This window comes from Podarcis erhardii (assembly GCF_964252035.2).
Source record: "Podarcis erhardii genome assembly, chromosome: 9".
NCBI lineage: Eukaryota > Metazoa > Chordata > Lepidosauria > Squamata > Lacertidae > Podarcis > Podarcis erhardii.
The window spans coordinates 11,340,814-11,484,992 of record NC_138512.1 but is presented as its reverse complement, the minus strand read 5'-3'; the positions used below and the strand labels follow the sequence as shown (position 1 = coordinate 11,484,992).

The 144,179-nt window shown below is 44.4% G+C and overlaps 1 protein-coding gene across 4 annotated transcripts; it reads right to left on the bottom strand.

Annotated features, from left to right (window-relative positions):
* Positions 1–37,471: 37,471 nt before the first annotated feature.
* LOC309349923 (cytosolic beta-glucosidase-like) lies at positions 37,472–139,662 on the bottom strand. 4 transcript variants are annotated; one of them, XM_081876360.1, is made up of 6 exons: positions 139,475–139,662; positions 94,671–95,000; positions 78,170–78,397; positions 71,658–72,463; positions 67,337–67,460; positions 37,472–37,908 (listed from the first exon to the last, which is right to left on the bottom strand). In XM_081876360.1, the coding sequence occupies exons 2-6, from the start codon at positions 94,798–94,800 to the stop codon at positions 37,703–37,705; spliced, it is 1,494 nt and encodes a 497-aa protein (XP_081732486.1). In that variant the 5' UTR covers positions 94,801–95,000; positions 139,475–139,662; the 3' UTR covers positions 37,472–37,702. The 4 variants fall into 4 exon arrangements, with proteins under 4 accessions (XP_081732486.1, XP_081732489.1, XP_081732487.1 ...); XM_081876363.1 differs by having other exon boundaries at positions 78,311–78,397; XM_081876361.1 differs by having other exon boundaries at positions 94,671–94,997.
* Positions 139,663–144,179: the final 4,517 nt, after the last annotated feature.

Genomic DNA, 144,179 nt, shown 5'->3' with positions numbered 1-144,179 from the left:
TCAGAATCGGAGGCAGAAGCCAAAGTGGGTGAGTGGGAAGAGGGAGACCAAGAGGCAGGGATGGGTTAGGCTGGTGAAGAGTCATGGGTGTCTCCACCTTCTGCTGCAACAAGCTCCCCTCCCTACTGTCTCCCAGAACCAGAAGAGGGCTGAAACAGATGGAGCAGCATCAGGTGGCATGCAAGTACAGTCTCCAATTGCTTGGGGAGAGCCCTGAAAAGGAAGAGCTATAGATGGCTGTGGAGAGGCAGGGACTTTTAGTTTCAGCAGTTGATTCATGAGTTAAGACCAACTGGGGAGGAGCTCATTAGGCCTGACGTTCAGTCAAGTCTGTGAAGATCGTGTTTTTCCTAACAAATACTTAGCTCCAACTTTGAACGGTGTGATTTTCTGCCTGCTCGTTCTGTGACGTGAGCTATCTGCAAGGAGTCTGTGTTCACAGCCAAGTCCTTGTGGGCAAAAAATCCTGCCACACTGAAAGGGGAAAAACCTAAAAGGATGCCCCAGCCATCACAAAGATGAAGAGGGTACAATGACCAGAAGACGCAGCCCTATTCCATTGCTCCACTCTGGGCTGGAATTGTGAGGGACTTACAAAGGCCCATCATGAGATTTGAGCAATCAAGGTCTATATGAGAGCTTGTCCCACACTGCTCAGTATGTTTTTCAGTCAGCAAAGCTGTGCAACCTGGGGACCAGGAAGAAATTTTGTTCACACCGTCCTTATTGGCAATGGATGGGCACATTTGCCACTTGCCATGGGGTAAGCCTTCTTTTGATAGTTTAAGACTATCATTTCTTTAGACTATCAACTGTAGCAGCCATAACTGGTGAAGTTATGCTTCTGTCTTAATGGGAGCATTGTGTGGTGAGTTTTCTTGGTGCTAGGGACCTGCCATTTGTAGACATGTGGAATGGTGGGGCAAAGATTGACCAGTTGACCTGGGTGGCTCTCAACCCACCAAAATGGCTAGATATGAGGCTTAACTACAGGTCAATAGGCTCAAGTGTGAGAGATCAGCTGGTAGAGCATGAGACTCTTAATCTCAAGGTCGTGGGTTCAAGCCCCACATTGGGCAAAAAGATTCCTGCATCGCAGGGGATTGGACTAGATGACGCTTATGGCCCCTTCCAACTCTACCTTTCTATGACTCTATGATTTGCAGCAGGCTATAGCCAGGCTGGGATGCAGGTGGCGCTGTGGGTTAAACCACAGAGCCTAGGACTTGCCGATCAGAAGGTCGGAGGTTCGAATCCCTGCGATGGGGTGAGCTCCCGTTGCTCGGTCCCTGCTCCTGCCAACCTAGCAGTTCGAAAGCACGTCAAAGTGCAAGTAGATAAATAGGTACCGCTCTGGCGGGAAGGTAAACGGTGTTTCTGTGCACTGCTCTGGTTCGCCAGAAGCAGCTTAGTCATGCTGGCCACATGACCCGGAAGCTGTACGCCGGCTCCCTCGGCCAATAAAGCGAGATGAGCTCCACAACCCCAGAGTCGGTCATGACTGGACCTAATGGTCAGGGGTCCCTTTACCTTTATCTATAGCCAGGCTATATATGGTCCACCAAACACTGATCTCTCTCATGATGGGAGTCAGAATTCATATCTCAATTCATATGACCTTGGTTGTTGTCAGCCTAGCATTGATGCCAGTAGCTTACTGATTACACCCACCTCATTCATTACTGACTCTCGGAGAGAGGGGGGGAAATCCTACCTTTCATTGTGATTGTATCAGAAAATTAATATGTTCTGTACTTCAGATACTGACTCATTCATAAATGTGCAACTTAATACAATGCAGTATATACAACATTATTCATGAACAAACTAGCTTCAGATTGACAAGCAAGTTCTTTTTTTTTTTTAATCAGTAAAAATGGTTAGACAGTCAAGACATTGACGTGAACCGTATTTCAGCTGCCATAGCCCGGAATGATAAAACAGAAAGAAAAGGCTATGACAATAACATTCAATGAAAAATATTTCAAAAGCACTTCGGTACAGAAAAAGCCCAAAAGATTAATGTCACAAAATTATTGGAGATAAAAACAAAATTCCCAAAATGATTATTGAAAACTAAAAATGTACAGGGAAATGTTGAGCTGCAGAGGCAGAGACACCAGTTGCAGTACTAAGCCAAGGCAGAGTAGGGTTTGAGTAATTGCAGGATCTGGGCCAGTGTCACTGCAAAGACTGAGACTGGCCCCAAACTGAGTTGTTTACAGGCTGGGGCTGAAACCAAGGGATCTGGGCCAAGCTAGATAGAGAAATAGCAGCTACATTTATTGTTCATGTGTTTCCTTCATTCCCATGTAAAGCAGAGGGTGGGATTGCTTCTTTTCTGAAAGATCTAATTTTATCAGACATATAGATTTTTACATTAAAAGCTGGGTGGGGTGATATGTGCATAAAAAAGGTAAAGGACCCCTGACAGTTAAGTCCAGTCGTGAACGACTCTGGGGTTGCGGCGCTCATCTCGCTTTACTGGCTGAGGGAGCCGGCGTTTGTCCGCAGGCAGTTTTTCCGGGTCATGTGGCCAGCATGACTAAGCTGCTTCTGGCGAAACCAGAGCAGCATACTGAAATGCCGTTTACCTTCCTGCCGGAGCAGTACCTATTTATCTACTTGACTTTGACGTGCTTTCGAACTGCTAGGTTGGCAGGAGCAGGGACCAAACAACGGGAGCTCACCCCGTCGCGGGGATTAGAACCACCAACCTTCCGATTGGCAAGCCCAAAGGCTCAGTGGTTTAGACCACAGCGCCACCCACATCCCTATATACATGGGCATTAATTCATATGGCAATTCCCCATCGGTGGGGAATTGTTGTGGTCTGCCTAGGATGACTTTTACTAAGTTGGCTGCTGTTTGTATAGACAAACTGCAGAGCAGAGCAAATTATTCTCCATTTTAGGGTCATACTGCACTGGTCTGGTCTTTTCCCAGAATTCCCATCAAGGGCTTGTCACCTCAAATTCACTTTGTATAGGGAGGGGTAAATTTCACTCACTGTGCATATCGCACAACCCTAATTATCCATTTCTTTATATTAATGATGAAATAATACAATCTTCTATTTTCTCTAATTAACTTTATTAGGAAGGCATTTTATGTGCCTATTTTTAAAAAATGAAATTCCATTAAAAGTCAGCATATCAGATCTTATTAATTCTATTACATTACAACATGAAACATTTCACTGGAGAAAGGGAGGGGAAGAGAACTGAATCAAAACCAAATGCTAAGCTTTGATAATATTGATTATTTTATTTTTTTTGAAAAACCCAGCACATTCACTTTTCTTTCTCTGTCATTTTAAAACAGTCTGTGAAAACTTTTCTAATGTGAAATGAGTTTTCCCTCCCCCTTCAACAGAGATCAGGTTATCATATCCTGCTTTTTATCTATTCCTTTTAATCCATTCTTTAGCAGAGTGCTGAGGCAGCCAACAATTCCAGTTATTCAGTTCATGGCCCCTGGTTTTAGTTTAATTTCAGCTTACATAACATGTGTATCTTGCTTTTCCATTGAAAAAATAACCAAGGCCAGTTGCAATAAAAAAGGATACAATTTAACAGATCAAAGCAATTTTTAAAAATAATAATAATTAAGGGAGGAATCATAACAACCCTTAAGCTGAATGTTTGGAGTAGTTTAGGATCGGGTGGGGTGGTCCTGCTGTTCAGCTCTGCTAGTGGGCTGGGGGAGACGGACTGTGGAGGTCCCCATTAAACCCATGAAAAACATGAGCTACTGACAGAAGCACTTCCACCAGCAGTAGCCAGAATAAGCCCCCAAAACGTTACAGGGCAGAGTAGGTCAAGCAACGGATCCAGTGTGAGATTTATTTATAAGCTAAACAAGCTATAGCTTAGGGCCCCACTCTCTTGGGCCCCCCCAAAAAAGTAAAGGGGGAAAAACCCAGATGTACATTTCCAAAATATAAGATAAAAAAGAAATAAAATGAAACCTACATACAGCAACAGTGTTGTGTGTTGTGTAGGCTCCTATGATGTAAGTAATGGGCCCCGCCTGCTAACCTGCTCCCTAAAATATCACAGTTCAACAATTACTGTGATAAAATACATATTTTGTTATGTGCAAATGGCTTTAGATACCTATTAGGTCCATAAATTTCCATATAGCATATATTCAACACAAAAAACAGTGACAATTTGTTGTTGACAAAGGACAACTGGACATATAAAGGGCCCCATTACCTCCAGTAGCTTAGGGCCTCATCAAATCTAAATTCAGCCCTGAATGGATTTACTGCTCCCAAGGACACTACGGACTCCGCACCACCATGTTGGTGACTTGTGGAAGCCAGTTGGTAGTTCACCACACCTCAACCTGTGTGGTGGACCTCTAGCACAGTATCTGGAGCCCCAGCAGAGTCTGCAGAGATTTCCTGCTCCCTGTAGGGCAGCTTCCTCCAGAGTCTCTTGTTAAGGGGAAAACTCCCATCCCACACAGTTCAAAGTAACAAAGTGTTCATTGTCTCCAGAAACAACAAAGTGAAACACTGCTATTGCCAGGCAGCAGAGGAACCAATCCCCACAGCAGGTTGCCAGGAACAGACAAGGCATGGAAAAGTCATTACCATCTGCTTTTATTCAAAAGAGGCTTGGGAAAGTGGGTACCCGGGTGGCACTCTGGTCTAAACCACTGAGCCTCTTGGGCTTGCCAATCAGAAGGTCGGCGGTCGAATCCCCACGATGGGGTGAGCTCCTGTTGCTCGGTCCCAGCTCCTGCCAACCTAGCAGTTCGAAAGAACGCCAGAGCAAGTAGATAGATAGGTACTCTGGTGGGAATGTAAACAGCGTTTCCGTTTGCTGCTCTGGTTTCGCCAGAAGTGGCTTAGTCATGCTGGCCACATGACCCAGAAAAACTGTCTGCGGACAAACGTCGGCTCCCTCGGCCAGTAAAGCAAGATGAGCGCCACAACCGGACAGTTGTCTGTGACTGGACTTAACTGTGAGGGGTCCTTTACCTTTTTTCCTTTGTTGCATCCTTCCTTCTCCATCCCACACGCTATCACCAATATGTGGATTTGCTTAGTGACACCCATTACAAGTGTACAAAGCAGCCTTTCTCAACCTGGTGCTCTCCAGATGTTTTGGACAACATCTCCCATCTATCAGGAGGCAGCTGGCATGTAGCACACTTGGGTAACAGCTGGGAGAAACCAGGCACACAGCGAACTATGTTATCAGTTATTTTTATTAGTAGCAAGCAGGAATAATACACAGAGACCATGCAATGCGCTCCCTCAAAGCTTGAGCTGTTGCCCAGAATGTCTGCTCCTCCCCCTGGCAGCTAGCTTCCCATGTGTCAGACCCTTCCTGCTGTCTATAGTGGCTGCCAAGGGATTCCTTCAGCTTCTATATGGTTTTTTGCTCTGTGGCGTGGATGAAATGCCTGGTTCTAGGAGAAGGAGGACGATCTACCAGGCTCTCAAGGGACATAGTATCAGCTGGCCCCTGTACTGCCTCTAACTCATCTGGCTCCTGTCTGTTCATGACTAGTGCATCTCCCAGCTTGCTCCTGTTCCTCACCCTCCATTATTCCCCAGCTCTTCTCTTCTTCTTCTGGGCTGTGTCCTGTTTCCCACCACCAGGAACCTGGGTGTGATGGCCTGGGATTCAGACTCAGATGCTGAACCTGAGGGATCCCAGCCTGCACAGGATTCTCCACCTCCAGAACCAGTTGAGCTGGGGCCTGAGCCTGAAGGGTCCTTACCTGTGCTGGATCCTCAGGTGCAGGCACCGGCTAAGTCTGCTCTGGCTCCTGAAGTGATGGAGGACCCATTGCCTGCAGGTGCTCCACTCTCAGCCCCGTCAAAAGAAGCTGAGGTTGCCTCTGGGTCCAGTAACCCTCCAGCCTCTCCTGAGCTACAGAGGCTCAGGGCAGAGAGGTGGAGGGAACTAAGTTCCCGCAGGAGGAGTGCTTGCCTCCAGGCCAGGAGAGGCGAGTCACCAGAGGATCGGGGCCACCCTATGCCTCGGGGCAGATAAAAGCCAGCCAGCCCCAGTCCCAAGCTGCAGGAGCAACATTGTTGGTAGCCTGTTCCTGCCTGAGCTCCTGACCTACCCTGGCTCCCTGCTTGCATGGCTGTTCCTGACTTCACCCGACTCCCTGCTTCAGCTACTACGGACTGCCTCCACATTACACCTTGACCACGGACCGGATTTGGACCTTGCTTCTCAGATAACCCACAGGACCAGCACACTGGGTCCATGCTATCTGTATCTGCCCCCCTCCTTGGAAGCTTCTTGAAGTGGCTGTCTTCCCCACACCTCATCTCCACATCTGACCAGCCCCCGACACCATCAGCCCAGCCAGAATCATCAATAGGTTGATGTGAGCTGCATTCTGAAACATCTGGCAAGCACCAGGTTGATATGCGTCTCTGTAGTTGGAGAATGGGCTGTGTCACCCACTTACTTTCAGCATAGTTTCAAACTGCTTTCCATTTCTGATTCTCGACAAATGCTTCCTTTTTGTTAGTTCCGTCCTATTCCAGCTGGAATTGTCTAGCGTTTCCCACTCTGTTGCTATTTTTATTTTAGCCACCCTTAAAACGCCTTTAACCAGTTCCGAGCCCTCCTGAGCAACTAACTGCCTTTCCTAACGAAAAGCACTAACATCCCATAACTGCAAGAGAGCCAGTTTGCCTGCTGCTGGGGTTCCATGTCAATTCCCAGGCAATAATTGATATGCTGTGATGTTTTCTTTGTCATTACTGGACAGCAGAGACTTGCGTTTTTAATGATTTTCTGTCACCACCTGAAAGTGATAAGGCCCACGAGCAGTAATAGCAGAATAAAGGATTCTCTGATACCCCACTGAGGAGATATCATGTTCTGCTGTTTTTCCCAGCACATTCCACAGATGTGACTCTAGGGTGCATGCAACCTAAACATTTTGGGCTTAGGCTAAGAACCCTCTATTTCTTATGGAGCTATTGCACACCATGGGTGATGTACCGCAGGCAAAAAAAAAAAGATGGAGCTCTGTGTGTGATTGGCAGAGGTAAAAGCTTTACGCTTGCCAGGGACAGGGAAGTTCTTGTTTTGCTTGTTTTAAGAAGAAAAGTGTAGCAGTTCTTATCTGGAAAGAAAAGCCTACGGAAACATAGCCAGCGAAATATATAGGTCGTGTCGGGAAAGTGAAAATATCACAGAGCACCCAGTGGAATGACTTGTAGTACATACCTAATTGGCTTAAATTGCTTATTTGGGTTTTCTGTAAGCTGCAAATGTAGGCCATATAACTTGTCTAGCCACAGCTGTTTACTTTATTCAACATTTTATCACCCGGGAAGGAGGCATAGCGCCATAAATTATATACAAAAGATGGAGGGATTTCTAGAGCTTTGTGGCAATTCCCTGCCTCCCTCCCCACATTAGTACATCCCTTTGTGTAAGGAAGGGAAGGGAGTATATACATTCATTCTTCCATATGTGTTTTTTCCTTTTATGCTCCAGACTGAGAAGAATGTATATGGCACAAGTCTAGAAAGAGAAGCCTAGAATCTGGCACATGCAATTTCTTTGAGATGTTTCTGCTGTAATTTTGGAGTGCTGACTAGGCCAGAAAGGAAAGGAGGGTGAAATTATTTAGTCTATCGCATCAAAAGCACATCATAGTGCAAGTAGATAAATAGGTACCACTCCTGCGGGAAGGTAAACGGCATTTCCATGCACTGCTCTGGTTTGCCAGAAGTGGCTTAGTCATGCTGGCCACATGACCCAGAAGCTGTACGCCGGCTCCCTCGGCCAGTAAAGCGAGATGAGCGCCGCAACCCCAGAGTCAGTCACGACTGGACCTAATGGTCAGGGGTCCCTTTACCTTATGTATATGTTGGGCAAATTGGGATGTAGGAGACATAGCTGGACTGGTGTGTGTGTGTGTGTGTGTGTGTGCGTGCGTGCGTGCGCGCGCGCGCGCGCACGGGCATGTGTGCTCATGTTGACAGAATAATTTCAGGAAGACTAGGAAAACTATGTTAAGTATAGTGATTTAATTCACACAGAAATGAAAAATGTTTGTTTTTCCACTGAGCTCCTTGCAGAGTTAATGATTAACTGATTGTTGTTCTCTAGTAGCTAACATGTGAGGGTTGTAACCTGGGATCACGTGAGAGGTAAGGGGTTGCAATCTCCATTTCGAAAGGAGTTGTCTCAATGGAGTGAAGATGCAAATAGAGTCGTCTCTTTGAATACTACAGGGAGAAAAATGCAAGTAAATTGCTCTCCAGCCTGGAAGCTGGAAAGCAGGCAAGAGAGAGTGAAACACCTTTGTTTATAAGTCTGTTTGGATTATTTCATATTTTGTAAGGTGCTGAGCCTGTGCTGGACAGCACAAGATAATTGTGTTGATATTTTTATGTTTTGATTCTGTTTTGAATAAAGTTCTGCCGGTAAAAGTTTGACTAATATTTCCATGGGCCTGGACAATATCTCATTTCCAAAGGAGTCAGTTTTTCTGCTTCCCGTCACTTCAACCTGTGCAATACTTAATATCTTCAGCAAGCAAATGACAGAGTGCAGGCAAAAGGCAGGATTCAGGGATACAGTGGTGCCCCGCAAGACGAATGTCTTGCAAGACGGAAAACTCGCTAGATGAAAGAGTTTTCCGTTTTGGAGGTGCTTCGCAAAACGAATTTCCTATGGGCTTGCTTCGCAAGATGAAAATGTCTTGCGAGTTCCTGCGGGGTTTTTTTCCTTTCCCCCCCTTTTTCTAAGCCGCTAAGGCGCTTATCTGCTTATCCGCTAAGCCGATAAACCACTAAAAGCCGCTAAAAGCCACTAATAGCGCTAATAGCGCTAATCCGCTAAGCCTTCAATGGGCTTGCTTCGCAAGACGAAAAAACCGCTAGACGAAGAGACTCGCGGAACGAATTATTTTCGTCTTGCGAGGCACCACTGTACTTGAAAAAATGGAGGCGTAGACATTCAGCACAGCAAACCCTGGCCTAGACCAATCAGCAAAGGGATCGAGTAGGGAAGAATTCACTAGTTTCTCCATTGAATTGAAGGGCAACTGCCTACAACAGAGAGGTTTCCTACTTGCATGGGCTTCCTCTGTGGTTCGGAAACTTGATTTTCCAGGGTTGTGCATCAGATAGGAAGGGAAGTCTCCAAAAGTAGAGCAGGCTGTCTGCTTCAGGGACTCATCCTCCAGTTCATGAAGGGTAATGGGGCAACTCCAGATTTAGGGCAGTGCTATCAGTTTCCTCACACAGGGTGCTGAGCTGAGGGGGTACATCATCACCTTCATCACCATCACCATCATCCCTATATTTATATGGGTTCCTACTGAGACGAACTGTTTCAAAAGGACTGGAACAAATTTATATTTTATATGAAAGAAAATTGTAAACATCTGAAAACGTTTGTAGGTCTGAATTGAAATGTTTTGTAATGTAAATATAAGGAATCTGATTTACCAATAATAAGGTGAAATACTGAAAAAAGACAGAAGGTAAAAAAGTGACTATAGAAATGCTAAGAATTTAGAATGGTGTTTGGAAGTCAGAAAGAGGGAGGGAAGGAGGTCGACGCTCTGTTAGAGCAATGTATTAGGTTATAGAATTATGTACAAAATGTGAATATGACAAATATGGAAAACTCAATAAAAATCATTGGGGGGGGGGGGAGAGAACGGTTCGAATTCAGCGGTTCGAATCCCCACGACAGGGTGAGCTCCCATTGCTCGGTCCCTGCTCCTGCCTACTTAGCAGTTCAAAAGCACATCAAAGTGCAAGTAGATAAAAAGGTACCACTCCGGCGGGAAGGTAAACGGCGTTTCTGTGTGGTCATGCTGGCCACGTGACCTGGAAAAACTGTCTGCAGATAAACTAGTAAAGCGAGATGAGCACCGCAACCCCAGAGTCGTTCGCGACTGGACTTAACTGTCAGGGGTCCTTTATCTTTTACCTTTACTGAGAAGACTGAGAAGATCCATAAAAAGCAACTGTACCAAAAGAAATTATTGTGAAAATAAGAAATATATTTTGGGGAGTGCTTAATTTTGTCCTCACCCAAGGCACCTTATTAACCAAAGTCTGCCTCTGAATGGGGGAAGGGATAGTATGTTCATCCTCACTCTCCACATGGAAGACAAATGCCTGAATAGGGTCATTCACTGGAAGGTACCCAGCACCACAAACGTAGAAATCAAATAAATCAAATAAAGAAATCAAATAAAACTATGTATCAATCAGCAAACACTCAGCAATCAGCAAACATAAGTAATTCAACTGAGTAATTAATTAATGTATGGATTCTGTGAGTTGCTTACTATTATCAGGTTGTTGTTGTTTTTTGTCATAACAGCATTAATCGTTCTAGCACCTTAACCCCTTTTCCCACAAGGAGATGTCAAGCAGACTGCTGTGAGACTCCTTACACAAAATAAATGACCATACCTCACTCAATAGAGCCAGTGTGCTGTAGTGGTTAAGAGCGGTAGACTCGTAATCTGGTGAACCGGGTTCGCGTCTCCGCTCCTCCACATGCAGCTGCTGGGTGACCTTGGGCCAGTCACACTTCTCAGCCTCACTCACCTCACAGAGTGTTTGTTGTAGGAGAGGAAGGGAAAGGAGATTATTAGCTGCTTTGAGACTCCTTAAAGGGAGTGAAACGCGGGATATCAAGTCCAAACTCCTCAATACATCATGCATTCTGCATGTAATAGGCAGAGGGAGAGTAAAAAGAGAGAAAAAGGGGGAAAGGTATAAGATATCTGAACCCCCTTGACAAACAGTCCTTTCATGTGCGGCTTCTAACCATGTTATCTGGTATTACACTGCTAATGAACATGTTGCTTTCACACTGTAACCCTAACGCAGTCTATCAGAGCACATAACATGCTCTCTGTTTCATTACTGCTTAATTCCAGAATAAATGTTGCCGTCACTCTTTTATAGAGTTATGAACAGTGCCTTTATTTACTCGGAGAGTGCAATTTTCTCACATTTGACAGACCATTGCTCATGCTTTTCATTGTCATGGTGTTAGTGAAATGTAGCGTAAGCTTTAAATTTTCAACCAGTGTCCAATCAATAAGAAGATCCTACCATCCGAATAATGCCATGATATTTGACCAAAATCTATTCAACTGGTTCGTTCCTTGCGACTTACAAATGCCATCACCCTCAAAATGAACACAGCTTTGTGCTGCGACATGAGGTTTTCCCCCCACCGACCCGGTTTGATTCAACGCTTCTAATGAATATATTTCAAAATGAGGTAGCCGATTAAATAAATTTTATGTGCCGTATCAAAACAGTCATATTAACATTATTTGTGACAGCAGAGTTCTGAGTAAATTACAGGGAACTTACATATGCAGTACATTTAGCAAGAATAGGGGTTTTCAAAGAGCATAAATCTTGGGAGATGTCTACATGCCAGAGGAATGATATATAGACTTTCTTCTCCATATTTCTATGACAGGAACAAAACGTGTGCCGTGGCATGGTTTTCAAATGCATCAAATTAGTATCCAAACCAGAATTTATTGCGAATGCAATAGCTTAGGAAAGCAAGGGACTGTAAACTGTCATAAAAGGCACCTATATCTCTGAGTTCCTAGATGCCCAATATGACAAGACGATGATTATGCATTCTGCTGTTCGTGGCTATTTTTCCTTCAGCCATATTGTTTAATTTGCGGACTGGCTTGAGCAATGAAATTCTCCCTCCTGCAAGATGTCTCCATTAATAAAATAGAAGCAGCTTCTGAGAAGAAAGCCGGCCTGTAGCTTGCTAGGCATGTCACACATTACCTGATAATAACAAAATGGTGGGGTGTTTGACCCTGCAGCATGGTCTAGCTCACTTTCCATATAACTCCTAAACCAATTAAGTGGGAGGACGTGGAAAGACCCACCCATGTGCTTACATGCTCACGAACATTTGGAACATCATTATCGAAATGCATTGTCACTCATTCATACAGTGGTGCCCCGCAAGACAAATGCCTCGCAAGACGAAAAACTCGCTAGACGAAAGGGTTTCTGTTTTTCGAGGTGCTTTGCAAGACGAATTTCCCTATGGGCTTGCTTCGCAAGACGAAAACGTCTTGCAGGTTTGCTTCCTTTTTCTTAAAGCCGTTAATACCCGGGGAATCCGCGCTCCGCAAGACGAAAAAATCGCAAGACGAAGCAACTTGTGGAACGAATTAATTTCGTCTTGCGAGGCACCACTGTACAGTGGAACCTCTACTTACAACCATAATCCATTCCAAAGGTGCAGTCATAACTAGAAATGTACATAAGTAGAGGAGCACTTTTCCATAGAAAGTATCTAGACGTTTCATCTAGACGATGAAAAACACCCCCTAAAACAGCAATTTAACACGGATTTTACTGTCTAATGAGACCATCAATCCATAAAATGAAGGCAATAATCAATGTACAGTCATACCTTGGGTTGAATGTGCTTCAGGTTGAGGGTTTTCAAGTTACGCTCCACGGCAACCCAGAAGTAATGGAGCTCGTGCAGGGGCAGGCACTCAAAATGACAGCTGCATGTGCGAAAGCGGCAAAATGCGACCTGTGCATGCGCAGACGAGCGATCGCGTCTTACGTTCTATTCAGGATGCGAACGGGGCTCCAGAATGGATCCCGTTCACATCCCAAGGCACCACTGTACTGTACTATAAAATAAATAAGACAGTTCCTTGGCGGGGTTTGGGGCTGCAATGCGCCCTGCTGTGCCCCTTGCAGGCAGCACCTCTTCCACAGCTTATGGTGGGATGGGGGCCCTCTCCCCAGCAGCAGAGGCCCCAGCACTGGCCTGCAGCCAGCCGGGTGAGCTCCGGGCTGCTGGCAAGGCCTCTGTTCATATCTAGAGGAAAGTTCCTAAATCGAAGCACCTACTGAAAGTCGTAACTGGAATCGTACATAAGTAGAGCCATACGTAAGTCGAGGTTCCACTGTACTTTCCATGCATTACTAATTTTTATTACAAATTCTTAAAGATTTGCAATACATATAGTCAGTAAGCACACCTCAAAGTATATGCCTTGTGAAATCCAGATTATGTGCTGTAATGATAAAGTTAGAGGGTTGCCATGGACTCCGATCACTTTATGCCATCTTATACGTTTGATCACTTTTGCCCTTTAAGCAGTTCTCCTGGTTTTAGCAAGACACTCTTCCAAAGCTAGAGGTTTGTGTGCATGCCTTTTGAGTTTTCCATCAATATTTCTGCATTATTCATATTTTGGAAGCAGTAGGAATTATAAGGGGAAAACTTAGTGCAGCTGGAATTTTTCCTTATTGTGAGTTATTGTGAGCTTTTTCCTATTTAAAACATATAATCCTGGTGAATTGCAGTATTTATTTGATTTCATGTATGAATCACTGTAAAACCTCTCACAATAAAAACATGAATAAAAACCATTACAAATTATTCAACATATAAAAATCATGATGTTATAGATTTTTGGGAGGGAGGGGCACCCACCCGGGCACCCACCCAAACTCTAGTAAAGGTAAAGGGACCCCTGACCATTAGGTCCAGTCGTGGACAACTCTGGGGTTGCAGCATTCATCTCACTTTACTGGCTGAGGGAGCCAGCGTACAGCTTCCGGGTCATGTGGCCAGCATGACTAAGCCGCTTCTGGAGAAACCAGAGCAGCGCACGGAAACGCCGTTTACCTTCCCGGCAGAGCGGTACCTATTTATCTACTTGCACTGCGTGCTTTCGAACTGCTAGGTTGGCAGGAGCTGGGACCGAGCAATGGGAGCTCACTCCGTCGTGGTGATTCAAACCGCCAACCTTCTGATCAGCAAGCCCTAGGCTCTATGGTTTAGACCACAGTGCCACCCGCGTCCCTACCCAAACTCTAGAAATTAATAAATGGAAGGATTTTGATTAACTGGGATATGGATGAAAGTGCAAGCTGAAGAACTGTGCCACACAAGGAATCCCAGGGCTGACTTATGGAAACCAGCCTGGCTGGCCTAGCAAAGAGCAAATCTGTTAACACGACAAAAAGTGTTCATGGGCCATCGATGAGGAATCCTTTGGCCTGGGGAGACAGATTTTGCCATGGTGATGGGGTGTGTGTCTGATGCCTTGGACTCCATGGCTGAACTGCTGTAGGGGACAAGCCCCTCTTGAAATGACCATGCTGTAAGATCTGGAACCCCTCCATGCAGACTGATGGTGTAAGGAAAAAGGGTAAAGGTATATTTAAATATACCTTTCTGAAGAAACCAGAGGCCTTTCTCCTGGGCATGGTCGGCCAATTGGTGTTAAAGAAGGATAGAACTTTCTTTATGTATGCCACAACAGCAGCAAGAATACTTATTGCAAAGTATTGGAAGACACAAGATTTACCCACCCGGGAAGAATGGCAGATGAAGGTGATGGACTACATGGAACTGGCGGAAATGACTGGCAGAATCCGAGACCAGGGAGAAGAGTCGGTGGAAGAAGATTGGAAAAAATTTAAAGTTTATCTACAGAAACATTGTAAAATTAAGGAATGTTAGAAGGATGTTGGAATGAAGCTATGTGGTTTTAGCAGAAATGTTATAAAGGATTAAGTAAAAATGGATTGGTAATTAGTGAAAGAGGAGAATGTAAAATTATAGTATATCAAGATAAATTTTTAGGATAAAAACAAAGATGGAAAGGATTTGCTGAAATATCTAATTGAACTAGAATACAAAAAAGGGAGGTGTGAGGAGGTCAAGGCAATAAGCAAAGGAAAGAAAGTTATGTAAAGGTTGGATTTGTGTGTGTGTGTTTTTCTTTCTTTTTGTGCTTTGTTTGTTTAGCTTTTTCTATTTTTCTTTCTGTAATCTTCAAACTTTAATAAAATCTATTATAAAAAAAAGAAAAAAGGGTAAAGGACCCCTGGACAGTTAAGTCCAGTCAAAGGTGTCTATGGGGTGCGGCGCTCATCTCACTTTCTAGCTGAGGGAGCCAGTGTTTTTCCCCATAAAGTTTTCCAAGTCATATAGCTAGCATGACTAAACCGCTTCTGGCACAACAGGACACCCTGACAGAAACCAGACCACACAGAAACGCTGTTTACCTTCCTGCTGAAGCAGTGCCTATTTATCTACTTGCACTGGTGTGCTTTCGAACTGCTAGGTTGGCAGGAGCTGGGACAGAGCAACGGGAGCTCACTCCGTTGCAGGGATTCGAACCGCTGACCTTCCAATCGGCATGCCCAAGAGGTTTGGACCACAGCGCCACCCGCGTTACTGATGATGTGAATAGGTGGATAGACCATATTTCTTAAAGTGACAACAGTCATCACCATGTCTCAGTTCTCCAAAGGAACACAGACCCTGGGTGAGTGCCTGGAACCCCATGGACTCTTGCTACCACTCGGCAGGCAAAGGGGAAGGCACCTGACTTTTGTAACAATATACATACAGAGGTAAAAGTCCCCACTTAAAAGGCTTGTTGAAAAGGGAAGGTCTTCAATAAGTGCTGAAAAGATAATAGAGATGGTGCCCATCTAACATGCAACAGGAAAAAGTAAAAAAGGGTAGGTGCCACCAAAGACCCAATTCCGATATCATACAGACAAATTCCTGACAAGATGGTATCTGTAGGGGCCCTCTCCTACAGAGTGCACTAACCATTTGTGTATCTAATGCAATTAGATGCAATTGGGTATCTAATGACCTTTTATGTGTCTTGGTTCTTGGTAGCTAACTGACAGCCAATGTAATTGTTTTAGCACCGGTGTAACATGGCAATGAGAATCTGCCCCAGTTAAGTTGCTGCATTTTCCACCAGCTGCAGCTTCTGCAACAACCTCAAGGGTAAAGGTAATGGTAAAGGACCCCTGGATGGTTAAGTCCAGTCGAAGGTGACTATGGGATGTGGCGCTTATCTTGCTTTCAGGCCGAGGGAGCCGGCGTTTGTCCACAGACAGCTTTCCGGGTCATGTGGCCAGCAGGACTAAACCGCTTCTGGCACAACAGAACACTGTGACGGAAACCAGAGTGCACAGAAATGCCATTTACCTTCCTGCCGCAGCAGTGCCTATTTATCTACTTGCACTGGTGTGCTTTCAAACTGCTAGGTTGGCAGGAGCTGGGACAGAGCAACGGGAGCTCACCTTGTTTCAGGGATTCGAACCATCAACCTTCTGATTGGCAAGTCCAAGAGGCTCAGTGGTTTAGACCACAGCGCCACCCGCGTCCCACCTAGAGCACATTTCAGTAAACTTGGAGGTTACCAGTGCATGGTTGACAATGGTCAGGCTGTCCCAGTCCAGAACTGGCCATGGCTGCCTTAACAGCTGAGGTTGGCAAAAAGTACTCCTAGCTACTGGGTGGTATTTGACACAGCTTTACTGAGAGCAGACCCACTCAAATATCTTCACATATCTCTACACTAAAGGCCCATAGTAAAGGTATTGCCACCACAATTCAAGGAAAGAGCTCATTTCCCTACCTGCCAGCTATCTTCTGCGCCTGATTCCTTCTAACATGATCTAAGGTGTCTTTTGTCTTTCAATAAAGGTGATCCTAACAGGATTAAATGCAATAGAGAGTCAATAAGGGAGAAGCTAATGGCAGGCTTTATTATAAGAGAATGGTTTATCAGAACATATAGGATTTGGAAGGCTTTCAGAGGCCCATTCTAGTGTTAAAAAGAAAAAAGAAATCGCGAGAAAAAATATTCTGTCAGAGCCACCCTCTCTGTACTTCTGACAGCGCAAGCAAATCAGTTCATGGCCCATTAAAGTAATAAGAGCCCAATATTATATTTTATGAGTAAATATACATTTACACGAAAATCAAAGACTGCGAGGTAGAGTTGCCATCAGAAGTCTTATTGCTGCTAGAGAGCGGGATAAAATACACTCAGTTCTGCCAAGCACTCTGGCTTTAATACACAAAAGTATGCAAAATCATCTGCAGGGAGGAAAAAAAGCTTGAGGTTTGGTGCCCAGAAAGGCAGCTCCTAAATCAAAGTTCTTGCTAGCGATAACATCTAGCACAGGGGCTTTTACAGGGCTGTGCAAGGAGCCCATCCTGAAAAGGTCATCATTTATAAATAATAATAATAAAAGCTTCTTTCCCATCGGCGAGGAAAACAATCGAGTAGTATCAGCTTCTGGAGAGAGAAATTGCAGGCCGCTTGGACAGTGTTGGATATAGACATTAGAAAAATGCTGCAACGAGAAAAACGGGGCTCCCGCTGCAGCTATGATAGACGTATTGGTGCTGGTATGATTATAGCTGCACTTTTAAGAGACAGTGTCTGCGAGGGATTCCAGTGCCTCGAGAAGGAACTCCATGGTCTGAAGATCCTAATGAGAGACAGAGGGCTGCGTATGCACAGAGTTTTCCTCTGGTGTAGAAGAGTGTACAATGTCAGCATCTGGGATTGGAAGGAGGCGTGGGAGTGCTGAACAGGCCATGGGTAGTCCTAGGGGCATGCATTGAATTTGCAAAAAATAATAATTCTAAACCCGAGAGACAGATTTGGGGTTTGATACAAGTTGATGCAGGGTATCTCCAAAACACTCTAAATTAAAGTGGTTTTTCCAAAGCAATCGGGGTGGTTCAGACACTGAAAAAACTGTGAAGACAACACATTGTCAGGGACAGGGCAGAGGAGGAATGGTGGAGACCGCCTCCCCAGTATGACCCTTCCAGGGAGGAGGAAGAGGAAGACAGTACAGTGGTACCTTGGGTTAAGAACTTAATTCATTCTGGAGGTCTGTTCTTTTTTTATTTTATGTTTTTTAAAGCGTTTATTAATTTTCCAATAAAAAACATCCAATTAACATATCAAATCACAATCCAATAAAATAATTAAAAAATCAAATTGTCTTCCAAATTATAATCTTAATTTTGCGACTTCTCACAGTCTGAATTCCGAAGCATTTCCAAATCTCAGTCCTGCCTCTCATCAATGTTTTCATAATTCCATATCACAATTTTATCTGGAGGTCTGTTCTTAACCTGAAACTGTTCTTAACCTGAAGCACCACTTTAGCTAATGGGGCCTCCTGCTGCCACTGCGCCACTGCTGCACGATTTCTGTTCTCATCCTGTAGCAAAGTTCTTAACCCGAGGTACTATTTCTGGGTTAGCGGAGTCTGTAACCTGAAGCGTATGTAACCTGAAGTGTCTGTAACCCAATGTACCACTGTATAGATTTACAACAGGGGTTTGCAGGAGATCACAGCTCAGAGGCAGATGAAAAGAAAAGTTGGGAAGTAATGAGAGTTCATTGGCTGAGGGAGCCGGCGTACAGCTTCCAGGTCATGTGGCCAGCATGACTAAGCCGCTTCTGGTGAACCAGAGCAGCGCATGGAAACACCGTTTACCTTCCCGCCAGAGCGGTACCTATTTATCTACTTGCACTTTGACGTGCTTTCAAACTGCTAGGTGGGCAGGAGCAGGGACCGAGCAACGGGAGCTCACCCTGTCGTGGGAATTCGAATCGCCGACCTTCTGATCGGCAAGCCCTAGGCTCTGTGGTTTAACCCACAGCACCACCCGCATCCCTGTGGGAAACTATAGGGACTTATAAAATATTAATTGTTGTTTAGAGCATTATTTCATATATTCTTCTAAAGGAAAAATCTGAGGAGCGACATCCTTTTTATTAATATTAAAAATGAAGTTTTAAGTGCAAAAAAACTTCATGGGCATTCTCAATGTGAAGAATTAACAAAAAAAGGAACAAATTATTGAGTTGGGCTATCATCAGTGAAAGTTTAAAATTATATCTAAGATCATATACATTTTTATATTAAAGAGCCATGCATGTAAAAATGGGCATTAGCGCTTGGTTCTCAAAAGGCAGGCAATAATTGGAAAAGGTTCTTTTAGGTTCTTTTCTTTGACACTGGATTTAAGGCAGATGCAGTATATAATTATGCATATCTGGTATTTAATTCCACAGAGAATGGGATTTATAATACATCTCAGCTTAGATGCCGGGAATACCATACGAGCGATGCCAGCTTTGTGCATATGCAGCTGCATTGACCAATGGTGAAAAAACTGGAGAGGTTAAAGTGCTACAAATTATTGCTGATACAACTGGCAATACTGAAATGCAATCTTGTCATATTACTGAATCTTTGAGAGAGAGAAATCTGATGTATATAAACATACGACTTAGGGAAAATCTGTTTGTGGCAGTGAAGATCGTAGAAACCAAGAATTGGAAATCTAATGACCCATTCCATACTATAGACTGCCTCAGTAAATCTTTCTTTTATAGTGAGAATTGAAAAAACTGGATTTACATCTATGAAATAGGCATGGGAATGAATTTTTGCAGAAATGTGTACATATTAAATACTATACCGGACACCATAATAGGCAATCGGACTAATGTTTTGTTTCCTGTTTGGTAATGTATTCTCTTAAATAAATGGGATTAGGATTAGACAAATTCATGGAAAAGAGACCATAATTGTGTATTCAATGGCAACTGCAGCAAGTGTAGTCTATAATATGCTCTGCTGATGAACTTCCAGAAAAAGATTGAGAAAGAATGTAGTCTGATCCTTTGCTTGTTTATTTGAGGTGCATTCCACTGTACTAAGGGACACGGGTGGCGCTGTGGGTTAAACCACAGAGTCTAGGACTTGCCGATCAGAAGGTCGGTGGTTCGAATCCTCGCGACGGGGTGAGCTCCTGTTGCTCAGTCCCTGCTCCTGACAACCTAGTTTGAAAGCACGTCAAAGTGCAAGTAGATAAATAGGTACTGCTCCGGCGAGAAGGTAAACAGCATTTCCTTGTGCTGCTCTGGTTCACCAGAAGCGCCTTAGTCATGCTGGCCACATTACCCGGAAGCTGTACGCTGGCTCCCTCGGCCAATAAAGCGAGATGAGCGCCTCAACCCCAGAGTCGTCCGCGACTGGACCTAACAGTCAGGGGTCCCTTTACCCTTTACCTTAAAGAAAAATACCTAAACTTAGCCACGGAAACGTACAGTATTATAATCTGAATGTGACTTGTTTGCTTGACAAAAGGCCAGCACCCCCTCCAGAACAGAGCTTGAGGACCCGTTTTTGGGTCGACTTTTTCTTCCCTTGAGGGTAAACCTGTCAGGGGCCAGATGTCGACGGTCGGCATAGGAGTTCAGCAGCATGTGAGCAAAAAGTGAGGGAACACCACCACCCCAACTTGATTCTACATTAGTAGGGCTACCAGGCCAGGAAAGATTTCTTTGGGATCGTATTTGGTTCATTGGCAGCCAGTTAGCCATTCCTGACCTCAGTGCAGTGGGTGGGCAGGGGGTAGCGACGTTTACAGTGTTTCTGTACTCTCATTTTAGACCGATCTCTCCACTTTTTGTATATTGGCTGGTTTGAGCCGTTGATTTCTAAGTTTTCGGGGGGGGGGGTTCTTGACTATGATAATCTTCATATTTCTGCTTCAGTAACTGCTGTAACACTGTTTGTCAATGGAGTGTGGAGCAGGTGGAATGTGTAAAGCCATCACACCACTGTATATGAGAAAGGGCTTCTTTCTAACCCCTTTTTTGTGTAAAATTCACATATATTTTGCCCTCGGTCTGACAAAACATAATTGCATGCTGGAAAAAAAAGTCTTGTGCAGCAGAAGATAGCAACAACTCCATTTTCCAAGGTACTCCCTAAGCTAATTTTGTGGAAATACCACATCTCATATGGGAAATTCAAAATATTTCCCAGATTATTTCCCTCCATCTCTTTCGAAAGAACTTGTTTCATTTTCTTGTAGCATGTTAATAACCAGCATAAAGTACTAACACTTATTTACTCAAATTTCACTCAGAAGCTTCATTTGAACTCCTCCAAGATTATCACACACATTAAGCTTTTGAAATAATTAAATTTCACCAACTTTATTATTTCCTCACACTCTCTTTTCTTAGGAAGTTTTTCACAGTTCGTGATATGAATTATAGCACTCTAAGGGCAATTACATGCTAACGTATTGGCAATTGTAACTGAATCTGGTACTCCAGGTGAAGTATATACCTGATAATTAGAGACTATTAATTCTGTTTTGTTAGATTTATCGTCTGTGCCTCTGGTAATGAAGCACAGATTTCTGTTTGCCTTGTGCTTTTAACACATGACTTTAAGCAACAGCTTTTTGCAAACAGATTTTCATTATATTTACTGACCAATATGTCAAAAATTAGTTTGAAGAATGGGTTAATTATGCATACACAATGTTGTTACTCCTTTAGAGTTAGAAAAAAGTTAATGGGGAAAACTCCTAGCCTACTTTAGAAAAAAAGGAGCATTTTTGGATTGCCAACATTTTTCACATTTATAACCTCTGAAAATTGTACAGGCTCCTCTTAGGACAGCTTGTAAACCTTACAATTCTTTTATTGAAAAGCTTTGGCTCAGTCCATATGTTTCCACTTAGTTATGAATACTTTAAATTTTCTCTCTCTCTCTCCTGTACAATTCATACAAACAAACTTCAGGACCTATGTGACCGCAAAGCCTATTCCAAAAGATGATAATGTTTTACCATTTATCTGCCGATTTTGACATCTGCCATAGGCCGATTCTCATATATATCTTCTGTAAACTTGTCCATTTCTGACAGCTCAAGGGACTTTATCAACCATTCATGGAGAGTAAGAGGTTTAGGTTCCTTTCAAGGTCTGCCCGAAAAAAAAGTTGCTGCGACCATAGTAAATTCCCCCAAATTGGGGATGTAGTAATAACATTTTAAAAGGCTATTACAGGATCCAAAACAAATATACTATTATGAATTGGGGAGGGCAGTGGCAGAGCTTGGGGTCTCAGATTTCAGCAGCGCCCTGTGCTATGCCAATATCTGGCACCCTAAATTCTGAATTTAGTAAATGATAGAATTTAGCTAATATTTGGCATATTAAGGGAAGATGCCGGGTGCAGTATAAAAATATAGGCTGAGCCAGTTGTCCTGTTCAGGAGATCAGCTAACAGGTAAAAGGTAAAGGACCCCTGACAGTTAAGTCTAGTTGTGTATGACTCTGGGTTGCAGCGTTCATCTCGCTTTACTGGCCGAGGGAGCCGACGTTTTTCCGCAGACAGTTTTTCCGGGTCATGTGGCCAGCATGTCTAAGCCGCTTCCGGCGAAACCAGAGCAGCACGCAGAAATGCCATTTACCTTCCTGCTGGAGCGGTACCTATTTATCTACTTGCACTCTGACATGCTTTCGAACTGAGCAATGGGAGCTAACCCCGTCACGGGGATTCGAACCGCCGACCTTTCAACCGGCAAGCCCAAGAGCAGAATGCAGCCATGATCCCCAGTCTCTCTGAGCAGCCTCTCGCAGACAGCGAGTTCTTCCCCTCCCTTCTTCTTCCCCCAAACCCTTGCTCCAAACACAACTCAATCCTTGTGTTAAAAGGGCATCACACCCACTGTAACCCTTGCAACTTCCCCCTTTCAGCTTTGCTATTGTCTTTTGTTAACTAACACACAGCTGGGGAAGGAACGCCACCCATTTCCTGTCTGACACTGAATGTGCCACCTTTTGTCGGGGTAATGATCTTGCTATCACCTGTCTTTGTTCTTTGGTGGCGCTGTGTTCTAAACCACTGACCGAGCTTGGCAAAGCAATGGGGAGAACAACAATAGACACTCTTGGGGTCTAATGTTCTGCACTCCTTCCATAAAACTCAGGTGTAAATATGTGTAAATAAGCCATATTTCTTAAAGACACCAATCTCTGCCGTGCTACATACCAAAGGAACACAAATCCTATCCTAGTTAGGTGCCGGAATTTTGCTTCTGTTCAGGGTGGGGTGAACAATACAGTTCGCAGTTTGCGAATGAGTTCCCAATATTTGTATCTATTGGATATTTGTATCCAATAGATATGTGCAAATTTACCATTCCACCAGATGTGGAAAACATCTGTCCTGGAGATCTTACTTTTCCACCATTTAAAAATTGTGACTGACATGTTGAGCAGTTGAACACGGAAGCATTCCTTTATATTGTGTCTGTTGTAGGCTTAGGGAGAGTAACTTAACTGAACAGCACCAATCCCTTTTGCAACTGAAATTCAAAGTCCCTTTTCCATTGAGTTTGGACTTTTTTCCTCTTGTGGCAATACATTGATGTAGAAACTTTTTATAATAAATATTTAGGCTTCTCACAAATGTTTTTGCTGCTCCTAAGTGAAGAAGTGAAACTTTGTTTGTTTGTGACATGGTGAATTTATGACAATGGTGATGATACTGCATTTTGTGCGTTTATGTGATTTATTTTTTTGTTGAAAGTACCCTTTTATCTTTTCTCAAAATTCCTCAAATGCTTTACCAGAGCCGGAACTTCCACGTTCGTCTCTAATTTCCATTGGAGTGAAATATTGCAGTGAAACTGAGTTAAATATAAGCTTGTTCAATTTATAATAGAACCAATTCACACTTTACTTTTTGAGGTGGTCAGTCTGTATACCATGGCTATTTTATTTGGTTATACTCATGTTCTGTTTATGTAGCCAAACCAGTAAACACCAGAGTTTGTCCTGACTGAGAAAATACATCTTGCTGGCCCAATCCAAATGTTTACCTGAACATTTACCACATCAGAAAGTAACCGGCACTTTGGCTCCTGAGCAAATGTAGATTACAATTCGTTTTCCTTCATTGCTGCATATCTCTTCAGGTTCATTTGACTAGTTCATTTGTGAAGCTCACAACAGCTGACTGGACTTTCTGTCTAGGCTTAGACCTGTGAATAAGCTAAATTAGATTTCTGCACACTTCACTGCCGTGCAACTATTCTATTCTGTCATAATTGCCATCCAGTTTAACTGTAAGGGCAAATTCAGAATTGTCGAGTTTCTAACACCGTAATCCTATACTTACTTACCAGAGAATACATTCCACTGAGCTCAGTGGGTCTTTCTTCTGACTAGCTGATTAGACATTCTCAAAAAAAAAAAAGGTGGAATATTATATGGTTTATAATTATAAAATTGTTTAGTAGAGTGATTTGAAACTTGGCAGAGTAGGAGGTCCAAGTTTGAGAGTGGTCCTTGCCAAATTTGGGGTGGAGACAAATCAGTGTATAGAGGGGAGGTCCAAAAAATATCTACATGGTGCCTAGGGAACAGCTTGTACCTTAATATCAGCAAGACAAAGGAGATGGTGTTGGACTTCAGGAGAAAGAGAGGACAACTAGCCCCGCTGTACATTGGGGAGGGCTGTGTGGAGAGTCTCTTCCTTTAAATTCCTAATGAAGACCTTACTTGGAAAATCAATACAACCCAGATGGTTAAGAAAGCCCAAGAGAGACTCCATCTCCTCAGAGTATTGCAAAAGAACGATGCCAATCAAGATTTGATGATCTCCTTCTACCGATCCACAATAGAGAGTGTCCTTTCATACTGCATCACGGTGTAGTACGCTGGTTTGACATCAGCTGATAGGAAGTGCCTACAGAGGGTGGTGAATACAGCACAATATATTATGGGCTGTCCCGTGAATCCACTGGATGACATCGCAGAAGAACATTGCCTCAGGAGAGTGAGGAAAATTCTCAGGGATGATTCACACCCTGGCCAGCACTTTCTTGATTTCCTGCCCTTGGGCAGAAGATATAGAAGCATGATTAGTCACACCAATGGGGTAAAGAACAGCTTCTATCCGTGGGCTGTTAGGCTGCTGAATGAAAAGATAACAACAGGGACACTGACTTTCGAGTTTGGTGGGTGTGCGTCAGTAAATGAAGGGAATTAAGACTAAGAGAGCTAAATGGGGGGTGCTCGTGTAATCTCAATGTATACAAGTTATACAAGTGACAATAAAGTATTTCAATTATTTTTAAAGGAAAGAAATTGTTTGTTTGGGTGTTCATGAAAGACACCAATATGTTGGAAAGTGGTCTGCACTGACTTTGTTGGGGTAGTTTTTTCCTAAAATACTTGCCCGCATGTACTGTGTCTTTAGAGAAACAGTTTGTTGTGTTAGGTCAACGGGAATGTCTAGTATGTGCTTTTGTCTAAGGGTAGTACAACATGTTTGTAGTTTTTATTAAAAATGCATTTTTGTGGCCAGTGTTTGCCAATTGGCTTGCTTATTCTGCAGTTGCTAGGAAACTTGCTTCCAGATAATCTCAGTTTCTGAAAGTATTAGAGGCCTGTTGCTGCTGGGCAAGACATTCACAAACCAGGCCTCAGCCCTGAAGAGCTTACAGCCCAAGAGGTTCAAAGTCAGGTGCAAAAGGAAACAGGGAAAAGAAATCACAGAAATCAGTAAAAATAATTTGAGTCAGGGAAAGGGCAAAATAGGCCATGGAACCACCATGGCAACCAATGAACTGGTTATTATAGGCAAAGAAGCAGAAGCAGTCAGTAAAATTTGGCAACCCTATTAAAAAGCATGGTTTTTTGGGGGGAGGGGGGATTTTGGCAATCTTTATTTCAAACTTTATTTCACTTAATAAATTTGTCACTTAGTAGGCAGAAGATAAGTTCCATGTGAATTCTTGCCCTTCTAAATGGTGTGTGATTTCTTATTTATGAGGATATTTCTTCCTTTATTTTTCCACTGAATTTCTCATTTTCAATTTCAATTTGCCTGAGGAGAGTTGTAGGCGCAGCCTCCTCAAAACATAATCAAATTCAATTAATAATAATAATAAACTTTTTGGCTTAACATGTGCTCACTCAAGCTCTAGATTCTGTGAAATTGCAGCTGTAGAAGGGATGAGCCCTACATTCTTTCAGAGATATAGATGCTGTATGGCCTCCTATTCTGGGGTTTGTTCTAGCTTCACCACTACTTTGGAACTGGGTGGCTTTCTGTGGTGAACCTAAACCTCAGCCTTGTCTGTTTGCTAGAATACAAATATGGATTATATGCAAATGCGTATGTCATTCCACATGGCAAGTAACCAACTGCCAACCATATAGAATAATAGAGTTGGAATCTAGATATACAGTGGTACCTCGGGTTAAGTACTTAATTCGTTCCGGAGGTCCGTACTTAACCTGAAACTGTTCTTAACCTGAAGCACCACTTTAGCTAATGGGGCCTCCCGCTGCCACCGCGCCGCCAGAGCACGATTTCTGTTCTCATCCTGAAGCAATGTTCTTAACCTAAAGCACTATTTCTGGGTTAGCAGAGTCTGTAACCTGAAGCGCATGTAACCTGAAGCGTATGTAACCCGAGGTACCACTGTACCACACAGAAGGAGCACAGAATGAGTTCCCCTTGCTTTTCCTCACATTGTAAAAACATGTAAACGTAATAGGCCGTATAGTAACAATTACAAAGCTATTTACTCGAAACTACTTTTCAAAAATTAGATACAGCTTCTTATAATGCCAGAATCAACATCATGACATGGTTCTAGCATGGTTCTAAATCATATAAACATAGACACTTTGTAATATAATAGCTACACAAATTCCAAAGTAACATACAAAGATATAAAAAATGTACATACTGGTACTATATCAGTTCCTCCCTTAAAGAGGAATTGCAGTGAGACCTGGAAACCCGACACCCTGTGTTGTGGGTGGGTACGACTGGTCAGCCACAACACCCGACTGGTAGGTCCCTCGAAGCTGGGTATAATCTGGCCAATGGGACACAGTTCAAATGGTTCGAGGGACCTATTTATGCCCATGCATGTGACCCAGAGCTTCCTCTTTTGGCGCCTGCATTCGGAACACCTGCCCATCTCTCCCTACTTTTAGGGCTTGTTGCACTAGACCTTGCTCTTGCTATGCCGTCGTGTGTCGTCTGTTGTTGGGACAGGGGCACAGCAGGAATTTTCCCCACTTGGCTGTTGCCATTTAGGTTTCACCTGCCACGTAGCAAATCGTCACAACTTGTAAGGTTGCAGATAGGCTCTGGTTCAGGTGATAGGGATGGGAGAACGCTCTCGCCATCCCTATGTGAAGGGTATTCCGTTAAAGGAATCCAGGGACTCGATGGTTTGGTCAACCCCTGTGAGGGGGTTGTATCAGTGCCTGAGTCCAGGGGGACATTTGGGTGGCAGAGTTAGCCCACTCCCAGCTTTCCGCTTATCCAGGTGTTCACCCTTGGCTGACCTATGCTGGAACCCTGGGTCAGCACTACCTGCATGGCAGGGAGCTAGTCGAACCAGAGCCTATGCAACCACTCACTTTCTGTAATCAATAAAGTTGTGGCCTAAATTCTGCCAAAAACGAAAACCAAAATTTGAGTCAAGTGTGAATTTATTTAGGGGAGAGGTTTCTGGGTCTGAACATCCAAATAAAATAGCTACATGAAGCTTATTCATCAGTGCCAGGTTCTTTTGTTTGCCAACCCAATCATCTTCATTAGACACTTAGAAGATTATTTCATGCCACTCTTCTAAGCAATATGACAGACAGAAAAATACAAGAAAAGATGAAGAAATTGTTACTATACGGCCTATGACGTTTACATGTTTTTTCTATTGGATTTGCATAATATAGGCATTCTGGTGGTTTTTGGTTTTCTCACATTGTGCCATCTGGTAAATTGAGGTAACCACCTAAGGTGAGAGGTACTGAGGAGCAGTAGCCCTCTGTCTGTTCTGCCCAACCTGCCCCAGGGAACCATCCCCCTCTGTGTATGCAACATGGTTATGTATGCAACATATGGTTATGTGTGCAACTGTTCTGTTCCCTCTAAGTTTGCCTGCTATCCTTGGTTGCAGTGGAGGACACTATCCTGTCTCCAGTGCCAGTGTAGTCAACTTCTGCACATGGAATGTAGAAAGGCCACAATCTTGTCCTTCAAGAAAGCAAAATACAGTAGTACCTCGGGTTACAGATGCTTCAAGTTACAGACGCTTCAGGTTACAGACTCCGCTGACCCAAAAATAGTACCTCAGGTGGAGAACTTTGCTTCAGGGTGAGAACAGAAATTGTGCGGCGGAGGCAGTGGGAGGCCCCATTAGCTAAAGCCGTACCTCAGGTTAAGAACAGTTTCAGGTTAAGAATGGACCTCCAGAACGAACTAAGTCCTTAACCCGAGGTACCACTGTATCTAGAGTTAGGTCTGGGAAAAGTTATATATTGCTGAAGGTAATATGATATTGTTGGGTAGATGATATCATTTGGCCCAGTTACCAGAAGACAATGAGGAAACATCATAGCCCAAGATCAGGGATGATGGAAGTTGTAGCCCTGCAAACATCTGGAGGGCACCATTTTAACTGTCAGGGTAATTGGCAGCAGGCAGGGCGGGCGACCAGGCCAACGGCGTTGTACGTGCCAGCCCGTTCCTCTCATCTGCATGCTGCTCTTGGGATCCATCAATCTTCTTCCCCGACGAGATTCTGTGACTCATGTCCAGAGACACTGAGCACACTTTAGCAGAGAAACAACATCAGCAGAAGCCAGGCTCTGGGGTGTGAGTACTAAGCTACTTTATTTATATACAAAATCAGGACAAAGGAAAACGTAGCTCCTCTCCTACTTGCTCTCAGAGAGAAGAGAGAACACAAAAGCAATATAGAACGGAACTTCCGTTCACAAGACTCCAACAATCAGTGCTGGAATGTAAAACACAGACATGTGATTAAAACAATCCCACACGTCTGCACAACGGGGGAATGGAATACCATCATTAGCTACCTCTGTCCTTGGCTATGGGTTAACCCAGTGATGGCCAAACTTGGCCCTCCAGCTGTTTTGGTACTACAACTCCCATCATCCCTAGCTAACAGGACCAGTGGTCAGGGATGATGGGAATTGTAGTCCCAAAACAGCTGGAGGACCAGGTTTGGCCATCACTGGGTTAAACCTTACCAAGGCACTCCTAAGCACCTGCTGATGAATGCATTATATTTTTATGGGGGGAAATCTCCATGACATTACTTTTCCCCTGAGTGTTTTTCTGTGGTTTAAATATGTCCCGGTAGTGAAATTCACAGGGACACGGGTGGCGCTGTGGTCTAAACCACTGAGCCTAGGGCTTGCTGATCAGAAGGCTGGCGGTTCGAATCCCCACGACGAGGTGAACTCCCATTGCTCGGTCCCAGCTCCTGCCCACCTAGCAGTTTGAAAGCACGTCAAAGTACAAGAAGGCGGGAAGGTAAACGGCGTTTCCGTGCGCTGCTCTGGTTTGCCAGAAGTAGCTTAGTCATGCTGGCCACATGACCCGGAAAAACTGTCTGCGGACAAACGTCGGCTCCCCTGGCCAGTAAAGCGAGATGAGCGCCACAACCCCAGAGTTGTCCGCAACTGGACCTAACAGTCAGGGGTACCTTTACCTTTACCTAGTGAAATTCAGACTAAGTTCCTGTGTTGGGGAAGCACTGCTTTGTCTTCCCAAACACAGGAGCTTAATGTGGAGAAAGGACTCCTAGCTTCTGGACTAGAGATCCTTCTGAAGTTCGACTTTACACATGTCACCTCGCCAAGATAAATTAAATATGTGTGTGTGTGTGTGTGTGTGTGCGCGCGCGCGCGCGCGCGCATGTCATTTGATATCGCATTTCAACTGATCTCAAATACACTGGTGGAGCTCCTAAGGTGCCTCCATTGTTCGAAAGTCGCATCACAGTGGACCCAAGTCAGTAATCAAGGATGCAATTAAGCTTGTGCGTTATGCTTACCTGAGGAAAGATTTGGATGCCCTTCAAAAGTTCAAATGCTGAGAGCCTTAGGCCCTACTCACTCAGCAGGCCTAAACAGACCCTACACATGGTCAGATGTCTCCATCTATTGGATTTAACACCTATCAGCTGGAGTGTCCAAAGCAATCCCTTTCTCAGTGTGCTGCCATCTGCCTCATTTACCCTCTGGAAGCTCCTGGAATCTTCTCCCAGCTGCAAAGAATCCCCCTGGTTGCAGAAATGTGCTTGTTCCCCTTTCTCTGTTGCAAAAATGATCTAAGTGCTGCCAGAAGTTAATATTTTTTCTTGGCATCTATCGCTACCTGCTACTGTCACATGGAGGCTTCTGACCATAGAGAGAATCTACGCAGGCCTGCTTTGTGAACCAGTCTCTGGCTACAGTTTTGGTTACTTGCTGTGTTAAATGCAAATTGAACATGAACAGATTCCCTTAAACTTTTACTAAAAAGCAATTTAGTAAACAAGAACACTTTTGGATGTGAATTTCAGAGGTGCTAATTCCTATTATCAACTGAGATAGGAGAACAGATGTGTGTGTTCCTGAGGTTTTTCTTTAACAAAAACAAGTTCAAAAGCACACCTACTCTGTTGTACTCTGATGACCTTCTAGACTGATATGTACAGTATCTATGGATTTTAAGTATAATTAACCACTTCCAATTCAGTATTTAACAGCTTCAAGTTCTGTTTCTTTGATGGTCAAAAGCTAATCAATCTTGTTCTCAAATGCTAATACAAGCAATTAAAAATAACATTAATTGAAATACTGCAGGGGCTGGGTGGATTTTTTTTCCAATTTAACCTCATGGCAACACTAATTTACAGTGCTAATTAGTGAATTGCCCTTTGTATTATAAAACTTTGGAAGAGAGAGTTGTCCTTTAAAGCCCAACAGAGAAGTACAGATGGTCACTGCACTTTCAATGGGTTTGTATGCCAGATTTGGAATATTTATTTCACCTGATAGACCAAATGTACTGGATTATATTATTTACAGTGAGAATTAATACTGCTTTGCAGAGAAAATGTATAGCCCATTTGTACCATGGTAAAACATATAAATATGCCCACTAGGATAAATAATATTCTACCCAGTGTCCTAATTAAAGGACAGAAAACCTTTCGATCTTGGATGACAATTTAAGAGGATAAAGTGAATTATAAATATACACTCTAATGTCTCAGGCAGGAGGACTGCTAAAAAATACAAATGAAATAAAACCGCAAACATAAATTAATTTAAAAGTTGTGCAATTAAAGGCTCTTTACAGTGCAATTAGTTACTAACAATTAATATACAAAAGAACCCCAAATAGATTTTACAATCCTACATATATGTTTGCATGTTTACTTTTTCTTCATTATCAGTTGGATGCAACTCGGCTGTTTAATGCTTCACTCCAGAGCAGCTGACAGTATTTTCATTGCCAAAAATTACCTGCAAACAAACATGAAAGGCACCCAGAAATCAAGTTGGTTTCGATATAGGAAGAGAAGAGTGCATAATTATTATATTATGGTCTACACCAGGCAAGTCCAAAGTCTGTTTCGTGGGCCTAATCTGACCCACTGGTCAGTTTAATCCGGCCCCTGTGGCAGTTTATTTCCTGGGGTAACAACAACTTTGGGATAAAATCATAAAGAAAGCTCAACAACTTCAATCCTTAAAAAAGAACAAAAACTTTGGTCGGCCCTCACAGCCCTTCACTTCTTCAAATCTGGCCCTCTTTGAAAAAAGTTTGGACACTACTGGTCTACATAGATAAGAAATCTGGATTTTTCTCTAACAGATATATGCCAGGGGTATACTCAGTTTACTGACCTAAATGCACCCCACATTGGTGAGAGAGGAAGAGCAAGTGAGCCCAACAGCAGGCATGCCAATTCTCAGGGGCCAAGGTGTCTTCAGCCCCCTCAATATTTGTTGAAAGGGGGCCAGGCCCTCTTGACGTTTAGGGGGCAGAGGAAGCCGAGCATTGACTGAGCCAAGTGTGGCACAGGTTCAGTGCCTGGTTGCTCCAGAACACTTGGCCTCATCCAGATGACGCAATGACACACACATTGCTGGGACACCTCAATCTTGGTGACAACCTATGAGATGTTTGAGGTAGCTATTGTACCTCCTCTTTATCTCTTCTTTTCCAGGCTAAACATCCCCAACTCTCTCAACCACTCCTCATAAGGCAAATGGGTTTCCAGACCTTTGGTCATCTTGGTTGCCCTCCTCTGCACATGTTCCAGCTTGTCATTATCCTTCTTAAATGTGGAGCCAAGTGAGGATTAACAATTAAGATCCACCCTCTATTGTGTGGGCAGGTAATCCCTCCCCTTACCTGGCCTGGTTTCCCTGGCAACACTTCCCCCAGGTGGGATTGGACAACTCGCTGGGGTAGGCGGGGACCTCCAGGTATCCCACCTGAGGGAAGGCAAAGCCTATGCTGATGGGGCCACTCCAGATCCAGGGCTGCACGCGTCCACGCAAAAGGCGCCCCCCGTTTTAAGTGGGGAGCGGTCATTATCCTTCTTAAATTGTGGTGCCCAGAACTGGGGACAGAATAGGTAAAGGTAAAGGTATCCCTGACCATTAGATCCAGTCATGACCAACTCTGGGGTTGTGGCGCTCATCTTGCTTTATTGGCTGAGGGAGCCAGCGTACAGCTTCTGGGTCATGTGGCCAGCATGACTAAGCCGCTTCTGGCGAACCAGAGCAGCGCACAGAAACGCCATTTACCTTCCTGCCAGAGCAGTACCTATTTAGCTACTTTCACTTTGATGCGCTTTCGAATTGCTAGGTTGGCAGGAGCAGGGACCGAGCAATGGGAGCTCCTTCTGATCGGCAAGTCCTAGGCTCTATGGTTTAACCCACAGCGCCACCCGCGGGGGACAGAATAGAATGATGCTATTACTTCCCGTAATCTGGACATTACACTTCTGCTGATGCAGCCTAGAATAGCATTCGCATTTTTCGATGCTGCATGAAGGCATGCATGAATGCTGCTGGATGGCGTCTCTGCAAACCTGATGTGTCCATATGACACAAGGCCTTCTACTCAAGGCATGTCCACAGTTTCCACCACAAACTCAAATTCCCCCGGTCTAATATCCTTACTGCTTCAAGATTGTCTCAAGAGCACCTGGACAAAAATTGTCTATCAAAAACTTCCCTCTTGTGGTTTATCACCACAACAGTTACTCACTTTTCGTTTTAGTAAAATCTAATTTGTTAGAGCCTAAATGATATTGAGCGTCAGAACAACTTGGCCACAATAAGGAAATTTTGCCCATGGTATTACTATTTTCCATCTTCCCATTTCGACTCTCTGGCACCCTATCTGCCTAACCTAGCAATTCTAAAATATAGGTGTGCTTTTACTCTCGCAAGATTGAATGTATTGCCCTCGGCTTGAGGGACAATTCCAACAGATTCCACACGAAAAACGCTTATGTCCCTGCAGTACTGAATCGGTGGCACATGCCCTTCCGTCTTGTACTCCTTATAAAGACTTGAAGAATGAGATTATCACCCCTCTTTTATTGTCCATTCTGGGTCGCCCAGCCACTGCCCCAGTGTCCTTTCTCTTGGCAGTTCAAGATGAGCAGGTGACAGCAAAGGTTGCAAGGTTTTTAGCTGGGGTGATCAGAGTAAGATCCACTATTTGACTATTGATTCAAAACCCCAAAATGTATTTTATATAATTGACTTTTTATTTCTATTCTTTGTAGATCGTATTGTTGTTTTATTGCTATGGCTGATGGCTGATGCAAATACAGTGGTGCCTCGCAAGACGAAAAGAATCCGTTCTGCGAGTCTCTTCGTCATGCGGTTTTTTCGTCTTGCGAAGCAAGCCCATTAGCGGCTTAGCGGATTAGCGCTATTGGCGGCTTAGCGGATCAGCTGATAAGCGGCTTAGCGGATCAGCTGATAAGCGGCTTAGCGGATCAGCTGATAAGCGGCTTAGCGGCTTAGAAAAGGGGGGGAAGGAAAAAAAACCCGCAGGAACTCGCAAGACATTTTCGTCTTGCGAAGCAAGCCCATAGGAAATTCGTTTTGCGAAGCACCTCCAAAACGGAAAACCCTTTCGTCTAGCGGGTTTTCTGTCTTGCGAGGCATTCGTCTTGCGGGACACCACTGTAAAGATTCATTCATTCATTCTGCCACAAAATAACTGACCACCATGTGGCTGATGTGCTTACTGTGCTCTCCTCTAATATTGCTCTAAATATTCTCCTGTCTCCAGAACCCCATCCTGGGTTCTCTTTCTTGGTGACTCCAAAGTGTTTCAGAATACGGGAAGATTCTGATGGAAAGTTTGCAACTGGCGTGTTTCGTGTCGGGATAGTACGTAATCGATGAACATAAGATCTTTGCTCATTAAACAATACTCTCTTCTGTAAAATGAGAGTATTGTTCTTTGGAAAATAATGGAAATTATACACGAGCGTGCGCATAAACTCTATTAGTAGAAACCAGGAGCTGATATATAGGAGCTGCCATGTTCTCTCTTAATTCTTCCGCCAATACAACATGTCAAAGGGAGTGAAAGGAAATCTTAATCCCAGCAGAGCACCTTGATGTACCATTTGCACAGGTAAAGGAGATGTGGAGTTTACACAAAACAGAGGAACAAAGCCAAGCAATCTTATACACTTTAGACTTCTAGCCTTTTGTGAACAGCTGCAGAATGTAAGCAGCGAACATTTTTTTAAAAGCATTTTTTAAAAATAAAAAAAAATCTAAGCAATCAGCAGTGTGTATTCCCCCCCCCCTTTTTTTATCTCGGAAAGATTTAACACTTTTTAAGATTACTTTTCCTATTGTGAAAGCTCCCTTTGTATACAGAGTCTTTCAAACTCTTGTTCTCCCATTGTTGGCACGGGAAGGTGGGATGGTGCGAGAGATCTTTTGTTGCCACAGGACGTTTTCTTTGACTTTGCCTCTGTGAGCAGCTGGGAGGGTGGGTGAAGGAAGGTCCTTTCTCAGTGCACAAGGTTTTCCTCTGAGCCAGCGGCGTAGCGTGGGTTGTCAGCACCCAGGGCAAGGCAAGTAATTTGCACCCCCTAACCCGGGGCAAGGCAAGTAATTTGCGCCCCTAACCCCTAACCGGCCGCCGCTGCCAGCTCCTTCTTGCTGCTGCCTGGGCTGGGGTATTTACGGTAAGGTAGCCACGGCGGCGGCGGCAGGTCTGTGTCAGGTGATCTGAGGCAAGTTGCCGCTGGCGCTGGCGCCCAAACGACGCCGCTTGCCTGGAGGAGGAGGAGGGCAGAGAGGCGAGGAAAATGCAACATGGCCCAGCAGCTGCAGCGGCGGCGGCGGCGGCGGTGGCGGGGCTGTGAAGAGGGGCTGTCTGGCGCGCCCTCCATGGCCCTGACGCGCAGGGACCACGGTGAGTGCTGAGAGCCGCTGCCTGCCGGACGCCTTCAGCCCAGACGCGCACACAGCTCGTCGGTTCCGCGAGACATGGGGCTCTGCCACAGCCTGCGTCCGAGGCTCTTCAGCGACTCCGGAGGTGGCGAGCGTGCCCTCCCCCAGATGTTGCGCTCGGTGCGGCCGGCCCCCCCCTGCACCCCCACGCTACGCCACTGCTCTGAGCTTTTGGCCCAGCCCTCAGCACCGTACCCACCCTATCCTAAAAAGCAAGTCTGTGGCCTTTACTGCACCAATCTCACCACTCTGCTCACAGACCCAATGCCTTCTTCTTCCAGGCTAACCACTGACATGAGGACGTGGCGCTGCAGTTCTTCTGCAATTGCTGTGAACCAAGTTCTGATCAAAATGACATTTGCTTGAGAGCAACTTAAATAGCTCCCAGGCAGTATATTCACGCTCTCCTTGTTGCTCCCTCGCAATGAGGCACTTAACAAAAGCATTAGCTCTGAACAGAACTCATTTGCTAGCAATTTGTACTAGCGAGGCCTCGGGAGGTACACCTCTGAGGCCCGGTTTGTTCCTTTTCTCTACCTTATTCCTTAGAGGCAAACATATGCTTCTCGCACCTTCCGATTCTTAACTATTTAATGTGGCATTGTCAGGGAGGTATGTATTCTGTCTTCCTGCGGGAGCGCAGGGAAAGCAGTGCAGAAGTCAGCTTCCTAAGAACCTCTGCTTGCTTGCTTGCTTTTTTTTTAACTCCAGCATGTTTCCAGCCCTTGTGTCTGGCAAAAAATATGCTTGTAACCGATTGCTGAAATCTCAGAAATCTGAATTTTTGCTAGCTGGGAACGGTTTCCAGAGGTTGGGCTGAGGTTTCAGTGTTCCACATGCCTCCTTGCCCCTAGGCATGGTCAATGAAATCACAGTAAGATGCAAAATGTATGGGGGTTTTTTAATCTGCAAAACAGATTATGTGAATTCAAGAAATTCTGCAAAATTGCATTATATAGCTCACAGAATTCATTTTTGGGGGAGGCAGGCATTAAAACTGGATCATTTGGGGTTAGGAACAAGTTAATCTGTCCATTTTGGGTTTTCTCCGTTTCTCACTTTTCCAGTTCAGTTCAGTTCTCCACAATTCCATCGCAGTTTGCAATTTCTTTTTTTTAAAAGCCTCACAAAAACTCACCAGTATTTTAGTGCAAATTTCTCCTAATATACACATTTTTCTAAGTTATTTTCACTAATATATGCATTTTTGTGTACATAATTTGTTTAAACTGATTTATAAAACAGATTTTATATACGTATACAGTTTTAATTCTATCAATATTTGGTTGAATTTTAATCTGTAAGCTGCCTTTAGACTCATCAGGGGAAAAGGTGGCATATGAGTAAATTATTATTATTATTATTATTATTATTATTATTAGGCTGGAGGACTGCACCGCAAAATTCAAAGCTGTGCGAATTTCAAAGGCTGGTTGATTCGGTTCATGTACTGTTTCAGAAAATATTAATTAAGTAGGTTTGCCTTTAAATTTAAACTAAATCCAATTCCCCCCCCAACCCCTAGCTTGAGCAAAGATTTGTTTTTTTAAAGAGTTCTCTTCATATAGCACCCATTTAATTTACATGGACAAGTTTCTTGCTTTTGCCTATTGAATTTCTGCCCAGTGCAATAGGCCAGGAAGCTCTCTCCATTCAGGAAAATGCAGACCACTTAATAGGTTGTTGCATTGGGAAAGCATTAGTTATCTTATCTTAGTACCAGAACCTAAAACTGACAAATACATACAGTAATTCTGTAGTTCTGAAAAAGTGTGCTCTTCAGGAATCTGGCTGTGTATAAGTAGACAGATATGGAACAGTCCACCAAATGTGCTTCCTCTATGTCAGACAAGCAGTTGGCCAAGAAAATGAATAAGCATCAAACTATCCCATTCATTGTGACAGGAGAGAGGAAAGAGTAGCTCATTTGTGTGTGTTTCTAATGCAGCTTCTTTGGCTGCGACTCCCACTTGATAGCAACCCAACATTTGGTGCTGTATAATATATGGCAGAAGGCTGATCGGCGAAGAATTGATGCTTTTGAATTATGGTGCTGGAGGAGACTCTTGAGAGTCCCATGGACTGCAAGAAGATCAAACCTCTCCATTCTTAAGGAAATCAGCCCTGAGTGCTCACTGGAAGGACAGATCGTGAAGCTGAGGCTCCAGTACTTTGGCCACCTCATGAGAAGAGAAGACTCCCTGGAAAAGACCCTGATGTTGGGAAAGATGGAGGGCACAAGGAGAAGGGGACGACAGAGGACAAGATGGTTGGACAGTGTTCTCAAATCTATCAGCATGAGTTTGACCAAGCTGCGGGAGGCAGTGGAAGACAGGAATGCCTGGCATGCTCTGGTCCATGGGGTCACGAAGAGTCGGACATGACTAAACGACTAAACAACAACAAAATATATGACATCACTCTCTGAATTCCTTAAGTCAAAAGTATTTTAAACATTACAGAAAATATTAATACATTGTACTGTATTTATTTATTTTATTCGTATTTATTTTGTATTTATTTATTTTAAATTCAAACTTTAAAACGTTATGGGTTCCACTTCCCCTTTCTGCATAGTTATTGCTCTGATTTCTGCTTCTGCTTTTTGAGAAATAGTTATTGAAAATCAAAATTCAGCTTGGTTTATTTTTGACAATTTCATGGCATGTGCCTCTCTTGTAAGCGGCCAACGTTTGGTGTTAACAGACAGTCGTCAACCGTGTGATTTCATCAGTCCATTGTTGGCAATAACTTTGGCGTATTCAATGGCCGATTTGTAAGGAGCTCGAGGGAGAGCCGGATTCTCGAAGTCCACATGGAAGAGTCCAAAGCGAGATCTGTATCCGCAAGTCCACTCAAAGTTGTCCAAAAGGGACCACACAAAGTAGCCTTTCAGTTGGACGCCATCGACGTAGATTGCTGATATGGGAAAAAAAGGGAAGAAACCATGTTTATAGATTTCATTCAAATCCACAGAACTCAAGGGGCCCTGCATACACCCACAAATCCAGTTATTGACCAGACACCTCTGAAGCTTAGGGCTGGATCTATACAGCTATAAAAACCCCCGCTATGAAGCGCTATGAAAAGAAATGTTATAAAAGCTCACAATGGAAATTTGCATAACATATATGTAGGCCTGAACCATTTGCTAGTTTCCGAAACTTTACATATCCTGTCAACAGTATGAGTCAGGCTCCCATACACTGCAGTTTTACGCACACAGAAACTATGCAAATGTTATGTGGTAGAGCATTATCCTGTTTCTTCCTACCACTGGTTTGCAACTGTTTGTCCAAATTGACTGTGTATGATGATTTTTAAAAAAATAATAATAATAAATGACCTGATTTTCTATGTTCTTGGAAATATAATTCTATAATTCTATAATTCTATGTTCTTGGAAATATAATTGTGCATCTTGATAATTCCACACTAATAATAATAATAATAATTTTTATTTATACCCCGCCCTCCCCAGCCAAGGCCGGGCTCAGGGCGGCTAACAAGCAATAATAAAAACAAGTTGAATGAATACAACTTAAAAACAAAATCAAAATACAACATTAAAATATTGAAACATTAAAATATTAAAATGTAGCCTCATCGCAGGAGAAGAAAGGAAAAGAAAAAAGAAAGAGGGGGAGGGAATCAAATCGGCTCCAAGCCAAAGGCCAGGCTGGAGCCAGTGTTGAAAAGGCCCTGGCTCTGGTTGAAGCTAATCTAACTTCCTTAGGGCCTGGACCACTAGGGTGTTGCTATTTGTGGACCTTGAGGCTCTCTGTGGGGCATACCGGGAGAGGCGGTCCCATAGGTACAAGGGTCCTAGGAATCGTTTAAGAAAGCATCGTCGCAACATGTTAAGATGGAGCAAGTCAATGTGTGGGAATCACTGTGTGTCCTGATACTCCTACAAAGGAAAGCCCCCCCCCCCCAAAAAATGATGGTTTTAAGCCTCCTCTGCTTTCGCAGCAAACTCAAAGGTGCAGAAATAAGCAGCAGAAATGTGTCTTTACTATTTGTCACCCATGCACACACGAAATATTTAGTCAGAGAATTGCCTAGGTAGCGTCTAATATAGCATGTGAAGAACACAGCCCTCTGACATTATTAGACAATAAGCCATTGAGGACGCTACTGTATAATCTGTCTGCATACCGTAGACAAAACAGAAGAGGAAACCTGGCCACGTGACTTGTCAGCTTGATTTATGAGGTACCTAAATCTTGGGGGAAACAATCTTTTGTGTATTAAACCTCTGCTCAAAACAGTGCTGCGTACAAAGATAACTGAGGACGACTGAGGCGTGGTTCTTGGTTCACTGAAGCTGGAACAAATGTGATAACGGACGCTGTTCACACACATCTACTGGTTTCTTTTTTTGGGGGGGGGAGACTTTAAACTATTATAAGAAGAGGTGCTAAGAAAGACACCTATAATGTAAAGGTGAGGCACAAAATAATAATATCCACAGTGAACTTTTGATGTACTGCTTCCTTGGTGATAGGACGTTTGCTAAACATGGTGACTCCATGCCGATACTTTGATTAGAAAACACGTCAGGAGCTCATTATTTCCAAGCCGTGGGCAAGATTTCCCAACATCCTCAGTTAAATTGTGCACTGCTGCCATGCTGCACCAACTATTCAACTCATTTTCTCCCATTCTTTTTTTTTTTGGGGGGGGGGGTATAAGAGGAAGACTCTTATCTAAGTTTTGCCCTGGAAACAGACTATTCTAATTTAAAAATACAGAGGTCTCTTATCTCTGGAGAATGGGGCTAGTTCAAACTTCCCTCGGCTTGTAGAGCACAAAGCCAGAATAGTGTCATGCTACCCAGGTGATCTTCAGGCAGAGGAGATACATTCACACAGATGGCTTGTGGTACAGTGGTACCTCGGGATAAGAACTTAATTCATTCTGGAGGTCCATTCTTAACCTGAAACTGTTCTTAACCTGAAGCACCACTTTAGCTAATGGGACCTCCTGCTGCCGCCGTGCCGCTGCTGCGCGATTTCTGTTCTCATCCTGAAGCAAAGTTCTTAACCCGAGGTACTATTTCTGGGTGCACACTCCTTTAGGGAATAGAAGACACACTCCTTCCTTCAATTTAGTGTGAACACCACAGACACCAAAGGGTGTTAAACTACTGTTAAATTGGATGCGCAGACAAGGTTTCTGAGGCTGGATTCCTAGGCTGAAGCTGCTCAAATAACCTTGTCACATTTCATTTCATTTTTTCTCTCCCTCATTGGCCCAAAATAATCTTCATGCATTTCCCAAACACATATGTTTCTTCCTCTCAGTATTTCATGCTTCGGGTTTTCTTTCTTTTTTTATGCCAAATGCTGAATTATTGCAATAGCACTTCCATATCCACACAGCACCTCAAAGAATATATGCAGTATGTTGTTGTTGATGATGATGATGTTGAAGGAGGAGGAAAGAATTTCAAAGTGGCCTGATAACAAGTTTCTAGGATCATTCTCGAATGAAAGTTCATTTTTTTGTGAGGAAAATTAGTCATATAATGGTGAGGAAATGGTAAACCACATGCATACATGCCATAGTTAGTGTGTGTGTTTGTGTGTGACTAAGAGGAGGCAGGGCAATGGTACTACGTAAAATTCAATCTGCACAACAAACTTGCACCTCTTTGATAAAGTTCGCAAAAACTAAGAAGCTGAGTGCAGACAGGGAAAGGTCACAGGACCATTAGGTCCAGTCACGGACGACTCTGGGGTTGCGGTGCTCATCTCGCTTTACTGGCCGAGGGAGCTGAGGGTCATGTGGCCAGCAGGACTAAGCTGCTTCTGGCGAACCAGAGCAGCTCACGGAAACACCGTTTACCTTCCTACCAGAGCGATACCTATTTATCTACTTGCACTTTGACGTGCTTTCGAACTGCTAGGTTGGCAGGAGCAGGGACCGAGCAACGGGAGCTCACCCCATTGTGGGGATTCGAACCGCTGACCTTCTGATCAGCAAGTCCTAGGCTCTGTGGTTTAACCCACAGCGCCACCCGCGTCCCTGCTAGATGTGCATACAGAAGTCCTATTAGGTTCAATGCAAGTGTATACTGTACTGGATTCCAGCCTAAAACAGCTAAACTAAAAATATTTGAAAGGCCTGGGTAAATACAAAGCAATTTGCCTGGCAGCAAAAAAAAGGTAGCATTGAAGGCATCACGTGAACTTCCTTGGGGAAAGTGTTCCATAAACAAGGAGCAACTGCTAAAAATGTCCTCCCTCTGGTCAGCCCCTGCCTCACCTCTGCTCAGAGAAGATAATCAGCAGATAGCCTCAGAATATGAACAGGTCAGGTTGGGAGCAGATGTTCATTCAGATACTTGCAGCAGTACCTTGAAATGAGCTCAGAAGTAGAAAGGAAGCCAGTGAAACTCTTTCAACATCCGTGTGATGGGTTCCCAACCACTAATCCTATCTAAAATTCTGGCAGCTGCATTCTGTACTAACTGTGGTTTTCATGCTGTCTTTGAGGACAGCTCAATATACAGTGATTAAACCATGTTCTCCTCATGTATGTATGAAAAGCAGGTTGTATGGAAACTGCTGGTGCAAACCTAGCCCTAGATATATCATATATCTGAATTAGGAGGCAAGAACCCAAAAGCAACAACATGCGCTCCGGATAGGAGATAGTGTATCTGCAAAGGAGAACTGTCACATATGAAGCAGACCTTATTCACAGTTCCTACGGTGCCCAAGTACTTTGGTGACAGCCACATTATTAATTAGCATAGATCTATTTACACCCATTATGCCATTAATCACTGTATCAGGAAGGTCGTCTAATTAATTAACCGCCATGGGTGGTCACAACAGCTGAAAGAACCATTTCAGGTATATGGCAGAGTACATCATTTGTCTTGTCTTCTATGGCACCCATCTCTTTCTTGCCGGGTCTCCTCTGCATACTTTTCTTTCCTTGATCTCTGTGTTAGCTTTGATACCACGGGACACTCACTCCCCACAAGGTCTTTTCATTCTTGGAATGTTATGACATCAATTTACTGGGGCTTCACATCACACTGACAGCTCGTTCGGTTCTTTTATTGAAATATCTTCTTCTCTCCCACTGACCAGTGGCATTTTCTAAGGTTTGCCATTAATCCCTTGCTTTCTGCTTATAATGCCACAAACAGTAGTCTCCAGGCTAGCTCATTAGACCATATATTTTCCATTTCTGCATATGTTTTACTTCTCAGTTCTGGCACCCTTTACCTCTTGTCCCCCTTCTGGTGGACTGGAGTCTTGATAGACAACTCCATCAGTGGGTCACCACCCTACAGCTGGGAGCAGGTGGGGGAGAGCAAAGACCTTGCCATTGGCCAGCAGAGACAAATTATATTTTATACTTCCTATATTAGCTGATGGGGCAGGAGGCTATTCTGAAGAAGAACAAGATATATAACCAGCAGTACTTGTTGTAATCAGAGGAGGAAGAACTTATACATTTGGCTTGGCTATGGTTGCTAGAGGGACACGGGTGGCGCTGTGGGTTAAACCACAGAGCCAAGGACTTGCCGATCAGAAGGTCGGTGGTTCGAATCCCCATGATGGGGTGAGCTCCCGTTGCTCGGTCCCAGCTCCTGCCAACCTAGCAGTTCGAAAGCACGTCAAGGTGCAAATAGATAAATAGGTACTGCTCTGGCGGGAAGGTAAACGGCGTTTCCGTGCGCTGCTCTGCTTTGCCAGAAATGGCTTAGTCATGCTGGCCACATGACCCAGAAGCTGTACGCCGGCTCCCTCGGCCAATAAAGCAAGATGAGCGCCGCAACGTCAGACTCGGCCACGACTGGACCTAATGGTCAGGGGTCCTTTACCTTATGGTTGCTAGGCACGCCCACTAGCTTAGATAACTTTTTAACAATTAAATTAATGGAGGTTAGATCTACCAATGGCTATTGGCCATAATAGAAAATGCTTTATTCATTTATATACCACCTTCCATGTACATGGTGCTTTACAAAAGAAGGAGAAGAGAGATTGCTGCTTCAAGAAGTTTACAGTCTAGAAGTCTACAGAGGAGACAACGGAAGAGAAATGGGGACAGGACTAAACAGGAAAGGAATACGATCGCAATCAGGACTTCCGGGATAGCGCGAACGGGTAATGGCGGACTCCCTCTGAGCTCCGGAGGGAGTCGGCTCCGCTAAGGACGGGTCCTGCCGTGCCGGCGACACGGGGACCCTTAGAAACCGCAGGCGCGGAAGCCTGCGGACATGGTGACTCGGTGGGCACCTTAAGCGCCCTCCCTGACCCGCGAAGAGCCTTTTTAAAGGCTACGGAGTGGACCGGAGAGTGGCGTGGTGCTGAGAGTCGATCGCTGCCTTGGCGGAGCGAAGCCGCGAGCCATGACCGGAGAGCGCTGTCTTTCTTCTTAAAATTTGGACTGAAAATGTAACCCGTGAGTAAAAGGAAATTTCGGCACTAAAAGTTTCTTATTTACGAATTCGAGTATGATCGGGGGGACGTGTTAAAAAGGAAGTCCGCACTCCCCCTCCCCACCAAAAGATTTAAAGCAAGGAGATAGCACCAGGTCGGAAAGACTTTGGTGCTTAAACGGAGAACTTTTACAAACTGAATTAAGAAGTAATTTGAGCAGGAGTGGAAGAAAGAGGAATTCCGGGGGTTTTGCTTTTTAAGTTGACCCCCCCCAGACCCGGGTAGCGCCCAGTGTGGGAGCCCGAGAAACAGAATAAGGAGTTTGACAGCTGTCAAAAAGAGCTGTCAAACGACTAGCCGAAACGTGGAACTGTGTTATAACTGCTTTTCTGGATTAAATGCTACATTGAAACTGAATTGATTGAACTGATTGGAAACAAAATAATCCTTAACAACAAAGTAACTGACTGTTGGGTGAGATTCATGATGGAGATCCCTCTGGAGGGAACTGATGACATTGCAATGGCTGCTGAAGGAAAATTACTGGCAGAGATACAAAAAATGTTTTGTCTGGTGGGAACCTTGCAAAAACAGAACACAATTATGACTGAACAGTTGATGACCTTCAGTCTTAAACTTAACGACTCTGTCAATGGAACTAAACAAGTGGAAAAAAAATTTGCAGCTGCAGAAGGAGAGATAACCCTATGGGGGGAAGGAGAAAAAGAAAGAGTTCAACAAGAATGCAAACAGAAACCTGCAACTTTTGGGAATCAAAGAAACAAGGAGGATGACTATGGGATTGCAGATCTGCAGGGCCAGAGGAAGAGAGAAGCCCCTGGAATAATCAGAATATTGAATCAACAAAGAATGAACAAGTTCAATGGGGACTTCTTTCTGGGGCTGGACTTTGGGAGATTTGTTGTCTTTGGTCAAAAACTGCCTTTGTTTGATTTGGAAGAAAGAAAATATGAGGAGCTGCTGACAGAACTTCATGGAGAAGGGAAGACCAACAAAGAGGACTATAAACAAAATCGGCGGAGAGAGGCTAACTGGGGCCTGAAGGCCTCGGATGTCAGAAATCCGGGCTAAAGCTGTTGTTTATCTATTTGGATAGGGGCAAAGCGGGGGCAGGGGGGAGGGGAATTTGGGGTGGTAAAAAACTGGGATTTGGAACTGAAATATTATGATTTTAGATTTAATATTAAAAAAAAAAAAAAAAAGATGAGTTTGTGGGAGAGAAATTAGGCCGACCTTGGAGAATAGATCCAATATGGGAAAGGGAACATGTAAAATTATGATAAGTTAAAAAGGGGGAAAAGATAAATTGGAAGGAAAGAATTGAATAATTTTTAAGAGATCTAATAAATAATTTGCTGAGCTATGTAGTGAAAATGGAAGGTGGGCAGGGGAGTGCGGGGAAGTCATTGAAAGAAGGAGATGAAAATTTGGTTGTGTTTTGTTTTGTTTTGTGTTTGTTTTACTTTTGTTTTGATTTTTTTTTATGTAAGTTTGTTTTGTCTTTAAAATTGAAAATTGAATAAAAATTATTTAAAAAAAAAAAGGAATACGATCGCAATCATTGCAATTACGGTGCCTTCAACTTAGTTGCAGTAGGGTACGGCAAGTAGACTTCTTCAGGGCAAATACACACTCCCAACCTACCGAAGTAGAATACCCGCAAAATAAAAAAAACTGAAATAGCATCGAACATTATCACAAAATTATCAAAAGCAAGAACAAGAGGAACACTGGCATAAGCATAAAGCAGCAGAACCCTTAAAAAATATTAATATTGGAGGCATACAAATTAATCTAAGCTGAAGGCTCATCAAAACAAAATGCCCTTCACCAATCTTCTTTCGGAAGACTGGGGGAGAGGAAGATAAATTAGCCTCTCAAGATGTTTCAGGGTTTGGACACCATCACTGAGAATGCCATCTTCCACATAACGATAACTACACCTCAGAGATCCACAGACTTGATGGAGATCCTCCTTAGCTGATCTTAAGGGACAGACAAGATAACTAAATGCAGCCTACGTTTTTAGAGGCAACGTACGTCTGAATAGCAGTTGTTGGGGACAAATGAGAGGAAAGGACTGTGGCCTTCATTCCCTCTGCTGAGCTTTCCGGAGCTTCTCTCTGTTCACGGTTGGAAACAAAATGAGGGACTAAGTGGATCTTTAAAGGTAAAGGGACCTCTGACCATTACGTCCAGTCGTGGCCGACTCTGGGGTTGCTGCGCTCATCTTGCTTTATTGGCCGAGGGAGCCGGCGTACAGCTTCTGGGTCATGTGGCCAGCATGACTAAGCTGCTTCTGGCGAACCAGAGCAGCGCACGGAAACACTGCTTACCCTCCCGCCGGAGCAGTACCTATTTATCTACTTGCACTCTGACGTGCTTTCAAACTGCTAGGTTGGCAGGGGCAGGGACTGAGCAACGGGAGCTCACCCTGTTGAGGGGATTCGAACTGCCGACCTTCTGATCGGTAAGTCCTAGGCTCTGTGGTTTAACCCACAGCGCCACCCGCGTCCCGCGCCACTTTAAATACTATTAAAACAAACTAACAATGTAGTACTCCACAATATTCAACCTATGTCCCATATCTTTTACAATAAAACAACGCTCTGCTTATTTTCCTTCTCTTCCTATCATTGACAGACTTTTTCCTAATACAGTGGTACCTTGGTGCTGGAACGGCTTGGCTCTGGAACAAATCAGCTCCCGAACACTGCAAACCCTGAGGGAAGTATTCCAGTTTGTGAACGTTTCTTGGAAGCCTAACGTCAGACACGGCTTCCGCTTGAGTGCAGGAAGCTCCTGCAGCCAATCGGAAGCTGCGCCTTGATTTTCGAACAGTTTCGGGAGTCGAACGGACTCCCGGAACGGATTAAGTTTGAGAACCAAGGTACCACTTTAATTAAAAACTCATACAAGCAAATGAAATCTTGTTTCCTTCTTTTCTTTTGCACTTTTACAGTAACAACATGGAGGATCAATGTGGAATCCTGGTGGCCACTGGCCTAGTTTATACACTTGGAACCACTCAGATGCTCCCTTGATGTGTGGCTTCTTCCATTTTGTGATAATAGCGGGGGGGGGGGAGGGAATCCTGAAGCAATCACACAAATCACAACAGCCCCACATACAGACCCCATGTGAAGACACTTGAGTCAGGCAATCTGCACCTCCCTGCGATTTGTAAGCCATCCACAGGCAACAATATGAGCTTCGCTTGCAGACCATCTGAACTGGACCCATGACCATGTTGTTTGTCACAGGGTTTGCTCTGCCATTTGGAGACTGCACCCTGGAACAAATTGTGAGCTGTCTGAAACTGCTGTAGGTTCAAAATGTCAAGACTGATTTACATTTTGAGTTTTCCGGTGGCTGGTAATCTCAGCTACAGTTGAAGACAGACAGACACTAAAACATACGAGTATCAATAAAGAGGATTAAGGGTAAATACTAGGGATTTCTTATGAGTGGCATTTTGCAAGCATTGTTCATGAACTGACACCTTTATAGTGCCCACTGTCGAGGAGGAAACAAACAGAAGATTTGTGAGCATGGAAACAGCAATTTCCAATGAAGAAGTCAGCATATTTAATAAGGAAACCGGGGAGGGGGGAAACATCAGTTGCAATTCAACACACATGTTTATTAGATTTCTCTTGCTTTCTTCTGCTCAGGGGTTTAACTAGCAATAAATTAAAGTGCTGCAGACATCCTTGCTTGCTGCTGCAGTTGTGGACATTTTGGGTTCACGTGTTTCCATGGTTGATTGTCTTCTTTCAGTGGTGGAGAAGCAGGCATGTATTGCCTCCCCCAGCACCCACATATCATTAACTGGGGACATGGAGACTTCACATGCGCTCAGATCACATGCTCTTTCTTCCCTGTGAGTGATGAGCTTGCATGTAGACAGCTACCTAAAGTGTTTTTTTCCCTAAGCAACCACTAGCACACGATGCCGCTGCACCACTAGCACACGATTTCCATTCTCTCAAGGTAACTCTTCCAGGTTAGTGGAGTTTGTAACCTGAGGCATTTGTGAGTGCGCTATGCAAAAAACCACAATGTGGGGAAAACTGTGAAGTCAGCCAGTGCCTCTACATAACCGCATCCTTATTTCAGACATTGTGATATATCGGTATATTGTGATGTATATTTCATGAAGTTGAACACCAGATATCACCTAGCCCTCCTATTCACCTCTACATACTTTCATCCTTATTTCAGACATTGTGATATATCGGTATATCACAATATTTAGCTGGTGATATATCATGATGTTCAAAAGCAGATACTGCCCATCCCTACTGACTACAAAGATCTTGCTCCAGACCACATGGAGAAAACATATTCCCTGGTTAGCTTCCCCTCTGTGGATGCCACTGTGTGAGGCAGTTTGTCATGCATATATCTCACATGAAAATTTGTCATTTGTCTAATTCCATTCTAGAGCAAATAAAAAGAGCTGTCAAACTGAAGGCACCAAAGCCACTCTTGCTGTCTACCAACAACCTCCAAGCCTATGCCTTTTAATTAAAAGAAATGCTCTCAGGCTTGGCATATTCTGCAAACTGCAGATCAATACTTATTCAGAAAACAAGACTCCTCGTATGCTGTGAATTGAAAATTATGAAATATGTCTTCTCTTTCAGAACTTTTGGGACTAAAGCGTGATTGTATACAGAATCTCTCTTGCTGCCAAGAGGGGAAAATAGACAAACTGCGTAAGACTAAAAAGATCGAGAATACAGGTAAATGATATCTATTGATTTAAATAGACACTTGTTAATCAAGAGAATGAAACACATTCTCCTGTAACGTTTTTCACTATAATGAAGCATAATAAGCTATAATAGCCAATTCCCAACGGATTCCATAGGAAGGCAGGAAACTGCCTTACGCTGTGTTGGAACAGAGAGTGGCAGCAGATCGTTTGCAGGAGTTCCTGGAGGAAATGGAATATCTGTATCTGCCTGGCTTCAGGTGGGGTTTGGGACTGAATCAGCCTCAGTCTCTCTGATGGAAGGCTTGTATTAAGAGTAGGATGGGTGGGGGTGCACCTCCAGTTCTGCTTCTTGATCTGCTGGCAGCTTTTGATGCCATGGGCCCAGCAGTCTTCTTGACTGGCTCTATGGGATGAGTATTGGAGGCGCTGTTGGGTAGCAGCTTCATCCCTAACTACAGGAACATTTCCAGAGAGCAGGGGACTGTGTATTCGGCCCTATTTCTATTTCTCTTTAACATCTGTGTCAAGAGAGGCAGACCATGGTCTGGAACACTGTCTGTATTTAGATGTGGAATGGATGAGGACTAACAAACTGAACCCTGGGAAGATGGAGGCACTGTAGGTGAGTGGCTCCAGTGTCCGGGAGACTGGCCGTCTGCCTGTCCTGGATGGCAGACCTTCCAATGTCCTTATTTTCCAGAGACAATCCCGGATTTACAAAAGCTGTCCTGGTTTCTGATTTGTTCCCAGAATGTCCCACTTTTCTTTAAAGATAAAGGTAAAGGGACCCCTGACCATTTAGGTCCAGTCGTGACCGACTCTGGGGTTGCAGCGCTCATCTTGCTTTATTGGCCGAGGTAGCTGGTGTACAACTTCCGGGTCATGTGGCCAGCATGACTAAGCCGCTTCTGGCGAACCAGAGCAGCGCACGGAAACGCCGTTTACCTTCCCGCCGGAGTGGTACCTATTTATCTACTTGCACTTTGACGTGCTTTTGAACTGCTAGGTTGGCAGGAGCAGGGACCGAGCAACGGGAGCTCACCCCATCACGGGGATTCAAACCACCGACCTTCTGATCGGCAAGTCCTAGGCTCTGTGGTTTAACCCACAGCGCCACCTGTGCCGCCCACTTTTCTTTAGGACGTCCCTATTTTCATTGGAGAAATGTTGGAGGGTACGGAGTTATGTGACCCCCAAACCAAGGAGATAAGGAACTATACAACCTTTAGAAGACATATGAAGGCAGCCTTGGTATTGTTGTTGTTTAGTCGTTTAGTCGTGTCCGACTCTTCGTGACCCCATGGACCAGAGAACGCCAGGCACTCCTGTCCTCCACTGCCTCCCGCAGTTTGGTCAGACTCATGCTGGTAACCTCGAAAACACTATCCAACCATCTCGTCCTCTGTCACCCCCTTCTCCTCGTGCCCTCCATCTTTCCCAACATCAGGGTCTTCTCCAGGGAGTCTTCTCTTCTCATGAGGTGGCCAAAGTACTGGAGCCTCAGCTTCACAATCTGTCCTTCCAGTGAGCACTCAGGGCTGATTGCCTTGGTATAGGGAATATTTAATGTTCAATGCAGGGCCGTCACAAGCATATCCGGTGCAGTGGTGCAAAGATCCCTCCGGCGCCCCCCCCTTCCCAGAGTTGACCTTTTTTTTAGGAGTGGAGGAGGCGGGCAGCAGCTGGGGGCGGCTTCTCCGGCGGGGAAGAGGCGGAGGATGGACGCTTCGTGCTGCGTTGGCCATGGACACCAAGCAAGCGGGCTTGTGCCGAGTGAGCGAGGGCACGTGCGCCGCTCCCGCCAAGCATCAGCTCGGTTTTTCCCCCTTTTAGCCTTGCAGAATTTGGTGCCTGCAAGCTAAAAGGGGGGAAACTGAGCTGATACTCAGCAGGAGCAGCACAAGCACTCTTGCTCACTAAGCGCACTCGTTCAGTGTTCCCCGGATTCTTGCCTGGCGCCCTCTAGAACTTGGCGCCCCGGCGCCCCGCACCACTAGCCTCAATGGGTAAGATGGGCCTAGTTCAATGTCTTATAATATTTTTTATATATGTTGGAAGCCGCCCAGAGTGGCTGGGGCAACCCAGTCTGATGGGCAGGATAACAACAACAACAACTGAATAGGACCCTGAATAGGATGGGGTTACTTTTCATAAGGGACGCAGGTGGCACTGTGGGTTAAACCACAGAGCCTAGGACTTGCTGATCAGAAGGTCGGTGGTTCGAATCCCCGCGACGGGGTGAGCTCCCGTTGCTCGATCCCTGCTCCTGCCCACCTAGCAGTTTGAAAGCACATCGAAGTGCAAGTAGATAAATAGGTACCGCTCTGGCGGGAAGGTAAACAGCGTTTCCATGCACTGCTCTGGTTTGCCAGAAGCGGCTTAGTCATGCTGGCCACATGACCCGGAAGCTGTATGCTGGCTCCCTCACCAATAAAGCGAGATGAGCGCTGCAACCCCAGAGTCGGTCACGACTGGACCTAATGGTCAGGGGTCCTTTACCTTTACCTTACTCTTCATAAAAAGGCCCTGATTCTCCCCACTACAGACCTTGCAACTTTCTAATAGAAAGGGCTCTAATTAAGCTGGGGAGGGTCCTACCAGGACTGCAGCACTGCAAGATTTGTGGCTCCCAGGCTGTGCATGGGATGTTAAAAGATCAACAAATGCTATCAATATTTCAGTGCCACTATCCTAAGACCTCTGAACTAAACACAAAAGAATGGTTTCTATAACCTCTAAATTTCTCATTACAGGCATTCCCAGTGCATATAGCTGAAGACAAACATATGAGAAACGTAAGTAGGATTATCTTATTTGCAAAGCTGGAAAGATGAAGGCATAAAACAGAATTCTCTGCCGTTTGTCCCGAAGAGTTTAGAGGAGAAGCCTTTTTCCTTCCTGCTGAATTTTCAAATCAAGCCTGCTCTTCCAACTGATATACTAGTCACTGGGAATGACAAAGGAAAGTAGCGCTGTTGTGCTCAGGTCCTGCTCAAGGGCTTCCCATAGGCATCTGATTAGTCACTTATGAGTACAGGATTCCACACTAGATTGGCCTTAACATTTGATTCCACACGTCTCTTTCCGCGTTCTTAAAAGTGCTGTCCTCCTCTCTTCAGAACATCAACGAGAAACCAATTTTTGGAACAGATGTATATATTCATCGCATTGGATTTGAATTCCCAACTGAGGAAATATTTGGCTCATACGAAACATTTTCATCCTCGGTAATCTAACGAAGTACAATGGAACTACGAGACAGATTTGTTCTTTGAACTCAGCTAGCACTGATCTTCTGCCGCTGCAAAAAAAATCTGGCGATTAACTGAATTCTGCAAGACTAGCAGTCTCTGTTCACTACCTAGTGTGGTAAATGACTTCCACACCCCAGGAGGGACAGATAGGGCATTTGGGGCCTGGGACTAAGGTTATTAGTGATATAGCAGCAGCAGCAGCCGCCACATCACAGCACTGTCTTTCTGAAAAGCACTTAGATTTGCAGATGCTCCAAAAATGCAGTGGCAAAAACAAACAGCCAACAACTGTGTATTATTCTATTCCTATATCTCTGCTATCTCTTGATAAAGAATTTCTTTTGAATTAGATCAAAGCCAGACTTTGCTGCATGCACAATTGTGATGTCATGCTAGGTTGTTTTTTGGGGTGTGTGTTTTTTCTTTAGGGGAGCGGCATTAATAAACAACAATACATTTATAAATGCAGGACACATTAATAAAACTGAAGTTCTGGAAAAGCTTTTTGTTTAAATAAAAGACATTTTTCATATCATGTTAATCTTCCTTTTGTATTACAAGCTAGCAACAGGTGCACATCCAGAGCTTATTTAAGATCAATAGATTAGAGATGAAAGAATTAAAGTAGACTTTTCTCTGACTAAGAGAGAATATGAAATGGATACAGCAAAACACTGCCACCTCCAGTTACAGAGAATGCACCGTCTAAAGCCCATACAACATAGATACACTGCACACTCCTGAAAGATGAAGAATACATATAAAGCACAGTGAACTCTGGAGGCAAGCAAGGTGTCCAAGGGTAATTGAATGGCAGTGAGGTCCCAGGGAACTTCTTTGATCACAGGTTGATTATTTTCTCTGCTTCATGTAATTCTCACAACCAAAAAATTGTGGTTAATTCTAACTTAAGGTTGAGAATGTAAAGAGATGCCTTGGCATACAGTGCGGCTCATACCGCTGCACTGAAGCCAGGAAGGCAGGGTTCAAAATCCCTGCTCAGTCCTGAATATCACTGAATGGCCTTGGGCAGATCACTTTGGCTCTCAACCTGACCAACTTTGCAGGGTTGTGAGGAGGATAAAATGGAACCGTCCTTATAGATCTGGGATCTTTTGAGAAAAGTGGGATACAAATGTGGCAAATGGATGCTGAGATGCTGAATTTTGCAAGGCTTCCCAGATAAGGTAAAGGTAAAGGACCCCTGGATGGTTAAGTCCGGTCAAAGGCAACTATGGGGTTGTGGCGCTCATCTCGCTTTTCAGGCTGAAGGAACTGGTGTTTGTTCAGAGACAGCTTTCCTGGTCATGTGGCCAGCAGGACTAAACCACTTCTAGCGCAACAGGACACTGTGATGGAAACCAGAGCACACAGAAATGCCGTTTACCTTCCTGCTGCAGAGGTACCTATTTATCTACTTGCACTGGTGTGCTTTCGAACTGCTAGGTGGGCAGGAGCTGGGGCAGAGTAACGGGAACTCACTCAGTCACGGGGATTCAAACATTCAGCTTACTGATTGGCAAGCCCAAGAGGCTCAGTGGTTTAGACCACAGTGGCACCTGCATCCCATATGCTTCTCAGATAAGGTTGCCCAACTTGGCATCCGTGGGAATACTTTCAAATAGTATACTATATGCCAGGGGTCACCAAGACATTGCCTGAGAGTGCAGGCCAGCTGGTGGAGGCGAGCTCTGGCACCCACAGGGTCTCCTTCCTCTGCTGAAATTAGGATTGAGGGAAACATTCTTTCTAAGCCAACAGAATGGGCTGTGGTGCATGTTATGTGTCCACAACAGTTCCTCTGGTTTGCAAATATAATTATTATTATTATCATTTATTATTATTTATACCCCACCCATCTGGCTAAGTTTCCCCAGGCACTCTGGGCGGCTTTCAACAGACTATTAAAATACAATAGTCTATTAAACATTAAAAGCTTCCCTAAACAGGGCGGCCTTCAGATGTCTTCTAAAAGTCTGGTAGTTTTTTTCTCTTTGACATCTGGTGGGAGGGCGTTCCACAGGGCAGGTGCCAGTATCGAGAAGGCCCTCTGCCTGGTTCCCTGTAACTTGGCTTCTCGCAGTGAGGGAAACCACGAGAAGGTCCTCAGCCCTGGACCTCAGTGTCCGGGCAGAACGATGGAGGTGGAGACATTCCTTCAGGTATACTGGGCCGAGGCCGTTTAGGGCTTTAAAGGTCAGCACCAACACTTTGAATTGTGCTCGGAAACGCACTGGAAGCCAGGGTAGCGCCTTTAGGACTGGTGTTTGTGGTCTCACCAGCCGCTCCCAGTCACCAGTCTAGCTGCCACATTCTGGATTAGTTGTAGTTTCCGGGTCACCTTTAAAGGTAGCCCCACATAGAGCGCATTGCAGTAGTCCAAGCAAGAGATAACTAATATACTCACAGCCCCCCCCCCCAAAGTTGGCAACCTCTTCTATATGCTAACTCCTAGAATGAACCTCAACATAAAATTAACTATTTTAAAACAATTGTCAATGAATCAGTTTGATCTCTGGTACTCAGTTAAGCTACTCATGTCACTACTGGGTGTCTCTCAGATAAGAATGCTGCTTAAAGTGGGCCTGAGGAAACCTGAGAGAAGAGATCCCAGCAGACTTCAGGGATGCCAAAAACATTGATCTTTTTTAAACAGGTGATAGAATGGATTGCAGAAATTGTTGAGGTTTCTCTTTATTAGCTGCAGCTGGCAAAATTCTTGCCTGGATCTTAGCAAACCGTCTCCTAACTATATCTGAGGACATCCTTCCTGAATCCCAAAATGGTTTTTGACCTTCTAGGGGGACAATGGATATGATTTTTGCTGCTCAACAGCTTCAAGAAAAATGCAGAGAGCAAAATCAACCCCTGTATATGGTGTTTATTGACCTAACTAAGGCCTTCGACACTGTCAATCATAATGCCCTGTGGACTGTCCATATGTAAATCAGCTGCCCAGATAAGTATGTGAACATCCTTCATCTCCTCCACTATAACATGACGGCAACAATCATGGACAACAATGGCTCTCAAAGTGAACCATTCACAGTGGGATTGGGTGCTAAACAGGGATGTGCTATCTCCCCAATTCTCGTTATTATCTTCATCGCCATGATCCTACACATTGTCGAAAGAAAACTGCCCACCAAGGTAGCACTCATATATCAAACAGATGGAAAGCTCTTTAATCTGAGTAGGCTGAAAGCAAAGAGTAAGTTTCCGTAACTTCTGTCATAGAACTTCAGTATGCTGATGACAATGTAGTGTGTGCACACTCAGACCTCCAAACCATCCTAAATATCTTCTCAGAAGCTTACAGAAAACTTGGCCTATCACTCAATATCCAAAAAATGAAAGGGCCGCACCAACAAGCACAAAATAACCCCTCTGCAATGCCACAAATCCAACTCAATGGTGTAACGTTGGAAAATGTTGATCATTTTTCCTACCTGGGCAGTTATCTTTCCACAAGGGTCAACATCGATGCTGAAATCCAGCATTGCCTGAGCTCTGCCAGAGCAGCTTGCCCTCAATTGAAGTGCAGGGTATTTGAGGATCGGGACATTCGCAGGGAAACCAAAATGCTTGTTCACAAAGCCATTGTAATACCAACCATATTGTACGCTTGTGAAACATGGACCACTTATAAACGCCATCTCCAACTCTTTGAAAGATTCCATCAAGGTCTCTCTCAAAAAATTTACACATTGCTTGGGAAGACAGGCAAACGGTCACCAGTATCAAAGCAATGATTCTTCAGCATCAACTTTATTCTACTGATCATGTTGTTCGGATGCCTGATTATCGTCTTCCAAAGCAACTACTCTAGTCCCAACTCAAGAATGGGAAGCGAAATACTGGTGGACAACAGAAAAGGTAAAGGAGTAAAAATAAGCCCCAAAGAGCCCAAAAACTGAGCATGCTTAGTGACCTCTAATAGCCATGGAACATTGAGTGGCAGCTGGAGAAGAAAAAAGTCATCTCAAACTCTGAATACTACTGTTAGGGGTGAAAGGATATATTGTTTATGACCGTCTCAGAAGCTTGCCCTCAACACGACTTCTCCAACATTTCAGCTCCAGTTTTAAATTTCTCACTCATAATGTATTTCCCACTCAAAATAAAAAACAAAGCAAAAATGTGAAGGCTGTCATTAGCTCTTTGATGCTCACAGCTAATTTTATATTTTGCATATACAGGCTAACAACCAGGGATGCATAAATTGGGAGTCGACCATAAAATCACCATAAAAATGATCTTTAAACTCCTCACTTTTACAATATAAAATAGTGCAATGACAAAAAAAGTTTCTCCCAGCAGGGGATAATCAGAAGGAACCATATTTAATTGTAACATTGTTGTTGAGAAATTATATGAAGCAGTAAAGTCTCTTTTCATGCGCAGATACGAAAAATTAAATTACCCTTTGGGTTGAAAATCCACAGGCCTTTTTAATTTCTCTCTAAAAGATAAGTCCTTTGGAGAACTCACTGAAAACTCTGGGATTTCTTTGGTTACAAGTACCGACTCTAATCAGAATACAAACATGCCTGCTGTTCAGAATACATAGTTCTCTCCCAGAACCTTCACCAACCAGAACTCTGTACTATTTTAGGCCCAGGGACACATCACACAAGTTCCTTCACATTTTGCTGTAGGGGACAAATGTCTGCACTGCCAGCTCTCCCGCTCTCTAAAGAGTTTTATTTTTTAAGGCTTCAAATAGGTCAGTAGGTGAAGACTTTGAAAATGAGCAAGGAGTTGTTCCTTTTCTTTATACTGCTCTGATCGACTAAAAATTCAATTAAATGCAACATTATTTTTTTAAAAAAAAAAATCACTTTATGGTTTAGTAGCCAGGATATTGCACTGTGTTGTAGGATGGTGTTAATGATAAGACAAGACTAGCAACAAGGCAAATAAAAGAACACCAACACACACAAACACTTCTGTCTTCTGTCCACATGGCTTACTAACGGTAAAGCCAGAGTGTAGAGAAATGTTGATTGTGAACTAAACTGACTGGTGTTCCTGCAGAAATTGAATTGACTGGCAGGTAAATAAGTGTCTTTTAGCCTGTAACTGAAGTCTAGCATGTTAGTACAGTGGTACCTTGGTTCTCAAACTTAATCAGTTCCAGAAGTCCGTTCCAAAACCAAAGCATTCCAAAACCAAGGTGTGCTTTCCCATAGAAAATAATGCAAAACAGATCAATCCGTTCCAGACTTTTAAAAGCAACCCCTAAAACAGGAATTCAGCATGAATTTTACTATCCAACAAGACCATTGATCCATAAATTGAAAGCAATAAACAATGTACTGCAGTCACACAATCAATCAATCACTAGCTGAACTCAGTTCCACACAGTCACAAAAACAAAACAAAAAGAGCCACAAAAACAAAAACGCAAAATAAATAGCAAAAACAGACAGACCTCAGCGTACAGATAGGTAGCCGTGTTGGTCTGCCATAGTCAAAACAAAACAAATTCCTTCCAGTAGCACCTTAAAGACCAACTAAGTCAGTTCTTGGTATGAGCTTTCGTGTGCATGCACACTTCTTCAGATACACTGAAACAGAAGTTTCCAGACCCTTCTATAACCTCAGACCTCAGCGTAACACTCAAAACGGAAGTGTGGCACTCAAATCGTCAGTGTGACACTCAAAACGGAAGCATGTTCGGCTTCCGAAAAAAGTTCACAAACCGAAACACTTCCGGGTTCGCAGCGTTCAGGTTCCAAGTTGTTCAAGTACCAAGGCATTTGAGAACCAAGATATCACTGTACTAGCATTTAAAGCCCAGGTACCTAAAAGAGCATCTTCCCCAGTACCAACCATCTTGGACTCTACAACTGTCAGGTGAGGTCTTGTTGGTGGTGCTACCAGTTGGCACTTACTTGTTACAGGGTCTTTTCAGTAGTGGCTCCCCAGCTGTCAAATGACCTCATAGTGAGGTGCACCCATCTCCACCCTTTGCCAAATGAAGAATATTGTTCCTGGCAACCCCATGCCTGGTGGATGTTTTTAACTGTAATTGCTTTTATAATGTTTTATCTGTTTGAGAATGTTTTCGCTTTGTTTTTGTTTTTCCTTTTAAATTGTGTATCTGTTTGCCACCTTGAGCTCCTTGGAAGGGCAGGGTATAAATTCAGTAAACAAAATAAATAATCGTGTCAACAAGGAGAAGGCTGTGTTCAGGAAGGTTTCTGGTTTTATATTCAGAATCAAAAGAATAACCAAGTTTTAATTGGTCAGTTAGTACCTCATCTTATTGGCCACCATTATAGGTCAGTAAGAGCACAGAATCTCACCCAAATGGTTGTTGATTATGTGGAGAGGCCTGCCTGGTGTAAATAAAAGCCCAGGGTCACTACTGGTTGGAGAGAGTCATGTAACAGAATGGCTAAGGACTTTGATTTTGGAAACCTGAAAGCAGCCAGGAACAGCAACAGAGTTTATCATCCAAAGGGAAGCTGAAGATCTACCCCATAAACTTTTGCTAAGAAGAGAGCAAGGCTCTGAGGCAGGCTTCAAGAAAGGGCTGTTACCAAGTAATGGCCGATCACTGTGGATGTGAGGAAACAGTTGTTGTTGGACCAGGCTGAAGACTGTGGGTGCAATCCTGAAAAGCCAGAAAGACTCCGCTCTGGAAATGAAGACTGTACATAAAAGTCATTAGCATGTAAAGGTAAAGATAAAGGGACCCCTGACCATTAGGTCCAGTCGTGGCTGACTCTGGGGTTGCAGCGCTCATCTCGCTTTATTGGCCGAGGGAGCCGGCGTACAGCTTCTGGGTCATGTGGCCAGCATGACTAAGCTGCTTCTGGAAAACCAGAGCAGCGCACGAAAACACTGTTTACCTTCCCACCAGAGTGGTACCTATTTATCTACTTGCACTTTGACGTGCTTTCGAACTGCTAGGTTGGCAGGAGCAGAGACCGAGCAATGGGAGCTCACCCCATCACAGGGATTCGAACTGCCGACCTTCTGATCAGCAAGTCCTAGGCTCTGTGGTTTAACCCACAGCGCAACCTGCATCCTTATTGGCATGTAAGGAGTGTTAATTGGAGAAGGAAAGTCATTGGGGAACTGGTTAGGACATGGTTGGGCACTGAAACTGTAGCCTCACACAGCTACCGTCTAAAAAGGAACGGTAAGCTGATTGCTTATGCAGTACTGGTTAAAGCAGTGTTTCCCAAACTTGGGTCTCCAGCTGTTTTCGGACAACAACTCCCAACATCCCTAGCTAGCAGGATGAGTGGTCAGGTATGGTGGCCATTGCAGTTCAAAAACAGCTAGAGACTCAAGTTTGGGAAAGCCTGCACCGTAACTGAGTAATAATAATAATAATAATAATAATAATTTATTATTTATACCCCGCCCATCTGGCTGGGCCTCCCCAGCCACTCTGGGCGGCTTCCAAAAGAATATTAAAATACTATGATACATCAAACATTAAAAGCATCCCTAAACAGGGCTGCCTTCAGATGTCTTCTAAAAGTCTGGTAGTTGTTGTTCTCTTTGACATCTGGTGGGAGGGCATTCCACAGGGAGGGCGCCACTACCGAGAAGGCCCTCTGCCTGGTTCCCTGTAACTTGACTTCTCGCAGTGAGGGAACCGCCAGAAGGCCCTCGGTGCTGGACCTCAGTGTCCGGGTAGAACGATGGGGGTGGAGACGCTCCTTCAGGTATACTGGACCGAGGCCGTTTAGGGCTTTAAAGGTCAGCACCAACACTTTGAATTGTGCTCGGAAACGTACTGGGAGCCAATGTAGGTCTTTCAAGACCGGTGTTATATGGTCTCGGCGGCCGCTCCCTGTCACCAGTCTGGCTGCTGCGTTCTGGATTAGTTGTAGTTTCCGGGTCACCTTCAAAGGTAGCCCCACGTAGAGTGCATTGCAGTAGTCCAAGCGGGAGATAACCAGAGCATGCACCACTCTGGCGAGGCAGTCCACAGGCAGATAGGGTCTCAGCCTGCGTACCAGATGGAGCTGGTACACAGCTGCCCTGGACACGGATTTAACTTGTGCCTCCATGGACAGCTGTGAGTCCAAAATGACTCCCAGGCTGCACACCTGGTCCTTCAGGGGCACAGGTACCCCATTCAGGACCAGGGAGTCCTCCACACCTGCCCGCCTCCTGTCCCCCAGAAACAGTACTTCTGTCTTGTCAGGATTCAATCTCAATCTGTTAGCCGCCATCCATCCTCCAACCGCCTCCAGACACTCACACAGGACTGTCACCGCCTTCACTGGTTCTGATTTGAAAGAGAGGTAGAGCTGGTAGAGGTAGAGTAAAGCTAAAATCCTTTAAACGAACATTACAGCATATTAAGAATAAGCTTCAATAAATTTATAGATGCCTTGCTTCTAACTTTAAACCTAGTACTCTGGTCTGTTTTGTTCCACAGCATCCATACCTGCTGAATGGTTAGTTGATACAGGAAAGGATGAAGGTTTTATTAAGCGTGTTCTCACTAATAGAGAGCACGTGTTGCGGTGGGGTCTAGCAGGCCACCCCATGGTTGCTGGGCTGATCTGTTTGGATGGCCACAGGCTGTGATTGGGCACTTGTGTTTCTAGGGAGATTTTGATGTTGCCAATTTGTGGGTTGGACTCAAAGGTTTTAAATACTGGGCATGCAGCTTTGAGCTTCCTCTTTTGCTGTGTGCATTGGATCACTCGCACACCCTCCCTGAAATGGGGATTTTGCGCTTGACCTTGCTATGCCTGTCATGGGGTCGCCTGCTTTGGGGGCAGGGGCCTGGTAGGAATTTTGTCCATTTGGCTGATTGGCTGGAGCCATTTGGTTTTTGCCTACTGCGTAGCAAATCGTCACAACTTGTAAGGTTTGCAGTTAGGCATTGGTTAAAAAATTGGTTGGTGGAGGGGTAAGTGCCTACCCCTCCAATGGTGGTGCGGAAAGGGAATTCCGTTAAAGGAATCCAGGGGCTTGCCATGCTTTCATCCAAGTCCCTGGCATCAGGCTTGGGCCACGCAAGCCTCTGGGAGCATGCGGGGAGAGGTGAGGGTCTGGTGCCCAGCTTCATTTCTCCCTGATATTGTTTTCCCTGACTGGCTTCCGCTGGAATCCGGAAGTCAGTTCTGTCCCTGGGGCAAGGACAGATAGTCGCAACCAATGCCTAAGCAATCACTCACAGTTATGTATTTAAATAAAGTTGTGGCCAAAATTATGCCAAAAACCTTAAACCAAAAGTATGTGTGATGTGTGAGTTATTGGGGTGGCTTGGGGACCTCAACACGCAACATGGTGGCAATGGAGAGAAATTGAGAGGGGGCATGCAATAGTGAAAAGGTTGTGGTTTTTTTAACAGCTCAGCAGAAAAAAAATTAATAAATACCAATCTTTACAGCATATTGGTAACTGATGGGGAAAATACATCTAGGCCATCAAGGCCAAGCAGTGGGTTCATAGGGTTCAGACCAGATTCTATTTGTGTTCTGTATCTTTTAAAACTTGTAATATATATTGGAGGTTTTTATTATAAGGGAGCCTATATATTTTTTTAAATCAGCATAATTCAAACGGATTTTCTTTTTTCCCCTTTTTAAAAAAGAACACTAGGAGTCAGATCAAATTAATTTGGCCCACGAGCTACCACTTGACTACCTGTGCTCTGTATACCTGGCCAACACAATATCTCTATGTGCAATAGCAGTGGCTTCACAACTGCATCATGTTTGCGAGCTCAAATCGTCCACCGTAACCCTGCAAAGTTATTTGCATTTAATATTAATAGGACTTCATAACACATAATGCATTGTGTGCATTTTATCCAGTCACTTCTAATGCTCTGTTCTATTGATCAATATTTTTGTTTCCATTTTACCCTGACATTGTAAAGGCAAATACACAGAAGTGCAGCGCCAGTGCTTCATTTTGACATTGTAATATTCTTTCCGTACACTTGCATTTTCATTATCTGGAGACCATTGGAATGACAAGGCGTCCCCTTACAGGAACTGACAAAACTGCCTTAACTCAAAGCTGTAATGAAAAGGAATGACGGCAGGAGAAGGCTAGCAATTTATCAGCCAAAACAACCAATTCAGAACACAGATTTCTCCCCCAAAAAGTATGCTATTCACTTGCACTTCCATTCTCCCCATCCCTGCAGAAGAAAGTAATTAAAATTTCACTCATAGCCCAGACAAGCCCTGCTCAGGGAGAGCGGCTGGCTGTGCCATAGCTCAGTGGTAAATACATAAGAAAGAACAGCCCGGCTTGATCAGATCAAGGGCTCATCTAGTCTTGCTTCTGGGAGGGGGGGGGCAGTATCTGCAGGAGGCTTTGGGAAAATCCAGAGGTAGGATATTAAAAAAAGCTCTTCCTCCCCTCCTGTTTCTATAGGAAGTAGCATCCAGGTCTACACGGTATCGTTTTTCTAGAAAAAGAGGTGTTGGAACTCACAACTAACACCTCCCTTCTCCTCTTATCATGGCAACGGTGCCCACATGAGAGGTGCCAGAACTGAGTTTTGGTGAGTTCTGGCTAGGGGAAAAAAAACCTGCCTATGAACATGGAGGATAAACTTAATTGTTGTGCATAATTACTGTCAAAAAATCCCTCCCCCTTTAAAAGGAAGTAGTTCATTGAGACGTGTGGAATGCAGTTTTTCAATGTTAGCACTGAAAGAAACTAAATCTATCAGCTGATGGGCTCCTATAGATTACAAGGTAAATACTGTCAGGAGTTTGGCCTACACTTGAGTAGGACCCTGGCAGAGACATATGCCCGACTGGCATGTTCTCTCCCTCCTGGTCTTCAAAAGCCTTCTTCTGCCTGAACATCACAGCGACCGATGCCAACAGACATCGGCACACTTAGGGATCTGCAGAGTTGTCACAGCCAGTGGTGTAGCGTGGGGGGTGCAGGGGGGCCGGCCGCACCGGGCGCAACATCTGGGGAGGGGCGCGCTCGCCGCCTCCGGAGTCGCCGAAGAGCCTTGGGCGCAGGCTGTAGCAGAGCCCCATGTCTCGCGGAACCGACGAGCTGTGCGCGCATCCGGGCTGAAGGCGTCTGGCAGGCAGCGGCTCTCAGCACTCGCTGCGGTCCCCGCGCATCAGGGCCGCGGAGGGCACGCCAGGCAGCCCCTCCTCACAGCCCCGCCGCCGCCACTGCAGCTGCTGGGCCATGTTGCATTTTCCTCGCCTCTCTGCCCTCCTCCTCCGGGCAAGCGGCGTCGTTTGGGCAGCAGCGCCAGCGGCAACTCACCTCAGATCACCTGACACGGACCCCCCGCCGCCGCCGTGGCTACCTTACCGTAAATACCCCAGCCTAGGCAGCAGCAAGAAGCTGGCAGCGGCGGCAGGTTAGGGGTTAGGGGTTAGGGGTTAGGGGGCGCAAATTACTTGCCTTGCCCCGGGTTAGGGGGCACAAATTGCTTGCCTTGCCCCGGGTGCTGACAACCCACGCTACGCCGCTGGTCACAGCTCATGTGTGACAGAGCTCAGCAACTCAGCATTTTGGCTAATCTACTTTATTTACATATAAACACACACGGGGCACTGCAACATAGCTCCCTCTCTCTCTAGCATCAGACAGCAAAGAGGAAAAAGAACAAAGGACAATAGTCCCACTTCACGGAACACAGTAACACAAACATCCTGTCTCTGTCACTTCCCACTCTGTGGAGTCAAAACATATACCGTCATGTAAATGACAAAAATCCCATGACTGCAATCATGGAGCAGCAATTCTAACAGATACAACCAACCTGATAGCACAGATTAGATTGTTCCTCTGAATTTGCCTCTACTATTTTCATTGAAGTCTTCAAATAACTACGATGGCACCTTGCCAGGGGTGAGTTGTCATTCAGAGCCTAGAGCTGTCCATTAGAAAGCTTCTCGGCCGTCGTGGACTGCTGTGCCTGAGGCATGTTCCTGGGCTGGAAGGTAAGATTTGTTAGGGGGGAAACTGACAAAAACAGATATTGAAACCTTGGAATGTACCTCTTACGGACTTGAGCCATGAAGAGGAGGAGGCATGTCATCTGTTCCCCTCTTAAATTGATTCTTCACCATTGGAGGGGAGGAAAATCAATGGCTCTGTCTTTATGCAGCTTGGTTTTGATATTATCCCCACAGAAACCAATGCTGAGCATCTTAACTTCTAGACAGTAACAGAAAATCCTACAGTTGTTGAAACTTTTACACATCGAAAGCTAAATAAGAGGCTTTTGTTCCAGGGACAGTATTTCAGATTTCAATGAGCTGGGAGACCAGCCAAGTCTAAAGAAGAAGAAGAAGAAGAAGAAGAAGAAGAAGAAGAAGAAGAAGAAGAAGAAGAATTTATTATTTATAACCCACCCATCTGGCTGGGTTTCCCCAGCCACTCTGGGCGGCTTCCAAAAAAGATTAAAAATACATTAAAACCTCAGTCATTAAAAACTTATCTGAACAGGACTGTCTTCAGATGTCTTCTAAACATCAGATAGTTGTTTATTTCCTTAACATCTGATGGGAGGGTGTTCCACAGGGCGGGCGCCACTACCGAGAAGGCCCTCTGCCTGGTTCCCTGTAACCTCACTTCTCGCAATGAGGGAACCGCCAGAAGGCCCTCGGCGCTGGATCTCAGTGTCCAGGCAGAATGATGGGGATGTGTGGAAACACTCCTTCAGGTATACAGGACTGAGGCCGTTTAGGGCTTTAAAGGTCAGCACCAACACTTTGAATTGTGCTCGGAAACGTACTGGGAGCCAATGCAGATCTCTCAGAACCGGTGTTATGTGGTCCCGGCAGCCACTCCCAGCCAACAGTCTAGCTGCCGCATTCTGGATTAATTGCAGCTTCCGGGTCACCTTCAAAGGTAGCCCCACGTAGAGCGCATTGCAGTAGTCCAAGCGGGAGATAACTAGAGCATACACCACTGGCGAGACAGTTCGCGGGCAGGTAGGGTCTTAGCCTGCGTACCAGGTGGAGCTGGTAGACACCTGCCCTGGACACAGAATTAACCTGTGCCTCCATGGACAGCTGTGAGTCCAAAATGACTCCTAGGCTGCGCACCTGGTCCTTCAGGGGCACAGTTACCCCATTCAGGACCAGGGAATCCCCCCACACCCACCCACCCCCTGTCCCCCAAAAACAGTACTTCTGTCTTGTCAGGATTCAAACTCAATCTGTTAGCCACCATCCATCCTCCAACTGCCTCCAGGTTTGAGAAAACATCAAACATCAAAAACTTCCCTAAACAGGGCTGCCTTCAGATGTCTTGTAAAAGTCAGATAGTTGTTTATTTCCTTGATATCTAATGGAGGGGTGTTCCACAGGGCAGGTGCCACTGCCAAGAAGGCCCTCTGCCTGGTTCTCTGTAACCTCACTTCTCGCAGTGAGGAAACTGCCAGAAGACCCTCAGAGCTAGACCTCAGTGTCCTGGCTGATCAATAGGGGTGGAGACGCTCCTTCAGGCATACTGGGCCAAGGCCATTTAGGGCAGGCATAGGCAAACTTAGCCCTCCATATGTTTTCGGACTATAACTCCCATCACCCCTAGCTAAAGGACTCCCATCACCTAAAGGACACCAGTGATCAAGGATGATGGGAGTTGTAGTCCCAAAACATCTGAAGGGCCAAGTTTGCCTATGCCTGGTTTAGGGCTTTAAAGTTCAGCACCAACACTTGGAATTGTGCTTGGAAATGTACTGGTTTCAGTTACAAGAAAGGAGATTTTGACTAAACATAACTTTCCGATAGTATGAGCTGTTTGGCTGTGGAAGAGTCTCCCTTGGGAGGTTGTAGACTCTCGTTTCTTGGAGATTTTTAAGCAGAGGTTGGATGGCCATTTCTCATGGATGCTTGAGTTGAGATTCCTGCATTGCAGGGGGTTAGACTGGATGATCCTTGGGGTCCCTTCTAACTCTACAATTCTATGATTCTATGACCAAGTATTATTTGTTTCTTTGATAAGCTCAAGACCAGCATATGGTTCCGACCCATGCATGGTGGCATTCTTATTAATTACCTTTTTATCCAGCTCAAGAACATGGTACCCCATTTTATCCTCACAGCAAGCCTTTGAGGTAAGTTAGGGTGAAGAGATAGTAACCAGCCCATATTTTTCCCTGGAACCGGAAAATATGGTTCTAGAACTGGAATATTAATACATAATGTGTAAAGCGTGCAGGGCTAAGCAAGGATAAAAGAATCAATTTAATAATTATTAAACTACAACAACACAACAAGATGGAAGAAGTTTAAAAAAATGGAGATCACACATGGGTGAAGGGGAGTGGGGGATATAGGGGAATTTATAAAAATTTCTAATACAATATTTCTAATTGCATTGCATTTATATATAGCAAAGGGAAGTCTCTAGCAATTAGGTATATTTTAATCTAGTCAACTATGTAATAGGTTTACGTTACAAAACGAATATGGATTTTGAATTTGATGTTTGTAATTCTTTTTCGGTTTTGGAATAAAGTTTTTTTTTAAAAGAAAAGAGAGATAGTAACTAGTCCAAGGCCCCCCAGTTAACTTCATGGTTGAAGTGGAGATTCCCCAGTCCTTGTTTAAACACCATGTCAACCAATTATTGTGTTTCTTCTTTGGACAGCTCTCAGGTGGGCCAGAATCAGCAGAAACTTCAATTCTTTGAATGACAGACATTGGGCGCATTTCCCTACTTATCCATGACAAGCCAGCACAGATCACTTTATAAAATACTGTTGCAAGAACTGGAGTTGAAATGAAATCATCCATTGCGTTTTTTCAAAGTGGGTAGATTTGACATGGTGTGAATATTTGGACACTGTACAATCAACGGGGTATATGTGGAGAGTGTATTAACTCATGGTCTGTGTGTGTGGTTTGGGAGCTGCACGGTCAGGGAAAAAGCAATGCTGCCCAGGGTTGTAAAGACTGCGGAGAGAATAATTGGCTGCACTCTTCCCACCTTGGGTCAAATTTATGCTTCCAGGTGCCATAAGAAAGCTGCAGAGATAGCGCTGGATAGTGCGCACCCCAGAAATGATCTCTTTCAGCTTCTGCCTTCTGGAAGAAGGTACAGGGTTATAAAGACTAGGACTAGCTGCCTGAGAAACAGTTTCTACCCAAATGCAATTTTGGTTTTAAACTCAGTGTAACTCTATGGGAGTATATTGTATTTAAAAATGGGATATCACAGTTTTTAGGGGGCTAACCAGGTTGGGATAGCAGGATTGTTGGTTTTTGAATGTCTTATGTAGATTTTCCAATTTTGTTGTTCTGTATGGGACAATGACAATAAAGATTATCGTATCGTATTGTATATTTTTGGACACAGGCATCCCAAACCATCTTTTTTATATTTAAAGAACAAGCTATTTTCAGATGAACAAAACAAAATAGACAAACCCGAGCACTGTGCAGACTTTTTGAAAAAGCAGCACAATTATTTTGTAACAGAATTGTCAACCAACCTGTATTTTACTTGTCTGACCAGTAAAACTATATTGTGTTAGGTAAGCATTTCTGGGATCTAAGAGCCAATGGACTCCAAATTTTGCCCTGGCTTTACTCCCAAACTTCCAAATTCTTTCAGATTCTGCCCCAACCCAATAGGACTTTTCCTGTCCTGGCTTTCACTCCTTGATCTTCCTAAGATGACAATATTTCTGAAATTAATCGTTCTCAGCTCTATTTTCCTCTGTCAGGTCATATATCAATTAGCATAGCCTACAATTTTAGCATTATGAACACCAGATTGGGGGGGAAAGTAATTTCCGTTAAATTTTCTCATTTCATTCCACTCTAAGATGGCACAGAAAGACTAAAGCTACTTTCTTTCCTATCTGCTAAACATTTTCTCCTCTAATCACAATGCTTTTGTCTGACGTACATTAGCCTCTAGAATCACTAGTCATTGCTAAATGCAAATAGGCACACAGGAAAATTATATTAAGTTTGCACAATTGATCTTTCATCATCCTTAAATTGTACCTTTTAAAATCTCCAGTAAAGTCAGCCTGAAATACTCCCAGCGTTGAGTGTCATCGAGTGCAGCAGGGTCACTTTGGGAAAACCCATTCTCGGTCATGTAAATTATAGGGTGATTATATGTATCCTAGAACAAGGGAGCAGAAGTTTTATTCAGAACAGATGTTAAGAAAAGCCCATAAAATCAGGTGCATTACCCTCTATCTACTTTAAGCTACAACCCAAAACTAGTTTTCATCAAATTGCACTGACCCTATTAACTTAATTTTCCACAAGCTGACCTTTTATGACTAACAATGGAAAAGCAAAACTGTGCAAATACCCATGAAGACAGAGAAATTACTTATTTTAATGAGAATACTAAAATATCTTTTTCTGCATTAGCATCTGCTATATTGTCACTGCTTTTTAACCCCTCAGTCCTGGCAAGCGATAGCAAATCCCACTGGCAGAAATGATCGGAAGGCGCCGCACACCCCATCCACCTACGGAATCAAAAAGGCTGTTCCTGTTATGCAGCAATTCAAAGCAAGAACAGTCCACATCCTTGCATATTGCATGGTACACGTGCACATAAACAGAACTTGAATAAATTGTATGTGGGAACAGTCAAATACAACATTCCTTGTCTTGCTACAGTGGTCATGCAGGGGGTGTTGGTCCAGCCAGTCGAACTTCCCTGTTACACCTGGCTGGAGCAACCTTCCTTTTTGCATGTGACTAGTAGGTGGTAGAGACATCACCTTGCCAACAAAGGTCCGTATAGTAAAAGCTATGGTTTTCCCAGTAGTGATGTATGGAAGTGAAAGCTGGACCATAAAGAAGGCTGATCGCCGAAGAATTGATGCTTTTGAATTATGGTGCTGGAGGAGACTCTTGAGAGTCCCATGGGCTGCAAGAAGATCAAACCTCTCCATTCTGAAGGAAATCAGCCCTGAGTGCTCACTGGAAGGACAGATCCTGAAGCTGAGGATCCAATACTTTGGCCACCTCATGAGAAGAGAAGACTCCCTGGAAAAGACCCTGATGTTGGGAAAGATGGAGGGCACAAGGAGAAGGGGACGACAGAGGACGAGATGGTTGGACAGTGTTCTCAAAGCTACTAACATGAGTTTGACCAAACTACGGGAGGCAGTGGAAGACAGGAGTGCCTGGCGTGCTCTGGTCCAGGGGGTCACGAAGAGTCGGACACAACTAAACGACTAAACAACAACAACAACAACAACAAGGTATCCTTGTTTTCAGGCTGAGAGAAAGTACTGTGAGTTCATGCCAAAGATGAGCGCTGAGCTGAAGACTTGTCCAGATTTGTAACTCAGTCTCTTAACCCCTTTGCTGCATCAGCTCAGAATTCCTAAAGAATGATTGCAAGGCAAGTGAATCAGTGTTGCAAGTTCTGGTGAGCGTGTTGTCAAATGCATTGCAAAAGCAGGGGTAAATACGCTCATCTCTTGGGGGCGGGGAGGCGGCAGAAATGGCCGCCAAAGGCAGTTTTTAACGTTGTCTGTATGCAACCCAAGGAACTAATAGAATGTCAAGGTATAGATTTCTGCTATCTCTAAGTGGAAAGCAAACAGAAGAACTACCTCAAAGATTTAGATGCCTCTGTGTGGGAATAAGGGATTTTGAATAAAGTGACTTTGCTTCCACTGTCTTAGGAGATGAACACTGTCTTGTGGAAATAGTCATTGAAAGAGGTGTCCTAGAATGCTGAGCAATATTGCCTTCTGATGACAAAATGAAATTCTGCACACAGAAAGGATTCCAGAATATGAAGTCAGTTTCGAATGGGGGCGGAGCCCCAAGTCTGATCCCATCTTCTCTGAACTATATTTAAGGCAGGCTCCTGCGACTAGAATTTTTAGTGGGGTTGCCTTTATTATGCATTCCTGTTTCAGCCTCCTGGTTTTAATTTAGCTCTGCATTTGTTTTGTATTAAGTCCCAATTATTTCATTATGATATAGAACTTATCCTATTGACTCGCGGATTTCATCTTAATTGAATTTATTGATGTGCTATGTAATGAATTGTTTCCAAATGTTATTTTGATCATCTTAATGTTTATTATGAACTGCTTTGCACACCATTAAAACTTAAAGCGGGAGGCAGGCAACAGCCAGACGGAACCTGAATATTGTCAAGATTAATAACTGTGATGCGTGATTAAAAGGTTGATTTGGGGGTCGTATTAACTTTTGCAGATGATGTCCACATGGTCCTTAATGGCTGATCTTTGAAAGCTGGGGTTTGGCAATTTGAGCCAGGTTGCCAGGTATTTCTGACTGCCAGTTCTCTTTCTTTGCCCTAAATTAGGTTGCTTGTGTTGAGATTCTTCCTCCGTGTTTGCAGTCATGAGATTGTTGACTGTCACAAGACAGTGTATGTTTTCATTCCACAGTGTGGGAAGTGACGGAGACAGGATGTTTTCTCCTACTGTTTTCCAGAATGTAGGACTATTGTCCTTTGTTCCTTTCTCTTTGCTGTCTGATGAGAAAGAGGACAGAGCTAAGTCAGAATGCTCCGAGGGTATTATATGTAAATTCAAATTCAAATTCAAAATCCTTTATTAGGCATAGGTATTTTATACAGTTTGTATATGTTGTTTGTCAATGTGTGGTGTGCTATGCCTAATAAAGGATTTTGAATTTGAAAAAAAAAAAAATTATATGTAAACATAGTAGATTAGCCAAAATGCTGTGCTACTGAGTTCTGTTACGCAAACTGTGAATACTCTGCAGGATCCTAAGTGTGCTGATGCTTCTTGGTATCAGTTGCTTTGATATTCAGGTTGGAGAAAGCTTTTGAAGCTCCCAACCGACCAGGAGGGAGAGAACATGCCAGTTGGGCATGTGTCTCTACCAGGTTCCTACACGAGAGTAGGACAATCCTAACAGCTTGGAGGTCAAGGAAGAGTGGACTTTTGCATGAAAAAGGATTTGTGAGTTTGGTTCTGGTATGGACCACAAATTCTTGGGGAAAGCATATGCTCAGAAACACCCTATTCCACCACGCTGAGTCACTGTTGCATCTCACTCTGGTTGGTGGACCTCAGAACTTATGACTGCTTAAACTCTGAAGTCTGCCCACACTCATATAGGGTTGTGTTTGGAAGTATCATCTCATCATATCATATCATATCATATCATATCATATCATATCATATGGCTATAAATGCAAGATCAGTGATAGCCAATATGACGTTCTTCAGATATTGTGGAGTAAAACATACATCATGCCTGGCCATTGGACATGCTAGCTGGGAATGATGGGAGTTGTAGTCCGAAGCATTATGGGGAAACTGGCCCTGACTCACTTACTTCATGGGAGGGCATGAAGAGGATGAAAACCCACGCATCTTTATCACAGAGTGAGTGGTATCCAACTAAGTTATACTTGGAGTAGGCCTACTGAATTAATGGACCATAGTTATACCCATCAATTTCAATGGATCAGCTCCAAAGAGGACCAATGTTGGATATGACCCTATACCCTGACAGATGCAATGCTAGCCCTTCCCTGACGCCAGATGGAAAGCAGTCCTCATAATGTGGGTCTCTCTGCCATGGGAGCATATTCACTCAGTGCTTTTCCAGCTGCACTGGCTCCCGGTAGAGTACAGGGTCAGATTTAAGGTGCTGTTTTTGACATTTAAAGCCCTTCACGGCCTAGGACCCTCGTACCTACGGGACCGCCTCTCCCGGTATGCCCCACGGAGAGCCTCAAGGTCCATAAATAGTAACACCCTAGTGGTCCCGGGCCCTAAGGAAGTTAGATTAGCTTCAACCAAAGCCAGGGCCTTTTCAACACTGGCCCCGGCCTGGTGGAACACTCTGCCTCATGAGACCAGGGCCCTGCAGGATCTGATTTCTTTCCGCAGGGCCTGTAAGACAGAGTTGTTCCACCAGGCCTTTGGCTTGGAGCCAATTTGATTCCCTCCCCCTCCCCTCTTTCTTTTTTCTTTTTCCTCCTGTGATGAGGCTACATTTTAATATTTTAATGTTTTAATATGTTAATGTTGTATTTTAATCTTGTTTTTAAGTTGTATTCATTCAACTTGTTTTTATTATTGCTTGTTAGCCGCCCTGAGCCCGGCCTTGGCTGGAGAGGGCGGCTTATAAATAAAAATTATTATTATTATTATTATTATTACACAATGCACTGACAGCAACACAGGGTTGTTACCTGGATTTGCAGTGAAACAAAAAGTGTGCTTTTGTTCCAACCTCTACACTAAAACCCCTTTGAGAATGAGACATCCATCACAGTTGGTTCTTCAAAGAGATGGATAAACAGATAAGGGTGGAGGCAGGGGGAATCCCATACCTTGATGTATTTCAACAGGCGGCGTAAACCCCATGGAACAACAGCCAGCCAAGAACTGCCGGTTGCTACAGGCCAGGATGGCTCTGTTACTTGCTCCGCTTCCTTGTCCGCAGACATACTTGGTGGGCTGTGTGTATTCTCTTGGTGCTTAATTTTGCGGGAAGTGTAATAATTTAGAGAGAAAAAGTCAGCGGTGCCCTTGATCATCATCTTTTCTTCCTCAGTAAATTCTGGAAGCCTTGACGATGGAGAACCTTGCCTTTTACACATAGCAGAAATCTGGGATTTCATGATGGCTGGATAGTCACCGTTGAGGAAGATTGGGGCAGCGAACCAATCCAGGCAAAACGCCACGTGCCTCTTAGCAGCTTCCTGGTCAGCAACGGAATTCGGATCAAAGGGTTCTGCCCAATCCGAGTTGAGCGCTATAGACACAAGTCCGCCCTGTGTTTTCCGAAATAGCCTATCGTAAGTGTGCCAGGCTGCAGCGTGAGCTTTGATCATGTTGTGAGCGGCCAGGTATGCTCCGGTGCCAAGCTCCTTAATACCTGGGGCCATCGTACCTTCTTCATAGCCAAGCTCAGCCATAACATACGGCTCATTAATGGTGATCCACAGCTTCACTCTGTCCCCAAAGGTTCTGAAGCAAAACTGGGCATAACTATCAAAGGCTTCCACCATGGCCCCTGATCTCCAGCCCCCTTGATCTTCTAAACACTGCGGTAGGTCGAAATGATACAGGGTGACCACAGGAGTCACGTCATTTGCTAGCAGACTATCAATCATTTTGTCATAATATTCAACTCCTATAGAAAATGGGAGCAAGGCAACAAGGTTTGCATTTGTACTCACAAAGTTCATTTTGAAAGCTTTCTCTTAAAGATTTAGCTTACGTAAACAGAGAGATATGAGAGGTAGAGACATATTAAATACTTAATAATTCAGTAAACACAATGAACTTGCAGGGTAAAGGTAAAGGGACCCCTGAACATTAGGTCCAGTCGTGGCCAGCTCTGGGGATGCGGAGCTTTATTGGCTGAGGGAGCCGGCGTACAGCTTCCGGGTCATGTGGCCAGCATGACTAAGCCACTTCTGGCGAACCAGAGCAGTGCACGGAAACGCCGTTTACCTTCCCGCTGGAAGGTATTTACCTATTTATCTACTTGCACTTTGACGTGCTTTCGAACTGCTAGGTTGGCAGGAGCAGGGACCGAGCAACGGGAGCTCACCCCGTTGCGGGGATTTGAACCGCTGACCTTCTGATCGGCAAGTCCTAGGCTCTGTGGTTTAACCCACAGAGCCACCCGCGTCCTACTTGCAGGGTAGGCCAACATTATTATCTTCGTATTATAGTTGGGGCAGGCTGAAATTGAGAGGCAACAACTTGCCTAATGGCCTCAATGAGCTCATGGTTGAGGGAAGAAAATAACCTAAGTAGAGCCCTGGTGGAACAAGCTATCCTGTTTCCCACAATGGCCAACCAGCCTATGGAAAACCAGTAAGCAAGACATGAGCAATAGCCCTCCCCTGCTGTAGTTCCACAGGAACTGGTGTTCAGAGGTAGCATATAGCCACCATGACTAGCTTTATCCTCTGTGAGTTTATCTAATCCCTTTTAAAGCCATCTGCATTGGTGGTCATCACTACATCTTGCGGTATCAAAGTCCAACTTTGCACCAAGGCAAGATCTACTTCCATTTGTCTGTTCTGAATATCTCATCATTTAGCTTCACTGAATGTCTGCTGGTCCTAGTATTGTGAGACTGGAAGGCAAACTCCCTATCCACTTCTCCACATCATGCTCCATTTTATGCAGATCTAAGCATGTGTCCCACCCTTCTTTTTTCTAAACTAAAATTCCCAAATGTTGTAACCTTTCTTCATTAGAGATTTGCTCCTGACCCCAGGTAACTTTGACTGTCTTTCCTTCTGCTGCATGTGCCTGCACCCACTAAATCTGCTGTGGAAAGTTGGGGAAACTTCCAGAACAGGAGGGGCAGAGGAGGAGGAAGTCCCGTTGCACAAGAAGACTTGGTTCCGCTTGTTCATATCCCACGAAATCTCTAACTTGGTTTTGCGGAATTTGTGAGAGGACCTCAGCAGCTATGGGGGAGTTGCGGTTAAGGAGATGTTGGTAATGTTCTTTCTAGCACAGTGCAATAGCTTCTTTATCTTTTAGAAGTATTGTACCGTCTGCTGAGCGTAGGGGGCATATGCCATGATTTATTGGCCCATAGAAGGTCTTTGTGGCTTTAAAGAAACTCTGTGCATCATGATGATTCTTCAACATCAACTTCGTTGGATTGATCATGTTGTGCAGATGCCTGATTAACGTCTTCCAAAGCAACTACTCTATTCCAAACTTAAAAATGGAAAGCGTAATGCTGGTGGTCAACAAAACAATTTTAAAGACTGTCTCAAGGCAAATTTTTAAAAATGTAGTATATAAACACCAACAATTGGGAAGCACTTGCCTGCGAGTGCTCCAACTGGAGAACAGCCTTTACCAAAGGCTTTGAAGACTCAGGATGCAAGGGAGTAATGTGCTAAGAGGAAGGCACGCTTGGCAAATTCACACTGTGATCAACTCCCACCCGGAAACCTATGTCCCCACTGTGGAAGGACGTGTGGATCCAGAACTGGCCTCCACAATCACTTACAGACTCACAGTTAAGACCGTGTTCATGGAAGACAATCTTACTCGGCTACGAGTGATCGCCAAAGAGAAGAGATCTCACGAAATGCTATATTGAATTCCAGCCAGTAATTCTGGCATATTTTAAGGGCTGCTGTAATGATTGCTCTAAATAACCTATGTGGAATACATCAAACAAGCACAATAAATTACTTATTATTCTTTTAAATAACAAAACCAGCCCGAAGACAAAGGTATATTACACTCGGAATGTTATAAAAGGAGGGAAGCGCCTTTCCACAGATATGGGCCAAGGTATTGTGGCATCAATATTATGTATCTTACTTTAATAATACCATACACTATTAATATTCCATTATTGTACCCTACTGTATTAATGGGGGACACGGGTGGCGCTGTGGTCTAAACCACTGAGCCTTGGGCCTGCCAGTCGGAAGTCGCGGTTCGAATCCCTGCGACGGGGTGAGCTCCCGTTGCTCGGTCCCAGCTCCTGCCAACCTAGCAGTTCGAAAGCACATCAAAGTGCAAGTAGATAAATAGGTACTGCTCGGGTGGGAAGGTAAATGGCGTTTCTGTGCGCTGCTCTGGTGCTCCAGAAGAAGCTTAGTCATGCTGGCCACATGACCCGGAAAAACTGTGTGCGAATAAATGCCGGCTCCCTCGGCTAGTAAAGTGAGATGAGCACCGCAATTGCAGAGTCATTTGCGACTGGACTTAACTGTCAGGGGTCCTTTACCTTTACCTTTTACTGTATTAATAAGATATGTACACATTTTATTGCATATCTGAAGCAGAATAAACTAAACAAGCCCCCCTGTAGTGGTAGAAATACTAGTAGGTTGTTGATGATGAACAATTGTGACCATTTAAAGGTATCTTAAAATTTTCTCAGTGAGGCAGACACCTTCATCCTGTCCAAATGGTTTGACAGCCTTGCCTGTCCTATTTTTACTTTTAAATAAAATAACGTATTTTTAAAATCTCCCAAAGCTGGAAAACAAATGGGGTTTTTTTTTAAGGCTTTCCCAGATGTGCCATATTTTAGGTGTGAAATTGGCAGTGAATCAGTTCATGCGAATTTTTTTATTTTATTTTTTTAAAGGACACTGCTCTGAGGTTTCTAATTCTCTCCATGCTCTTTGGGAAAAAATGTTTATACAGAGGATGATGGCCTTTTCCATGCTATGCAGTTACAATTGCTTCAACAGATCACTGCTCAGGAGAAGCGAGATACTGCCTAATGAAAACCAACCGACTAGTGCCCTTTTGCTAAATTTAAAGTTCATAATATTAATCAGAAAAGCGTTTATAATAAGAACCAAGTAGGGAGGAATTTTTCTTTAAAATTACAGCTGAATTTGTAAGCGTGAGGATTCCTCTTAACAGCCGTCTCTCAAGTGTCTGTAAAACTTACCCTTCCGCTCCAACATCCAAATTACATAACCTATTCTAGACCTCAGAGCTGTTAACCAGTAAAGGCTTCCTATTCGAAAACAGCTGCCATTTAAATGAGGGGTGGGGGGCAGGGAGAAATACTCGGGGGGGGGATGGGAAACTTCGCAATCTGTAAAGTGCTCTTCCCAGAGGGCCAATGCTTTCCATTTTCAGATTCTCAGGGCAAAAGACACACTCGGATAAAAGGGATTCCACTCTCAACAGTTGGCAAAATACTTCCAACGGCAGCAAAATACAGAACAGTTGGTCCTGCGGAGTCCTGCAGAGGAAAGAGCTTTCTTTATCTCAAGCGAGGTCAGGCTAGAGAGGAGGGGCTGAGGGAAGGGTCTCTGTCTCAAGAGCTCCTGCTTCAATGGCACTGCTGGATCTCTTGGAAGCATCTCTCAAGGGTCAGCTTCCAACTTGGCTTTGGCCCAAGCTTTTATTGAGATGTCAAGCAAAGCGGGCACAATTGACACATGGCATGGAAGCAAGATTGCGCCACTTGGTGCCCAGGTTGACCTTGCCGTCATGTAACTGATGTGTAACTGAGACGCACGCCTGGGGCTGACAGACAAGGGTTGCTTTCTACCTGGCTTTTATGTGGCAGACGCTAAAACCACAGCAATTCCTGGAAGCAGACTAATTCAGAATGAGCTTTAGTGGCCATGTAAATGAGCCTTTGGGCTGCCCATAATGCCACTTTGCTCAACAGAGCAAACCAGCTAGGATGGTCTTCCATTAGCTATTGTTTTCCATTTTGTTTGAATCGGGTAACTACAGTGCATGACTGTGGAACGAGGCAGGATATCAAGCCATGGCTTCCAGTTGGCTTAATATCCTGGGTTGTTCCTAAACCATAGTTTCATGGTTTGGATGACACAGGAAACTATAGCTAATGGAAGACTTCGTGCTTTGTCTACCAGCTCACAAAATGAAAGAAGCAAAGACCTGTACTTGTATATATAACAACTTATAAAGCCAATATACCACCATCTGAACATAGCCAGTGTTTGTTCATTCTTCCAATCCTAGTAACTTCAATTGCCCTAAGACCCTATTCTTAATACATAGTTCCATCTATTCTCCGTTGCTGCTCCCTATGCCTTCAACTACCTCACATACAGGTACAGGTAAGCCAGCTTTTCTTTCCCTTAAAAGCCCTTTTCAAAACTCACTTCTACTTTTGCTCCCCTTTCTGTACCTATTTGTCCCCTTGTGACGTTTGCCTCCTAGGTGGGTCATAAGGAAAGGGTTAAAATGAGTGTGATGTGATTGGCCAGTGGAAACTGATAGGAGGAGTTAGAGTGAGAGTGGGTGGTGTGGGTGGTGTGTGAAAGTTAGTTGAGAGTTTGGAGTTGGAGAAGGAAGAGGGAGGAATAGTCTGTGGGTTGGTCGAGTTGTGTTGTTAGAGAGTGAGAGGAATTGTTAGGTGGAGTCAGATAGTTAGTTAGGATAATCAGTTTGAAGTTGTTAGGAACGAATAGTTCAGTTAAGGAACTAAGATTAAGAAACTGACAAGAAAAATTAACTGAAACCATAAGCTTGTTCATGCCTATAAAATAAACTTGATTATTTGTTAATGTTAACAACTGACTGGACTCCGTGTGTACCCGTGAGAAACGGGTTGGTGGCAGCGAAGAATGCAATTACAGTGGTGGCACAGGGGCAATGGACCGTCAAACGTCCGGGGACCCTGTGTGATCGCCACACCCCTCAATGGGTTGGATCCAAATGTGCCCTTCTGCATAATGAGAAGGGCTGCTTTTCACTGCTATGAGAGCTAAAGACCATGAAGTTCTTCCTCTTGCGTAATAATAATAATAATAATAATATCAATAAAACATCAACCATTGAAAGTAGGCATACAGGAATTGCTACAGGATTTACCTGCAAACTTTCCCACTTCAACCTGCAGGAGTGTTCGTGGGATGCCTTGTAGCTATTCTCATTCCACCCATGACTCTTTGGATATAACCCAAGAATCTCCCTTTCCACACTTGTCTTCTCCCTGCCGTGTCACAAATCGACTGTATTCTCCTTGAGGCAGAATCCTCTCTTTTTCCCTCCCTCTCCCTTTCTGCCAAAGAACCTTTGCAAAGTGCCATACCCATTCAAAACAATTAAGAATAATTGATATGCAATCTTAAAAATAGCAGCACACATACAAAGTAACATAGCCTAATACTTATCTCAAAAGATCACAATTTCAGGAGTATTCCAGAATATTAATTAGGACAAGGTTTTCAAACCTTTTAAAAAAAAAATTTTTTTAAAAATCAAGATCATCCCATAATTACTCTGAACAAAGTTGCAATTTCAAAACTGCACTGCAGAATAGCACACTGGATTAATTATGCCAGACTGCAGCAATAACCTTGAATTAAAGCGGCACAACTTTCTATTTTAAAGGAACAATTGCCTTTCTGGTTGATGAAACCTGTCTTCCCATCAGGTAACAGACGTGACCAGGAAAGAGAGAAGCGATAATGAGTCAATCCAAGCTGTTTGATACATTTCAAATCTTCCTCCCACAGAGCATAGCTGCCACAAGCTACATCACCAGTCTGGTTCTTGAAAACCCGATCTCCTCCCTGATGGGTGAACGTGTCCCAAACGCTGGGGCCTTTTCCATCTGCATCCCAGCCTCCTGATTAAAAACAAAACAATCGTTACACTTTTGACATGGAAAAGACACAAGTTGAATGTAAAAATAATGCAATCACACACATTGGACAAGTGCCTTGCGAGCAAATCATATGACACTCTGCGCACATCTTCAATTTTAACTGTAGCTCCTTGAACTATAGAATTATTGGTATTATGCTATGTATTTATTCATAGTGCTGTTCGCTGCTTGGAGATCTATTTCACTTTTAAAAAACAAAAAAAACTTTCACATAAAAGTGATTACATGCCCGGCGTACAATTCTAAAGGTAAAGGTAAGGGACCCCTGACCATTAGGTCCAGTCGTGACCGACTCTGGGGTTGCGGCGCTCATCTCACTCTACTGGCCGAGGGAGCCGGCGTACAGCTTCTGGGTCATGTGGCCAGCATGACTAAGCCGCTTCTGGCAAACCAGAGCAGTGCATGGAAACGGCATTTACCTTCCTGCCGGAGCGGTACCTATTTAGCTACTTGCACTTTGACGCGCTTTCGAACTGCTAGGTTGGCAGGAGCAGGGACTGAGCAACGGGAGCTCACACCGTCACGGGGATTCAAACCGCCGACCTTCTGATCAGCAAGTCCTAGGCTCTGTGGTTTAACCCACAGCACCACCCGCGTCCAATTCTACCTGTCCCCAATTGTTTGTAAAGATACCATGATCTTTCAACAACCCTTTCTCCCATTTCTGAAGTTGCCACCCTTAACTCTCCTATGTATTAGGGGTCATAATCAACACAAACAGAGTATAATAAATATGTAAAACCTGCCCTTCTACAGCAAAGAGGTTGATTGTTTTGTGACGTTTCAACTAATCTTGGGGATAAAGTTCAGAAATCTTGGGGATAAAGTTCAGAAAGGGTGTGTGTGAAAGGGTGTGTGTGAACTTTCCCAGCAGAGAATTTCCAAGTTGAGCACTAACCACAAAAAGGGGGTCTGCATCAGCTTTCTTCGCCACTACATTTTTTTAAAAAAAATATATTTATTAGGCTTTTATAGGGGAAAAAAACACATAACAACCCAAAAAGTAAAAAAAAAAAACATAATCAAAAATACACATAAAACAGATTTAAAAAAAACCAAAATACAAGAAAAATAAAATTCCACCCAACAGAAGGAAAAATAAAAACTCCAGCTTTTAAATTCAAACTTAATTAACTTTCCTTCTTGACTTCCTCACGCCTCCCTTTTTTGTATTCCTCTTTACCCAATCAGATACAGCAAATCCTTACCCTCTTTACAATATTTTATCCTTACATTATCTTAATCTATTTTCATCTTATCTTATAGCAGGCCTTAAAACTTAAAATTTAAAATTTAAATCTTATTTTTATCAACTTCTCATAGCCATATCATTAACCTAATTCTTTAAAACATTTTGCTAGAGCCAAATAATTCCATTTCAACATTTTTCTAACATTCATCAATTATTTTTAAAACAGTCTTAATAACAACAACAAAAAAAGAATGTAGAACAGTCCAATCTTCACCCAGCGTCCCTTCCTCCTGGTCCCAGATTTTGTCAGTCCTTTTTGTCCCATTAACCTTTTCTTCGCCACTACAACCCACTCCTTGTCATGGAATTCTACTCAATATTGACCCAGAGTAGATTCCAATGTACAGTTAGCAGAGTAAAAACTTAAACACGTTGCAGGATTCCCCACAAAAATAGACCAGGGGCAATTGTATTTCATCCAGCAGAGCTTTACTGCTGCTGAAGGCAAATGAGCATAATGGTCACAAATCCAATACAGTAGTACCTCGGGTTACATATGCTTCAGGTTACATACGCTTCAGGTTACAGACTCCGCTAACCCAGAAATAGTACCTCAGGTTAAGAACTTTGCTTCAGGATGAGAACAGAAATTGTGCTCCGGCGGCGCGGCGGCAGCAAGAAGCCCCATTAGCTAAAGTGGTGCTTCAGGTTAAGAACAGTTTCAGGTTAAGAACTGACCTCCGGAACAAATTAAGTACTTAACCTGAGGTACCACTGTACATTCAGGATTGGCACTGTCCATAAGAAATCCAGTTGCAGCAGGCTTAGCTTAAACTTAAAAAGGTAAAGGACCCCTGACAGTTAAGTCCAGTCGCAGATGACTCTGGGGTGGTGGTGCTCATCTCGCTTTACTGGCTGAAGGAGCCGGCGTTTGTCCACAGACAGTTTTTCCAGGTCATGTGGCCAGCACAGCGCCACCCACGTTACTGTAAGCTTGCAATAACTTATAACAGGACTAACGCTGAACACTAAGCATACTATGTACAGAACACCACACCAGAAGGAAAAGAGAGAGAAAGAGAAAGTGAAACCCAGGTTCCTTCTGGCCCTACTTTGATAGGCAGCATGACCTTTCCAGAAGAGATAAGGTAAAGGTAAAGGGACCTCTGACCATTAGGTCCAGTCGTGGCCGACTCTGGGGTTGCGGCGCTCATCTCGCTTTATTGGCCCAGGGAGCCGGTGTACAGCTTCCAGGTCATGTGGCCAGCATGACTAAGCCGCTTCTGGAGAACCAGAGCAGCACACGGAAACGCCGTTTACCTTCCCGCCGGAGCAGTACCTATTTATCTACTTGCACTTTGACGTGCTTTTGAACTGCTAGGTTGGCAGGAGCAGGGACCGAAAAACAGGAGCTCACCCCGTTGTGGGGATTCGAACCACCAACCTTCTGATTGACCTTTGCAGAAGAGATAAGAGAACTAGTTTAAACCAGCTGTACTCAACTCAACTTCAACCCAAACATCAAGAACCTTCTGCTTGTTTCTTTCACTCAGAGAAGCTTCCAGAACCCTCTTGGATTAAGCAGAATAGGAAAGATCTCTACATTGACCTGGCAATATACATATATATTGTGAATCATGATGTTTGTGTGCTATGCAAAAATCATGATGCAGGAAAAACCGTGAAGCCAGTCAACGCCTCTACACAGCTCCATCCTTATTACAGATATATCAGTACAGTGGTACGTCGCAAGACGAATGCATCGTAAGACGAAAAACTCGCAAAACGAAAGAGTTTTTCGGTTTTTGAGTTGCTTCGTAAGACGGATTTCCCTATGGGCTTGCTTCGCAAGACGAAAACATCTTGCAAGTTTGTTTCCTTTGTCTTGCAAGTTTGTTTCCTTTTTCTTAAAACCGTGCATTCACTTCGAGGTGCAACTCATAGCACGCGGTGTGGTAGCCTTTTTTGAGGTTTTTGAAGACTTTGGTGATTTTTGAAGCTTTTCCAAAGTCCGTGCTTCACAAGACGAAAAAATCGCAAGACGAAAAAACTCGTGGAACGAATTACTTTCGTCTTGCGAGGCATCACTGTATATCACAATGTTTAGCTGGTGATACATAGCGATGTTGAAAACCAGCTATACCGCCCAGCCTTAGCGAGGACATGCAATAGAACGACCTCAGGCTATGGAGTAAGTTGTACTACAATTTACAGAAGAGCAAAGGCGAAAGAATTTGACACTGGGCTAAAATGTATGACAGCAGTTCCATATTTCTTATAGAGTTCTGCCCTAAGATAAGGAAGCAGTCATCATTAAATACGCTAAAAAAAACAAAACCAAAAATCCTGAAATAAGTTGTTTTTAGTTGGAGGGAAAAGTGTACAAATAAAGTATCAGAGACCTAAGAGACCTTATGGGAATAGACATCGGGTATCATTCCAAATAGGGACACGGGTGGTGCTGTGGGTTAAACCACAGAGCCTAGGACTTGCCGATCAGAAAGTCAGCAGTTTGAATCCCCACGACAGGGTGAGCTCCCATTGTTCAGTCCCTGCTCCTGCCAACCTAGCAGTTTGAAAGCATGTCAAAGTGCAAGTAGATAAATAGGTACCACTCCGGTGGGAAGGTAAACAGCGTTTCTGTGCACCAGAAGCGGCTTAGTCATGCTGGCCACATGACCCAGAAGCTGTACGCCGGCTCCCTCAGCTGATAAAGTGAGATGAGCGCTGCAACCCCAGAGTCGGCCACGACTGGACCTAATGGTCAGGGGTCCCTTTACCTTTACCTATCATTCCAAATCCTAGATATGATCCTTGTATAGCTGCACTCCTCCATTAGGAACAATAATATAATTTCCTTAAACTGAAATATTTGTCAGATGCCCCATATCCCTGTTCTGATTCATGAAAACTTGTGGCTTAATTTGGGGGTGGGGGTGTCTATGTGAGCCCGATATCAGATTAGTAAGTGCAGGGGGGTGAAATGTAAGAGATCAGTCTGTATCAAAGAGAGCCTTTAGGACAAGACAGATCTATCCAGCAAACAGGCACTTATGGCTGTCTGGGATGTCCTTTGAAAGTCCTGACAGTCAGTTAGAAAGAAAGGAAATGCCATTATAAGCCATGGCCCTAGGCATGCAGAAGATGAATTAATGTAACAGCGCCTCGGCGAAATGTCTGCCTTTCGCTTAGACAAGCGTCTGCAGGAGAGGAAAAAAAGCTGCAAAGGTTTTCACCAAATTAAATTTTACACTAGGTTTTTGCAACCTTTGCATAATTTTTTGTGTCCTGATAGTTTAAAAGATGTTTCATAGTGATTTCAAAGTCTTTGATAGAGGTCACTATTTAAAATGTCATCACGGGCTGCAATCATGCATACCTAAAAAATAATATTACTATTTTTTTTATTTTAAAAAACCCCTCTGATTCTCCAAGCGAACAGCCAGTGTAGCATAAGAAACTGAGCTGTGAACCAGGAAGTCCTTAGATGAAATTCCATCTCAGCCATGAACTTGCAAGGTGGACCTTAGGGAAGCCGCTGTTTTCTCAGTCTCAGCTCTTCCTGAAACATGGGAATAAAAATAAGAATAATATTGCCTGACCTTTTATGGCTTCTGTGCAAATTACTTGACATAATGTAGGTGAACTGAAAATGCCAAAGGCCTTATTTATTTCTGTAACACTCTTCTCATGCCTGACACTATGCAGAGTCTCTGCTCTGAGGCGCTTACATTCTCTGATGCACCGCAGAAACAACAACGGAGGTAGGAGGGAGAAATGGAGGCAAGGAGAAATGGGAGGACCTGTGCTCATTTCAGTTATGGACTTGCTATGCTGTTTTAAGTCCCGAGACAGTATGCAGGAAGGTGTGACTGCATCAGCTCCAACCATCACCATCACCTTCCCATACCCTCCAACATTTCTCCAATGAAATTAGGGATGTCCTAAGGAGCTGTGTCTCTGAACACTTTCTTTATCCTGAGCAAACCATTTTGCATGATTGGCTTTCTGGACTGATGAAGCGTGTAGCGAAACTTGTAATATATCCGGAAAACAGGTCTCCTTTTGCCCAGTTGTGTTATTCTCACCAGTGTGGTGTAGTGGTTCAGAGCGGTAGACTTGTAATGTGGTGAACTGGGTTCGCTTCTCCGCTCCTCCACATGCAGCTGCTGGGTGACCTTGGGCCAGTCACACTTCTCTGAAGTCTCTCAGCCCCACTCACCTCACAGAGTGTTTGTTGTGGGGGAGGAAGGGAAAGAAGATTGTTAGCCACTTTGAGATATCAAATCCAAACTCTTCTTCTCTTCTTCTTTGATGTGCCTTCCCATGATTGATCCATGCATATGGCTTTGTGTTTCCAACTCAAGACCCATTGAAGAACATCTCATCCAGTTCAATCTTTGAAAAACAGCTTTGAAAAACTTTTTCATACTCTCCAGTGTACTACCCTTGCCGTTGTTGTTGTTCTGTGATTGGACTTACGCTACTTGCTGAATGGGACGCGGGTGGCGCTGTGGCCTAAACCACAGAGCCTAAGACTTGCCGATCAGAAGGTTTGGCAGTTCGAATCCCCGTGACGGGGTGAGCTCCCGTTGCTCAGTCCCTGTTCCTGCCAACCTAGCAGTTCGAAATCACGTCAAAGTGCAAGTAGATAAATAGGTACTGCTCCGGTGGGAAGGTAAACGGCATTTCCGTGCGCTGCTCTGGTTCGCCAGAAGTGGCTTAGTCATACTGGCCACATGACCTGGAAGCTGTACGCCAGCACCCTCGGCCAATAAAGCAAGATGAACGCCGCAACCCCAGAGTCATCCACGACTGGACCTAATGGTCAGGGGTCCCTTTACCTTTTAAAGTACTAGATAGCCCCTCTTAATAGCTTTCCACTTGCACATCTATGGTTCTTGGTTTGCGTTAGCTTACTTGAAAACTTTGGATTTGTTGGGCCACTGAGGTGAGGGGCAAAGTTGTTTGCCCTGACTGCCTTGCCCTGCTGCCAAACATGCCCGTCTACTTAACTTGCCTGCTACCTTGATGCGTTGCAACTGTTCCTCAGTCTGACCCCCTCCTTCTCTGTGGCAGCAGTGGAGCTGTGCCCAGAACTGATGTCATCCCCACCCCAGAAGCTGCTCCTGTTTCAACCATCACAAGAGGTATCATTTTTGAAATACCAGTTTAACTATCAATTCCTCCCGAGCAATTCCAGAAGCAGTATTCAAATTCCCCCTCAGAAATCCCTCGTCCCTCTCACAAACTACAGCTCCCATGGTCCCCAGGGAGAGGATATTAAACTGATTAAGTCTGTTGCCTAGATATGCCCTGAGAGAACTGCCTTCAGTGAGGTTTAAATTACCTCCGAGCCTCCTTCTCACTAGTTGTGTGGATATTTGATTGTTATAAATGCAGAAGAGAAAGCAGAAGGGAGGCATTTGTAATGCAAATGAACACTGCTGGCTTTACATTTACAGTACAAAGTAAAATTGCACTGGGGATGCAAATATGTCAGTTTCGGTTCTCATTTTTCCATCCATAAGTTCTGTTCTCCACATTTTGCATTAATCTGAAGGTCTTTAAAAAAACAAATAAACAAACGTCATGAAAACACATCAGCAAATTTCTCCTTTTTATATGTAGTTTTGACTACCGTTTCACCCTGACATAATGCATTTCTATATGCTACTTTCACAAATATCTCCATTTTTATGCACACTTGACTGTACTTGAACGGGCAGCCTTTGGCAAGTCACAGAAGCCAAACAGAAGTGTGTGGTCACCCTATGCAGAACTGTGTGCACAAAATGCTCACAGTAAACCCCCCAGATGCAGGAAGTACGAAAGCAGATGGATAGCCAGATGTCCCAACCTCTCCTTTCCTTCCTCTATTGTGCCTCCTGGGTGTACTCTTATTGTATGGCTAATGGTAGCGCTGTGGGTTAAACCACAGAGCCTAGGGCTTGCCGATCAGAAGGTTGGCAGTTCGAATTCCCGCAATGGGGTGAGCTTCCGTTCCTTGGTCCCTGCTCCTGCCAACCTAGCAGTTCAAAAGCACGTCAAAGTGCAAGTAGATAAATAGGTACCGCTACGGCGGGAAGGCAAACGGCGTTCCCGTGCGCTGCTCTGGTTCGCCAGAAGCAGCTTTGTCATGCTGGCCACATGACCCGGAAGCTGTACGCCGGCTCCCTTGGCCAATAAAGTGAGATGAGCGCCACAATCCCAGAGTCAGTCACGACTGGACCTAATGGTCAGGGGTCCCTTTACCTTTACCTATAATGTGTGGATGGTATTGTCAGGCATCAGGGAATTGGCTCCCTTCCCCCCTTGTCAGTAGATAAGCAGAACAAAGGAAAAGGAGTCTTCTTAATGATCACAGCGAGAGAACAAAGAATCCACTTCCTAGCAATGGCGGTGCTCCCAATTAAGGGTTCCACCCAGATCCTCCCTAGTCACTACTGTGTCTTGTAACCTGAGCTCATAACCACTGTGCTTTCTGTGCTATTGCCTTATCTGCGCTTCTTGACCTTGGGCTGAGCAGATGAATGCTTTCCAAATAAATTGAGTCTGTTAACTCTTTCTCTCCCAGTGCTTCTCCTCCTAGCTGTTCCCCATTCAGTATTTCCCGGCTTTTGCCTTCTGAACGATGTCCCTCTGCAAACCAATGTTCCAAATCTATACTGTCCTCCTGCTCCTGGGAAGATTCAGGATCCAGATCAGGGGGAAAGGGAGGCAGGTATATATTTGCTTTTTAAAAGAACATAATCATAGAGAGTGGGGGGCAGGGAAATAGAACACAAACTCCCCGGGGCAGAGAATAGCTAACAAGACAGGTCTCTGCCTCAAGGAGCTTACAAGTTTGATTTTGACTGCCGGTGAGATGACAAAAGTGACGACAATTTATTACTAAATAATGGTAAGCAGCAGTCCTGAAACAACTTTGCAGGTAATGTCAATAACCCCAACAAAAATGCTTCAGGGTAAGCAGGTGGAAGAAAGCAAGTTGCAGCCTTCAGTTTGGCTGTTCAAGTTGGCATGTTGTTGTTTTTAAACTTGAGCGCAGGCGTATTTAAACTCTGCTAGAGCGCTTTGATCGCAGAAATGAAAATGGGTGAAAAATCCTCATCCTTATAACGAGGAACATTTTTCAGACTTTCCTGTCCCCAAAATTAAAGGGACGTTATGGCTTGGAAGCCTATAAATTAAATATCAGCTAGTCTGCAAGATTAATATCGATGTAATAGTTATACACCAGCCCTCAATAAAAAGAGTTTTAATAATCAATTAGTATAATAGAAATTAAAGATGGAAAAGACCTATTAGGAGGTCATCCAGTCCATCCCTTGCCGGTGCCAAATTGCTCCCTGAAGTATATTCAGTACTTTAATACACATCTGTCTTATTAAATCTAAGTTTAATGCAAGGTTAAGCATATTGCAGACACTTAAAGCATTCCTAGAATATGTAATATCCCTTCCGCAACTAGGCTCCTCATAGACTTTCGGTCACGTCTCACGTTCTTTACAGAATTTTATCATAGCTCGAGTGCACCAATATATCTACGCAGGGTTATTCGGCAAATTGAACTTTAATGTGGGACAACCTTCAAAGTAGGTCAATTATTAGATCAAAGTGCTTTGAGTGTCTCTCAAGGTTCACGTTTTCCCGTGGTTCGGTGACTCAAGGCAATCGTATTTTCGTCAGTTCCTCAGAGCGCTGAAAGTTTTCTAACACATCAACTTTGACATCAATTAAAGATTCAATTTCTTTCCATAGAAAGATTTAACTCTTCAAACTTTCTCTGTTCTGTGGAACTACATCTTCTCCCCCCCCCCGCCCTCCACCACCCATTATAATAGGCAAGCATGAATTACTTTAAAAACACTAGGCCCAGATTCCGAATGTGCGATGAATCACACACATACCTGTCAAGCTCTATACTGTAATGTTGAAACGGCTATGGCTCACTGGGGGAACACACAAAAAGTTCCATATTCAACCCCAGGTATTACTTTGCATAGCTGGAGGAAGTGTATAGACCAGGGGTCAGCAAACTTTTTCAGCAGTCGGCCGGTCCACTGTCCCTCAGACCTTGTGGGGGGTCAGACTATATTTTTGGGAAGAAAAAAAAAAGAACAAATTCCTATGCCCCACAAGTAAACCAGAGATGCATTTTAAATAAAAGGACACATTCTACTCATGTAAAAACATGCGTATTGAGAAGGTGAATGGGCCGCATCTGGCCCCCGGGCCTTAGGTTGCCTACCCCTGGTATAGAAAGTACGTACTTTGCTAGCTGGACCAATGGTCTATGCTGTTCCTATTTTTAAAATACTATGCCCAGATTCACAACATGCCACAAATCTCTTGCATTCTGGTCTCAATGCATATACTGTCATGCGTAAAATGTCACGAGCCCCATGAAGATGTCTTTGTAAGGCTGGTCAGCAGGTGTGGGTGATATCTGGCTTTCAACATCGCAATATATCACCAGCTAAACATTGTGATACAGTAATATCTTGGATCTCGAACGCCTTGGCTCCTGAACAAATCGGCTCCTGAATGATTGAAACCTGGAAATGAGTGTGCCGATTTCCAAACGATTTTTGGAAGCCAAGCATCCGACTGAGCTTCCGTGGCTTCCGATTGGCTGCAGGAGCTGTTCTTTGGTTTTTGAACATTTTGGAAGTCGAACGGACTTCCAGAATGGATTCCGTTCAACTTCCAAAGTACAACTGTATACTGATATATCACAAAGTCTGAAATAAGGGTGAAGCTGGTTTTCAACTTTGTGATATATCGCCAGCTATGCATCGCGACATACTGATATATCACAATGTCTGAAATAAGGATGGAGCTATGTGGAGGCACTGGCTCGCTTTCCCCACATTTCCCCGCGGTTTTCCCCACATTGTGATTTTCGCACAGTAGATGCAAGCTGATGGTCTAGATGCTGGGGAGGAGTTGAGCTGGTTGTCAGAGGAAAGGGCTGCCTCAGTGACAGTGGACACATCAACTGCTGCAATATAGTCTCCTGACTTGCCTCTGGCACCACCTCCTCCTAGTGAAGCCCTCCATGCCTCTGGTGAGGTGCTGTCAGGGACTGGACTGAGGAGGAATGGTGGCGACTGCTTCCCCCTTCTCTTGAATCTTGGAGAGGAAGATAGTATATATTTACAACAGTGGTTTGCAGAAGGTCACGGCTGAGAGATGGAAGAGGGGCAAAGCTGGGAGATTCTGGGAGAAGCAGCTGGTTGAGACGTTATCACTAGAAAGAATTCCAGACCCCTTTCTCCCAGAACCCAGCAAGCAGTGAAAGTAGGAGAGCAGAAAGCGAAGAGGCAATTGTCCTTAAGCAGCCACTGTAAGGGGGGGGGGGCAGTGCTGTTGGTGATTGAGAAAGGAAGTGGCAACGCCATTACTCCAAGATACAGCATTTCTAAGCCTCTCTCTGTGAATATTGAAGACTTGGTAAGAGCTTCTTGTCTATCTATTACTGGCAGCCTGTCGTGGAGGAGGATCAGATTCCCTGAAGCCTGACATGCGCTGAGGCTTCATCAGCTCATGTTGCCTTGTGCGCAGTGCTGCTCAATGAAGAAAGCCAGTCATTGGAAAGGAAATTATATTCTAACAAAGGGGGAATGGTTAAGTAAACTTTGTGAGTACCTGGAGTTAGCAAAACTCACAGATTTAATAAGGCGTAATTCAAAAAATTTAATTCAGAAACAATGGAAATGTTTAAATGATTATTTATACAAGCAGGGCTCAAATACGAAAGTTTGGTTGTGTCTAGATTAACCTTGTGAAGAATACAGAGAACATAAAGATTTGATTGATTATGAAAGAATCTAAAGAATGGAAATGATTGAAGAACAGATGTAAATGCGAGTAAGACAACTAAGAGACGTGTGGTGAATGCGGTGGAAGTCTTTTATAATATTTTAACTAAGATTTATATATTGCAGATTTGAAGCAAGAATTTGGTAATATTCCAGGTTATGAAAAGTGTTTTTTCTTTTCTTTTGTCTTTTTTCTTTATATCTTTCATTTTTCTTTTCATTTTTTATTTTTATTAGTTTTCATTTTGGAAAATATGTATAGGTGTGTTTACAGTGTTATGCATTGTTCTTTGTTTTTCTTTAATTTCTATTTTTTGAAAAATTTAATAAAAAATATTTTTTTAAAAAAGAAGAAGAAAGCTCAAGGCGCTTGACCCGAGACAGCTCATTCAGAGCTGCAAGTTGCCCCTTGATGGCACCGGAGTCAATGAGTGATGGGCATACTGATGTGAACTAGGCTTATAACTCCATTGCCTCTTCTGGACAAAGCCACAGCCAACTTCCCTCACTGCAGGGGATGTGCTGGAAACATCTGATGACGCTCAGACAATGCAAGCATCCTCCCAGTTTAATGTTATTTAAAGGACGATCTCAAATGTTCTTCCACATGCAGCATGAAGGCCTCAAATAGCCACTGCTTTGACACATCTTGGCATTTCTTCAGAACCATCGGTATTTCCAGCAAAAAAGGAGACAGCCAAATTGTTTTCAGATAAGTGTTAGCATTTGACTTAATGGTGCCTAGGCACATAGGTTCAGTGCGTGGAGTAGTGGTTAGCGTGTTGGACTGGGAGACGGAAGACCAAGGTACAAATCTCCACTAACCCATGAAGCTCATGGACCATGTGCAAAAATCACTGTTTTTCAGCCTATATAATGGGGAGATGTGTATGGGGTGCTAGTGGAGGAGGAGTATCTCTGGTGGCGGACATGTTGTGCTCCTTCTGGGGTAGTTTGTCCACCTTTGGTCCCCACCCTGAACTCAGCTCTAATCAGGGGCTCCTAGAAGCTGTCAGCATGTGACAGCAGCCACACCCTGGGAAACAGCTTTGACTGGCCAGCTAAACCAGGTGAGGGTAGCCGATAGGTTTCAAAACCTCAGTGATTTAAGGTCTTCCCCTGCATGCAAAAACAGGCTCTGGTGGATTGAGCAGAGGAGACCAATAGTGGGTCCAACAGTCAAGAAGGAGATTCCTGCATGTGATGTAGAGGGAAGTGAGAGGCAGATGGGGATTTAAAGCCCTAAATAGACTCAGCCCTGTATACCTTAAGGAGTGTCTCCACCCCCATCATTCAGCCTGGACACTGAGGTCCAGCACCAAGGGCCTTCTGGTGGTTCCCTCACTGCAAGAAGCAAAGCTACAGGGAACCAGGCAGAGGGCCTTCTTGGTAGTGGCACCCTCCCTGTGGAACGCCCTCCCATCAGATGTCAAGGAAATAAACAACTATCTGACTTTTAGAAGACATCTGAAGGCAGCCCTATTTAGGGAAGTTTTTAATGTTTGATATTTTACCACTTTTATTGTTGTCAGTATTCTGTTGGGAGCCTCCCGGGGGGACCCAGCCAAATGGGTGCGGTATAAATAATCAATGATCATTATTGTCCAACTGGGAAGGTAGCCCGTCTAGGAGAAGAAAACTCTTATCTTAAACCTCTGTTACCTTGTGGGATAACTTTGGGAGAAGAAAAGGCTATGGAGTAAAACCTACACAAATACATAGTGGAGTCCCTAAGATGGTTGGATAGTGTCTTGTCGTCCTCCTGGCAGCTTCTGCAGCCAAGCTGGTGCCAAACATATTGCTCTGCTTTCCTGTGGACCACATAAGCAAGGCCAAGAGGGGATGTATTGTGATCTGGGCAGCCCAGGACCTCTGCCCAGGCTAGCCATTTCGGTGCTGCTAATGCAGGGATTTGACTTCACCCCAGAGGTGCACTCCACTGTCTCTTGAAGCAGACAGGTGCCAGCATCAATGGGAAGGGGGAGAATAATGTATGCCATGTTGAGCTCTTTGGAGAATAAGGCATGATAAAAAATGCAACAGTGAAATAAATGTTGTTGTTGTTGTTTAGTCATTTAGTCGTGTCCGACTCTTTGTGACCCCATGGACCAGAGCTCATCCCTTTCGTCTAGCGGGTTTTTCGTCTTGCGAGGCATTCATTTTGCAGGGCACCACTGTATTATTAGCTAGCTAGAACTGACCTCAATTTTTGTATTACTGTTCTTATTTATCTCTTAAATTTGTCAGTCGCTTTATCTCACCTAGGGCAACCGAAAGCCACTTACAAATAGACATGAATCCCCACATTTCTGTATTCTAATGTCAGGAATTGTCTATCATACAGGGGAATAGATGAGCACCTACATATTTACCACTTACATAGAAGTTCCAGTTTATCCAAGCCATGCATTGAGTCCAGTTGTTTGCAAGTTAACTGGTTTTCCTCGTGCACAAACCAGCCTGTAAGAATGCATCACAACTACTGCTATTTATTCATTATTTATTCTGCTTCTTCCTCCACAGGAGAAAACCAAGTGTAAAAAACAAAAAAAAAATCTGATATGTATCTGGTTAAAAAGAGTTTTATCACAGAAAACTGAAATTTATCAGAGGGATGGCCTTTGGTAAGAAGAAACACCTTTGAGTGCTCTGTTGAAAATTCACCTTGTTATTTCTGGGTCACAAGGCACTTTGAGCTGCCCTTTGAGCTCACCTGGCACAATCAGAATGATACTTCAACCCTTTTAAAAGTTAACAAACTCTGCTAAACTTGCAAAAATGTCATCCAATGTGGGACTTTCAGAGCTACAGGACAAAAACGTGACTAGACACAGGCCTTCTTTCATTGCAGTCCTGAACCCCTCAGTTATGGGATGTGTTACTCATAATCTGAAGAAACAAACAAGACTTTTTCTCTTCCAAACCCAGAATATATTCTTATCTTCAGGGAAGGATCTTCCGGCAAACAATTCCCATTTGCTCTGTAAGGGTTTACACAACAACCTCACCTGAGGCATGAACTAAAATAAAGGAGCATTCATCCCTTCTGGAGGGTCTTATTTGGGAATAAGTATATTGTATAAGGGATTCAGGTGGCGCTGTGGGTTAAACCACAGAGCCTAGGACTTGCCGATCAGAAGGTCGGTGGTTCGAATCCCCGCGACGGGGTGAGCTCTCGTTGCTTGGTCCCTGCTCCTGCCAACCTAGCAGTTCGAAGGCACATCAATGTGCAAGTAGATAAATAGGTACTGCTCCAGCGGGAAGGTAAAAGACGTTTCTGTGTGCTGCTCTAGTTCGCCAGAACATGCTGGCCACATGACCCAGAAGCTGTACGCCGGCTCCCTCAGCCAATAAAGCGAGATGAGCGCCGCAACCCCAGAGTCGGCCACAACTGGACCTAATGGTCCCTTTATTGTTATCAACGGTGATGATATTATATTATTTTATTTATTCGATTTCTGAGTCATTTGCTTCAAAGAAGTTTCTAAGTGACTTACAAAAGGTTAAAAGCCGAAATTTACAACATGTAAAACATATCAGTAAAAGCGTTCTAATAATGCTTGAATGAACCCAGCAGAAGAACAATCAAAAACAGCATCAAACAGCTCATCATACTCTGTCAGATGCCTGGGAGAAGAGTTAAGTTTTAAACTGGTGCCAAAAGAGTACAGTCGTACCTTGGAAGTTGAACGGAATCTGTTCCGGAAGTCCATTCGACTTCCAAAACTTTCGGAAACCAAAGCACGGCTTCTGATTGGCTGCAGGAAGCTCCTGCAGCCAATCGGAAGCCCTGTTGAACGTTCAGGCTCCAAAGAACATTCACAAACCTGAACACTCACTTCTTCTGGGTTTGCGGTGTTCAGGAGCCAAAATGTCCAAGTACCAAGGCATTCGGGATCCAAGGTACAACTGTACGGGGAAAGCTACTGCTCCCAGGTTTCTTTGGCAGAAGTCATGTGCTTTAAATGTGCACTGGATGCATATTTTATGTATGATGTGGATCTACCCACAGCGTACCAGGCCCAGGAGATCATGTCGGCATCCCTGCGTGATGGATCTAGAAGCCAACTTGAACCTCAGGTGCTGTTGTTTTTAAATTCTCTTCCAGCTACATATTCTCCTACACAATGTGTCAGAGGTTTGTTCCATGGCTCAGGTCTTGGCACCTGCCCTGTAGAGCACTTTCCCCATGGAGATCAGGCAGATCATCACTTTCTGTCATCTATTAAAGACTTCGTAAAGTTTCTGAAGGCTTATCTTCTGCAGAGACGGTATTGGTTGGTAGCCTTTTATTATAACTTTATCTTATAAGCTTTATACTATCTTGTTTTACCTTTGTTAAATATTGAGCAATCTACAAATGTTCCAGATAAAAAAAATGAATTAAATAAATGCAGCACATGGGACAAAAAAAGCACTTGCGAACATACCCTTTTGTTCATTTCACTTCTCCCTCAGAGGAAATCCTGTGAGCACATGCTTTTTTTTGTGGCAATTTATACTATTAAGTAGTGGGTTGACAAAGCAGACGACACAGAGATTTCTCCAAGTGGTTCTTCATAGTAAGCTGGAACTGAACTGAACTGAACAGCTCAGCCGGCCTGCTTTTATAGGCAGCCGGCTGACAACATTATAACAACAAAACCCCAGGGTTTCCCACCTAAATTAACTGACGTGGACCTGAGTGAAAACTATATACATAATACCCCTGGTGGCCAGGGTGAGCACTTCTATACATAACATATACTTTTATCTGGAATCTTCTACCCAAATTATTATTATTATTATTATTATTATTATTATTATTATTATTATTATTATAGAAAGACAAGAGTATCAATGTCTGAATAAATGAAAGCATCTTTATAAACTCAGCCCTAAAAGTATAATCTGTGTTGCGATTTTTCAACTACAAAAAGATTACAAACTGCTCAAATTTCGTACTATCTTCCGTCTGCATTTGGGATCTAAAGGAATCCATTCCCATTATTTCCCTCCCATCAAGTGTTTCTTTGAAGGAGGTTACTGAGTTCTGCTACTGCCGGAAGAGAGCAATGTAATGGAGGAAATCTCTTCCCAAACTTCATGAGACTCCTTCTCCTCCTTATTTACGAAGGATAAATCATTATGACAGTCAATCCATTTTCAGAAACCCGATTTCATCCATTTGCCACAAAATACTGCAAATAAGTTTATTTAAAGAAAAATCAAATACCTTCAACCTGGTACGCGGCAGTGGATGCACCCCAAGCAAACGGTTTTGGGAAAGAAACGCCTTCCGGATTCCAGCTGGAGTCTGCAGAAGAGTCAAGGGTGCTGGATGAACCAGAAAGAGCTGAGGCCATGTTCCTAGGATGGTCTGTCTCTTTCTCAGTCAGCGAATGCTTGCTGTTTCCTGCCTGCTTTTGCCCCAAGCAGATTTCTGTCAATCAGAGAGGACAGAAGAAGTGACGTGTCTGCTCCAGGTCTCTAGAATAAATCTTGCTTCGTTTATAATAGCTTGGATACCCGGGGTTCAGAGGGCAGCGTTTTATCTCCCGTGCTACTGTTAAGAGAGAGAGAGAGAGCAGTGATTGAGCAAGGACTTTGTCTCACAGAGTGTTTCTGAGGAATTTTCTATTGCAGAAAAAGGGGAGACCAGCATGCTTTAAGAAAACAACTTTCTGCCTCCTCCAAAAATAAATACAAGAGGTTGTTAAGTACAGTGGTACCTCAGGTTACATATGCTTCAGGTTACATACGCTTCAGGTTACAGACTCCGCTAACCCAGAAATAGTACCTCGGGTTAAGAACTTTGCTTCAGGATGAGAACACAAATCGCGTGGCATCAGTGTGGCAGCAGATGGAGGCCCCATTAGCTAAAGTGGTACCTCAGGTTAAGAACAGTTTCAGGTTAAGAACGGACCTCCGGAACGAATTAAGTACTTAACCCGAGGTACCACTGTATTCAAAACACTCCAAACTTTAACAAAAGAACCATCACACCAGCAGCAATAAGGAACCACAGAACTTCATCGCAGTTTGGTTATACTATAGTTTGGAGCTTCACATATGAACCAAGTCCCTGCCTTAACTATGGTTTATTTGGCCACCCGCAGAGGTGAGGAACTTGTCCTGTCAGCCCTCCCGATCAGTGGCGTAGCGTGGGTTGTCAGCACCCGGGGCAAGGCAAGTAATTTGCACCCCCTAACCCGTGGATTTGCGCCCCCTAACCCTAACCCCCAGATGTTGCGCCCGGTGCGGCCGGCCCCCCCTGCACCCCCCACGCTACGCCACTGCTCCCGATTTGTCTCATGAGGTGGGAAAGTCACAGCTAACATGCCTGTTCCTTCCTTGACCTCCTGTTAGAAGTACTTTGGGCCAATCCAAGTCCAGATGGTTAAAAAGACAGCTTAGTGCAGGCAGCCACAGAAAAATGAAGATTATACACCTGGAGGCATCAGTGCCATCAACAGAAGGAGGAGCTAATGAGGCCGATTTGCTTGTGTTCCTTCCTTCTCACAGCCCATGCCGCCGCAAAGCCACCCAGAAACATATTGGCTAGTACAACAACAGTTCTCTCGGCACATACACTGGTGAGCCATTGTAGTCAACCTAACCTCGACTGCCCACAGGTCTAGGAGTATTGTACAGCAAAGGAGGCCAGTTTTCTTGCCTCCATTCTGGCACATTAAGATTTCGACCGTGTTACGCTTCCTGCTGCTTCTTTCCTCAGTTCTCAAGTACTAAAGCAGTCGGAAGGAAACGCGAAAGCATTGTTGGTCCCCATTCTGCCCTCCAACCCAAGAATGCAGAGACGTTTGTCGCATAAGACAAAACTCAAAGGTCTCCAGTAGCTCAGATATATTTTTAAAAACAACACACTAGATGGCACTATTGCAACTTTATTGTTCAGACATGGAAAGAAACTATTTCCCCTCTTGACAGTAGTAAAAACACACCCCTATTGATTTATGCTAAGGTCGTTATTCATGTTTATTGGGCCGCGGGCAACATGTCGCTTTGAGGGGTGGGAAAAGAAAAAGGTCAGACTCTGTTAAGTGAATTCCAGACTTGTGTCGTGCTGCTTTCCTTTACATGGAAACCTTTGACTCGGGAAACATTCGCCCAGCAGCTTCGATCTACTGCTGCAAATCAGTAGTATGTATTATGTATATAACTGGGAACTGCACCGGATTTGGCCAAACCCCACGGTGCAAGATTGTGTGTCTTATTTTAGCAACACTATTTCTTAAAGGGTTAAAAAGTAAGCAACTGGCAAAACTTCACAAACCCTTGTAGACATTGCACAGTAACTGGATCTGCATCATATAAATCTTGGTCAGCCCTGCGGAATGAATTTCTATCCCTCCTTTCTTCCAAACTCAGGTTGTCATAAATACTTTCTCCACAATTTACCCTCACAACGTCCCAATGAAGTAAGTTAGAGAACAAGGAGCTCAAGGTCACCCTGTAAGCTAAGCACAGATTTGAACATAGGTCTCCCTGGCAGAAATCCAGGTCACAAGACATTATAACATATTAGCCTATCTGAGAAGACATCTTGAAAACTTAATTTAAGTTTGCAAATCAGCTAGCTTTCAAGTCCAGTGGTAGAAGTATATTTTTCCTGTTTCCCTTACTGCTTTAGCAATGGTAGGTTGTTGAACAATACAACTGCACATGACATTGTCAGCGCTCACTGATAATTTACGTGGACATAAAAAGTTAGTCAAAGCTTATTTGTTGTTGTGACCATCCTGGTCATTAAAACCAAAAAGGAAATAAAAGTATTCTATGCATACTGTGCAGAATATTCAGAGATACACCACTATAATACAGTGATAACCAATTTGTACACACATATCTTGAAATTTAGTGAGTCTCAAACTACACAAACCACTGGGACTGGTTTGTTACATTTTCTTACACAAATTCTAAATGGAAAGCATTAAGCAATTGCTGTGATACAGCCAGGTTTTAGGAGAACACTGACTAGCATACTTTACAGAAATCTGCTTAAATTGGACATAAACACTCCTGTTGATTGAAATGAAGGGTGATGATACACAACAACTTTGGGGTGGGTGGGGAAAGCCATTAATGCATTACAGAGAAATTGTATTGCTTCTGATTCTATTTAGCTTGCTTCATTAATGTTCTGGAAGAGGGAGGAAATGGCAGATTAATTAAATTTGCAGATATTAAGAGTGGGAGGAGCGGAGACATTAGAAACATGGGCAGAATTTAACAATGCTATTCACCTTGGAAAGTGACAAACTACTGCATCTGACAGGAATCTGGGGGCAGGGGAGGAGGCAGAAGACACAAAAGACTTCGTGGCAAGAGAAAAACTTGATAGGAGCTGGCCATTCCAGTCTATGGAAAATGGTGCCACTGGATGACTCAAGATGGTCTCTTTGTGAAGATTAATAATAATAATAATAATAATAATAATACCCCAAAGTGGCAACTAGGCATTCCATTTTGGTGACTGTAACCCTGGTTTAAGGAGTCATTTGGCACCTAAGTTTCTAACACTGGTCAGTGTGCCTGGTGGTTAACCAAAATTTTGGTGGTTCAAGCTCTACAGGGATGGTTGTGGGCAGCATTCCTGTGTTGCAGGGGGACGAAACAGATGGTCTTGGGGGTCCCTTCCAACTCTATGATTCTATTTGCTGTTATTGAATCTCCACAAAAGCCAACTTAGCAGCCAGAAGGGAGGTGTGTGTGGCAGCATGCCTGACTAAGTGGCATTCAGAAACAACCTCTTGCTGAGGTCACATGCAGAGAGAAGCTGGCTCCCATCTTCAGTTCTGGCTCCAGTTCTGAGGAAGGACCAGGTTTCTGAACACTTGAATGAACAGGAGAAGTTTTGGGGCAGGGGGCATGGCTGGCTGCCCTTTCACGCTGTGCACCAAAGAGAGGGAAAAGAAGCAACAGGAGCTGCTGCTGTTGCCCCACACCACCTCAGCTCTTCTGGTATGCCTCGCGGAGGACCTTAAGGTCCACAAATGACAACATTTTGGAGGTCCTAAGTCATAAGGTGGTTAGATTGATCTCAATTAGGGCAGGGCCTTTTCAGTACTGGTCCCAACTTGGTGGAACGCTCTGTCACAAGAGACTAGGGCCCTGCGGGACTTGACATCTTTCCGCAGGGCCTGCTGTTCCACCTGGCCTTTGGTTTGGACTCAGTCTGACCCTTATGTTTCCCTCCCCTTATGGTTTTGACTTTTAAAATGAGGCTGCGTTTTAAATTGTATTTTAACCTGTATTTTAAATTGTGTTTTTTTCTTTTTTCTTTTTCTTATTTTGTTTTTACTGAAATTTTATTGGTGTTAGCCGTCCCTCTGTGATGTTAGAGCAGCTTAGCCACTCATTCCTACAGCTTTCATGCTTGCACTACAAATTGCCTCTTACTTTTATATACGTGGAATACGCATAGCTGTCAACTTACAGATTTGAAAATAAGGGACCAGCAGCCTCGAACATATGGGATCAGCAGCCAAAATAAGGGATTTTCCAAGCACAGGTATGTTCAACTTCTGAGCCCCTCCGAGCCAAAGGCAGAAAGCCCAGCCAGCAGCCAAACGAAGCCTCAAGCGGTGGTTCCCACAGCGCAGCAACCCAGCGAAGGGGATGCAGCAAGGAAAACCACCGTCACCTCTCCGCTGGGAAGCGCTGAGCAAAGGCGAGTCCCCAGGCAACGCGGCCGATTTGATCGGCACAAGGCATGCAAGCTCCACCCCCCAGTCATTCTAAACTCCTTATTGGGTGAGCAATGCAGCCAAGCAACACTGTTGAGCCTCTCTCCTCCCTGGCCAGCAGGGAGGGAGGGAGAGGAGCTGCTTCCTTTGAAACCCGGGAAATTTAAGGGACATCATCAATAAGGGACAGCAGCGGGACACGGCGCTGGGATAAGGGACTTTCCCGCCAAATAAGGGACGGTTGACAGCTATGGGAATACAACCCTCCAGTGAGTCAGCTGCACCAGTCTGCAAGAGAGTAGGTAACACAGATTTCCAAAAGATTTGTGCAATACCGTAATACGGCAAGTCTTTTTATTCCATCTACCCCCTTCTTTCCTAAGAAACACTTGTTTATTGTGCATGCTGTTGTGTTTTTTTAGCCTGCAAAACATTAATGGACGCTTTTTCCAAGCACCTGCGAAGAAAGATAAGTAGCACAGCGGTAGTTTAATGTGACAAAGTAATCTAAACGCCTATTTGAAATCTAGTAAATACAGGTTATTCTCTTTTTTAATGACTTAATGCTTTTATACTATTTGGTGTTCCAGGCATTATTAAAGATGTGCAGCGATGCTTGGAGATGATTATCTCGTTCTGAGAATATCACAAAACACATACCTGCCCCAAAGCTGAACTAATGGAATGAGAAAGAGAGAGAAAAGATCAATGTGGCTTCTCTTCGGCGTGGCTGTCCATTGCTTGATTTGGACACATAAATGAAAGCGAGATTAAAGGATGCAGTACTTAGAACGGTGCAGTGAAGCCTTTTTACTATGATTATCTTAGAGGTTGCCCGTTCAACAAAAAACAAAAAAGTCACTGGGATATATCCAGTATCTCATTCAATTTCAGCTTTTTTGATCTCATCCTTTTTTAGTTTCAGTTCAGAGCAATTTGAACAGATGCACAGGAAAGATTAAGCCACACATATATCCTCTTTCTCCCCGATGAAGATAATTGAAAACACCGTGGAAAAAGTGGAGTTTAGGGTGAAACAGGTGGCTTTCCTAAACTTTCCCAGAAAAGCAGACCCTTTTCCCATTTTCAGGCAAAAAAAATTGCCTAAGTATTTCCCACCAGTCGCAGAAAAGGTAGCAAAGTTCGCGAAATCCTCTTAATACATTCTTGCCAAATACTCAACAAGCGAGGAAAATTATCTTCGTGCTGGAATACTCACCATTATTCCCTCTCAGTTTGTTTTTCTGAGTCACTTTGCACATTCAGATTAAAATAATCAATTGTATGTGGACCGGATGTAGAGATGGCTGCAATGCCCAGTTTTCCATATTGCCTATGGATATTGTCCAAGCAATGTAGGATTATTTTCACCCCTTGCTTTTTCCTGTAAGACCTATTGCAGTCGTTAAGAGTCGTCAACAGGCTCATCACAGCTATCTGCCAATCACCCATTCCCACCACCCTTCTGAGTAATACCCCTCCCCACCTTCTCACTATATAGAAGGGTCTGGAAACTTCTGTTTCAGTGTATCTGAAGAAGTGTGCATGCACACGAAAGCTCATACCAAGAACTGACTTAGTTGGTCTTTAAGGTGCTACTGGAAGGAATTTGTTTTGTTTTGACTATGGCAGACCAACACGGCTACCTATCTGTAACTAGGATTATTTTGTCAATCTAAGCACATTTCCCATATTTTCCTGTGAATCTTCTCAATTCTGCTCACAATAAACCTAACCTAGATATCTGCGCAACATGCATGTAATGTCCATTGCGCTTTTTTGAAGCCATTCTTTTCGTGGCGCAGCACCTGCGCTGTGGAACTCCTTGCTTTTTGACATTAGGCAGGTGCCTTCGTTATGCTGTACTAGATACCTGCCAAAAAAAAATTCACCTTATGATTTAGTTATATTTGTTTTGAATGTTTTCTTCACTTTTATCTTAGCTTTTAATGATGGCCTTGTTTTCAATTGCATGGTGGATTTAAGTTGTTTTACAAATAATTGTCAGCTGCTTGGAGATATTTTCTATTGAGCAGGCAGTTTATAAATTTCCTAAGTAAATAATGCCTACGTGGTTAATATACAAAGACAGAGAAAGAGAGCTTTTTTCACCATCTACCAGTGGCAAACAGATACAACCGACCTTCTCCAGTGACATTTACTCAAGTTTTTCATAGGCCAAACCCTGATTTTTTCCCCATTCCTTTGGTCATCCAAGTATGAAGAGATCTATTCCAGCATTTGGAAGTATCCTAGCCAGCATAAAAATAGCACAGTAACTATTGGAAGGAGGCTAGAAAATATTAAATTGATATAAAAGTCATGGTTTTCCATGGGTGTCTCCCCACAAACAGGGTTTTGTTTTTGCAAATGCAGAGAAGTGACTATGAGCTCTTTATTGCTTTACTTGTCATGGTTTCACTTTTATTTCAAATGTCATACAGAGCATTCAACATGTGCTCTTTGCCACAGTCTTCAGCTCCTTCATGCCGACGTCAGTTTATTGCTAGGACTATTTTCCATGGTAAACCATGCTCCTTGGCCACATTCTCGAGTAATAATAATAATAATAATAATAATAATAATAATAATAATAATAATTTATTTGTACCCCGCCCTTCTGGCTGGGTTTCCCCAGTCACTCTGGGCAGCTTCCAACAAAGTTTTAAAATACATTAAAATGTCACACATTAAAAACTTCCCTGAACAGGGCTGCCTTCAGATGTCTTCTAAATGTCAGGTAGTTGTTTATCTCTTTGACATCTGGTGGGAGGGCATTCCACAGGGCGGGTGCCACTACCGAGAAGGCCCTCTGCCTGGTTCCCTGTAACTTGGCTTTTCGCAGTGAGGGAACCACCAGAAGCCCTTGGCGCTGGACCTCAGCTTCTGGGCAGAATGATGGGGGTGAAGACGCTTCAGGTATACTGGGCTTCAGGTATACTGGGCTGAGGTCATTTAGGGCTTTAAAGGTAAACACCAACTCTTTGAATTGTGCTCGGAAACGTACTGGGAGCCAATTTAGGTCTTTCAAAACCGGTGTTATGTGGTCTCGGTGGCCGCTCCCAGTCACCAGTCTAGCTGTCACATTCTGGATTAGTTGTAGTTTCCAGGTCACCTTCAAAGGGAGCCCCACATAGAGTGCATTGCAGTAGTCCAAGCGGGAGATAACTAGAGCATGCACCACTCTGGCAAGACAGTCTGTGGGCAGGTAGGGTCTCAGCCTGCGTACCAGATGGAGCTGGTAGACAGCTGCCCTGGACACAGAATTGACCTGCGCCTCCCTCACTTGCCCACTCTCTGTCCCCCAGAAACAGTATTTCTGTCTTGTCAGGATTCAACCTCAAGTTACAAACTATGGTTTAAATGTGTGAATGGGTGTTTCTTTCTTGCTCCCCCTGGTGCTGAGATCCTCCTTTGTCCTCAGCCAACCTGAAGCAATTTCTGACCTTCTGCCTGTCTGCAACTGTGTCCTATTGCTTTTCTGTTTCTCTCCTGCTGGCCTTCAAAATGAACCCTCGGTTTACGTCCTTCTCTCAGACGTAGGCTAAGGCTTGACACATTTTACCAGAGGGTTGTGTGCACCTTCTTCGAACCACTACCACCCTGAGAAACAGTCTCACAAAGTTGCTTTTGGTTTCAGTCAAAAGCCCTGAGGGGGTGTCTGCCTTGAGAAGCGACCACAAATCCCACTTCCAATTTCACTTTAAGTGACAATCTGGTAGCCCATCAAGAAGTGACCGGGAGCCATTGTGACCATTTCAGTCCATCATACTCTGCAGCTCATACAGATGAGTGAGCCTTGAAGCACATTCGGTCTCGGTGAGCTTTGATTCCTGTCCCCTTGTCAATGTTTGTTCAAGGAGCTTTCCACAGAAAGCTGTGTTTGTTCAAGAAACTTTCCGCAGAAGATGTAAGGAACAAGGTCACAAAGCAGTGGGAAACTCCACTTTGCAAGGTCCACTGAAAAGAATGTGTCTTAGGTCACCTTCATATGATCCACAAGGCTTTCTTTTTTAAAAAATATCTGAGAATACTTAAGGGAGATGTCTGAATACTGAGCTATACATTCTCCCCCACCCACCCCAATAGCTATGGCAATCAAGTGTTGGCCAAATGCCCAGAACAGGCCCAAGACAGGTTTGTTCTGTAATAAAGCCTGCAATTGTTAAAAAGCTGGATTAAAAGCTCCTGACATACCTTTGGAAACTGGCACAAGAGGATTTAAAGCAAGAAAACAACTATTGTTCCAGTCAGAGATGAAGACAGATTGAAGATAAGCTCAGAGCATTGTCTTCAGGTGCACTCCAAGTTTGCCTTCTAACCTGAACTGGCAGACATGGTGGCAACCTGAACCCTGGCCAAAACCCTGCAATCTTGCCTTAACCCACTAACTCTTTGGCAATTGGTTCATTTTGTTAGGCAGGGGACAAAATAGAGGTGGAACAAGGCCGCAGGCTTCAACTCAACATTTTTGTTAGCAGTAGAGCTTGCATTTCTGGTTGTAGACTTGGAGCACTCCAAACAGTTCTTTTTTCAAAAATAAATAAAAAAATAAATGATTCTGTCTCCGGCTTTTATTAGGCAGAAAGCAATAAAATAATGCACACGGCTTAGAATTCTCTCAGCAAATGGCCATGCTGAAAGTCAGTGTTTTCTTCTTCTGTCCCCACAAAATATACACATTTGAAGTCCTAAATAATAGGCCACAATAACTTATGTATAAATTTCTTCCATGAGTCTGACCAAAAACTCAGGTGCAGACAACTGACTTTAGGTCACTTCATCACCCAGTGTACAGATTGGCCTCCCAACATGCCTGTTTTTAGAAGGACAGAAAGGGCAATATTATTTCAATACTCTTTTCCAAATCTGGTTAGAAACCAGCATTTACTACTGTGGCAGCTGTTTCTGGCCTGTTACAAGATTAGTTTTTAAATTTATGGTTAATTCCTTCATTGTTGCAGGGTGCCATAAATACAGCAGCAGAATCATAGAATTGCAGTGCTTGAATCTTTTTGCCCCATGTGGGGCTCAAACCCACAACCGTGAGATTAAGAATCTCATGCTCTACTGACAGAACTATCTGTAGAAGGGAAATCATATCACCATTGCTGTTGTCCTAAGCATACTTACAAAGAGGCAAGTCCATCTGAAAGCGAAGGGACTTATCTCAGTCTCAACGCTGCTCAGACTAGCCGCTCTGCCACATTTCTAAAAATAAATAAATGCTTCTCTCCCACGGTAGTACATGTTTATTATACCCACAGGCCTGTTAAATATTTCCTACATCCAAATTGGCCCTCAGCAATTTCCTACTGAATGTCACAACTTGAAATTATTATCTTTGCTTTCGGCAACTCAGATACTGACAACTTTAAACTGCCAGATCATTCCGTTAGCACTCAGAATTGCTTCTCATATTACTTTTCCAACCTTTCCTGAGATACACGTAGCAAAGTGCCAAGAATATGTCTATATTTGTAACATGGGAATAGTCTGTGACACATCCAGCAAACTTCCCAGAAGCTACTTAGACAGATGTGAGGTTGTAGGGGGGGAGGGGGTTGGCAGGGGCAGGAGAGGAATAAAATTGTTCCTAAAAGAGCCTAGTCAAATGAAACTCCTTGCCCCCCAATGAAAGGCGTTCCAATTGTTTCTGGATAGGTTGTTGTTCAGTTGTTTAGTCGTGTCCGACTCTTTGTGACCCCATGGACCAGAGCACACCAGGCACTCCTGTCTTCCACTGCCTCCCGCAGTTCGGTCAAACTCATGTTAGTAGCTTCAAGAACACTGTCCAACCACATAGGGGCCGACTCCATGGGGCCTGAGGGGGCCCGAGCCCCCTCAAAAATTCGTTTGGGGGGGCTCCGCCCCCCAATAATTTAAGAAAATTATTAGTTATATTATGCTTTGTAAAATCACAAAATTATGTTGGTATTTTTTATTTTCCTTGTTTGACGATAGTTACCTTTTAAAATACATTCAGTAATGAGTTAAAACAAAGCCACTCCCGATCTAGAGAGGGGGTGGGGTTGCGGGCTCTCGACCCATCAACAATCTCGCGGGGCTGGCGTCAGCCCCGCGAGAAGCGGGGATTCCCCCTAGCTCATTAATATTCACCGCCCACGGCGGCAGCCAATCGGCTGCCGCAAAGGGCGGGCCCTCACAGGTTCACTTAAGGTCGGGGCAGCCCGGGGCTCGCCCCTTTCGTTCCCCCAGCAGCAGCGGTTTGGAGGTCTTGGGCCCCCCCAATATTTTTTATAAGTCGGTATGGGCCCCCGCCCCCCTAATATTTTTTATAAGTCGGTGCCCCTGTCCAACCATCTCGTCCTCTGTCGTCCCCTTCTCCTTGTGCCCTCCATCTTTCCCAACATCAGGGTGTTTTCCAGGGAGTCTTCTCTTCTCATGAGGCGGCTGTAATGGTTCTAGGGGTTGCTCGTGCGTAAATCGTCGCCACACCTGGCTGAGTTACCTGGGTGAACCCTATTCTGTCCGGACAGCCACTCACCCGTGGCTGTCTCAGTCGCTGGCAGAATCCGTCAGTGGGCGTTTCTTGAACTTCTTCCAGCAAAGAAGCTCTTTGACACCGAGTCTCCTCCTACTCTCCCTGCGCGGAAGCCTTCTGCGCAGGGAGGGTGTGGGCAGTGGAGGACCCATGCTCTCCCCACTGGTCTCCGGAGAGGAGTCATGGAGCCACCTCACCGATTCCCCCATCTGCCCCCCTTCTCCACTGGTGCTATGCTGATTTCCCTCCCCAATAGATAGGCTGCTTCTCTCCCTCCTGGGACGCTCTCCGTAATCCCTCTGGAGCCCTCCCTCTCCCTCTGGCTCCGATGGCAGTTCCCTGACAGCGGCCTGACAGTATTAGAGCCTCAGTTTCAGGATCTGTCCTTCCAGTGAGCACTCAGGGCTGATTTCCTTCAGAATGGATAGGTTTGATCTTCTTGCAGTCCATGGGACTCTCAAGTCTCCTCCAGTACACAAATGACTATTTGCTGAACAGGTCGTCCATACACATGGCTAGCAGAGATTCATCTGATCACGATAGCTGGGGAAATGTTAGTTGCAATCACTGGGATTTTGCTAGTCAAACGCACAACTGGCTTGTTCATGCAGTATGCTCCTCTATGCAAGCGCACACCCACAAGCAGTGTTAGAAACTCAGACGTATAAGCTAGGTGCCAAATGGCTCCTTAAACCAAGGTTGCAGTAGCCAAAACGGAATGTCTAGTTGTCATTTTGGGGTAAGACAGCTCTAAAGTCTTATTTTCAAATGATGGACTGACCGTGCTCGATTCTCAGTTAAACATCTGGCTAGTTCAGATGACAACCTTGAGCTAGATTAAGAACTTGACGAACTTGAAGAAAAGTCACTTGATCCAGGTTCAGTCCACATATATATCAGCCGATTCCTACCTCTTTTTCTTAATGGTGACATAGACCATTCCTAACATAGGGATATTCTTCACAACTGTGAGCAGGGCAATGGGGTGGGAGAAGTGTAGACAAGCTACAACAATTAACTATAACGTCGTTCACTACTCCTGCTCAGGCTGCACAGAAAAAGCATTTTGGTTCCTGAAATTCATTCTGTTTGTGCAAATAAAAGATAACTGATAGAATTTTACAAGATGCAGGATTAGTGCGTGAAAACAGTCAGGATCCAATGAGCCCCAGCCTGCACCTCTAGATGGTGCCCATGTCCTTTCATGTAAGAACTCACTACAGACAATTTGCATGTCAAAACAAGAAGGGGAACTAGGTCTAGCCTAGTCTTCTCCTCAACAGGACAGAATTTTTCTCTCTAACATCTATTTTTTTATGTGCAGGGAGATTTATATGGAGAAACAGTCATGGGATTCCCCACTGAAAGACATAGGCGCAGTCTGAAGTGTGAATTAGACCTTAAAAGGTAAAGGTAAAGGGACCCCTGACCATTAGGTCCAGTCGTGACCGACTCTGGGGTTGCGGCACTCATCTCACTTTATTGGCCGAGGGAGCCGGCATACAGCTTCCGGGTCATGTGGCCAGCATGACTAAGCTGCTTCTGGCGAGCCAGAGCAGCACACGGAAATGCCGTTTACCTTCCCGCCAGAGCGGTACCTATTTATCTACTTGCACTTTGACGTGCTTTCGAACTGCTAGGTTGGCAGGAGCAGGGACCGAGCAACGGGAGCTCACCCCGTCGTGGGGATTCAAACCGCTGACCTTCTGATCGGCAAGTCCTAAGCTCTGTGGTTTAGCCCACAGCACCACCCGTGCCCCTGAATTAGACCTTAGAACCCTCCAAAAGGGAGAAGACTTCCTGTCACCAGCAATTATCCCCAGATATCTAGGGAGATGTCTGTCACCTATAATGTCTTGCCTTTGGAAACAATGAAAGAAGAAAACAGGTTTTGTTATTGGCAAAATTCCAAGACTCCAACCGCCATTTTACACTACACCCAATTCTTAATTTTAGTCATGGTGCTCTCTGCCAAATTAATGTTCTTCTGGTTCAATATGAAGAACAGAGGTTAACAAAAGGGCAAGGATTTAACAGTCCTCATCTTCAGCTGGGCCTTGCAATATCTTCTTCCCCTTTATTACTTTCTCCTTTTATACATGCCAAATCATCAGGCAGATTATATCCAATTTCCCAACTGAAAGGGTAAAACGAACTGGGCTAGAGCTGTTTCAGAAATGTGTGGTATAGAGAGATATTTTCTGGCAGTCCACATCACCTTCTGTTTGATAGCAAAGTTCAATTCCTGATAATTTTTTGATAGCAACAACTGTCGGAAGTCAAGCCTTTATCAGGAGAAACTGGCAACTCTCCCAGGCACCCGGCATGATTCCCTGTTGACCTCCCTGGCTGCATTCCCCAGCAAGATCCAGGCTAGGTCGCAATAGGCGATCCTTCTCAGCGTGAGAAGAACACACCCCTCTTTCCTGCCCCCCTCCCACCGGGCAGGGTAAAGAGATAGACAGAAACGTATTTACATGCCTTTATTTCTGTCTTTGCAGCATTACAAAAAACATGACTGCTCTCTTCAAGCTCCAGCAGTCTAGTGACAAACACTTCCTGGACAGGAACAAACGGAAGAGCTCATATTACACTCTGAGCTAATTCCGGTGCTTCGCACTGTGAATTGACTGTCCCTCTGCTTCCCACGGGCAGTCCCAACATTCCCATCATGTTTACTTTTCAAGCTAGCACTTTGCAGCTGCATTGCATCCATATCGTAACAACAACAACATTGAGCACTTTTATATAGCACATTTAAAGCATTCAGTGTGCTGCACATTCATGTTTCAGTGTCCCTGCAAAGGAAACGGGGGTTATTGTCCCTTTATTGGGATGGAAGGGGGAAGCAGAGACAGAGAAGAGTGACTTTCAGACTCTTCTTGCTAGCCTTTCCCATACACTGCCATTCCGTACCGGGTACCATCTGACCTTGCCACGCCACTGCCTCTGGCGTATTTTCTCTTCCAACCCTCCTTGCCTACTCTACCCTATTTCATTCCACTTGCTGCCTCCTCAGGTTCTTGCTTCTCGGCCCTTTCTGCTTACTTGTTTGACCCTCTCAAGGATTTAAAGTGAGTGACCAATGGCAGGTGAGATTTTTCTGCCTGACCTGCATTTTTTCTCACAATAGGGCAGGTCAGCCAACCACTGTGAGAAGCTTCGTCATGACAATACATTTTTATGCAATACAATATAAAATTGCCTGACTAGACCATCTGCATTCTAGAATCAGTACTACGGTCTTAACATTTCAGCAGTGAATTTGTTGTTTAGTCGTTTAGTCGTGTCCGACTCTTCGTGACCCCATGGACCAGAGCACACCAGGCACTCCTGTCTTCCACTGCCTCCCACAGTTTGGTCAGACTCATGTTTGTAGCTTCGAGAACACTGTCCAGCCATCTCGTCCTCTGTCGTCCCCTTCTCATTGTGCCCTCCATCTTTCCCAACATCAGGGTCTTTTCCAGGGAGTCTTCTCTTCTCATGAGGTGGCCAAAGTATTGGAGCCTCAGCTTCACGATCTGTCCTTCCAGTGAGAACTCAGGGCTGATTTCCTTAAGAATGGATACGTTTGATCTTCTTGCAGACTCAAGAGTCTCCTCCAGCACCATAATTCAAAAGCATCAATTCTTCAGCGATCAGCCTTCTTGATGGTCCAGCTCTCACTTCCATACATGACTACATCATACATCACTACTGGGACATCACTAGGATCACTGGGGAAACCATGGGTCACTAGGAAAACCATGGATCACTGCCTTGCCGTGGCGAAGGGGCTTGAATAACTCAGAGAAGCTATGAACTATGCCGAGCAGGGCACCCAAAATGAACAGGTCATAGTGGAGAGTTTTGACCAAACATGATCCACCTGCAGGAGGAACCGGCAAGCCACTCCAGTATCCCTGCCAAGAAAACTCCATGGACAAAGACAATAGGTCAGCAGTGAATATGATGCTTTAAATACTAGATACTATACCAATGTTGTGCAATGGAAAAATATGGCGTTCAGAAATGTGACATCCTCAAGGCTACCATTTGAAACGACAGTGGAAAAATTAAGAAAATCCTCTGTTCCAACCAAGTTCAATTTCTTACTGAATTGACCCATGAACTACTGAATCATTAGCTTCTAAAAACCCAATTTTACCAGCCAATTATTCAGCAGGACATGACATGATCAATGATGCTGAAGGATTCAAGCGAGTTGTATTGATCAGATTTCTCTGTGTATATATTTGTGTGTGTGTGTGTGTGTGTGTGAACAAAACACAACTGTCAGCTCATTTGGGTTCATTGCTGATAAAGTGATGTTTAAAACAATTAATGAAGTAGCGCTTTGAACATGGAGGGCAAAAGCACTAATTGATATAAAAAAGTCAGAACACTAAGTGCTCAATTAATTAATAATTTTCCTACTAATTGATTTCTTCAAGTATTCTGGAGGGCAAAACTGAAGTGGTAGAGATCTATAATAATTGTCTCTCCATAATAGCTTAGCATTTGACACTCTTCTAAAAGGAACCTAAGGGAAGGAGCTGAAAGACCAGTTAATCCCTCAAATCCATTTGCAATTATTCCAGAGATTTGGAGGGTGGGAGAGATCAGCAATAAGTAAATTCTCCATTGGTGCATGTTTTGGACTCTCAGCTTTGAGATGTATCCCGAAACAACGGCATGTGGCGCATTCATCGCAAATTCAAAACAAAACAAAATAAAATAAGACCTCTGCAGCTGGGAAACCACAAGAACAGGGAAAGGAGATGCTGTTAAGAAGTTCAAAATATGCAGCTATCACAAACAGATACCTCTGATTAATTCTGGTAGAGATAACTAACTGAACTCACCAACCTGAAACAAGCAAGGCAAACTACGGTCACTAATTTTGCATGCCTCCCACCTCCCCACCTCCCCCTTTCTCCATTTCCCTTTGTCTTGAAGTTGCGAGCCCAGTAGCAGTATCACTGCCTGCCCTGCGGGTCAGTGTCTACATGTAAGATATGACTAATGACCCAGGCAAACAACGATCTGGATTAAAAATGGCCACAACTTTATTGATTACAGATCTAGGTGGAATTTTGGCTCAGGCATAAAGTGTATAGGCATCCATTTCAGCCTCCTGCTGGGGGGTTGTGCCAGGATTATGGCCTCTCCAAGACGTTGATTACTGAGTTGGCCGTCCTAAGGCCACTGCTGGGAGCCCTATGGCCCATCTGCCAGACTCTTGGCTACAGGACAGGGACATCCACCGAGACCCTTTTAACAAGGTACCCTGAAAATTCCACTGGTTCAGGGCAGGGTGATGCATCACTTCACCCCACGCTTGAAGACTAGGATTTGACCCAATACCTTAACCACCCAAAGAGGCAAAACCTCTAGACCAGTCAATTTGTCTTCAGGGAACTTCCTTCCTGGCTCTTTTCTCCATTTCCCTTTGTCTTGGAGTTCTTGCTCTATATTGCCTTTGCTTTGGTCCTGACATCCTTGCCTTCTGTTAGCAATGTGTCCCTCACTCTCCACCACCACGTTCTCCTTATATTTGATTAAAATACAGTGGTACCTCGGGTTAAGAACTTAATTCGTTCCGGAGGTCCGTTCTTAACCTGAAACTGTTCTTAACCTGAGGTACCACTTTAGCTAATGGGGCCTCCCGCTGCTGCCGCACCGCCGCCACGCGATTTCTGTTCTCATCCTGAAGCAAAGTGCTTAACCTGAGGTACTACAGTCATACCTTGGGTTGAAGTCACTTCAGGTTGAGCGTTTTCAGGTTATGCTCCACAGCGACCTGGAAGTAATGGAACGTGTTACTTCTGGGTTTCGCCGCTCGCGCATGCGCAGATGCTCAAAATGATGCCACACGCATGCACAGAAGCAACAAATCACGACCTGCGCACATGCAGACACAGGTTGCATTCTGCTGTGGATGCGAACGGGGCTCCGGAATGGATCCTGTTCGCATCCTGAGGTACCACTGCATTTCTGGGTTAGCGGAGTCTGTAACCTGAAGCGTCTGTAACCTGAAACGTCCGTAACCCGAGGTACCACTGTAAACTGAGCTCTCTCTCTCTCTCTTTATTTCTCTCTCACTCTCACACACACTAGGAAATAACCTACTGTATTCAAAGCCAATTCATGTTAAATTGGATATCATGTCCACTTGGAGGCCTCATGGACTCATTCCCAAAGCCTTCCAAGACACTGGGGCCTAGACATTTCGGAAACTGCAACCGCAAAAAATAAATGCAGTCCTTTAAAAAAATCAGAAACAGCGTCCTTTTAACAAATGGTCTAAATTGTATCTGCTTCACATACAACAAAGAGTTTTGTTTGGCCCAAAGCATTATCAGAAAGCAGTTTACCTTGCTGTTGTCGGAAGGGTGGTGTCAATATTTAACGGCCGTACAAAATGCAGCAGTTTTATTCTTACCAAAATAGCACTGCAAAGTGACTTGCTAAGCCACCTTGTGTTATTGGTGCTATAGGATTTTCAAAGCAAAAAACCAATACAAGGGATTAATGGTTAAGGTTATGCAAAATCCATTTAATCAGCATGGCTAATTTTAGCTTTAACTAAAGCTGCTGGCAATGGCATATGCATTTCGCTCTGGGGCTTTCCTTTTAAATAATGATGGAATACACTTTTAAAAGGTAAATTTATCTTAACTGAGGGCCTGCCTAATGCTCTTTAATTGCTGAAGGAGTGATTTGAATAGCATTTGCATGAAGAAAAAGGAGGGATTCTTCAGAGGTGCCATTTCAAAACTGTCAAGTAAGCATTTCAGTTCTTTGCAGTTAGCTCATTCTCTTATTGAATACTCAATAGGTAAGTAAAGAATCAACCCAGAACTTCACTTCTGGGGCCAATTATACAAATTATAACCCTTCACCTTTCAGGAAAAGACTGGGGAAATCCAAAACCTGGAAAGAAAAGTCCTAAACAACGGGTACATTCCTCTTAGAAAAATGCCCTTTTCTCAGCTCAAGACAGGGAGGTCAAGTATCCAAAATTATTTTACGATGCAAGTTTTCTGTCTAATTGAAGAGTTACCACACAGGAGAGGATTTAGTTCTACATTAAGGCTTTAAATCAAGCGTGAAGCGGATTAAGCCAAATGTTAAAAGCGTTATTATAAACAGAGTTCTTTCAAACCAAGAAAGCCCAACAGGAAATGAAAGTTGTGTTCATTCCTTGCCGTTTCCATGTTGCCTGTTGTGCTAGCACACTCTCGAGAGCGGGGGCAGAACTACATATTACACACGGCTCTGGACTGCGACCAAATATGGCAACATTATATTGAGTTTCCCACCTCCTTCCCCACACTGCAGAGGCCTGCTGACCTGGTGTGCTGATTTTTTATATTTTTAGCACAACATTCGCTCAAACAGACGTTCAAAAACACTGATGGAAGCAAAAAAACAATGCATTCTCATAGTGTCTTTCTCCACCTGTTATTTAACCAGGAGAGCAGTGGCAGGGAAACACACAACACAAGGACTTCAAACTGGGGGCAAAAGGAAGTAGGAAATGTTGCAGCCGAGTAGGGCCAGCCCCAAGACATTTTGGCACTTGAGGCAAACTACAAAATGGCATCCTGCTCACCAGAGAAGAAGTGGGGAATGACAATCAGGAAGGAACAACGCAGGAGCAGGTAATAAAGATTTCAACACTGGGAACAAGGGGGAGCAAAGATTCATGTCAGAAAGAAGGAAGGTGTGGCGTTTGGCCTCCTAGGTGTGTGACATCATACTGGGTTCATAAGAAAAGGTTTAACTAATTGTAAAATGACTAACCAATGGGAAACCAAGGGGCAGAGTTAACTGTGTACAGTGGTACCTCTAGATGTGAACGGGATCCGTTCCGGAGCCCCGTTCGCATCTAGAAGCAAACGTAACCCATGTCCGCGCATCTGGCATGCGCGGGTTATGTTTTGGCACTTCTGCGCATGCGCGTGATGTCATCTTGAGCATCTGCACATGCGCAAGCGGCGAAACCCGAAAGTAACGCACTCCGTTACTTCCGGGTTGCCGCGGAGCGCAACTCGAATGCGCTCATCCCGAAGCACATTCAACCCGAGATATGACTGTATAAGGTTTAAGCACAGAGGTTTTTGGGGAGAGTTAGAGTGGTTAAGAAGACAGTCTGGAGTTAGAAGAGACAGAGAAGATAAATCTGTGGGTTGGGCTAGTCTGGTGTGAGAGAGTGAGAGAATTTGTTAAGAGGAGTCAGTCAAACAGTTGAGATAATCAATCAGAAGGTATTTAGGAAGGTATGGTGGCGCTGTGGGTTAAACCACAGAGCCTAGGACTTGCCGATCAGAAGGTCGGCGGTTCAAATCCCCGCGACGGGGTGAGCTCCCGTTGCTCAGTCCCAGCTCCTGTCCACCTAGCAGTTCAAACACACATCAAAGTGCAAGTAGATAAATAGGTACCACTCCAGTGGGAAGGTAAACAGTGTTTCCGTGCGCTGCTCTGGTTCTCCAGAAGCGGCTTAGTCATGCTGGCCACATGACCTGGAAGCTGTACGCTGGCTCCCTCGGCCAATAAAGCGAGATGAGCACCGCAACCCCAGAGTCGGCCACGACTGGACCTAATGGTCAGGGGTCCCTTTACCTTTAGGCCGGTAAAGAAATTAAAGTTAAGGTACTGACAGGAGTATTATCGGAGAAACCATAAACTTGTCAATTTTGCAAAATAAACTTGGGTTTTTTGGTTCACTTTTAACAACTGACTGGACTCAGTATTTTACCAGAGAGTAACTGGTTGGTGGCAGCAGGGAAGCGAGCACAGTGGTGGCACAGGGATCAATAGACCGTTAAATATCCGGGGACCCTGTGTGATCGCCACAGAAAAGAATCAAATCAACCTTATCTGAAGGTTGAAATGGTAATCAAAGGCAGGGGGCTGCAAACTAAGGCCCCCGGGCCAGATCAGGCCCACCTGGCTCCTAGATCCGGTCCGCACCGCGAAGTCGGAACCCGCCACGAAGCCGAGACTCCTGGCATCGGCGATGGGAAGAAGAGGCTGAACGGTGGCGGCTCTGCCAATCAAATGCCTCGCCTGGTTTACCTCAGCAGCATTTGGCAGAGCTGCCGCCGCTCGGCCTCTTCCTATCTCCGCCACCGCTGCCCTGGTGCTCCTGTGGGCCAGAGAGCGGAGCGGACAAGCTCGCTCTGCCTATCCGCTTCACAAGAAGCAGCGGCGGTGGCGGTGGTGGGAAGGTAAGCCTTCTTTCTCTAGGTGGGGAGGAAGCCCATTTCGCAGATCCCACATTGGATCACACCAGGTGGAGGCAGAGCCCAGGAGACCCCAGGGGACAACTGTGGCGATCACACAGGGTCCCCGGGCGTTTCACCATCTATTGATCCCTGTGCCACCACTTAATTTCTCGCTACCACCACCCATGCCCTACCTGGTACAATACTGAGTCCAGTCAGGGTTAAATTGGGACATAAACTTCTGTTTCTTTATTGCAGTTTAACAAGCGTGTGGTTTCATAAACAGTATCGGTAGATTACAATCATGGGGTGCCTATCCAGACCTATAACTTCCGCTACCTGCTCTCACTCATTAAACCACCTCTCAGATATTTACTTGTATTCCTAGTTCCTAACTGCTCCTGACTCAGCTTATTTCTCTACACTAACTCAACATACCCACAGACTCTATCCCAATTCACTCCCACTCCAACCAACCACCCAAAGAACTCCTCCTTCATCCCTCCCAGAGCTGGTTTTATAGTCCCTCTGACTCCACCCCCCTGGGTTCTGATTGGGTAACTTGTTTAACTATTTCACCTCCAGCACTCTCATATGTTAATGTCACAGCAGCTCCTGCCATTTCCTCCCCAGGGGTCAGAGACCAGTAGTGTCTCCCATTTGCCGTGAGATGCCACTGTGGAAGCAGCAAGGGGCACTGGCAGAAGCAGCGTCCAAGGAGCCTGCCACAGCCGCTACTGCCACCGTGGCAGCAGTGGCAGGTAATGCGTTTTTTGGAGATCAGATCGGCTGCTCTTGTAGATCCTGTGGCCCCAGGCTGATGCCTCACCTTGCTCAACTGAGGCAAGATCAGTATTACCCAGGGCAGATAAAAATCAATGATTTTTAAAAAATAATAATCAGATTTTTAAAAATTTAAATCGGATTTTTTTATTTAATTTAAATTGGATTTTTAAAATAAAATGCCTTCAGAAGAAAAATCTTTCCACAGATAGTTTTCTATTTAAGTTACATTATAGTCCAAAGGCTATTCATCAGGAAATAAAGATTTGTTTTTAGTTTTTCATGTGTGCTAAAACTCAGTCTAAGCTGTTGTTTTTTAAAACCGTTTATCCACATCAGTTAACATGGATACATATGCTATAATGTTATTGTTTTAGTTAAATAAATTGTTTAAATTGTTATTAAGGATATGCTTATTTTTCTCCTTCCAATAAAGTACAGTGGTACCTTGGGTTAAGAACTTAATTCGTTCCGGAAGTCTGTTCTTAACCTGAAACAGTTCTTAACCTGAGGTACCACTTTAGCTAATGGGGCCTCCCGCTGCTGCTGCGCCACCGGAGCACGATTTCTGTTCTCATCCTGAAGCAAAGTTCTTAACCCGAGGTACTATTTCTGGGTTAGCGGAGTCTGTAACCTGAAGCGTATGTAACCCGAGGTACCACTGTACAGCAGAAAAGTTGTCCAAATATAAACAGTTAACTTATTAAACCTCACAATAATTTCATAATCATCTGTCTATATATTTCTAATAGTATGTATTTCAAATCAGTAATTTTTGATATAACTGTGAAAACTACTCTGAAAATTTATTATTCCAAAAATGAAATAATATTATACCAGCAAGAATGAGTCTTTCTGTAAAAAGAATTATTTAAATCAAGTCTTACTGACTAGAGATTTACCGTAAATCGTGATTTAAATCGATTTGAATTAAATTAAATCCACCCTGGTAATACCTGCTTCCTCCAGCAGACTTCACTTAGAATCCTTACCATCAACTGAATATCAAAATTATTTACAACTATACATCGTTCATTTATCTGAGAACACAGTAAGTGCCTTAAAGGCCAATCCAGATGGGGTACAGCAGATTTAAAACAAGATACAGATTCTGACTGCCATTCAGAAATGAACGAAGTGGTGTGTTTTTTAATATACAGTGGACGATTCTCTCTTTTTCCCCCTCAATAATATTTATTCAACTTTTAAAAGATTACATAAAAGAACACAGTATACAAAAACAAAACATTATCCAAGATAAAAAAGAGAATAAAATAAAAAATAGCAAAAACAGCTAAAAAAGAAAGAAAAAATACAATCCAAAAGAAAAATCAAAAGAACAGGTTAAACCTTAATATAACTCCCTTTCTTAACTTATCTCCTTGACCTCCTCACACTTCCCCTCTTTGTATTCTAATTCATATGGATATTTCAGCAAATCCTTCATCTTATTTTTATCCTTATATCTTATCTTAATATACTGAAATTTTTCATTCTTTCTTTCACCAATTAACCATCCACTTTTACTTTATTTAATCTTATTTTTCATTAAAACTTATATATCTGAACTTATTCTTAAGACGTTTCCCCTAGGGTCAAAAAAAAAGATTCCCAATTTTCTTTCACCAGCTCCCCTCCCCGGTTTCGGCCCCTAGGAATAGTTCCAACAATCTCAGAAAACCATCAACCCGGAGATCTTAAGTCCGAGGCTCTTAAGTCTCTTTCATGTCCCCTCTGCCGGTCTTTTTGGTAGTCTTTGGTATTAAAAACCAAATCTCGGGGATGCTCCAACCCAACGGTAATCATATTCCTTCCTGCCAAACTTCCATAGTTAAAGGTAGGGCCTATAGGATATTCCAAATCTTGTTTCACACTCCTTCCAAGATTCTCTTTGGAATACTTCCCCCGGGAAATTGTTAAGTGGAATCATTCATTGTGCTCTTTAGCTTATCTTGTTCTTTGTAGACTGCGGCTCTTGCCTTAAAGGAGGACTGCGCAGATTTCCTTTTGAGCCAAAGCATTGTCTAAATGAAAAATGTGACTCCAAATCCAATTTAACATTCAGGGTGACAAATGCATAAATCAAAGCATTAGAGCATGGGTAGGCAAACCAGTGGCATAGCGTGGGTTGTCAGCACCCGGGGCAAGGCAAGTAATTTGCGCCCCCTAACCCATGGATTTGCGCCCCCTAACCCTAACCCCCAGATGTTGCGCCCGGTGCGGGCGGCCCTCCCTGCACCCCCCACGCTACGCCACTGAGGCAAACTAAGGCCCGGGGGCCAGATCCGGCCCAATCGCCTTCTCAATCCGGCCCGCGGATGATCTGGGAATCAGTGTGTTTTTACATGAGTAGAACATGTCCTTTTATTTAAAATGCACCTCTGGGTTATTTGTGAAGCATAGGAAATTGTTCATTTTTTATTTTTTTTTACCAAAATATAGTCCGGTCCCCCACAAGGTCTGAGGGACAGTGGACCGCCCCCCTGCTGAAAATGGTTTGCTGACCCCTGCATTAGAGGGACCGTCCCCCCACCCCAAAGAGCCAGATATTTTCAAGGTAATTTGCATAAATATATACAGGTTGTATATGCGCATGTGTGTGTGTATTTCTTATTGAAATGGTAAGCATGGCACTAGGCTGAACCACTGCAGGTGTGGAATCGTATGACTGACTGTCCTCCATTTTTTAAAAAACTTCCTGTATAACAAAAAAGCGGGTGGCGCTGCGGTCTAAACCACAGAGCCTAGGACTTGCTGATCAGAATGTTGGCAGTTCGAATCCCCGCGACGGGGTGAGCTCGCATTGCTCGGTCCCTGCTCCTGCCAACCTAGCAGTTCGAAAGCACATCAAAGTGCATGTAGATAAATGGGTACCACTCTGACAGGAAGGCAAACAGCATTTCCGTGCGCTGCTCTGGTTTTGCCACATGACCCAGAAAAACTGTCCGCGGACAAACGCCGGCTCCCTCGGCCTGTAAAGCGAGATGAGCGCCGCAATCCCAGAGTCGTCTGCAACTGGACTGAACAGTCAGGGGTTCTTTTACCTTTACCTTTATAACAAAAACTAGCATGTCAGGAAGAATTCTAGCCAAATCCCTTTCCTCACTTGCTAGTTTTCTATTTTCAAGACATATTTTTTTAAAAGCAGTGGAGTGTTTTATCATGTGAGCCTCTATCTGCGGTAAACGTCAGCCTCAGATTTACCACCTTTGTTTAGCCCCCTTCAGGTGTTCCAGATAGTGGGAAATACAAACATGGGAGGAGGTTGGTGGAGAATGTGTGTGCTAGTTTTTAAGCTGTTTTGGACTACAGTTCCCATCATCCAGGAACACTGGTTCTGCTAGCTAGGGATGATGGGAGTTGTAGTCCAACAAACAGCTGAAAAACCCAAGTTTGGGAAACCCTGATTTAAATGGATGGGATTTAATACATACTGCCCTAGGAAATGCCTTCCCAAACCTTTTCTCCAACCTAACAAGAATAAATGTGCTCTTCTTTCTTGACCACTGACCCAAAGTTCTGATTAATGTTGTTTTAAGTTATTTCCAATGTCTTTCTTAATTAATAGATAGCTATTGACCTATTGAGCGGAGCTCTCTTGACACCTCTTCTTCATTTATTTATTGGGGTGGAGGGAGAGTACAGGCTTTAATTCACTGAAACTTGCTTGCACAAAAGCAAGCAAATCACTAACTTGCCATGGGTAGCAATGTGGGAAATGAAATGTTTAAACCAATGTGGGAAATCACATGTTTCTAGACTTAAAATCAATTAGAAACAGAATTTTAAAGGCCTGAAGTGGAAGACAAGTGTTAACCATAGTTTAGCTATCACAGTAAACCTTGGTTTAGACAATGAAGCTGTGGTGTGTATATGAATGCACAAGCCTGTGGCCTCTTTAGGAGCATCTAAGCCCGGGTTGCAAAACTTGTGGCCCTCCAAAAATAATCATATTTACAACTCCCAACATCAGTGCTGACAACATTCTGACTGGGGCTGATCGGAATTGAAGCTGACAGCATTTGGAGGGCCAGAGGATACCCCATGCCAAAGATTCTCTCTCACACACACGAACACAAACACTCCTCCTTGTGGTTTGGAGGGTGATCTGAAGAGAGCCACTGTGTTTCTTAGATAGTCCGAAAGAAAAGGATGATGGTCTAGTAACTGGGTGGAAACAATAATATAGTGAGGGCTTTAAGAGGAATGGCTTTGTCAACCAGAACTGCCAAAGATTGCAGTCTTGCCTGGAGTTAGTCTAAGTATCCTACAGTGGTACCTCGGGTTAAGTACTTAATTCGTTGCGGAGGTCCGTTCTTAACCTGAAATTGTTCTTAACCTGAAGCACCACTTTAGCTAATGGGGCCTCCTGCTGCTGCCGCGCCGCTGGAGCACGATTTCTGTTCTCATCCTGAAGCAAAGTTCTTAACCTACATCACTATTTCGGGGTTAGCGGAGTCTGTAACCTGAAGCATATGTAACCCGAGGTACCACTATATTTTACAAAGGGTGATCAGTCCAGTCAAAGACTAGTTTAAAGAACCATAAAAAGGGAAAGCAGAGACCACCACATTGCAGCTGTCCGTCAACAGCAACATCTCTAGTCGGTACAAATGCTGCCTGGTGTTTTGCCCACTATGGTGAAATGTATTGTATTTCAAAGGAACTCGGGTGGCGCTGTGGTCTAAACCACAGAGCCTAGGACTTGCCGATCAGAAGGTCGGCAGTTCAAATCCCCTCGACGGGGTGAGCTCCCGTTGCTCCGTCCCTGCTCCTGCCAACCTAGCAGTTCAAAAGCAGGTCAAAGTGCAAGTAGATGAATAGATACCGCTCCGGCGGGAAGGTAAACGGCGTTTCCGTGCACTGCTCTGGTTTCACCTGAAGCGGCTTAGTCATGCTGGTCACATGACCCGGAAGCTGTATGCCGGCTCCCTCGGCCAGTAAAGCAAGATGAACGCCGCAACCCCAGAGTCGTCCACGACTGGGCCTTACGGTCAGGGGTACCTTTACCTTTTATTGTATTTCTAGTTAAGTTCAAACAATTATTTCCAAATTTGCACATACATATTTAAGTTGCCATGTGACCTTTTGTGCAGATATGCGTGCTCTTTTGTCATAGCTGTCAACTTTCAGATTTGAAAATAAGGGATCAGCAGCCTCACCTGTCCCAGGGAGAGTCTAAAGGATATCTAACAATCCGGGATAGCAGCGGGAATCAGCGGGAAACGGTGCTGGAATAAGGGAATTTCCTGCAAAAAAAGGGAAGGTTGACAGCTATGCTCTTTTGTCCTCTCTTTTGGCAATATCATTTTGGACAATGCACAACTGACCACCCTATGCCCCATTCATTGAACTTATATCTGAGAAGACATACATAGGATTGCACATTGCAGTTGGACTCCTGGTAGCGCCCCTACCCCTAACCAAAATCATTCCAAGAACAACAAAAATGCATAGCCTACGCATTCGCAACGAAGTAAATATGTACAGGGCAAAAGCTGATTGCATTCATGCATCTCCACAAGGTCTAGGTCATACTATTTTTATATTTAATATATCAAGTGCTATAAACAAATCTCAGCAGAACCGCAATAGACTGCAGGTGCTGCAAGCTATTCTGCCCATGGCTTTGCGCCAAGAGAAGAGGTTTGTTTTGCTGACACATGGACCTTCTTTATTTAGGTCCACCCCCTCCCCCCAATTAACTGCTGCTAAAATAAAGTTCTCTAACCTAGACCATGTTCTGTTTATTGCACATTCATCTGATCCCTTTTGACTTTATTCCAACTAGCATACACGAGTTAGTTTGTTTTCAATATTTGATCTATTTCACCCATGGATGCAGTATTTTTAATAGTACCAGCAAATTTGTGCTTGACTGGTATTTGTCCAAGCAAATGGTATTGCGTTTGCCACTTCTGCAAGTGCTGAGAAGTCCCAGGACTCAGCTACACAGCTGCAAAGAAAAGGTTGTAAAGTGCAATGTACAAATGTGACACTAGATGGCGAGAGTGAGCTATGCAAAATTCAATGTATTTTTAAAATAAAAAAGCATTTTCACAGCATTCTTTATGTCTGCATATTCCACCCCAATGATGCATATAGAGTTTGCTTTCTGCTGGATGAGAGCTCTCTAGAGACTGAATGTGGCAGTTCCCATGGAATCCAAAAAAAAAAGCAAGCTACAAACTATGGTTTCTAAACCCAGTTTGGAAAGAAGTACAAACCATCATTTGGCAATTTGAATGTGAGTGGGGGTTCCGCATGAGTCGCACATATAAGTGCACCCCACTCTGTTACACCCCATTACACCATGCCCCCATCTACCCCCGTTGCAGCCCCATGTGTCAGCGATCACGCATCAATTAGACATGCCTAAAATGGTTGCCACCTATACAGTGGTACCTCGGGTTACATGAGCTTCAGGTTACAGACGCTTCAGGTTACAGACTCCGCTAACCCAGAAATAGTACCTCGGGTTAAGAACTTTGCTTCAGGATGAGAGCAGAAATTGTGCTCCGGTGGCACGGCGGCAGCAGGAGGCCACATTAGCTAAAGTGCTACCTCAGGTTAAGTACAGTTCCAGGTTAAGAACGGACCTCCAGAATGAATTAAGTTCTTAACCTGAGGTACCACTGTACAGTAATGGCAAATATTTTGCCTGAACCAGAAACTGAGTACACAACAGTAGGAAAGAGAACTGTTGGAGGGGATGGAATAGGAAGTCCCTATTTTCATCGGAGAAATGTTTTGCCGCTTGGCCATGTGCAAGAACCGGCCTTGAAACTTTCCTGAGAACGAAATATCCATCTATTCTAGATGAATCTGAAACGGCACCGCTGGCACACAGCTGCATCTTGCTTACATGGTCTGAGCCTCTCCCTCCTCTTACGCCTGTTTTACAAATGTGTTTGGTTATTTATCGCCACATTTTCTTCACCCGGTTTGCAAATTGACTACTGCTGCTCTGCTAATTGTTCGAGTAATTTAGTGAGTACCGACATTAAATTTAGTGCCTTGTAATTCTTCCCTCTCCTGACAAGTTCTCCACCATTTTATGCTTTGAAATTATTTCCGCATTTTCATTTCCCTGTATTAGTACTACACAGTGTGGTTTCTATGTGTGTGTGCTCAGATGTAGGTCCCTATATAGAGGGAGGGGAAGAATTCAAGGCTGCAAGGTCTACTTAGTTTTTCCTAGGACCCTCGAGATGCATCAATCAGATACACTTGGAAGAATTGTGAGCTCAGGAACTTGTTTCAAGTACCAAAAATAAAGGTAGTTCACATACATACACACACACACACAACCTCCCCTCATTTTTCTTCATTTCAGCAATATAAAGGGAGGAGGATTTTGTTGGTATTATTAAGCAATTGGGAGGCAAAGATCATTGGCAACGTACTAAAAATCCCCTAGAGGCCTACCAGCAGATACCAGTCTATCTTCTGCCCACCTCCAATTTACAGAATTGCAACTTTAATGTGTTCCAACGCTACACCTCTCTTTAAGAAAATATTGCAAGGCTTAAGTGATGTCTTCTTCAGAGATTCAGAAAGAAAGCACAAGAAATTTAGGAGGCAGAAAGTAAGAGTACAGTGGTACCTTGGTTCCCCAACGCCTTGGTTCCCCAACGCCTTGGTTCCCAAACACCGAAAACCCAGAAGTAAGTGTTCCAGTTTTCAAACATTTTTCCGAAGCTGAATGTCCGATGCAGCTGTCAGCTATTGTTTACAGGGCACCTGCACCAATCAGAACCTGTGCCTTGGTTTTCGAACATTCCGGAAGTCAAACTGACTTCCTGAACTGATTAAGTTTGGCGCTTTTGTTTTTGCTATTTATTTTGTGTTTTTGTTTTTGAGATAATTTTTGTTTTCAGTTAATTTGTTCTTGTGACTGTGTGGAACCCAGTTCAGCTACTGACTGATTGATTGTGTGACTGCGGAAATGGATAAAAGCCCCCCGTCCAAACAATCACTATCATCAGTGCAGGTAGGTAAGAAAAAAAAATTAATTTTAATCATCTACAATATTGTCTTATTTATGTTATAGTACAGTGCATTGATTATTGCTTTAATTTTATGGATCAATGGTCTCATTAGATAGTAAAAATCATGTTAAATTGCTGTTTTAGGAGTTGTTTTTAAAAGTCTGGAATGGATTAATCCGTTTTGCATTACTTTCTGTGGGAAAGCGCGCCTTGGCTTTGGAATGGACTTCCAGAACGGATTAAGTTTGAGAACCAAGGTACCGCTGTACTTCAGATACCCCACTCTGCCCTGCTCCACCAACCACTATCGCTTATACAAAGTAAAGACCAATTGTCTATATCAGGGGTCAGCAAACTTACCACGCCTCGGGCCGGTGTCTCCAGCGCCGATCGTGCGGCAGGCCGAAGGGCAGGGGAATGCGTGCCCATAAGCGTGCACACACGCTAGTTCCGGTGCACTTCTGGGTCGGAGGAGCACCGGAAATACAGTGGTACCTCTAGATGCGAACGGGATCCGTTCCGGAGCCCCGTTCGCATCTAGAAGCAAATGTAACCTGTGTCCGCGAGTCTGAGGGTCACGTTTTGGCACTTCTGTGCATGAGCGTGACATCACTTTGAGCGTCTGCGCATGCACAAGCGGCGAAACCCGGAAGTAACACGCTCCGTTACTTCCGGGTTGCCGCAGAGCACAACTCGAACGAGCTCATCCAGAAGCACATTCAACCCAAGGTATGACTATAACTTGTGTACATGTGCACGGGTCTCCTCCGACCCAGATGTGTACTGGAAATAACGCCTGCGTATGCGCAAATAATGCTTGCGCATGCGCACAAGCTATTTCCAATGCTCCTCCGACCTGGCAGTGGGCAGCCGCGCAGCGCAGCACCGGTAAGAGCGGGTGGCAGGAGCAGGCAGCAGGGGTCACCGTGGGCTGGATAAATGAGTCCCTCAGGCCTTATCCGGCCTGCGGGCCTTAGTTTGCGGACCCCTGGTCTATATCTTACAACAGAGAATCTGTTGTTCTGAGGGCAGGATTCCTGCACATAGCTGTCAACTTACAGATTTGAAAATAAGGAACCAGCAGCCTCGGAAATAAGGGATCAGCAGCCAAAATAAGGGATTTTGCTGAGCTTATGAGTTCCATCGGCCCTTCCCCACCCAAGAGGGAGGGAGAGAGACTCTCGCCCACACTGCCCGTGAGCCCGGCATGAGGCGGTTGCAGTGGCGGCGCGGCCGCTGAAGCGCCGCCCTTCTGCGTCCCTCCCCATCCCCTCCTCTTCCTCCTCCCTCAGGTCTCCGCCACCGCTGCCGCCTCTGGCTTCCCCTGGCAACGCAGTGGAAGTCTCGCAAGAGAGGGGCTGCTTGCCCGCCCGCTGCCACCCGTCTTTTACAACGCGCCCCTGAGGGGGAAAAGGGAGAGACCGAGACGAGACAGCTTGTGCGCGCGCGCTCTCTCGCAGCGGAGGACCCTGAGCCGCTGCTTCCCCCCCAAGCCGGGTGAGCATGAAACCCGGGAAATTTAAGGGACATCATCAATAAGGGACAGCAGCAGGACACGGCACTGGGATAAGGGAGTTTGCCGCCAAATAAGGGACGGTTGACAGCTATGGTTTGGGGACCCCTGGTCTATATCTTATAACAGAGAATCTGTTGTTTTGAAGGCAGGATTACTGCGGGGGGTTGGACTAGATGACCCTCGGGTCCCTTCAACTACAATTCTATGATTTTTTGATTGCCAGCAGTTCTCTAGGGTTTCAATCAAGAATTCTTTCCATCTGCAGATGCCAGAGACTGAACTGGGAATTCTCTTCATGCCCGTCTACTACTGAGCTATGGCCTTGCTCAGAAGAAGAGTTTTGCTCACAGATCCAAATGAACAACTTAATGTCAGCGCTCCAGCAACCTTTTCAAAGAACCATGTGATATGTTTATTACCAAAGATAACATTGCATAATATTAGATGACTATAAGCAAGACTCTCACCATTGGGGAGATACGGGATTGTTTTTTTCTCAGGTATTCAGAATGTGTTCTTAACTACATCCGAAATTACACATGAAACAAATTTACAGAGTCTTTAACACCAATTTTAATGAAAAAGGGTGTTATGGAAAGATCAGATCTGCAGGGAAAATAGGTAACCTTTCAAATTAGTATTCCCCAAAGCACAATTAATCTCGATTTAATAGGATTGTTAATGTATGTTATTTGAATACTGATTATTAAACATCCTCCAATGATTAAAAACTATAATAGAGCTGTTACTAGAAAATGGATATGAACCTGTGTTGTGGCTTTGAATACTCTACAAATATGTATTAATGTGCAGCTGGTATTTATTTAATTTGTAGTGGTATTTAATTAACATGCAATAACTTTTTATGAAGTCTAAATTAAATACTGTACTTGCAAAAGCCTAAAGATAAGTCTACAGAAAATGCAAAGCAGAGCAGACATTGATTCAATACTACCATATTGCGAAAGAAGTTGTTCACGGATGCAAAAATCTAGACTTGTCTAAAACAGCAATAGAATTTTGCATTGTGAATAATATCCAACTAAGTCAGAGTCAGAGTGGGCCCATTCAAATCAGCAGGTCTACTCAGGGCTGTATCCAACTAAGCTGTACTCAGAGTATGGTTTAGTTGGACATAATCCTATTTAAAATTCAAACATTGCAAATGAGGAAGAAAAGTTGTAATGAAAATCTGAATACAACTGAATACAACATCACCATGTTTTAGAACAACAGCTACTCTCTTTTCTTTCCATCAGAGATAAGAATACAATGAGAAATTAATTCTATTCCATCAAAAATCTGGATGAATTTTGGGGGTTGCGGGTGGCTAGATCAAAACAGCTCTAGGTTTCAGCTGATGAAAAAAGGAATATAGACTCCTCTGACCATGCGTACAGTGATAGCATGTAACTAGTAAATAAACAAAAAACATAGATAGCTGGTAAACAAAAAGCATTGCTCATGTCCTCTCCCTTTCAAAATAAACTCCAGCTGGGTGGGCAAAACAACAGTTGCGAAGTCTGTGTAGTATGAAATGGGGAAATATGTTAATTGCAAACAAGAATTAAGGCATTACAATGAAGCACTCTTCAAAATCCCCTCTGCATCAGCCCCATGCTGCTAATTTAGAATGAAGACCGCTTTACAAGGTGGAACTAAATTTAACAAGCAATGCCTGGCTGTTGCTAAAAACTGCCACCCTGCAGGTCTTCCTCCTCTGTAATTTCTAGCAGGCGCATATGATGTGATAACTGCTGAAACTGGCGCACATGTGAACAGTGGCCAATGAAGTGGAGTGAGGAATAACCAAACATGGTGATGTTCTGCCACACATTTTGCTTATCCAATTCCAGATTGTAGATGCTGTAGATCGTAGAAGCTGAAAAACATCTTCATGTATGCGACAACGGCCGCGAGAGTTTTAATAGCACAAGGATGGAAGACTGAAGAAACCCCAACTAATGAATCATGGCAAGAAAAATTGATGGACTATGCAGAACTGGCAAAACTGACATACAAGCTACGAGACAAGGATAACTGTGACTTTAAAGATGAATGGGAACCCTTTACAAAGTATTTGAAGACGCAACAAAGCGAACTGGACTCCTTGGCTGGTTTTGAATAAAGATTCACAAACTTTTTATTGATAATAATCAGCTAAATAGTTTGAGGATCTATACAAATGTGTAACATGCAGAAAACAGCATTTTTAGAGAAATCAAAGACTGGAACTGAGGGAAGTCGGGGGTGGGGGTGGGGTTCTGTGGGGGGAGGGAGGGGGAGGGAGGAAAAATGGGGGGAAATAAGGATGATATGTTTCTGGATAAAATGTTTTGTTTTAATTTTGAATAAAAAAGTAATTTAAAAAAAAGAGATCGTAGATGCTGAACCTGTGTTCCTCCAGAACACCATTGTTTCGTTTGTTTGCGTGTTGCCTTTGCATTTATATCCCACCCTTACCTCCAAGAAACAAAGTGGCGTACATGGTTCTCCCCTCCCTCCTCATTTAATCCTCACAACAACCCTGTGAGGTAGGCTAGGCTGAGGCAGTGACTGGCCCCGGGACACCCAGTGAGCTTCATGGCCTCGGTCCAGTATACCTGAAGGAGCCTCTCCACCCCTATCGTTCTGCCTGGACACTGAGGTCCAGTGCCGAGGGCCTTCTGGCAGTTTCCTCACTGCGAGAAGCCAAGTTACAGGGAACCAGGCAGAGGGCCTTCTCGGTAGTGGCACCCGCCCTGTGGAATGCCCTCCCACCAGATGTTAAAGAAAAAAACTACCAAACTTTTAGAATACATCTGAAGGCAGCCCTGTTTAGGGAAGCTTTTAATGTTTAATAGGTTATTGTATTTTAGTGTTCTGTTGGAAGCCACCCAGAGTGGCTAGACCACAGCACCACCTGCATCCCCGGAGACAGAGATAGTCCTGAGGAACAGCCTGGAAGCTGAGGGAGCTTCCTAGTCCTCACGCAGAACAGACCCCATGTAACATGCAAGGTTAGCAAAGCACATAGCGGACCTTCCTCGACCTTAATAAAGGTATTATTCCTTTCCCTGTGAATTTAGTTCTAATGTATCAATGTGCCTGCCTCTCTTCAGCCAAATTACGATACGATTCATAGACTATTTCATATTGGGGATATAGAGTGTATTAGCCATTAGGTTCCTTAGAAATGCTCTCTTTCAAATGCCTTTTTCACTCCACAATGCAAATGTTCCTCTATCTAGCAAAACCTAATCAACAAGCACAGTGAATACAATTTTCTTATTCTTCAGTGATAAGCAAAAACTCTGATGTATTAGTAGCTGTTGGCTTCCCCCCCCCCTTCCTTCATAAAACTGACTGTAAGAAAATAGCATTTATTGTGGCTACTGTTTGCGTTAAGACTAATAAAGAAAATGCACTTTGTTTCCATTTTATTTAACAGTTATGTTTATTACTTTCCTCACACCGGGAGATAAGTACACAGACATCATGCTACTTCACCCCACTGATAAATGGACCAATTTGCATTTTCCGGGAGGGGAGAGGCTCAAAATGGCAGTTGCAGTGTATAAAACATATACATTTACTATAATTGCCACACATTTTATCTGAGCAAATGTAAATTCGGAGATTCTATAAAAGGCATCTCTTTTCATGCTGAATGTATTGTTCTGTAGTTTGTACAGATAGGCAGGCATTTAAGCAATTGCAATAAAATTTAAAATTGTGGTTCCCTAAAGTGCAATCTTTCTAAATAACTTTCCTTTTAAAAGAAAACAGAGATAAGGCACAATTCTCCTCATTTCCCTGTCATTTTTCAGAATAGTTACAGACTAATTATGATTTAGGATTAGAGACGGCATCGTTCCTGCGTAGTCAATTTATATATATTTAGTTCACATTTTTCTCACCAACTGCTCTTGAGAGTCCTCTGTGGTTTTTTTAGCTTGCCAAGGCAAAAGACGTCTGCAGTATGGGACAAGCACAGTTTCTCAAACTTGCTGAAATACATTCTCTGGTACCACCTCCTACAGCACTACAGTGGTACCTCGCAAGACAAATGCCTCGTAAGACGAAAAACTCGCAAAACGAAAGGGTTTTTCGTTTTTTTAGTTGCTTCGCAAGACGGATTTCCCTATGGGCTTGCTTCGCAAGACGGAAACGTCTTGCAAGTTTGTTTCCTTTGTCTTGCAAGTTTGTTTCCTTTTTCTTAAAACCGTGCGTTCACTTCGAGGAGCAACTCATAGCACGCGGCGTGGTAGCCTTTTTTGAGGTTTTTGAAGACTTTGGTGATTTTTGAAGCTTTTCCAAAGTCCGTGCTTCACAAGACAAAAAAATCGCAAGACGAAAAAACTCGCGGAACGAATTAATTTCGTCTTGCGAGGCACCACTGTACTTTTGTTTGGGAGGGGGATTATGAATATTGGTGCACTCAGTATAACCCATGATGTAGAGGGAATCATTAGGAAATGAGCCCTGTGTTCAAATGCATCTCCTTCCCTTCTCACACACATCCTAATCCGTTCCTTCCCTGTTTGAACAAACCAGGCTTTGCATTGCACCGGTAGTGTTCATCCAGTTACCGTGCAAGACAATTGATGGAGATAGCAATCTGTGTACAGTGGTACCTCAGGTTAAGTACTTAATTCGTTCCAGAAGTCCGTACTTAACCTGAAACTGTTCTTAACCTGAAGCACCACTTTAGCTCATGGGGCCTCCTGCTGCCGCCACGCTGCCGGAGCACAATTTCTGTTCTCATCCTGAAGCAAAGTTCTTAACCCGAGGTATTATTTCTGGGTTAGCGGAGTCTGTAACCTGAAGCATATGTAACCTGAGGTACCACTGTATCTGGTTAAATGGACATGAGATTATTTTGACATGAAAAAGTCTTCCCTTCCCTAACACCCAATCCCTGTCAGGAGTTCAGCCTACACTAGAGTAGGACCCTGGCAGAGACACATGCCTGACTGGCATGTTCTCTCCCTCCTGGTCAATCGTTCGGGAGTTTCATAAGCTTTCTTCAGCCCGAACATCACAGCGACCGATGCCAACCGACACCGGCACACTTAGGGATCCGCAGAGTTTGCGCAGTTGCATAACAGACCTCAGCAACTCAGCATTTTGGCTAATCTACTTTATTTACATATAAACACACATGGAGCACTGCAACATGGCTCCCTCTCTCTCCAGCATCAGACAGCAAAGGGGGGGGGGGGAGGACAATAGTCCCACTTCAAGGAACACAGTAACACAAACATCCTATCTCCGTCACTTCCCACTCTGTGGAGTCAAAACATATACCGTCATGTGAAAGACAACAATCCTATGACTGCAATCATGGAGCAGGAATTCTAACAATCACATCTCTACTTGGATGCTCGGGGAGATGCACTAAATGGACAAGAATACAACTTCCTCCTACTGGGTCAGAGAGGAGAAAAATGAAAGAATTCATGGCTGCGGCTTATTTTCCAGCAGTATCAACACAGGCATCTTTCAATTCCACATCCTACCCTAGGTGGGGATCTTTGGCTCTGCACACTAACCTCTGGGGGTAAGCCAGAGGCTGCAGAATGATATGGAAAGAGGTAGTAGTCCCTAGTGGGACACGGGTGGCGCTGTGGGTTAAACCACAGAGCCTAGGACTTGCTGTTCAGAAGGTCGGCGGTTCGAATCCCCACGACGGGGTGAGCTCCTGTTGCTCGGTCCCTGCTCCGGCCAACCTAGCAGTTCGAAAGCACACCAGTGCAAGTAGATAAATAGGTACCGCTCCGACGGGAAGGTAGTGAAGCTAGACTGGTGACTGGGGGCAGCCGCCGAGACCACATAACACTGGTCTTGAAAGACCTACATTGGCTCCCAGCATGTTTCCGAGCACAATTGAAAGTGTTGGTGCTGACCTTTAAAGCCCTAAACGGCCTTGGCCCAGTATACCTGAAGGAGCGTCTCCACCCCCATCATTCAGCCCGGAAACTGAGGCCGAGCTCTGAGGGCCTTCTGGCGGCTCCCTCACTGTGAGAAGTGAGGTTACAGGGAACCAGGCAGAGGGCCTTCTCGATAGTGGCACCAGCCCTGTGGAATGCTCTTCTATCAGATGTCAAGGAAATAAACAATTGACTTTTAGAAGACATCTGAAGGCACCCATGTTTCGGGAAGTTAGTTTAATGTTTGATGTTCTATTGTGTTTTTCATATTCTGTTGGGAGCCGCCCAGAATGGCTGAGGAAAGCCAGCCAGATGGGCAGGGTATAAATAACATACAGTGGTACCTCAGGTTACATACGCTTCAGGTTACAGACTCCGCTAACCCAGAAATAGTACCTCGGGTTAAGAACTTTGCTTCAGGATAAGAACAGAAATCATGCTCCGGCGGCGCGGTGGCAGCAGGAGGCCCCATTAGCTAAAGTGGTGCTTCAGGTTAAGAACAGTTTCAGGTTAAGTATGGACCTCCGGAATGAATTAAGTACTTAACCCGAGGTACCACGTTGTTGTTGTTATCTGAAATATGACACCCTCCAGCAAAGGGAGGAAAGAAAGGGCTTGAAACAGCTTGAATTTTCGTGGCAGAGAGAGCTGTAAGTTGGTTGGAGCTGAAGCATCATCACGGCACAGTTCCTCTCTCTGGAGAGCTGAAGGCAAAACTATCAGCTGTAGTGCCTGCTTAAATAAGAGCATCTGAAAGGCGAGAGGGGGGATGTGTTTGGCGCCATCATTATCAACTTTAGGTGCAAACAAAGACCTTCCTGTGTACCCTGCCATTGGGCTCTAAATTGGGGTCATGCGATCCACGGATACCCTAGCCAGCATTGGAAATTCATCTTTTGGCAGGGTGCAGTAGAAGTTGTCCTTTTAATGTTATTATCATAAAGCCTCTACTGCTCTGTTCTCCAAAGGAAACCAAATCTGGTTTCCCTGGAACTTCCCACAGCTCAAGCAAAGTGGGGAATGCAAAACCATGTATTGTTTATTTATTAAATGCCTCAACAACGTAGGAGAGCCAGCCGCTGGGTAACAGTAAAATAAAATGAGGCTCATTGCTGACTTGAGATCCCACCTACAGGCATCAGTGAAGTCCTTTTAATTACACACATAACATAACTTGAAGAGCAGGCTCCAATCCAAGCAATCGTCCCCTGATTGTGTCTTCTAGCCTGCAGTAAAATAAGCAAAGACAAACTCTGCAATATTGTGCAATAATGTTCCCAGGCTATAGTTAATTTCACATATAGGAATCTCTTCCACAAGGCTTGCACATGGGTGCGGAGCATTTGTTAAAACATTCCAAAGCGCAGAACTGCCACTTATAATGGGAGGAGTGATGGGAATTTCCCTGCTCCTTGGCTTTCTGCCTTTGGTGCTGGTGCTTCCCTCCTTTGCTCTCGCCACTGTCTATCAAAAACTTCACTCTTGGGGCCTATCCCCACAACACCTACTCACTATGGGCCCTACTAAAGCAAACAGTCAAACTGGTCAACGTCTAAAAGGTATTGAGTATCAGAATAAACTGGCCACTATAAGGAAATTCTGCCCTTGGTATGTTCATTTTCCACCTCTCCATTTTGATTCTCTGGCCCCATATCTGCAGAAACTTATTATCCCAAAATAGAGTGGTACCTCGGGTTACATATGCTTCAGGTGATGCTTCAGGTTACAGACTCCGCTAACCCAGAAATAGTGCTTCAGGTTAAGAACTTTGCTTCAGGATGAGAACAGAAATTGTGCTCCGGCGGCACAGCAGCTGCAGGAGGCCCCATTAGTTAAAGTGATGCTTCAGGTTAAGAACAGTTTCAGGTTAAGAACGGACCTCCGGAACGAATCAAGTACTTAACCTGAGGTACCACTGTACAGACATGCTTTTACACTTGCAAGACTGGATGTTTTGCCATCTGCGGTACTTGAGGGTCGATTCCGAAAGATCCCGCCTGAGAAACGTCTTTGCCCCTGTGGAGATGGTAGCACCGAAACAGCGGCACACGTCCTCCTGTCTTGTACTCTCTACAAAGACCTGAGGAACGAGATCATCACCCCACTTGTACTAACCATCCCAGGGCGCTCAACCACTGCCACTGAAATATACTCAGAGTCGCAAAGTGATTTCATGCTCTTTATTCAACTCATAGTGGTGAGGAGGAATGAATGAAAGTCCCCTCAAAGTATCTGCTTCATATACATTATTTACACAATGGGCTGCACATGATTGGCTAATTCCGGAATTCTACTGTAAGCTAATCAGGTTGTGGATTCACTTCTATCTGGAGCATGATTGGGTGGTTCCTGCCAACCAATCATACTGCCGCATTGTTCTAGGACCAATCAGACTGCTGCATTCTGAATCCTATTGTTCTAGGACCAATCAGACTGCTGCATTTTGGATCCTATTCAACTCAGTACATAACAGCCACAATGTCCTTTCTTCTATCCGATCAAATTGAGTAGGTTGCTAGGTTCATAGCTGGGGCAATCAGAATAAGGGCTACTATCTGACTGCTGATTCAGGACTTTAAATTGTGCTCTAATATTAAATTTCCTTTTCTGCGTATACTGTAATGTTTTACTGTTGCTACGGCCATTGGCTAATGCGAATAAAGTTTTATCTATCTATCTATCTCTCTCTCACCACCCAAAATCTCATGAAAACACATCTCTCCCCATCTCAGCCTGAAATAGCCAGTTTAGACAGTCCCAGTCAGTCAAACCACTCACACTGAGGGAAAATGCCGCTACAATGGGCCAGAGTCCTGGTCCCAGGGACCGCAGCTGAACTATGCCATGAGGCCAACCCAACCAGTGCTTTTGTGCTTTGTGTGCGCATGCACGCACAAACACACATCCAAGTGTGGGCAAGCAAAGCAATGTGACACATGCCATCTACCTCTGGCTTGAAAAAATTCAGAGGATTGTGTGCCTCAGAATGATCAAGCTACCCATTTCTCAAAATCCACAATGGAGAACGAGTCCACTCCTCCTCTCTTTTAGTGCCTCAGTTAAGGTGGAAATGGGGGACAACTGCATTCTCTGCACTAGGGACCCCTCTTCCCCCACCCCTCTATATTTACACCACAACAGAAACACTAAAAATTCAGTGGTTCCATTAAAACAGAGCAGAACAAAACAAAACAGTATGTTGTAACGGCGCACCCATCACCACACGAAAAAACAGAGGCAGATTCGCACCTGGACCTTGCCATGTAAACTGGTACCTCAGGTTACATACGCATCAGGTTACAGACTCTGCTAACCAAGAAATAGTGCTTCAGATTAAGAACTTTGCTTCAGGATGAAAACAGAAATTGTGCTCCGGCGGTGCAGCGGCAGCAGGAGGCCCCATTAGCTAAAGTGGTGCTTCAGGTTAAGAACAGTTTCAGGTTAAGAACGGACCTCCAGAACGAATTAAGTACTTAACCCAAGGTACCACTGTATAGTTAGAAGGTGAAAGATGCCCAATTACATCTTCATAGCCCTATGGTTGGAGGATGGATGATGGCTAACAGATTGACATTGAATCCCGATTAAGACAAGAATACTGTTTCTGGGGGACAGAGGGCACACAGGTATTGGAGATTCCCTGGTCCTGAATGGGGAAACTGTGCCCCTGAAGGACCAGGTGAGCAGCCTGGGAGTCATTTTGGACTCACAGCTGTCCATGGAGGCACAGGTCAATTCTGCGTCCACGGCTGCTGTCTACCAGCTCCACCTGGTACGCAGGCTGAGACCATACCTGCCTGCACACTGTCTCATCAGAGTGGTACATGCTCTGCTTATCCCCTGCTTGGACTACTACAATGCACTCTACGTGGGGCTACTTTTGAAGGTGACTCAGAAACTACAACTAATCCAGGATGTGGCAGCTACACTGGTGACTGGGAGTGGCCACCGGGACCATATAACACCGGTCTTAAAGGACCTACACTGGCTCCCAGTACATTTCCAAGCACGATTCAAATTGTTGGTGCTGACCTTTACAGCCCTAAATGGACTCGGCCCTGTATACCTGAAGCAGCATCTCCACCCCTATTGTTCAGCCCGGACACTGAGATCCAGCATCATTCGTATTAGCCCCATCTTCCCACTACTCCATAAGCACCCAGGGTGAACAGGACAATTCTATACCTCCCTGCTGCTTTCCGATACCAACACTGCTACAACATACAATATTCTGCATAGCAGCGTTCAAAATTCGTCTGATGATGACCTGTGCCACAAACTAGATTAAATGAACACTCATATTAGAGTGCTTTGTAAATTGATAGTCATATATACTAACCTTTTATGCTCTTCCACATCCGTTTAATGCTCCTAACCCTTCTTTTAGATCATTTTAGATTCTTATAGTCTTTTACATATACCTTCTGTTTTAATTATTTTAGTTTTCCAAAGCGTATTACAGATTTTAAATTATAGTACCCCACCCTACTTATGCTGGTCTATGACTCTAATAAAGATTTGATTGATGGAGATCCAGCATTGAAGGCCTTCTGGCGGTTCCCTCACTGAGAGAAGCCAAGTTACAGGAAACCAGGCAGAGGGCCTTCTCGGTAGTGGCGCCTGCCCTGTGGAACGCCCTCCCGTCAGATGTCAAGGAGATGAGTAACTATACAACTTTTAGAAGACAGCTGAAGGCAGCCCTGTATGGGAAGGGTTTTTTATGTTTGGTGTTTTATTATGCTTTTATGTTTGCTGGAAGCCACCCAGAGAGGCTGGGAGAACCCAGTCAGATAGACGAGGTACAAAAATTTATGATGATAATGATGATGATCCCATGATTCATTTGCCAATAAATAGGACCTGTCTGTAATTTTAGTACATCCCTATGAAGGAAAGAATGTTTTGCCTTTGTCTAGGGTTATGATTAGGTGTTCTGGAATTCTGCATTAAATAAAAACAACTTCTGCGTTTTTGGAAGGGGGCAAAGGACTGCAACAAGGAGAATGAACCCTTTGGAACAGATTGCAGCTCAGTCACAGAGCCCATGTTTTGCATGTGAAAGGTCTCAAGTTCAGTACCTAACACTGGTATTTTGAAACCAATGGCTCACATTTAGCCCTCTTAATCTTTTTACTACATATTTGTAATTTGGCTGTTCTGCTGTCTCTCTTTCTCTCTCTCTTTGGCAATCACTCGTAGCCGAGTAAGATTGTCTTCCATAAACACGGTTTTAACAATGAGCCCGTAAGTGACTGTGGAGGCCAATTCTAGATCCACACGTCCTTCCACAGTGGAGACATTGGTTTCCGGGTGGGAGTTGATCACGGTGTGGGTTTGCCAAGCGTGCCTTCCTCTTAGCACATTTCTCCCTTTGCGTCCTGAGTTTGAGTGTCTTCAAATCCCATTTACAGATAGGTAGCCGTGTTGGTCTGCCATGGTCAAAACAAAATAAAAAAATTCCTTCCAGTAGCACCTTAAAGACCAACTGAGTTAGTTCTAGGTATGAGCTTTCGTGTGGTATCTGAAGAAGTGTGCATGCACACGAAAGCTCATACCTAGAACTAACTCAGTTGGTCTTTAAGGTGCTACTGGAAGGAATTTTTTTATTTTGTTTCAAATCCCATGACACCTTTGGTAAAAGCTGTTCTTCAACTGGAGCGCTCACAAGCCAGTGTTTCCCAGTCATTGATGTTTATACTACATTTTTTTAGATTGGCCTTGAGACAGTCTTTAAACCTCTTTTGTTGACCACCAGCATTATGCTTTCCATTTTTAAGTTCGGAATAGAGTAATTACTTTGGAAGACGATCACCAGGCATCTGCACATGACCATGTTCTTCTGTGACCCCCACCTTGGTTTAGGCTGTGACCCAGTAACTGCGAGTCCCAACCCACCAATTGAAAACCAGTGGTGTAGACAATACACTGAGACTCAGCTTCCTAGGTTTCTAGGCAGCTAGTGTTGTGGGATCATAGAATTGCAGAGTTGGAAGAGACCCCAGGGGTCATCTGGTCCAACCCCTTGAAATGCAGGAATCTCAACTAGATCATGCTGTTGTTGTTTAGTCATTTAATCGTGTCCGACTCTTCATGACCCCATGGACCAGAGCAGTCAGGCATGTTGTAAGGTCACCCAGTGAGTGTCATACCTGAGCAGCGATTGAATCCCACGGCTCCCAGACTGAATGTGCTGGATTGCCTTCTATGGGTCGTGGCTTGCAGAAAGCAATAAACGGGCTGAAAGAGCAGGAAAATGTAATCATTTGGGAGAAAGTGGGACTAGAACCAATTCTCTAACTCTGAAGGTGGGCAACATGCATCTCTGACTTCATTTCACACGGTCCCTGCAGCCTTGCAGCTTTCGGAAGCTGTCCCATTTCCCCATCCTACCAGAATTCCTTTCTTCTTGTTTGTTCTTTCCACTTTTTTGCCTCTCTGGATCACTAAAGTGAGAAAGGAATTACTTTCACTGGCTTTTCAGAATAATAGCAGTGTCCGTCGGTTGCGCTAAGCAACTAACTAAAATCTCATGTCTATTTATCTGCGAATAACCCTCTCAAACCCTTGCATAGAATGGACTTGCATAGAATGGGGAATTCTGTTGTTGTTGTTTAGTCGTTTAGTCGTGTCCGACTTCGTGACCCCATGGACCAGAGCACGTCCGGCACTCCTGTCCTCCGCTGCCTCCCGCAGTTTGGTCAAACTCATGCTGGTAGCTTCGAGAACACTGTCCAACCATCTCGTCCTCTGTCGTCCCCTTCTCCTTGTGCCCTCCATCTTTCCCAACATCAGGGTCTTTTCCAGGGAGTCTTCTCTTCTCATGAGGTGGCCAAAGTATTGGAGCCTCAGCTTCAGGATCTGTCCTTCCAGTGAGCACTCAGGACTGATTTCCTTCAGAATAGATAGGTTTGATCTTCTTGCAGTCCATGGGACTCTCAAGAGTCTCCTCCAGCACCATAATTCAAAAGCATCAATTCTTCAGTGATCAGCCTTCTTTATGGTCCAGCTCTCACTTCCATACATCACTACAGTGGTACCCTGGGTTAAATATGCTTCAGGTTACATATGCTTCAGGTTACAGACTCCACTAACCCAGAAATAGAGCTTCAGGTTAAGAACTTTGCTTCAGGATGAGAACAGAAATCATGCTCCAGCGGCACAGCAGCAGCAGGAAGCCCCATTAGATAAAGTGGTGCTTCAGGTTAAGAACAGTTTCAGGTTAAGTACGGACCTCCGGAACGAATTAAGTACTTAACCTGAGGTACCACTGTACTGGGATGATCCACCTGGAGCATAAACCGGCAAGCCACTCCAGTATCCCTGCCAAGAAAACTCCATGGACAAATACAACAGGCATATAAAAGATCACTCTAGCTCTGCTTAAAATCCTTCAAGGAAAGAGAGTCCACCTCATCCCTAGGGAGACCTTTCCATTGTCAAACAGCTCTTACTGTCCGAAAGTTCTTCCTGGCGTTTAGTCAGAATCTTGTATTTTGTCATTTGAAACCACTGGATTGAGTCCTACACTCCAGACAGAGGCGTAGCTAAGGGGGCCCGGGGGCGCCACACTGCTGGGGGTGGCACTGGGAGTGACGTGGTGGCTCGGGCGCCTGCAAAATGGCAGGTGGTGGCAAGACTCCACACAGCGAGCCCTGCCCCGGCTTGCCCCACCCAATGGACGGCTTGCCCGGCCCCCACGGGCTGTTCGCCTCACCCCTGGGTGCTGGGCACACAAGCCGCCAAGTGGCTTGCGATGCCGCTGCCTCCAGATAAGGAGAAAACAGGCTTGCTCCATAATCCATCTGACAGCCCTTTGGACATTTGAAGGCATTTGAAGGGACGCAGGTGGCGCTGTGGTTTAAACCACTGAGCCTAGGGCTTGCAGATCAGAAGCGCCACAACCCCAGAGTCGCCACGACTGGACCTAATGGTCAGGGGTCCCTTTACGTTTTTACCCAATCTCCTCTGAAGTCTGTTTTCCAGGCAAAACATACCCAACTCCCTCAACCGTTCCTCATCAGGCTTGGTTTCCAGACCATTTCCTGCAAACGAAAAAAGTTTTTGCAAGGCGTTCCCACTTCCCACCCCATTCCCAAAGAGAGCTTTGAGCTGCATCGAGGATCCTTGGGTAAGAGGGAGTTTCAAGGGGAGGAAATGAGTTCTAGCGGGGGAAGGATAAACAACAAAAGCTCCGCAGAGGCTCTGGCAACTCGTTGCTGCTGCAAGGCTGGGGGAAAAGCAAATAAGGAAGAGAAAATCTGCATGGCATGCGGTCTGAGAGGGCTGCAAAGTGTGTGGATAGCAATTCAAGGGCTGCATCGTTTCAGCCATCGCACGTTGCAACGGGCTTCCGGACAATGCTGCTTTTTAAGCCTGCTCGCCACAGACTGCCAGCACAGACCGTCTCTGCTTACCCTGCAAGCCTGTAAACCCGACACGAGCTCCTTTCAAGTCCCGTCCCGCCTCTCTCTCTCTCTCTTCCCCGCACTTCCCACCGTGGAAGGGAACCGATCAATGCACGGCGACAGATCTGCGCGCTCGCTGCAAAACGCAAAGCAAACGTGGCGCAAACGGCAGTTCTTTCACTCCCAGCTGATCCACAAATGAGATAGGAAGGGGCAGTAGGTAAAACTACAACTCCCAGAATGCGTGGCTTCTTTTCTTTTTCTTTGAAATTCACTTTGACGCTTCAGATTCTCTATGTTCCGGATTTGTTTGGTTAACTCCCTGCCAAGTACTGGGCAGAATTCGGCGTTTCTAAACCCATCGCAAACCACAGGTGCAAGACCTCGATTCTGCTTGCAGTCAATCCGGCCAGTGTTTCCCAGTTGTTGGTGTTTATGCTACATTTGTTTAGATCTGCCTAGAGACAGTCTTTCAACTTCTTTTGTTGACCACCAACATTACGCTTTCCATTTTTAAGTTCGAAATAGAGTACAGTGGTACCTGAGGTTACATACGCTTCAGGTTACATACAGTTCAGGTTACAGACTCCGCTAACCCAGAAATAGTGCTCCAGGTTAAGAACTTTGCTTCAGGATAAGAACAGAAATTGGGCTCCAGCGGTGTGGCGGCAGCGGGAGGCCCCATTAGATAAGTGGTGCTTCAGGTTAAGAACAGTTTCAGGTTAAGTACGGACCTCTGGAACGAATTAAGTACTTAACCCCGTTCGCATCCCGAACGGAAAATAAGATGTAATGGCGCGTCTGCGCATTTTGCCGCTTCCGCACATGTGTGTGAAGTCATTTTGAGCGTCTGCGCGTGCACGAGCGGCGAAACCCGGAAATAACGAGCTCCATTATTTCCGGGTTGCCGCAGAGCGCAACTCGAATGCGCTCAACCCGAAGCACATTCAACTCAAGGTATTACTAATTGCTTGGAAGACGATAATCAGGCATCTGCACAACATGATCAGTCCACAGAAGTTACCATAGCTGTCAACGTTTTCCCTTTTTTAAGGGAAATTCCCTTATTCCGAATAGGATTCCTCGCAAGAAAAGGGAAAAGTTGACAGCTATGGAAGTTACTCTTACCTAGTAACAGCAAAAATAAATAAATGGAATTGTCTCTTATTAGGACAATACTCGGAGGCTCATGTAATCAATCACCTTCCCACTCGTTGTCAGTCAACAAAAAATGTACCTCCATACAGGGTTCTTCAGAAGGTCCTTTTCTAAAAAGTCATACAATCAGTCTGTTCCCAACAGTTAACCAACATGACCCCTCTGGGAAACCCACAAGCAAAATTGTAGGTAGGGTGGTTTCAGAAACCTAGCTTTAATAATTTAAAGAGTTGTGTTGTTTTAGATTATAAACTGCCCTGGGACTTTTTTGTTATTCAATTTATTTATTTTTATGAAGGGTGGTTCGCAATTGCCTAAAGGTGATCTCTAACTCATTGCCATCTGCAGAGCACACCCATTTAAATTAATGGTCTTAAATCCATTGACTTCTATGCAACTAAGTCAGTCCTGTTCTGCTTGTGCAATGAAACTTCCCCAGCCTCTTGTCTTCCTTCACACCACTGTTTGCTCCAGGTTTGCTCCAGACAGTGGAGACCCTCTCCCCCCAAAAAAGACAGATTTGAGGGTGCATTAATGGAGGAAGAGGGGAAATTAATAATAATAATAATAATAATAATAATAATAATAATAATAATAATAATAATTTATTATCTATACCCCGCCCATCTGGCTGGGCTTCCCCAGCCACTCTGGGCAGCTTCCAAAAAAATATTAAAATACTGTAATACATCAAATATTAAAAGCTTCCCTAAACAGGGCTGCCTTCAGATGTCTTCTAAAAGTCTGGTAGTTGTTGTTCTCTTTGACATCTGGTGGGAGGGCGTTCCACAGGGAGGGCGCCACTACCGAGAAGGCCCTCTGCCTGCTTCCCTGTAACCTGGCTTCTCGCAGTGAGGGAACCGCCAGAAGGCCCTCGGTGCTGGACCTCTGTGTCCGGGTAGAACGATGCGGGTGGAGACGCTCCTTCAGATATACTGGACCGAGGCAGTTTAGGGCCTCCAATTAGGTTGTGCATATGGAAATCCTTGCACAAACAGAATAACTGTTAGATGCAACTGTTAGATTTCAGTGGGTCTGCTGTGATTATTTTTACAAAGTCATACAAAGTGGCCACCTCTTTGCTCCTATTTAGAAACTAACACTGTTCTTCCATAGGTTTAGAATATGTATTAAATGGATAAATTTTACTGAGATGGATTTTACAGCACATTCCTATGACAGTCTACTCAGAAATAGTTACAGATAGGTAGCCGTGTTGGTCTGTCATGGTCAAAACAAAATAAAAAAATTCCTTCCAGTAGCACCTTAAAGACCAACTGAGTTAGTTCTAGGTATGAGCTTTCGTGTGCATGCACACTTCTTCAGATACACTCTGTATCTGAAGAAGTGTGCATGCACACGAAAGCTCATACCTAGAACTAACTCAGTTGGTCTTTAAGGTGCTACTGGAAGGAATTTTTTTATTTTGTTTTTACTCAGAAATAGTCTAAGTTCAATGGAACTTACTCCAGCTGCCTATAGGTTTACACAGCCTCAGTAGTATACTTTTGACATTTGTCTATGGAGTTCAACACATACAGGGTATTCTATTTTATCTCACAACAGCTCTGTGATTTATTTAATTAAATTACTTGTTTTTTTAAAAAAAATCTGCCTTCCTTCAGAACATCGATCAGCTAAAATGAACTACCATTAAAATGACCAAAAACCTAAAAGCAGCAGAAATTAAAACAGCCAAATTAAAGACTTAGAAACAGATTCAAAGGTATTTAAAACAATTAAGCAAGGGCTTCCCAGTGTGGCAAAAGAACATTAGGGAGGCAGCAAATCTGCATTCCAATGGGAGGGTGCTTCAAAGTTTGTTCAGTAGAGAAAAGGCCCTCTTCCCTGATCTAGTCAGGCACGTTGTAAGGTCATACCTGAGCAGCGATTGAATCCCACGGCTCCCAGACTGAATGTGCCAGATTGCCTTCAATGGGTCGTGGCTTGCAGAAAGCAATAAACGCGCAAGGGCTGAATGAGCAGGAAAATGTAATCATTCGGGAGAAAGTGGGACTAGAACCAATTCTCTAACTCTCAGGGTGGGCGACATGCATCTCTGACTTCATTTCACACGGTCCCTGCAGCCTTGCAGCTTTCGGAAGCTGTCCCATTTCCCCAGCCTACCAGAATTCCTTTCTTCTTGTTTGTTCTTTCTACTTTTTTGCCTCTCTGGATCACTAAAGTGAGAAAGGAATTACTTTCACTTGCTTTTCAGAATAATAGCAGTGTCCGTCGGCTGCGCTAAGCAACTAACTAAAATCTCATGTCTACTTATCTGCGAATAACCCTTTCAAACTCTTGCATAGAATGGACTTGCTTAGAATGGGGAATTCTGCTGTTGTTGTTTAGTCGTTTAGTCGTGTCTGACTTCGTGACCCCATGGACCAGAGCACGTCAGGCAGAGGTTTTTCAGTTGAATTCAGTAGATAGAGGTTTTTCAGTTGAATTGGCATCCACCTCTCTCAGGAGACAATGGAAGAGTCCGCCTTTGAGGGTAAAGTAAAACTGTCAGAGAGTTACAGCACCTGCTGTGGCTGTAGAGACCGATACAGGAGAGAATGCTTTATTACAGATGGGGCAGATGAAGGTGTCCACAGAGGCAGTTTTAGAGTTGCTCAACCAGTGCAGTAGCACTGGGGCCCAAAGCAATGCTGCAGAACAGAGCAAGAGAGACTGGGGACACCAAATTTTAGCTGAAATTTGAGAGCCTCAAGTCTGCCAATGGTGTCATGTTGTGCTGACGCAGATGCGCCATGGTGTTTACAGTGGTACCTCGGGTTACATACGCTTCAGGTTATAGACTCCACTAATCCAGAAATAGTACCTCGGGTTAAGAAATTGTGCAGTGGCGGCACGGCAGCAGCAGGAGGCCCTATTAGCTAAAGTGGTGCTTCAGGTTAAGAACAGTTTCAGGTTAAGAACGGACCTCCGGAACGAATTAAGTACTTAACCCGAGGTACCACTGTTTTCTCTTTGTGCTCTTCCCAGCAGACATCCCTCCTCTGGTCACTGCTATGGATGCAGACCCTCCAAGTGTCCCTATTCTCCAGGGACAGTCCCAGATTTACAGAAGCTGTCCCAGTTTCTGATTTGATCCCAGAATGTCCCACTTTTCCTTAGGATGTCCCTATTTTTCATCTGAGAAAAGTTGGAGGGTATGGAGTTATGCAACCCCCAAGCCAGGTAAGGTAAAGGTAAAGGGACCCCTGACCATTAAGTCCAGTCATGGACAACTCTGGTTTGCAGCACTCATCTCGCTTTACTGGCTGAGGGAGCTGGTATACAGCTTCCAGGTCATGTGGCCAGCATGACTAAGCCGCTTCTGGCAAACCAGAGCAGCACACAGAAATGCCGTTGTGCTGGCCCCGGGGGAAGGTACCGTGGGTGTAAGCAGAGTCCACACGAAGAGGGGCGAGGTCCAAGACGGGGAGCCGGGCGGGGAACAGGTACACTGGAACAGGAGGCCGAGCTGGGAACTGGAACACCGGATAGTCAGGAACAGGAGGCCAAGCAGGGATCAGGAACACAGGAAGGTCCAAAGCCAACAACGACG

What these genes read in the sequence shown, in the direction of transcription:
- LOC309349923 (XM_081876360.1), bottom strand. Translation starts at nt 94,800, where the DNA reads ATGGCCTCAGCTCTTTCTGGTTCATCCAGCACCCTTGACTCTTCTGCA. An exon ending in AGGTTTCATCAACCAGAAAG is followed by an intron (nt 72,464 to 78,169) that starts GCAATTGTTCCT and finishes CATTTTCTATAG; the next exon opens with GAGTTGAATATTATGACAAA. An exon ending in GCCTGTTGAAATACATCAAG is followed by an intron (nt 67,461 to 71,657) that starts GTATGGGATTCC and finishes CCCTTGTTCTAG; the next exon opens with GATACATATAATCACCCTAT.